Here is a 143,140-nt window from a genome sequence, read left to right as displayed (position 1 = left end):
GGAGGCTGTCAGGGAGGCAGGTTCCCGCGTCCTGCCCCGAGGACACCCTGCCACGTAGAGGATGCAGATGCCTTTTGAAGAACAGATGGCAGATAGGAGAGCAAGAGCGATGTGCCGGCGCATTTTAAAACCGTTTTTGCCATTCAAGAGAGGCGGCGCATTTTAAAACCGTGTTTGCCATTCAAGAGAGGCGCTCGCAGCGTTTGACCCTGTGTGCAGTGGGGACGGCAGGGGAGCGAACCGCCCCTTGTTTTGCTTGTTAAACCCATTAGAGGGTGAAAGGTTTGTGTCTGACCCCGGGCTGCTGCCTGAGCTCTCCCCCACGGTCTGGTCATTTGCGGAGGCTGCCACTCCGGCTAGAACGAACGCCTGCCTTGCTCCGCCTTGCCTGGTTTTTTTTTTTTTTTTTTACTCTCACTGCGGCTTTTGTCCATCCTCCTCCCGATGGGGTGATTTTTTCACATCCTTTACCTGGGTCCGACCAGCATAAATCCTAACTCTGCTTCCCACCAGCTGGGCAAACCTCGGGCACATTTCCGAGGTTGTCTTAGCCCAGGCTTTCTTCTCTGTGACAGGAGTGTTCCCGCCCTTCACAGGCAGGGAGGGGTAAGGATCAAATGAGCCCTTCCCTGACCTTCCCGGCATGCATAGAACAGATTGTTTGAGAAAACAGACCCTCCTTCTGGATGCCCCGCCGCATCTGTGCCGCAGGGCTTCCCATCAGGGGGGTTTTCTGTGCGGACAGGATATTTTCCATCAGGGGGGTTTTCTGTGGGGACAGGAAGGATATCGTAATTATGCTTTGACTCCTTCCCTCAATCACTCACTGGGACAAAGAGCGGCTCAGATGTAAATCAGGTGGGTTCAGGGTGGTTTATGGGGCCTCCTGCCCAGGGAAGAGGGGCCCTGAAACCTATCTGTAAGTTCACCCAGTGACCTTGCCCTGCCTTCCCTTGTGGGCTGGGAACCTGAAAGCCCCAGCTGGCCTCCCTTTCTCCCCTTGTGTCACTAACCTCAGCTGTCAGGCATTTGAAATCAGAACTGCTTCCTGGGGTTCAAAGGCTTGGTTTCCGGCAGCAGCACCTTGCCTTGAACAGCACGCTACAGTTTGCAACCTTCATGCACACCAGAGGCTCCGGGCAGGCAAGTTTCACGGGCCCGGGTTTTCAGACGAGGAGCTGAGGTCGGGGGTTGGCCCCAGCCCTCGGAAGATGCCGGTCTCCCATTTGTTGTTGTCGTTCGTTGCACTTTTCAGAACCAAGAGCCGCTGAGAGAGGAAGACTCCGACTTCATCCTGACCGAGGGCGACCTCACCTTGACCTACGGGGACAGCACAGTGACTGCAAACGGCTCCTCAGGCTCCCACACGGCCTCCACGAGCCTCGAGGGCAGTCGGAGAACCAAGAGCAGCTCCGAGGAGGTGCTGGACCGAGCCCTGGGGATGGGAGACCAGCCGGTTTCGAGCCGGGGCACGCGCCTAGTGTTCCCCCTGGAGGACAATGCGTGACTCCCCCCTCCCCCCACCCCAGAGCCTGCAGCGATGAGGGGCGGCCCACCGGCAGGGTGAGGACGGCTGCAAGCCCCAGGGTTGTTTGAGGCGGGGCACTGACTGAGTGGAACTAACGCTTCTGTTTTATTGGGGTCTGAAGCTATCTTAATAACCTTTACAATTTAACCCAAGATGGTGGGGCTAAAGTGTCTCTAAATCAAGACAGATGCAGACCTATTCCCACTTTTTCATATAGTAGTGTGCTGTTCAGAGTTAAACAAACAAACAAACAAATAGCATGCTTTAATGGTCTAACTCATTCACCTGCAGTATCTGAACAAGGTGTGGGGCGGGTGGGGGGGGGGGTTGGAGTCCCCCCAGGAGAGGCTTCAGATCCGTACACAGCAGTGCAAGCCTGGCTGGCTGCAGGAATAGCAAGGTGGAGGAGAGCAGGCTAGAAGAACGATCGAGAAGGAAGGCAGCTGAGACCGGACCTCCAAGGATGACAGGAAGCGGGTGGTAAATGGGGCGGAACTCACGAAGAAGCAATTGCCGCAGGCGCTTCTGGCACCGAGGGCTGCGGGACTGCGACCTCACGTCAGGCTTCTGGACTCTTTTTGCAACCCGGGTTTCCTCTAGACTGAAGAATGGAAATCTATCCGTGAACATTTCGACATGGGGAAAGAATGAGAATTCCTTCTCTGGAAGCCTCCATCCAGAAGAAGCTACCAAAAGCAAAACCAAAGGGAAAAATCGTGTTACACTGGTGGGTTTTTCACATTAATCTGGGAACAGCAGAAACTGGTTAGAAACTGATGACGAAAAATCAGTCAATTCTTCAGGGCCACCGTACAAGCTGACTGCCTGGCAAATGATTCCGAGGGCCGAGATACCTACTGTGGGTTTAGGAACAACACCGAAATTGGTTGGGATGCTTTTATCTGGGGACGAGAAAGCAAAAAGAAGCCTAGGAGGCAGTAGGCTAGTATTGGGGGGGCGGGGGTGGGAATCACACTGCGAACAAAATTAACTGCAAAAACGAAATACAGGATACTGTTCTAAAGACCCGAGTAGAATTCCAAACCTTGAGCCAACAAATGCATGAGATTTCAGCGGCCACGTGAGAAATTAGAGGCAAGTCCCTAGAAAATTAAGCATTATTCAGTCCGGTGGAACGTTCTGTCTACTGTAAGGTTAAGTCTCCGGATGTCTTGACACTTGAGTGCCATGTAAAGAAGGGTCGTCCTCTTGGTATCCGGGGAGGCTTGCACCAGCTGAATGGGTGAGCGTGGTTTGAAATTTAGGTTATTTGAAAACCCGATTTCTTCAAAAAAAAAAATGCTTTCATAAAATGTGGGCATTTTTCTTATTGTGGCAGACAGCATAGTTTGTGATAGTTTGTGTAAACCAGGCAAAAACTATTACTAGGTTGAGCCATATGAAATTGCTGATATTGAACCATTAAAAAGAAAAAAACAAATGGCAGTTTCATATGGTTCGATATAATATAATTAGATGCTTTTTATTCCCCCCCCCTTTCCTTTCTGTCTACCCTAAAGTCCATTTTGACTTTATCAGGGGCACCCGTGGGATTTGTAAGCTTGAAAAACAAGCTAAACCACATATCTAACCCCATGAGGCTCAGAATTACCTAGGCTAGTGAAGGACTTAAGAAGACCTACGAGCCACAGCCAGAGAAACCGCTTTTTTAGAGAGCCCCTGGATGGGAGGTCATTGTGTCGTGGGTGTTGTGTCAGAGTGCAGAGAGCAGCTTGCCAGGCTGGAGATGTGCATATGTGCCCGTGCCCAGAACCAGCACAAGTTTTATTCGGTGGAGTTCTCTCAGTAATGGCCAGTCAAGCCTATAAAGGTGAGGCTTGTGTGTATGTTGGGTATTTGCAGAGATGGATGGGCTGGCCGGCTCTTTGGTTGGGTCTTTATAAAGCCTTGTTTATCTCTTATGTCGCTTACTTGTTTAATTTTGGAGGAAAGAAACTACCGGAAAAACCCTGATATGGTTCATGAAAATAGCCACCCTGGCTGTTTAGGGACCCCCCCCCCCCGTCTTAATTAACGTCAAGGCTATGTTGTCATTAATGGTTTTCCAGGAAGCTTTCAGCAACTTAATAAGAAATCAAGGAGGAAAAATAACCAGAGTTCTCCATCCGAGGCCTACGTCGATCCACAGATTGTTGTGTTTTCCCCAAAAGGGTCTTGTAGTCTTGACTGCAAACCTTTTATTTGGACCTACTTAAATATAAGCAAGTGGAGATTTGCCAAGACCAAAATTTTGCTAGGGTTGTAGTTACTTGGTTGGATTTTTTTATTCAGTGGATAGGAGTAAGTCACTGACCTATGGTTCTAATTTTTGTTTGCAAGATGTGGGGAATAATCCTGACCTTACTAGAGGTCCTGGGAAATGAGTCCATTCATTGAAACGCTTCCGTGTTTCTAGAAGTACTATGGCTATGATGAGTGGGGGAAAGTGCGTGCCACTAAGCCCAGAAACCATCTAACGCGAGGCCAACTATCTGCAGCCAGCCTGGCCTAAATCAGGTTGAAACGGCTGAGTGCATCCAATTTCACATCTTTTTAACACGTTTAACATCTTATAAACATATTTGTTCCAGGTTGGGGGGGGGGGGGGGGGGGTGACAGTTCAGCAGAGCTGGATAATTCTAGCACACAAGTTCTCAACCATGGCTGCCCATTAGGATTACCTGGCTAGTTTTTTTTTTTTTTTTTTTTTTTTTTTTTAAATATCAGTGCAAGGGCCCTATCCTCAGAGATTCATATTCGGGAGGCTTGGAGTGGGGCCTGGCTTCCGTGCTTTGTTTTGGATCTTCAGGGATTCTAATGCACAACCAGAGTTGCGAGCCTTGTAGCCTAGACCTTGCAGTGGACCCTATTTGGAACCTTAAAGGATGGCCTAGCAAATTAAGTTTCCTTTAGTTGCAAGTCACGTGGACCACCCTGAGGGTTGACCAGTAACCCAGCCTTGACGGCCGTCAAAGAGTTTCGTGTAGACACTCTTGGCAGAACTCCAGAACTTTCTCCCTAAAGTACAACTGACGGCGTCACATTTGAAAACCTTAGTGCGTGAAAGGGAGAGAAGGGTGATGTGAGGGGATGTATTCGGGTGGGGGGGGGATGCAACACCTGTCCTCTTTGCCCCCACTTGTGGAAAGAAAAGGGGTTCGGTCTTAACCGAGCAGCCAATGTCAAGTGGAAGGTTTTGGAGAAGCTGGCTGTTCCACTCAACGTGCGACTAAACGGGGTCCCCTTTGCGGCCAAGTCAGCTTTCTTTCTGGCCACACTCAGCTTGCCCCCCCCCCCCCCCCCACTTGCCTGCATCCACCCTGGAGACCTCAGAGTAGAGGTTGGGCCTGCGGTTAGTGCAAGCTTGTGACCCCTTCACGCTCACGCTCACGAGGCACCGGCGTTGCCAGAGGGGAGGCACGAAGCCCGGCTGTCCCTTTTAATACTCTTTTCAAGCACTACAAGGCGACCCGAACTTTGTCTCCTCCGGAGGGCAATCTGGACTTTAAACGAGGCTGCGTTTCCTCCTAGGAAGCCAATCTAGGAAGAGCGCGTACCACGGTCTCTGCCCATCCAGGGTACTCCCTGGGGCGGCCAAACAGCACTGACGCCTTGCAGCCGAAAACCACACTGCGACATCAAATGTCTCATCAAGCAGACAGCAAGGAGCTTTCAGGCTGTGTTCTGCGGCCCCGAAAATGCCCTCTGTGGTTTGGTTGACAAATGAAGTCTCTCTGGAAAACGTGAAAAGCGTTAGCTGAGCTGTCCATGCACATTTCAGTCTAGGGCGATCTGCTTCCAAAGTAGAGGGCTGTTTCATGACATCCTCCTACCCCAGTCATCTCTCCCTCCCCCTTTCTTTGTCCACTGGGGCAGTTAATGTCACCATGTCAGATATTCAATACGAACAGGATGATTTCTAAAGGTAGAAACACCGCCGATGCCCTTAGGGGAGACTGGTGGCGGGGCCAATGTGGGGGGGGGGAATCATCCTCTCAGACACCTAGCTTGGTCCCCACTGTGAGTCCTAAGAGGCACATCACAAAGCCGACCGTGCCATCTGTTGTAAGATGGAATCTGGAACCAGGGCTTCTGGAAGGTCAGCTTGCTGATCCAATAAGCATGTGACTTCCCGTTCCACTTTGGAAAAATAGGGAACTTGACACGTTTCACGTTTCACGCCTGCCTCTTGATGTTGATTCTGAAGATGAGTTCGTGTAGGAGCGAGTCTGTCACATGCTATGAAAGTGGTATCGCTGACTTCTGATCTCTTACATTGGTTTTTAAGTGAAACTCTGGCCCCGCCCATGTCCGGTGCTGTGCGCTCCGACAGTCAGTCGAAGGAACCTAGTGGCCAAGAGTTAGAAACAAGCTTTCTAATCTGAATGTGCTTTCATAGTAGCTGAAGAGACCTTCCCCTTTCTAAAACCCAATAAGGACAATACGCAGAGACATACTCTAGAAAGCTCTGCTAGTCTCTCACTAGGAAAAGCAAGTAGGGCTCTTCTCTTTGACAATCTTTTTCAAAACCACACCTAGAAATCAACGCCTTTTCCCTCTTTCGATTTTCATAAGGAGAGCTTTTTTTTTATATATATATATATACTAACACGTCTCGTCACCCAGTGCTAGCAGCAATCGTGAAAAGCAAAACCAAAGCTTTTGATGTTAGTTTTATTTTTGTAAGCAGGGTTATAACCATGGCCCACATGGAGCACACAGGCGGCCACTTTTCTGCCGCATTTTGAAAAGCCCCGAAATGCACATCAGAGCACCCGGCAGGGGCCGTCTTCTCTTTCGGATGGCCGCCTTTTAAAACAGGTTACACGGAATTGCCAGTTGCCAGGGTCAGTGGAAAACGACTGGGCGTGTACATACGTTGGAGGAACTCCGCATCTGCTGTCTAAAGCACTGAAAATTTGAGACCCCCGTGCTACTGGGTGACCGTCCGACGGCTTGGACATTTGGGGGTGGACTTCTGTTGCGATGGTTCCAGCTGTGGGCTTCGGGGAAGCAGAGGAATGATTTCCAGTCGTATGGGTGAGAAGTCTATGGATTCGGAATTCAGCACTGAAATCACTGCTTCAAAGCCTGTCACTTCAGGATCACTTCCTCCTAGGTTGTCTTTTTATTTTTTTACTTAGGAAGTTTCACTGTGTCCAATAAAATGATCGAATGGGAAGGCCACCAAGATTCATTTAATAGCTGCAAAGCAATTTTTAAAAATAGAATAGGATGGATTTACCATGGGACGACAGGACTGTCCGGGGGTGGGGGTGGGGGCACTTTTTATAAAGCACTTCCATAATGTAACTGGGGAGAATGTTATCTTCTGTTTCCATTCATCAGTAGCAAACCGGTGGTTTTATAAAATTAACAGTATAGTATGTTATATAAATAAACATGTTCCATGAAATAAAAGTATGTTTAACTGTGAAAAGGTGAGGACTTGGAGTTGTCAGCAACCTTTATGTGCAATAAGGAAAACCGAGGTTAGGCCCCCAAAGTGCTAACTTTCCCTAGCATTTTACTTAACGTTTGCCTTTGTGTATATGTTTAGATTGGTATTGTAAATCTAGCCACACGTCTTCTGGCCTTTGACCGGTAGTTAACACGTTTTTCTCAAAGCTTTTTTTTTTTTTTTTTTTTTTTTACAAAACTCAAAATAAAAAGATTCACTGGCTGAGCTCATCTTGTGTTTGCATTTTATAAGTATCGTCAGTTAGTAGAAGAATGCTGCGTGATCCTTTCCTCAGTGTGTTTCTAAGACAAAGTAAGGCTAGCCAGCCCCTCTGGACCCAATCCGGCCCACCACCTATTTTTGTAAATAAAGTTTTATTGGAATGCCCTAGGCGCCTTCATTTGCACAATGTCTGTGAGTGCTTTCATGCAGAGCTGGGTAGCTGTGACAGAAGTGAGCAGGTATTTGTGCATAAAGCTCAGACCATTTACTATCTGACTTTCTACGGAAAAGGATTTTTGCCAGCCCCCGATTCAGGTGCTTTAAACCTTAAGTTTTAAAACAGGGTCTAAAAAATCACAGCAACTGGGGCACCTGGGTGGCTCAGTCGGTTGAGCCTTCTGACTTTGGCTCAGGTCATGGTCTCATGGTTCGTGGGCTCAAGCCCCACGTCGGGTTCTGTGCTGACAGCTCGGGGCCCGGAGCCTGCTTGGGATTGTGTGTCTCCCTCTTCCTCTGCCCCTCCCCCACTCAAGCTCTGTCTCTTTCTCGCTCAAAAATAAACACTAAAAAAAAATTTTTTTTTTTAATCACAGCAACAGATTTCGGAGATTTTTTTGAAATGTGCCTTAGGATTAAGAGAAACACTTTAAATCTGGTCTGTGTTGTAACTTCTGGCCTACAACAGTTGTTAACAGGCTTTGAGTGTTGGATAACTGCTAAGGCTCTTGAACTCAATATAGTTTCCTTCATATTCCTTTGTATGTAGACTAGCTTCTCCCTCCCACCCTACCCCCCCCAACCACGCAACTGAACTTCATCATGAAATCTGCATCCTAGCAAAACAAAACAAAACAAATCTTGTTGTTAACAACGACCCCGGGGTCATTTAATAGCACAAAAACAAAAACACCAGACAGAAAAACTTGAAAGCAAAATCTTGTTTCGGGTCCGTAGGGTTCTCCCACCCCAGGGAGAGAAATTACTTTTCAAAAATTGGTTTGGGGGCAGGTATAAGGGGGGGGGCTATTTGAAGAAAAGCCGAATGAGTCCACTTTAAACCAAATCGCGTCTCTTCTTTGTCCCGACAACGCGCTGTTGCAACGGCTCCAGGAGAGGCAGGTTCGGGCTGGGAACTCAAGCTCTTCCTATTTTATGGGCATAATTATCCACATTGTGCGGTCACTTCCTTACTGAAAACTGCGTTGCAACCAACGCATCGGTCATTATCTAAGAGCTCACGATATCCCCGCGCTGCAGAATTGCACAGCTGTGGGTACCAAGCCAAGTCGCAGCCTGTGACAGCGTGAGACACCGCCTCCACAGTGTGGCTTCTCCGGTGCTGGGGCAACATGCTGAGCGCCCCGGTTCATGGTGACTGACCTGGAAGGGAAGGAACAAAGGACGTTTGAACTTCAGGACACAGAAATCCACAGACAGAAAAGCCTGTTGAACCCTGACGTCGTAAAGGCCTCTTAAACATGAAGCCTGTGACCTTCCGTATGGAAGCTGCATCATCCAGTGCTGGGAATCCACACCGAGGCAGTAACTGTCATTTCTGCTTTGTGAGGACAGGCCAGGAGAAAATGTGGCCCAAGAGGTGTTTGGTGAGGATTAAGATAGGAGAACGATGGGCACCCCCGTCCGCATGACTGCGCTTTCTGCAACTGCTGCTGGAGGGGGCACCTGTTGGGAAGAGAACGTTCTTTTTTTTTTTTCTTTAATGTTTATTTTTGAGACAGAGAGAGCACAAGCGGGGTAGGGGCAGAGAGAAAGGGAGACAGGGAATCTGAAGCAGGCTCCAGGCTCCGAGCTGTCAGCACAGAGCCCGATGCGGTGAGATCGTGACCTGAGCCGAAGTCGGACCTTCAACCGACTGAGCCACCCAGGCGCCCCGAGAAGAGAACTTTCTGAGACCAGCTGCGTAGAGCGGGGGAAGGCCTGGGATCAGAGCAGTACCTTCAGGCACTGACCACGGCACCCTCCATCCTTCACACATGCATGATAAATCATGCCAACAAGAGTCGGCTGTTCCCTGAAACGGGGGCTGTCTGTAGGCAACAAGTCCAGCTTCCTACTTTGCGGCATCTGAACTTTACTCTTTGTCTCCTTACAATACCCTGCGCTAGTCCTGCCACCAGTTTCTTGCTCCCTTGTGATCCTACCCCTTGCCCTGGCCATGTGCCAGATTTGACATTATGTTTTAACGTGCTGAAACTGGCCATCGGCTCAAGAGGATTAGTGACGCCGAGCTTGGGGAAAGAAGCGTCTTCAAGATGATGAAACGTGTGTCGTAAAGATTCATACGGACAAGGTAATTTCGGGGCGCCTGGTTGGCTCAGTCGGTTCAGCGTCTGACTCTTTGGTTTTCGCTCAGGTCATGATCTCACGGATTTGTGAGTTCAAGCCCCGAGTCAGGCTGTGCGCGGACCGCTCACAGCCTGCTGGGGATTCTCTCTCTCAAAAAATCAATAAATATATATAAAAAAAAAAATTTCCAGAAGGGTTAGCGCTAGTTCCAGATAAGCCAGAGTAAATGCCCTTCTCCTTATTCCTTGTACAAAGTTTAACTATAATCCCCGCACATGATATGTAAGACAGAGATAAAACTCTAAACGGTGGGGGAAAGAAGGTGGAGCGACCACAGACAATAAGGGACGATGGAGCCATGAGTTCCCTGGGTTGCCTTTCTGTTTCCCCTGTGTCCCGGAATAGACACTGAAGATGCCAGCAGGCCGGAAACGTAAATGGTCACACACACACACACACACACACACACAATCCCCCCTCCTGTCAGCAGAGGCCCAGGGGAAGCTAGGACTTCTAGATTACCGCCCCCACCTGCCAGGAACCAGGTGGTGCACCCCTTCCTCCCCCAGCAGTGTCCGCGGAGACCTGCTAAAATAGATGTAAATAAAATTCAGAGATTCAAATGTATCCCAAATAGGATACAATTTAAAAACCACTTGGGGCGCCTGGGTGGCGCAGTCGGTTAAGCGTCCGACTTCAGCCAGGTCACGATCTCGCGGTCCGTGAGTTCGAGCCCTGTGTCGGGCTCTGGGCTGATGGCTCGGAGCCTGGAGCCTGCTTCCGATTCTGTGTCTCCCTCTCTCTCTGCCCCTCCCCCGTTCATGCTCTGTCTCTCTCTGTCCCAAAAATAAATAAAAAACGTTGAAAAAAAAAATTAAAAACAAAACAAACAAAAAAAAAAAAACAAAAAACCACTTGTCCGGGCGCCTGGGGCGCCTGGGTGGCTGAGTTAAGCGTCCACCTTCGGCTCAAGTCATGATCTCGTGGCTCATGGGTTTTCAGCCCCCACTTAGGCTCTGTGCTGACAACTTGGAGCCTGCTTGGGATTCTCTCTCCCTCTCTCTCTGCCTCCCCCCTGCTCACACTTGCTCGCTTGCTCTCTCAAAATAAATAAACATGAGGGAAAAAAATACACTGCAGGGGTGCCTGGGTGGCTCAGTCACTTAAGTGTCCAACTTCGGCTCAGGTCATGATCTCATGGTTTGTGGGTTCGAACCCCATGTCAGAGCCCACTTGGGATCCTCTGTTCCCCCCTCTCTGTATGCCCCTCCCCCACTCATGCTCTTTCTCTCTCTCTCTCTCCTCCCCCTCTCTCTCAAAAACAAGTAAACATTAAAAAAATCACTTATCGAGCCAAGAACCAGGGAAATTTCAACTTGAATGAGAAAAGGTGAGTGACAGGTGCCAACACTGAACCAACACAGACTCTGGAATTATCTGCAAATGATGTTAAGCCACTCTCATAACTATGCTTCAGTTAGCCATCAGGAACACGCTTGATACAAATTTAAAAATAGAAATTCTTGGCAGGAAAATATTTTTAAAAAAAGAACCAAATGGAAAGTTTAGAGCTGTCAAGTACAATAACCAAAATTGTAAAAGCCTACTAGATGGGGGGCACCTGGGTGGCTCAGTCGGTTAAATGTCTGACTCTCGATTTTGGCTCAGGTCACGATCTCACAGTTTGTGACCAAGTTGGACTCTGTGCTGACAGCTCAGAGCCTGCTTAGGATTCTCTCCCTCTCTCTCTGCCCCTCCCCGACTCGTGCTTGCTCACACACGCACTCTGTCTCTCAACATAGACATTAAAAAAAAAACACTGCAGGGGCACCTGGGTGGCTCATTCGGTTGAGCGTCTGACTTCGGCTCAGGTCATGATCTCACAGCTCGTGGGTTCGAGCCCCCTGTCGGGCTCTGTGGCGACAGCCCGGAGCCCGGAGCCTGGAGCCTGCTTCAGATTCTGTGTCTCCCCCTCTGTCTGCCCCTCCCCGGCTTGTACTCTTTCTCTCTCAAAAATAAATAAACTTAAAAAAAAACCCCTGCAAATAAGATGAATTTTTTAAAAAATTTTTTTAACGTTTATTTATTTTTGAGACAGAGAGAGACAGAGCATGAACAGGGGAGGGTCAGAGAGAGGGGGAGACACAGAATCCGAAGCAGGCTCCAGGCCCCGAGCTGTCAGCGCAGAGCCCGACGCGGGGCTCAAAATCATGAACCGTGAGTTCATGACCTGAGCTGAAGTCAAACGCTCAACTGACTGAGCCACCCAGGCGCCCCGAAGATGAATTTTTTTTTAAATATTCAAGTAACTAACAGGAAGGCACAAAAAGGGAAATGGGAACAAAAAACAGGGAACAAACACTAATCAAGTTTTATAAATGGCAAATTGAAGCCCTATAATATCAATAATAACATTAAGTATCAGTGGTCTAAGTTCACAGATACACAAAAAGAGATGAGCTGCGGCGCCTGGGTGGCTCTGTCGGTTAAGTATCCAACTCTTGATTTTGGCTCGGGTCGTGATCTCACGGTTGTGAGATCGAGCCCTGAGTCAGGCTCCAAGCTGGGTGTGGAGCCTAAGACTCTCTCTGTCCCTCTCCCTCTGCCCCTCCCCAATTCTCCAGTGTGTGTGCTCTTGCTCTCTCTCTCTCTCAAAAAGAACAAAAACAAAACCAAAAAGAGACCAGTAGAATGGTTTTAAAAACATGACCCAACTATATGCTGTCTACAAGAAATTCACTTCAAATACCTTATAGGTAGGTCGAAAAGTCAAAGAATGAAAAGCATTAAGCCATACAAACATTAATTGAAAGGGGAATCGGTGGTGCGAGACCCAGACACTTGCCACAGAGGGGTCTAGTGAGCTGCTGCCATAGCCAAGTCCAAGGTCACCAAGCAGCTTACAGGTTTTCAGGTTGCAGCGGTGCTAAAAGTGGGGGATCGTTCAGGTCAAGTAAAGAACAAGTGCTTTGAAACAACAATGCCATCATTTCGGAATTTCTACAGGTGGTTCGAGGAAATTGCTACAGTTATTGAAATTGTGTGAAAACTGATGACTTGGTTGATAAATTGCTACTTTTAAAATAAATTTTGTTTGAAGTTTATTTGAGAGAGAGAGAGAGACACACACAGCGCAGGCGGGGGAGGGGCAGAGCGAGAGGGAGACTGAGAATCCCAAGCGGGCTCTGCTTGGAGCCCGATGTGGGGCTCGAACTCACGAAACCGTGAGATCCTGACCTGAGCTGAAACCAAGAGTCGGACGCTCAACTGACTGAGCCACCCAGGTGCCCCAATAAATTGCTACTTTTAAATAATAATCAGACAAACAGGAATTCGATAGTGGTGATCAATGTACAGCCTTCCGAATGTGCTGAAAGCCATTGAATCGAACACTTTCAAGGGTGAACTCTGTGGTATGTGAATTCCATCTCAATTTTTAAAAATCAGAAAAAAGGAAGAATGGTTATATTAATATCTGGTAAAATAAACCTTGGAGCAAAGAAAATTACCAGGGACAGCAAAGGACAGTATGTAATGGTAAAAGGTTGAACCCACCAACAAGATAGCAATCCTAAATGTGTATATATGCAGCAAACAACAGAACTTCAATTTTTTAAAAGCAAAACCTGAAAGAACAGAAAGGAGAAATTGACATGCTCACATCTATAGTGGGACACGTCAGTACCTCTCTCTCTAACAAGTGATACAATTCACTAGACAGAAAATCAACAATGATATAGAGGAACGAAATAATACCATCAACCAAGCAAGACTGAATTGACATTTATGCAACATTCCACCTAATAACAATAGAAACACATTCTTTTTGAGCACGCAGGGAACATTCACCACCTAGACCATATCCTGGTTCATAAGACAAACCTGAACAAATTTCACAGAATTGAAATGATAATACAGAGTGTGTTCTCTAATGATGAATCAAACTAAGAATCTATAGTAGAAAAAGAGCAAGAAATTTTCTAGACCCTTGGAAATTAAAGAACACACTTGTAAATAATCTGTGGAATATTAAACAACACCAATATATTGAATTAAAATGAATACACAACATATCAAAATGTGTGAGACACAGACAATGTAGTGCTGAGAAGGAAATTTATAGTATTAGATGCTTACTAGAAATGATGTAAGGTCTCAGATGGATGATCAACACCCACCTCAAAAAACAAGATGAGGGGCGCCTGGGTGGCGCAGTCGGTTAAGCGTCCGACTTCAGCCAGGTCACGATCTCGCGGTCCGTGAGTTCGAGCCCCACGTCAGGCTCTGGGCCGATGGCTCGGAGCCTGGAGCCTGTTTCCGATTCTGTGTCTCCCTCTCTCTCTGCCCCTCCCCCGTTCATGCTCTGTCTCTCTCTGTCCCAAAAATAAATTAAAAACGTTGAAAAAAAAAATTAAAAAAAAAAAAAAACAAGATGAAAATAAATACAAGAAATCAGTAAAACTGAAAACAGAAAAACATTAGAGAAAATCCATGAAACAAAGCTGGTTCTATGAAAAGATTAAAAATTAGATAAATCTTGGGGTTCCTGGGTGGCTCAGTCGGTTAAATGTCTGACTTCGGCTCAGGTCACGATCTCAAGGTTTGTGAGTTTGAGCCCTGCATCGGGCTCTCTGTTGTAGCGTGGGATCCTGTCTCCCTCTCTGTGCCCTTCCATCCCCTTTCTCTCAAAAATAAATAAACATTAAAAATTTTTTTTAACTTTTTAAAAATATTTATTTATTTTTGAGACAGAGACAGAGCATGAACAGGGGAGGGGCAGAGAGAGAGGGAGACACGGAATCCGAAGCAGGCTCCAGGCTCTGAGCTGTCAGCACAGAGCCCAACGCGGGGCTTGAACTCACGAACGATGAGATCACGACCTGAGCCGAAGTCGGACGCTCAACCGACTGAGCCACCCAGGCGCCCCTAGATTAAAAAAAAATTTTTTTTTAAGATATGTTGTGTATGTGTGTGTGTGTGTGTGTATTTTTTTTGTGCGTGTATGTGTGTATATATAGATACACACACAAACATACACACACAATGGAATATTAACCAGAAGAAATGAGATCTTGCCATACGTGACAACATGGATGGACCTAAAGGGTATTATTGCTAAGTGAGATAAGTCAGAGAAAGACAAATACTGTGTAATCTAAAAAAGTAAAGGTACAAACAAAACACATTCATATTGAGACCAAACAGGTGGTTACCAGAGGAAAGGGGGTGGGGTGGGGGAATCGGTGACATAGGTGAAGGGGACTAAGGACACTGAATTTCCAGTGATAAAATAACTAAGTCACAGGCATGCAAAGGACAGCATAGGGAACGTAGTCAATAATATTTTGTAATAACGCTGCATGGTGACAGATGGTGACTATACTTATCATGGAGATCACTTTGTAATGTATATACATGTCGACTCTTAATACTGGAACCTAAGACTTCAATTTAAAAAAAGACCTACTCTGTATGATAACAGGAAGGAGATGATTTTATTTATTTATTTATTTAATTTCAGAGAGACAGCACATGTGGGAGAGGGGCAGAGAGAGGGGGAGAGAATCGAAGCAGGCTCCGCACTTAACAGTGCAGAGCCGGATGTGGGACTCGAACCGGCAAAACCATGAGATCATGACCTGAGCTGAAACCAAGAGTTGGACGCTTAACTGACTGAGCCACCAAGGGGCCCTGAAAAGAGATAATTTGAAAAAGTTAGTGCAACTAATTTCCAGAATTATAGAGATTTCAGTACATTACTGTTTTGTGAAGCATGTGGAAAAGGGTTGTTTTAAGAAAATGTGGCCTTGAAGTGTGAAGTCTTTCCTTCATGCTCAATTCACAAATTTGCTTGCACTTTTACTTCTTTAAAAATGTTTTAAACATTTTTGAGAGACAGACTGCGAGTGGGGGAGGGGCAGAGAGAGAAGGAGACACCGAATTCGAAGCAGGATCCAGGCTGAGTTCTCAGGACAGAGCCCTACCTGGGGCTCAAACCCACAAACTGAGAGATCATGACCTGAACCGAAGTCAGGCTTGACTGAGCCACTCAGGCGCCCCCACCTTGCGCTTTTAGGAAAAGGATTGTTGGGGCGCCTGGGTGGCTCAGTTGGTTTAAGCATCCGACTTCAGCTCAGGTCGTGGGGGTTGATGCGTTTGAGTCCCCCCATGGGACTCTGCGGTCAGCACTTCAGATCCTCTGTCCCCTCTCTCTGGCCCTCCCCCGCTTGTGCGCACTCTCCCTCTCCGTGTCTTAAAAGAAATAAATAAACTTAAAAATGTATTTAAAGAAACGATTGTTTACTTACAGATTCAAAGTCATACTCCCAAGAGTTGCGTGTATTTTCCCTCAGGTGCGGCAGTTTCCCTGATTATTTAAATGAGCAGCCGGGCCCTAAACGCAGCTGGTTGGCTAGCCTCAGTGCCATCAAAGGGAACGGAGCCTCACTGCGATTGCGATTGCGTGCAGTTGGCTTGGCCCAGGCTCCCTGCCCTCCGGTAGAATAACTCAGGGAGGCACGCGCTTAGCATTTTAATCACACATCGGCCAACCTTCGAAGCTGGCATGGGGGAGGGGGGAAAATCAACTTCCTGCTGGCTTTCAAGTTTGACGACAGAACGGCCACACCAAATGAACTTGCAGCCCTGCCGCTCTCGGTGGCCTTCCTGGCCCGGCTGGAGTCAGGTACGGCCCCCCCTACCCCCCCCCCCCCCCCCCCCCGCCCCCCCCCCGGCCCTTTTCCAAGTTTTTCTTCGTTTCGCCTCCGGAGGTACGCACGTGTCCCGGCCCACACAGTTGTGCCAGGTGAGGCACCCCGGTTTGATCACCCCGAAAGCTGCTTCCCAGATGCTATGAGTCGGTGCGACGACGTGGTGCTTGGGCTGGGGGGGGGGGGGCTGAGATTTCCGGGTATTCAGCAGGGCCCCGCTATCACGGGTGAATTACTTTCCAGCCCATTGTAACAGCCTTCCTCCTGGATCCCCTCCAGGGCAGATGGGCTGAGGACGGGCGTTAGGCTCCTTTTCAGTGGCCACGAGTGCTCGTGGGGTCTTCTCCCAACACCCCAGCCCGGCCTCACCCTCTGTGGACGGCGTTCCTGACATTATCTGTCAACCCGTTTTTAAGTTTTCTTAACCCTCCTGTTTTAACCCCCAATGGGTGAAATGCGGCGCTAAGGAAAACGGAAATGACTGACAGTGTTTACGACAATAGGGCCATTAAGATTTTTTTTTTTTTTTTAAGGAAGATGCTTGGGGATGATGTTAAAATAATACTTGAAACCCCAGAAATGTCAAAGGGCAAGCACTCCCTCACTGTGACTCTAAAGAGAAATGTAATAGGAAACATTTAGTTTGCTAATACAACCGCACCCCCCAAATAGCTAGAAATGTACTTAAATAGCATAAACGTTATAAATTATTTCCAGACTTTCCGTCTGACAAATCAAGTGGCAGGGCGGAGGGGGGAGGAGTGTTGCCACTATATTTGCACTAGTGGGATTTAATCCTTGAAGCAACTCTCACTTAAATTGAAAACAGGGACTGAATTAAAAAAAAAAAACCCACAGGGGTGCCTGGGTGGGGCAGTGGGTTAAGCATTGGACTTGGGCTCAGGTCATGATCTCACCCTTCGTGAGTTCAAGTCCGGCACTGGGCTCTGTGCTGACAGCTCGGAGCCTGGAGCCTGCTTCCGATTCTGTGTCTCCCTCTCTCTCTGCCCCTCCCCCGCTCGTGCTCTGTCTCTCAAAAATAAACAAATGTTAAAAATTTTTATTTTCTATTTTTATTTATTTTTAATTTTTTTAATGTTTATTTTTGAGACAGACAGAGCACAAGCGGGGAAGGGGCAGAGAGCGGGAGACACAGAATCTGAAACAGGCTCCAAGGCTCTGAGCTGTCAGCACAGAGCCCGACGCGGGGCTCGAACTCACAGCCCATGAGATCATGACCTGAGCCGAAATCAGACACTTAACTGACTGAGCCACCCAGGCGCCCCCCCAAAAATTTTTGTAAATAAAAAATAAATTAATAAATTAAAAAAAAAACACACACACAAACAAAAACGGGTGCCTAGGGAGTAGGGGGAGAAACTAGGGGAGGAGCCACTTGCTGGCAGCTGTCCAGGAGCTGAACTGCCCCCCCCCCGCCCCCCTCCCTGCTCACCGTGCGAGAAAAGGACTCACCTCTCCACTCCAGAATTCCAAGGAAAACCTCAACCCATGCGAGTCATTTGGTCAAGCTCCAGAGTCAGCCGGAGCCCAAATTAAATGGCCATTATACTTCCCCAATAGAACGGGATCAAATAATGGCATGTTTCTAGTTTTATTATGCCCACCCCCAGCGAAAAATGTCCCAAGTTTCTGAGCTCGCTTGAGAACAAAATGAATAAAATGTGCTCCAAACCAGTATTTATAAAACTTGGAAACCACTAAGTCTGCCTAAGTTGGCTTTTGTTTTTTCCTTTCATTGAGCTGCTCCGAGGTCTAGTTTTAATTGGCATACATAATTGCTTTTGTGAGTAAAGTTGTTCCCGACTCAAGTAAAGGAACTGAGTCAGGATCTTAGAACATAGATTTGATCGCCCACCTGCACATGTTTGTCATCTACCAAGTGGGGGGCGGCTCGGGTTAGTGTGGCTAGGAAGTGAGGGAGCTTGGATCTGTCATTCAGGCAGCCCTTTGGCTCCCACAGGGGCTACTGGTCCGTGGAGTTAGCTGCAGGTGGGGGAGGCGGTCCCTGGGGTGCCCCCCCCCCGATCAACTTTAGGGTTCACAGGTTAGGATGTCTAGCCAGTATACGGCGTCCGTGCCCATCTCTTCCTGTAGAGTGAGGCACCGTGTCAGCTCTACCCGGATCCAGCCCTGTCCAGAGTTCAGTGGGGGATAAAATGGCCCCATGGCCAAGAGCAGGTTCACGTTGGCACAGGGTGTTGGCGTGGGGAAACCACTCTTCCCCTGGGCCCGTAGGACTGCCGGAAATTGCCATATTTAGGAGCAGGATGTGAATTTTTCCTGAGTTCAAAACTATTTCTCTTTCCCTTTGTTGGGAAATAAAAAGAAAAGAAATGTAAAAGGAATTCAGTAGTGCTGGGAATGCTGTTATCTTTGGGAGAGTGTGCTTGTGTGGGGTTTTTTTCAGCCAACCACCTCCTTTTTTGCGAGATAGTCCCCTTTGCCATCCCTAGCTGGGGGTGGGGTGGGTGAGTGGGGGGGACAGGGCACAGAAAGACAACAAAGGGTAACCTTTTTTATTGTTTGCAGAACCTGAAAAAATGTATTATTTTCCTTTATTACATCCATGTTGGTGATATCCTTCATTAGAGCAAGAAAGGGCCATCTACTTTCATCATGCTTCTAAAATCCGTACATTTAACATATGCCAGCTCTAGGCTGTCTGAAAGGAAGTCCTATTTTTAAAACACTCTTGATTTTAGTAGTTTTGGCTTACTGTTCCCATGATCTCTCTGAAACGGTGACGAGTCCTTTCTCGTAAAGTCTGGTCTCAGCCATGGGGAGAGTGACCTCAAAAGCTCTGGGGTCTTTCTCCCTGCAGCTCACCTGATCTGTCTGGTATGTAAAAACTGCTTCAGTTGGCCTCCTCCCAAGTTCACGCTGGCACCTGCTCCCGACTTCCTTCAGTTTACCACCTTTACAAAAGAACTCACGGTCCTGAGCCCCTACCTGCTCCCTACACCTTAACAAACGTTTCTGTCATGTTCCGTTTCTGACTTTTCAGGTAGGCTGGTTCCTCTGCTTCTGGCCTGCTGGTTGCCACGACCAAATGACATTAATCACACCATGTGAATCTCTCCAAGCTGGCCTTCTAGACAATCTCATTTCCGGCCGGATTTGAGGCATCTGGCCAGCAGGGCCCAGGGACTGCCCTGCGTCCTCATGGCTCGCCCGGTGCCTTCTGGGGCTCCTTTTAGCACTGCTGTCCGAAAGAAAGGCTTAATAGAAAGGGCTTCCATTGCACGCACAAACACACGTCTGCCTCAGTGGCTGTTTCCAGAATGTCGCCCTACAGCAAAGCTCCTTGCTACTCATGTTGATTTCAGGGGAGGGCAGTCTGTTCACTCTGAACGCGGTCATCCTTGAAGTCAGACGTGGTGGTCGCCCTTCACAGCCCCTTAACCCCCTCACTGAGAAATATCCACTATCAGCATCCAGCACGACAGTCTTTAATGTGAACGAGGGCAGCTGCAGAAGCTGTCACACCCGGATGCTGGCGTGGTGCCTGCGGGGCCGGGGGCGGAGCGGGGGGGGTAGGCAGGGAGCAAAGCTGAAGGGTTCCAATTCTCATGAAGACATCCCTGAGCTCTGCAACTTTTCTCCAATTGAAACTGCTTCCTGTTCGGCTCCCAAAGGGTTCTCCACTTCCCCATGTTCTTGAACTTGGGCCAGGGCTATTTCTTAGTCCTTACTGTTCTTACTCTATACCGCACCTAGGCAGAAATGTTTCTCTCAATAGAGCCAATTCCTTCAGTTCCACTACAAAGCAAGAGAATGACGAGCCAGGAGACCTCTGAGAGAGAGAGAGGGAGGGAGAGAGAGAGAGAGAGAGAGAAAGAAAAAGAGAGAAGTTCATTTCTTTTCTCTTTACTTTAAAAAAATGTTTATTTAGGGGCGCCTGGGTGGCTCAGTCGGTTGGGCATCCGACTTCGGCTCAGGTCACGATCTCACGGTTTGTGAGTTCGAGCCCCGCGTCAGGTTCTGTGTGGACAGCTTGGAGCCTGGAGCCTGCTTCGGATTCTGTGTCTCCCTCTCTCTCTCTGCCCCTCCCCCACTCATGCTCTGTCTCTATCTCAGAAATAAATAAAACATTAAAAAAAAATTTTTTTTAAGTTTATTTAGAGAGAGTGGGGAAGGGGCAGGGAGAGAGGGAGAGAGAATCCTAAGCACGCTCCACGCAGGGCTCGAACTCACAAACCACAAGACAATGGCCTGAGCCAAAATTGAAAGCCAGATACTTAACCGACTGAGCCACCCAGGTGCCTGGAGAGAGGTTCATTTCTAAGTCACTTTGTTCAGCTGGAACTCAGACCCATAAAAGACGAGTTGTGCGTTTTTCAGTTTCTGGTCTTCTCCGGGCTGTTCATGCTGCCAGCAGCCTGAGAAAAGGCATACTGAGGAATTTTAAGCCAGCTGCTTATAAATGTTTTTTAAAAGCATCGCTCGGACTATTTATATGACATTTGTATTCATGGGAAGAAAATCTCTGCCCAGACTGAAAAAAACCTCTTTGAAAACCCTCTGAATCCTTCCTCAACAACTGCAAAGGGGCATTTGTGCCCTCCCGCTGCCCCAGACAACAAAGAGCGCTCTCAGGAGCACCGAGACCGTGCACAACGGGTTAAACCTTATTTAAAATCAGCCAAATCCCCCCAGTGATAGCATCCCGAAATAGTGGAAGTTCAAAGTCAATAGGTAGAACCCACTGCAACACCACCACAAGGCCAGTCCTAAGCCGGCGGTCACGTGTCTGCCTGGTTTTATATAAAGATGATCATTTTGATTTCACAGTGTACCCAGTCCTTCAGAAGGGATCACGGGAACGACACCTGTCAAATACATGTGGAGTCCAGGAGGCTAAGAAGGTGATTTCGTCGGGGCATCCTGGTCACCACAACCGGACATGTAGGCAATTATTTACGGTCTGAGAGGCGCTGTGGGATCAGAGAGAGCCCGGGCTCTGGGGGGAAGCGTTTTTCCACCCATCACACTAGCCAAGATGAAAAAATTAGGGAAAATCCACGTTGTTGAAAGTCTGGGAAACAGACACTCCCAGAAATGCTGGGAGTGAACACTAGAGCAACTTCAAAGAACTTTACCTCTCAAAATGTAAAAAGTGTGCACCCTTTGCTATGCAAGGTCACCTGTAAAGCCATCCTACTGTAGCATTTTTCTTAGACACATACTTAACACGCACGATTACAAATGTAGCAATGAGGGGCGCCTGGGTGGCTGAGTCAGTTAAGCGTCCCAACTCTTGATTTCAGCTCAGGTCACGATCTCACAGTTCACGAGATCGAGCCCCGCGTCAGGTTCTGCGCTGACAGCACAGAGCCTGCTTGGGATTCTCTCTCTCTCTCTTTCTCTGCCTCTCTCTGTCTCCCCAAATCAATAAACATGAAAAAACGTAGCAATGTCACGTTGGGACTGGGAACTAATGAAATATGTTAAAGTACACTCCTATAACGTTTTACCAAGTTTCATTATTTTAGTTCTGTAACCTTTATTAGTTTTTAATTTATTTTTGAGAGAGAGAGCGTGCACGCAGGGGACGGGCAGAGAGAGAGGTGGGGACAGCGCATCCAAAGTGGGCTCCACGCTGACAGCACGAGCCCAGTGACGGGCTGGATCTCGTGAACCAAACCGTGAGATCATGACCTGAGCCATCCAGGTGCCCCGATTCCTGTACCCTTTGTATCCTACCTCACACATTAGATTTTGTCACTGGATTAGTGGAAGCAGAGGAATCCAGTTCACGATTTTCTGAAACACTGGCACAAAAAAGGTAAGAGAACAGTGCCTTAGAAAAGATTCTTCGTAAAAGATCATCAGAAAAACCCCTAAACAAAAGCTAAAGAATCATGACGTTTAATCTGAATAGGTAAAAACTTATTACAGCGAGCTGGTACTAAGTTTCTTGCTTAAGCCCATAAATCTTTCCCTAAACGTTACTGATCCTCTAAAGGATAAGTGCATGAACTCAGCAGTACGTTATGACACTGCTAGCTGCTGGAACATTCCACAGAAAAACAGAAAATAATTTTGTAAGAACATAATGGCAACCATCAGCAGCCGGTATTCTCAGACTTTCAAATTCCTGAAAGCATATACAATTTTAGTCTCGAAACAGTCAACATTTTTTAAAAATCCAGCTTTCAGAATGAAAAGCAACCTCCCCTCCCGTCTTTTCACCAGCACAGAGATACTGAAAGAGTTCCTAAAAATGTCCCTAAATAGCTTATGGAAAGAAAAATATGGCTTTGTATTTATTTTTGAAAACTTTTTAAATGTTTATTTTTTGAGAGAGAGTGAGCGAGTGTGCATGTGAGTGTGGGAGGGGCAGAGAGAGAGGGAGACACAGAATCCGAAGCAGGCTCCAGGCTCCGAGCTGTCCGCACAGAGCCGGACGTGGAGCTCGAACCCACGAACCACAGGATCAAGACTTAAGCCGAAGTCAGACACTTAACTGACTGAGCCACCCAGGGGCCCCGCCCTCATATTTATTAAATGCAGTCACTACTGAGACTCTCCAAAACACAGGTGACATCCGTGCCCTCGGCTGGTGGCCACGGGCTGGCGGAGAGAGAATGTACAGCAGCCGACGAATTCCCCGGGGGTGTTCTGTCCAGCGCCGGACTTCGAGGACTTGCCCAAAATAGCGATTTAGAATCTGGAACTTGTGACTTCTCTCCACCCTCTTCTTCAGAGTCACGTTCTTGATTACTCTCATCAGAGCCGTCATGTTTCTGGACTTAAGCAGATGGAAGCAAAAATGCACGATAGCATGGAAATTGGTGCAGCCACTACGGAAACCAGTATGGCAGTTCCTTGAAAAAGGTAAACCCACAACCGCCACATGATCGGGGAAGTCTACTTCTGGGTATTTCTCCAGAGGAAACAAAAACACTGACTCAAAAAGATACCTGCACCTCCGTGTTCACTGTGGCATTATTTACAATAGAGGAATGCATAAAGAAACTACAGCTTAGATGTACACGATGCAGGATTATTCAGCCACAAACCACAAGGGAATCTCGTCATTTGCGAGAATATGGATGGCTCTTGAGAACATCATGCTTATGAAATAAGTCAGATGGAAAAAAGACAAATACTGTATGATCTTACTTATGTGGGGAATCCAAAAACAAACACACTCAGAGAGAGAGCAGGTTGGTACTTTCCAGAGCCAGGCGGGCGAAATGGGCGAAAGGGGTCAAAACGCACAAACTTCCAGGTATAAAATAAATAAGTCGTGGACATGCAGTATGGTACACTTGAAAGTTGGTAAGAGAGTAGATCTTAAAAGTTCTCATCAGAAGAAAACAAATTAACTACAAGCGGAGGCAGACGTTAACTAGACTGTGATCGCTTCACGATGTACGCAAATATTGAATCAGTAGTCGTTCACCTGAAACTAACACGGTGTCCTATGTCAATTATCTCTCAATTAGAAATGTTTTTTTTTAATTATTTTTTTAAAATTTTTTTTAACGTTTATTTATTTTTGAGACAGAAAGAGACAGAGCATGAACGGGGGAGGGTCAGAGAGAGACGGAGACACAGAATCCGAAGCAGGCTCCAGGCTCTGAGCTGTCAGCACAGAGCCCGACGCGGGGCTCGAACTCACGGACCGCGAGATCGTGACCTGAGCCGAAATCGGCCGCTCAACCGACTGAGCCACCCAGGCGCCCCACTCAATTAGAAATGTCTTAAGGAAATAAAAATAAGAAGACTGAACTAGACCGCAAAGGCTAACTATGTTTGATTTCACATAAAACGTTTCTAGACAGATACCCCAAGACATGTCTGTCTTCTAGGAAACACATGTGGTTGCTTCTGGGAAGTAAGACTGGCAGGTTATTTTAAGTTTTAAGCTCTTTCTCCACCGTGTGCTTATGTTATTTGTAAAATAATTTTAGATGCTAGTTTCAAGATAGAGAGCACCTGATTGCAATCCGCCGGCTGTGTTATCCTTGACAATTACCCAACCTCTCGGAGCTGGTTTCACCATCCAAAAATGGGGATACTGTGTACTTCATAAGGCTGAGGTGAAGACACACTCAGACAACACGCATTAAGCATGTAACAGTGCACAAACTAGGCACGCAATAAATGTCGCCTCCTCTCAGCTCCAAGAAGCCCTGAAAATCCTCTTGACCTCCTCTTCTTACTGGTAAGAACACTAAAGCCAAAAAAGGTTTAGGGACTTGCCCAAGGTCAGTCAAGAAGTAACCACAGAGCTCCTGGGTGGCTCAGTAGATTAATCGTCCGACTTTGGCTCAGGTCATGATCTCACGGTTTGTGAGTTTGAACCCCGTGTCAGGTTCTGTGCTGACAGCTCAGAGCCTGGAGCCTGCTTCAGATTCTGTCTCCCTCCCTCTCTGCCTCTCTCTCTCTCTCTCTCTCTGTCTCAAAAATAAACATTAAATTTTTTTTTTTTAAAAAAGAAGTAACCACGAGAGGGGTGCCTGGGTGGCTCAATCGGTTAAGCATCTGATTCTCGGTTTTGGCTGAGGTCATGATCTCATGGTTTGTGAGTTGAAGCCCCGCATCAGCTCTCTGCCCACTTTGGATCCTCTGCCACCCCCTCCCCCCACCGACTCTCACAAAAATAAATAAACATTTAAAAAAAAGAGGTAACCAGAATGGCCAGGTTCAAAATCCTGGGTTCCTGCACCTTAACACAAAAACGGATTTTCATATGTGCCAAGAAATGACTTGGTTACTACCTTATGGCCACACCTCACTTCGCAGGAGCAGCCTCCTCCCCTGCCTCACCTGCCACACTTGACTGAGTCTGGATTTTTCCTAAACACCAAATCCACCATCAACTGAGGGGGTCCTGCTTGGGAAGGCAGCCCCACCCACAGGGGAGCTCGGAGAATGTCTTGATCAGAGGCAGCACTAACCTCACAAGGGGACATTAAGGATTTGGATGTGGACGGGTTTTAAAAACCTGTTTCACCTTTCAGTGCCTGGGTGGCTCAGTTGGTTACGCATCCAACGTGGGCCGGGGTCATGATCTCATCGTTCTTGAGTTGGAGCCCCACACTGGGCTCTCTGCTACCGGTGCAGGAGCCTGCTTTGGATGCTCTGACTTCCTGTCTTCCCCTCCCTAGCGTGTGCTCTCTCTCTCCATCTCCCTCTCTCTCAAAAAAAAAAAAAAATTTAAAAAAATGCTTTGTTGGGGATTTGGTGGTGGCTGGTCATTTCTTTTTCTGTCTGGATAGTGTCCTTAGAAAGCTTTCTGATCGTTGGGTTATTAGTTTACAGCGCGCTTACCTCCTTTTCTAAATTCATTCAAAGGGCCCATCTATATCTTGTCAAGAACAAAGACCAGGGTGTCTTTTTTTTAATTTATTTTGAGAGAGAGAGAGAGTGTGTGTGCATGGGAAGGGGTAGAGAGAGAGGAAGAGAGAGAATCCCAAGCAGGCTCCACACTGGCAGCCCAATGAGGACTCGAACTCGGAACGGTGAGATCATGACCCCAGCCAAAACCAAGAGTTGGACGCTTAACTGACTGAGCCACCCAGGCACCCTAAGACCAAGGCCGCTTAAATGCCTACAGGAATGACATCTTGGGGCTTCCCAAGGGCAGAAATCAAAGGGAGACACGCTGAAAAGGACAGGACAGCACATGGGTCTGTTTAGAATAGCACCGGATCGCGGGCACAATGATGGATTATTAAGAAGCTAGAGACAACAAAGCATTCGAAGGAATGGGAGAGAGTGATAAATGGGGCCATGAATAATTGAAGATGTTTTTCCCTTTCCATATTAACACCCTCCAGCTTCTTGGAACCTCAGAGCTCCAAGTGCCTTTACTTAAATTGCTGTGGCCCACAGTTCTCTGCTCATCAACAGCCCTTCAGTCCCTATCTGGATCTTGTTCCAGGGGCAAGAGCACCGCCTGGGCGATGACCCATGACCAGTCCAGGTCCCACCGTGGTTCTCAACTTTGGCCGCACAGTACAATCCCCTGGGGAGCTTTTAAAACACCCCAGTGCCTCGGGGCCCCTGGGTGGCTCAGTCGGTTGGGCATCTGACTTTGCCTCAAGTTGCGATCTCATGGTTTGTGAGTTTGAACCCCTCATTGGGCTCCGTGCTGCGGGCTCGGAGCCTGGAGCCTGCTTCAGATTCTGTGTCTCCCCCTCTCTCTGCCCCTCCCCAACTCGCGATCTGTGTCTTTCTGTCTCAACTATAAATAAATATTAAAAAAATAAGTAAAACATTCCAGTGCCTGGACCCCACCCCACACCCGTAAAATCAGAATATCTAGGAGTGGAGTTCAGGTACTAGCATTTGAAAATCAACCAATCAATCAAGCTCCTCAGGTGAATGTACTGTTCGGGGGGGGGGGGGCCTGAGAATCTCGGGTCTAAGCCGATCACAAGGAGCCCCCTCCTTTTCCCCAATTAATGGGCTAGTGCCGGTCACGTGACCAAGTGTTAGCCAGTGAGAGGTCAAAGGAAGTCGGCTGGGGGTGGGGGTTCTGGGAAGGTTTTATAACCAGATTGAAGGAGAGACAGGCGAGGGAAAACTCCTCCACCCCTTCCTTACCCGCTAACCAGCTTCCTTCCTGCATTTTAACAACGCTGCAGCGTCCTTGTGTGAGGAAGTGATGCTCGTTGCCGAGGCTATGATCTTGTAGCCTTATCCTTGGAAGGATAAGCTGGTAAGTGAAAGCCGAGAAGGTGGAAAAGATGGAATAGTACTTGGGGACTCGGGTTGATGGCGCTCTGGTCCCCACCCAGCCTGGAAAAAAAGTGCACTCCCTCCCTCCCTGCCAGATCCTGGCTGTACGGAATGGACCATCCAGAAGGTACTCGGGTGAACTGACGCGGAGCACCCTTCCCCCTTCACTGCTGAGCTTAGGGGTGTCACCAGCTAGACCCCAATGCCTGACTTTTACTGCCACCTGCATGTACTCACTGACCTTTGTTCCACATTTTCCCTTAAACTCTTCTTTCCAGCTTCTCTCTTAGGCAAATGGGAACCAAAACCACCCTGACCAGTTTGAGCCTAACCCCTCCCCACTCGCACCTGTGGACCCCGGAGCGACCTCTAAAATGACCTACAACTATCAGTACCTCGTTGTAATATAAAGTCTCCGCCCAAGGAGGAGCATAAGCCTCATTGACATAACATACAGGGCGTGGATACGCATGTTTCCTTAAGGCGCATGCGAAGCCGCAGCACGGCGACACCCCCCCCCCCCCAACCAGGCTCCCCCATCTAAATATTCGTCCTGACCCTTGGGGAGTCATGGCTTTGGAAGTTATTCCCGTGCTCTCCTTACTTGATGCAAATAAAGTTTCCCTTGTGCAACAACTCCACCCGGTGTGTTTGCGACTCAGCAAGGAGCAAACCCCCCCTGGTTCTTGGGTCACAGGGCACGCGATGATGTCCCATGTGAAGGACAGCCAGGGGGAAGGTGAATAGGTGCCGTGGGCAGCCCGGGGATGTTTTATGGATTTGTCCAGTGGCTGGAACTCACTAACAATAAAGCTAATTGTGTCTCCCACTCCAGCCTGGCCGGGGTGCCAAAGGTACCGCCAGGGGAAGCCAAGGGGCCCAGAGAAGGAGAGATTCTGAGCTCTGGGGTCTAACACCAAGGCTACCCCACCCTCCCCAGCCCTGGTGTGACTTTGGGCAGGTCACCTGGCTTCTGTGAGTCCTGGATTCGTCATCTGTAAAACTGATGATAGGCCAAAGTAATGGCACGTGTACAGTGCTTAGCTTGATGCATGGCATGTGAGGATCCATTCCCTTCCCTAGAGCAGGGCGTGACAGGTTTTTGGAAAGTCCTGGCCAGCGACGTTACCTTTCTAGGAACCAGGAATACATGCATTTTAACAAATCCACTGTTTCGCTGGGGGTGACATGGTAGCGGCCGAAAATTTCAGCAGAAGTGTGGGAAGGAGGGCTCAGTCACTAACGTGCGGAAGAGCCTAAAGCTTGCTCCCAAATGTCCCTGCAAAGGGAGCCTCGCTGGCCTTCCAAACAGCAGCACCAGCGTCTGCTCCCATAATCACTGTTACCCACACGGATTCTAACTTCCTAGAGGATGAAGATTATACACTCTGTCCTCCTCTCTGTTCTCTTTCTTACCTTGCCCCAGCCAGAGCTGAATAACTGATAGTAAAAATGAAAACCATAAAGGTTTCTGGGAGATAGTTCTTTTTTAAAGTTTATTTATTTTGAGAGAGAGAGAGAAAGAGAGCATGCGAGCCAGGAAGGGACAGGGAGAGAAAGCAAGAGAGAGAAAGAGAATCCCAAGCAGGCCCTGAGCTGTCAGCACAGAGCCCAATGTGGGGCTCGAACCCACAAACTGTGCGATCATAACCTGAGCCATCACTTAAAAGACTGAGCCACCCAGGCACCCCCCCCCCCCTTTCTTAAAGTCATAAAATGCTGCAGAATTCGTCCTGGAGAGGCTTTCTTCCCTCAGGCCTGAGAGAGAGGGTGAGGGGCTGGTTCATTACTTACATCTGCAAAAACAGGATTAGCAGATGAAAGGATGTTTTTGTTAAGACGTGACAAGTCACACTGTGCCTTACCTTCCTCTGCTCTGGAAATCAGGAAAGAACACAGACTTCCTAGCAATTACAGAAACTGACCCAGAAAACCACTTGATTGCTGGGAGCAAACTCGCTCTGCAACCCTGGTCTATTAAAGAACAACAAAATCCATCTTTATTAACATCTTCCACTTTGTCCTCAGAGCTTCATCCCAGGGGAATACTGAATTACACCATAAAATAATGAATGGAAACTTAAGTCACTTCCGCCCTCGAGGCTTGGCTTTTCCTCCTCCTCCTCCGGACTGCACAGCGCAGAAGGCTGCACCCTCCCAAGGCACAGAGTTGCACTCAGTTTGGGGAAACACGTTCCCATGCCACTAACTAGACCCCTAAGGTCAGCATCATGCAGAACAAACTCTTCCCTCAGCCCAACCATGTACGGACACTGAACACATTTTGAGGTCATTTATGGCCTATCTTAGCGTCTTACGACACATGCTTTATAGAGAAAGAACAAAAAATCGAGGGTGGGGGCTGTCTTTTCACAGCCAAAGGTGCTACTGTCCCTCTAAAGGTTCCATCTCTCAAAGGGATGCGGCAGAATGCGGGAAGCCCGGCGCTAAGGTCTTGTGGGCACTAGAGGAAGCTGACCAGGCAGCTTTTGTGACCTGATGTGAATGGGATGTGGTCAAATATCCTGCAAACGCCAGCCTTTGGGGGGCGGGGGGAAGGAAAATGCTACAGGAGCCAGAAGAAAGCAGAGTCCATTCTCTGCGACCATATCAGACCCTGAGGCACACACACGTGCAAAAACCGTTTCAAGAGAGGCCTTTGTGCACCTGTATGCTTGGTAACTTAGAAGGAAAGCCCTGGAGCTGAGCATGAGAGAGAGACAGAGAATAAGTATGAAACAGATTAGGGGTAGGGAGGAGAGGAGCCCATTAACTGTGCACCAAACCCCGCTTTGGGCTTTCTCCGTGTTGCCAAGTTTCCCCACAGGACAGAGCGGTGTCAAGGTTAAAAAAAACAACAACAACAACAAAACAGCTTCAAATAGTCCCCGAAATCCGATACTTTTCATGTCAATTTCCAGTCTCAAGTTCCATTATGACTGTTTCAAATCTTTGCTCTCTTCAGACCTCTTCCCTCCTCTCCCTCTCTTCCCCCTCCCTCTCCTCGCCCCATGCTCAACAGGTGACCGACCTTACCTCCTACTTCATAGAGGGGACCTATGTTCCACCTCAGCCAAACTTAACCCCCTCCCTCTCGTCGCAGGGCCCTCCTCGGAGGGGGCAAGTGGCTAAGCTGGAGATCCCGAGACTCTTCCAAATTCTACCAGCAGCGCTTTCCCACCCGCTCGAATCTATTCAGACACGGTGAGATCTGGGATGGCACCCACCCCCACTTCCCCCCCACACCCCCCGCAGGCTGGTCTGAGCTCCCCAGAGGCCCTTCCCTAGCCCGAACCTTACCCGGATCCGTCCCGGGGGCGCACGACGGGGGGCTACGTGGCGCCGTCGGCCTCGGTCTCCAGCGGCTTCTCCTCATCCACAGGCGGCTCCAGGTCGTCGTCCTCTCCGCTGCGAGGATAGGCCAGCAGACGCATGGCTGGAGCGCAGGCCGCCTCCACCTGGCGCACCTGCTCTCGGCTCAGGCGCTCCCTCCAGGCGTGCACGGCCTCGCGGGCATCGCGCGCCGACAGGTGGAAGGGTCTGTCTGCGCCGTAGGCCGCGCCCCGCGTCATGTTGAGCGCGAAGGCTTCGAGGGCGGCGAGCGCGCGCAGCCCGGAGAAGCGCAGCAGGCGGCGCAGCTGGGTGCGCGGCTGCCGCACCAGGTCCTCGTAGCGCAGCCTCAGGTAGCGGCGCCGCAGCCAGGCGGGCGCTCCGCGCGCGAACAAGAGATCGCGCAGCCAGGCTTCGCAGATGACCTCGAGCGCGCCGGTCAGGAAGAAGTCGGCGCGCGGTGCGGCGGGCAGGGCGCGGGACTGGCCCCCGGGCCGAGCGCCCACGCCGTGCGCCAGCAGCACGCGGTGGAAGCGGTCGCCCCGCTGGCGGGTGCGCAGCACCTGGATGCTCTCGCGCAGCAGCCCCTGCCTGGACTTGAGGCGCGAGTTGTGCACGGCCCGTGGATCACGGAAAAGCTGCACCACCTTCAGGTTGAGGCCGGGGTCACGCAACAGAGGCACCAGCACACCCAGGTCGAGGAGGCGCACGTCCTTGATGACCACCACCGGATACTTGCGGCACTCGGCCTCCAGGGCGCGTAGAGCCACGGGCGGGCAGCTGCGCTCGCAGGCGGCATCTTCGACGAGGCCGACCTCGGCGCGGGCACGGGGCGCGCCGGGGCAAAGCGGCGGCGAGCAGATGACCTTGTTGGTCCGCCAGCGGAAGAGGGCGGCCGTGGTGAGATTGGCCGCGCCCGGGGCGCGCGCGGCGGGGTCCCCGGGCGGCGAATACAGCCGCAGCACCGAGAAGTCGCAGCGGAAGAGGGAGCGCAGCATGTCGCGCAGCGCGCCCTGCAGGCTCTCGGCGTCGCCCGGATACAGCGCCTGCCATAGATGCCACATGGGCTCGTACAAGTAGAAAACGTCCGGGTGCTGGTTAAAGAGCTCGCCCAAGAACGACGAGCCGGTGCGCCAGGTGGCATGCACGTAGATGTGCTGCTTCTCGCGAGACACCGCCTCCGCGACATCGCCGCTGAGGTTGCCCGGGGACGGGGGGGACGGGCCCGCGCCCCCCGAGGCAGCCGGCCGCCCCTCGGCGCCCTGCTCGCGCTCGTCCGCCGCCGCCGCCTCCAAGCTCCACACTCCCAGGCTGTGCTGCAGGCCCGGGCAGTGCCCCGCGCCCTTGTCGCCGTCGCGGCCGCCGTCCAGTACGGAGGGGACGAGCAGCAGCACCAGCGTGTAGAGCACCAACAGCAGCGCAAACTTGCAGTACTCCCGGCGCCGCCGCCGCCGGCCCTTCATCGTTCACCGAGCCCCCCACCCTGCGAGCGGGTGGGGCGCCCGTCCTCTCCCCTTCCTCACAAATCCCGTCCCGAGCCCGCTCCTCCGGCCTCTTCGGGGCCCTCTGCGCCGGGAGGAGCGGAGCCACCCGCGCCCTGCATCCACAAGGGGAAACTTGGGAGGCGATGGTGCTGGTGTCGGCGCCCCTGCCCTCTCTCGGCTCAGCCGCTGGAGAGCCGCCTATTGGCTGGTTTGGCAGCCGCCCGCCCCGCCTTCGACCTCGCAGCTTCTCCCCGCCTCCTCACCCGCCCGGGATCGCCCAGGGCTCTGCTAGATCTGGGCGGGGTTGCTGCGGGGTGGGGACGGTGGTTGGGGCGCACCGAGCCAGACCCCACCTTTCCCCAACTCCTCCGTAGTGAAGTCAAGTCTTCAGGAATCGACTTCAGGCAAGGGAGGGGCTCGTGTGTACAGAATGTACCCAGTGACGGGACGTGGACCCCACCCGGAGAACTCCACCGACTCTTCTGTTTTATGTCCCCCGCCTGGTCGTCTCTGTCGTCGGCAGACTCGCCCCACACTATTTAGAGCGGGGCTCCTGGTCACTATCCACATCCAGCGTCCCCGTCGGCCCCCGGGGTGGGTGTTCCTGAGTTCTGGATGGGAACACTTCTCCGCTAAGATAAAGATACGCAATTGCACGCTGCATGGTGGACCGGAGGAATCGGAGGCTGCGTATTCACCTAGCGCAATTAATTGGTCAGGAGGAGCCTTTGTGAAGTGTTGTGTTCCTTAGGGTTTTGCCCGCTGAGGGCTATGCACCTTTTCTGACACCAAAGATCAGTTTTTCTCATTTGTAAAATGCAGATGATTTTTAGCACCCCCGTACGTCCTCATCTTGTGAGATTGGGGGGGTGGGCACCTGTTACCGCTGCATAACCTAGCCCGTTCTGACACGTGAGCGAAAGACATTTACAGAACTAGAGTGGTAGGATGGTGGACTGTCTCGGGAGATCAGTGTTTAAAAGGACCCATAAGCAGGGATATGTACTCAAGGATGGATGAAAACGTGACAGGAAGTCCGAGAAGCAGATTGAAGTTCCTGAAATCTAAAAGAGAACTAAAAAGGATAATTTTGCTCTGTTTCAGCAGGATAGTGAACACCCCTTGGAGGAAGCTGTTCTAAGGTTAATGGAAGATAGAAAGCAAATCTGCTCACCTCCACCTGGGGAAGGTGTTCCAATTGGAAAAGTAAGAACATCGCCAGAGATCTCTGGTCTTTTTCATCACAGAAACTATTCCACCTCTGAAATCGTTAGCTGAAGCATCCTGCTGTCTGCCCACACTTTGCCTCTCCCTAGCCATTCGTTCAAATCCTCTCTGTTCCCCAGCCTCATTGACCACTGCGTCCACTTTGGTCTCAGTTTTTCGTATTCGGCAAAGAGACCCCAGACCATTGTTTTAATAACGCTTCTGCCAATAACCTAAACTCCCTGACCTTCTGGCTTTTCATTACTCATTTGGCAACAGCTCCCCACCCCCACCCCGCCCCGTTTAAACCCTGCCTTGGGCTTTCTCTGTGCCTGCAAACACTGTTGCAAGAAGTTTCCCCACAGGGCAGATAAGTCATAATAGTCAACCTGAAGTGGTCCCTGAAATCCTACACTTTCCACCTCAATTCCCAGTCTTGGGTTCCATTATGACTATTCAAACCTGGTCTGCTCACCTCAGACCTCTGATATCCCTCTTTGCACCCTCTCCCCTGTTGTCAACAAATGAACTTCCCTCCTACTACATAGAGAAAATGAAACTATTAGACAGTCTCTCACTTTCCACTATAGAGCCATATATCCACTTACCTCTGTCCCCATCTTCTCTTTGGTGGCAGGGATATTATTTTCCAATATTAAAGTATAACTTTTTCCTTCCCTATATTTTTACTTTTCCCTCCTCTCCTCTTTAAGCAACTGGATGGCTCCCTGCTCACCTGAAGGGTGGGATGTGGCTGGGCAAAATGCAAAAAGTCTCTGGTATTTTTTTCCAAAAGCCTAAACTCCAGGCGCGGAGGGTGTGGTCGGTTTTTAAAATAGCCACAAATTTTTCCCCTCCTCTCACTGCGCCCTTTGGCAGTGTCTGTCTACACTGACTCCGGGGAAAGAGCAGAACTCTACTGGCTCTTCCCCTGGGTTGGGGGTGGGTGAAGGGAGAGAGAAGTCTCTGGACCCCACGGCAAAAAGCACGTGAGCTCTTCTTCCTGACAGTGAGTCAGGGAAGAGCAGAACTCATGGAGTAGCTGTATGGTTCATCTCGACAGATGATCGGAGGCACTATCCCAAACGTTCCCGGGCCCCAGATGCAACTTGGAGGCAGCAGAAGGGTCGCAGAGACACTGTAGGTGACATTTCAGAGGCACCTATGTGGACCAAGACCCAATGATCCTAAGACCCCAGGTCTATGGCACAACCCTAGGAGTAGGGAAACCCTAGGAATTATCAAGGCAAATTGCCCGGCAGAAAGCTCAATCAGAAATGAAGTTGTTTTCTGGGGTACTTGGGTAGCTCAGTTGATTGGATGTCTGACTTCAGCTCAGGTCACGATCTTGTGGTTGGTGGGTTCGAGCCCCACACTGGGCTTGCTGGCTGTCAGCACAGAGCCTGCTTCGGATCCTCTGTCCTCCTCTCTCTGCCCCTTCCCCACTTGTGCTATCTCAAAAATAAACATTTAAAAGATTTTTTTTTTAAGAAATAAAGTTGTTTTCTGGGAGGTACCGGCTTCCAGTTATGGAATGAATAAGTCACGGGAATGAAAGGCACAGCGTGGGGAATATAGTCAATGGAATCATAATGGCATTGTATGGTGACAGCTGGTAGTTACCCTTGTGGTGAGCACAGCATAATGGATAGCACTGTCAGTCACTACGCCATACACCTGAAACTAATGTAACATTGTGTGTCACCTATAGTTCAATTGAAGAAAAGGAAAGAAAAAGTGGTTTTCTGTAAAGTGACTTCTAGCACACCTAATTTAGTAGACCCCCCCCTTTTTTTTTCCTTTCTGGGACAATCGCATATGCCCAGTCCCTGCTCTCAATCACCACCTCTCTTTTCTGTTCCTTCAACCACACGCTCTCAACCAGAGTGTTCTCACCAACGTGAGAATTAAACATAGTCAAATGTCTCTCTCTTTGGAAAAAAAGAAATCCCATTGATTCACACCCTCCCCTAGCACAACTGCCGCAGAGACTTATGGGAATCAGAAGGTGCCCTCACCAGGCAGATGAATTGCAAAAATGGGACCCAGCACCTTGAAAAGGGTACCCCTTCCTTTGGCCCCAAGCCAAAGCTCAAATTCAGAGCTCGGCGGGCTTCCAGCCTGGATCTGCGTCCTTCAGCCACGCCCTTAGCCACGCCCTTAGCCACGCCCCTGCCCTGCCTGCCGCGGGTTCCTCCACCCGAGCCTCACAGCCCAGCTTCTCGCTGGAGTTGTTTTGTACTTGTTCTCTCCTACTCATTTCTCAGTACACTCCAATCTGGATTCCGGCCCCGTATTGCTGCATAAACAGCTCATTCTAAGCTTCTCCGTGGCTTCCGCGTTATTGAATCCAGAGGACGATTTCATGTCCCATCTTGGTTGACCTTTCAATAAGTAGCATTTAACCCTTGACAGCTCCCGCCTCCAAACTGTCTTCTTTCCGTTTCTAGGACATCACGCTTGCCCAGTTCTCCTGTTGTTTCATAGCTGCACCTTCAGAGCAAAGCGTTTGGGAGACCAGGCTCTGTAAAACAGGGATGCTACTGCTAGTAGGGTTATTGCAGGGTTATTGGAAGAATTAAAATTTCCAAGACAGATAGATAGAAAGATACAACAGTGCATGAGATGGAATAAATCGTCAAGTATGAGTTCCAGTCTTTGTTGTCGCTGTTTGGGAAGCTCATCCTCTTCCACCTGGCCATTCGATGTTAGGATATTTGAATTCTTTCAGCTTCAGGGGCGCCTGGGTGGCTCAGTCCGTTAAGCGTCTGACTCTTGGTTTCCGTTCAGGTCATGGTCTCACGGTTGGTGGGTTCGATCCCCACGTTGGGCTCTGTGCTGACAGCCTGGAGTCTGCTTGGGATTCTCTTTCTCCCCTTATCTGTGCCCCTCTCCTGCTCTCTCTCTAGCTCTCTTTTTCTCTTTCTCTCAAAACAAATAAAATTAAAAAAATTCAGCTTCAGCCCTAGGCCCTATCCCTTCTCACTCTATGGTGTCTTCGATAAGCCCAGATTGACATTTCCTGCCCAGACTTCTCCCTGGAGCTCCGAACCTAGAAATCCAGCTGCCTCCTTGACACTCCTTCTTGGTCGCCTCAAGGGCATTTCGAGGTTAATGTGTGAATGCGGGAATCATCTCTTCTATTATGCAATCGGAAATGTAGGAAGAAGTTGGTTTATAGCACCTGCCTCTTCGTCAGCCCCCTTCCCTCAAGGCAACCCATCACCAAGTCAGGTTGGTTTTACCTTCAATCCATTCATGTGTCTCCATTGCCAGTACTAACACCCTAGCCCAGGTGAGTCTCTACCAACTGCTTAGCCTGTCTCTGTGTCCACTCTGCCTTCCTCTGATTTGGGGTCTTAAAGATAATCAATTGGTGATTGATTATCAATCAATTGGTGATTGACCTTGGGGCGCCTGGGTGGCTCTGCCGGTCAAGTGTCTGACTCTTGATTTCGGCTCAGGTCATCATCTCACAGTTCGTGGAGCCCGCCTGGGATTCTGTCTCCCTCTCTCTCTGCTCCTCCCCTGCTCGGGCTCTTCCTCTCAAAATAAGTAAATAAACATTTAAAAAAAGATAATCATTAAGACTTGCAAAGTGAGTCATGAGGGGTCTTGAGTGCAAGAGCTTACGAGGGTGTCCAGTATATAGCAGATGTTCAATAGGTTCCTTTTGTCTGCTTGACAGCTGAGAGGAAGCACTTTTTTTTTTTTTTTTACCTTTGGTCTTTGAAAGCAAACCACTGACTATTTTTAAAAATTTTTTTAATGTTTATTTATTTTTGAGAGAGACAGACGCAGAGCATGAACAGGGGAGGGGCAGAGAGAGAGAGGGAGACACAGAATCTGAAGCAGGCTCCAGGTTCTGAGCACAGAGCCCTACGAAGGGCTCGAACTCATGAACCGCGAGATCATGACCTGAGCCGAGTGGGACGCCTGACCAACTGAGCCCCCCGGGCGTCCCAACCACTATTTTTATGGAGGAGGGGGGGAACTCATATTAACAGCAGTGACTTTCCCAAAACCATCTTCTTTAAAGCTTTAAAAACCCTGAGCCTGGAGACCAAACTTCATCAAAAATGGCTGCAGCTTCCGTTCATGGTTTTTTTCATATCTTGATATTTATTCAAAAGTATGCATGGGGCACCTGGGTGGCTCAGTCGGGGAAGCGTCCCACTCTTGATTTCAGCTCAGGTCACGATCTCACGGTTGGTGGGTTCGAGCCCCACATCAGGATTCACACTGACAGGAGCCTGCTTGGGATTCTCTCTCTCTCCCTCTCTCTCTGCCCCTTCCACTTCTTGTGGGCTGTCTTTCTCAAAAATAAATAAATAAACATTAAAAAAATAACTGAGGTGAGAATGGAACAAAAGAAGAGAACATAGCCAGTTCAAGAAACTTGGGCCATTTAGCTATTCTTGCAAATTAATGTTTCCATGTAAAATTTAGTATCAACTTGTCGAGGTCCCAAATAGAAGCTTAGAGGTATTTTTACCGAGAGCGTGGTAAATTTTTAAAATAACTTAGGAAAGAAAATTATCTTTAAGATATTGGCTTGTCCTATCCAAGATGAAGGCATGTCTTTCCATTTGTTTAAGACTATTTTTGTGCCTTTCAGGAGCGCTTTAAAATTTTCATGGTGTAGATGAGCATATTTCTTGTTCAATTTTTTCTAAAGTATTCTATCTTCTTGGTTGCTATTGCAAATGGATTTTTCTCTAAGATTATGTCTGCTACTTGGTTATTGTGTACAGAAAGCACTTGATTCCTATATGTTAATTTTATTTTAATTTTAAAAATGTTTATTTATTTTGGGGAGGGGCAGAGAGAGAGGGAGACAGAGAATCTCTGCACCGGCAGCACAGAGCCCAACATGGGGCTCGAACCCACGAACCGTGAAAAAGTGACCTGAGCTGAAATCAAGAGACGGAGGCTTAATCGACTGAGCCACCAAGGTACCTCCCTATATGTTAATTTCATATCCCGCTAACTTCCCGAATTCTTTCATTGTCTGAGTTAGTTCTTATTACTGATTCGGGAAGGGTCTCCACGTGTATTCTGTCATCTGCAAATAGAAATGGTTTTACTTGTTTTTCAAATTCTTATGTCACTAATTAATTTCTTTTGTCTACTTCTATTGCCTATTACTTTCAGTTTAATGCTAAATACTCATGGAGGTAATGAGTATCCTTACCTTGTTCCTGATCTTAGCAAAAATTCCTCTAGTGATTCTCATTATGCAAGATGCTGGATTTAGGATTAAGGTGTGTACACTCACGCATGCATGCATGTGACATCATGTGAAAGAAGTATCCATCAATTTCTATTTTCTTGAGTGTTTTTAAAATCAGGAAAGAAAGTTAAATTTTGTCAAAGGCTTTTTTAGCATCAAAAGAAGTAACCAGGAGTGGCTGGGTGGCTCAGTTGGTTAAGTGTCTATTTTTTTTTTAATGTTTATTTATTTTTGACAGAGAGAGAGAGATAGCAAGCACAAGCAGGGGAGGGGCAGAGAGAGAGGGAGACACAGAATCAGAAGCAGCCTCCAGGCTCTGAGCTGTCTGCACAGAGCGGGAGGCGGTGTTCAAACTCTTAAGCCATGAGGTCCTGACCTGCCGCTTAACCGACTGAGCCACCCAGGAGCCTCTGTGTCTGACTCTTGATCTCAGCTCAGATCTTGATCTCAGGGTTGTGAGTTCGGGTCCTGCGTTGGGTTCTTCGCTGGGCATGAAGCCTAATTATGAAGATATTTTTTTAAAAAAGAGATAATCATGGGGCATTGGGTGGCTCAGTTGGTTGAGCGTCTGACTTCAGCTCAGGTCATGATCCCACACCTCGTGAGTTTGAACCCCACATCGGGCTCTGTGCTGACAGCCCAGAGCCTGGAGCCTGCTTCGGATTCTGTGTCTCCCTCTCTCTCTTCCCCTCCCTTGCTCACTCTGTTTCTCTTTCTCTTAAAAATAAATAAAAACATTAACAAAATTTCAAAGAAGAGATAATCATATGAATTTTCTCCTTAGATGTATTAATATAGGATATTATGTTAATGGATTTCATAATATTGAATGCAAATTCCAATTAGACATGGAGTATTATTTACTTAATGTCATGTTGGATTCTGTCTGCTTACTTTTCATTTACTATTTTTGCACCAATATTCAGAAGTGATTTAGTTTGTAATTTTCTTTGTTGTGCTGTCTTTATAAGGTTTAGGTATCAAGATTATACTTGTTTCCTAAAAAAGGAAATAAAGATTTTCCTTAATTTTCCATCTTATCTTTAAATGTTTGGCAAATTTCTCCTGTAAAACCATATGGGCCAACTGCTGTTTTGTGAAGTAGTTCTCCTATAACTTTAAAGAAATGGATTTGTTTAGTCTTTGTTTCTCTAATGGTGTCAATTTTAGCACGTGTTTTCCTAGGGAATTATCCGTTTTATCTATGTTTTTCAAATTTATTTGCAGAGAAGTCTACAGAAGGTCTCATGACTTAAAATTTTTCTTTTGTGTCAATGATTATTTCCCCCATGTAATTTCTAATCTTGTATGTATGTCTGCTACCCTTTTTATTCTTTTTTTTTTTTTTAATTTTTTTTTTCCAACGTTTTTTATTTATTTTTGGGACAGAGAGAGACAGAGCATGAACGGGGGAGGGGCAGAGAGAGAGGGAGACACAGAATCGGAAACAGGCTCCAGGCTCCGAGCCATCAGCCCAGAGCCTGACGCGGGGCTCGAACTCACGGACCGCGAGATCGTGACCTGGCTGAGGTCGGACGCTTAACCGACTGCGCCACCCAGGCGCCCCTACCCTTTTTATTCTTGAAACACTAGACAAATTTCTGCTAAGATCAAGAACAAGGTAAAGAAATCCATTATCTCCACAATTGTTTAACATTAAACTGGAGGTAGGGGCACCTGGGTGGATCATTCAGTTAAGCATCTGACTTTGGCCCAGGTCATGATCTCACAGTTCATGGGTTCGAGCCCCGCGTCGGGCTCTGTGCTGACAGCTGGGACCCTGGAGCCCTCTTCAGATTCTGTGTCTCCCTCTCTCTGCTCCCCACCGCCCGCCCCGCTAGCGCTCTGTCTCTGTCTCTCAAAAATGAATAAACATTAAAAAAAAATTTTTTTTAAAGAGCCCAAAGGGCTAATAAGTAATGCATAGAATTATCACAGCCCTGGCCCCTCATCACTACCTTTAGAAATTAAATGCTGAAGGGGCACCTGGGTGGCTCAGACAGTTAAGAGTCCGACTCTTGATTTCCGCTCAGGTCACGATCTCACGGTTTGTGAGTTCGAGCCCCACATCAGGATTCACACTGACAGGAGCCTGCTTGGGATTCTCTCTCTCTCCCTCTCTCTCTGCCCCTTCCCTGCTCGTGCGTGCACGCTCTCTCTCAAAATAAAATGAACACTTAAAAAAAATTAAAAACAAATTAAATGTTCAAGCCAATGCTCAACCCTTAGAGCAGTTGTCCCAGGCAAACTATATTACCATTGCCAAAGACCAGAGCAGAGAGTGGCTGTTTGCGCTGTGTCTTGCTTAGGTCTAGGGACGATTTTTTTCCCCACACGTATCGCAAAGTCCGGTGCGTCTGTTGGCTGAAGAGACGCTGAGGGAATGCCCCTTTTTTCTTCTGCTAGAGACTGACTTCTCTGTTGAAGCAGCCTCTGAGAGGGAGATTAGCCCCCAGGAGATGTAGTCGAGAGAGCTCTTGAGAGAGAGAGCAGAGATCGACACCTGTTGAAGGGAAGGGTGCAGGGCTGGACAGAGGGTAAGGCTGGGTTGCCGGAGGACCCCAGCAACACCTGTGGTTTTACCGCATGGGGACCTTTGCAGCTGTAATGGCTATTCAGTGTTGTCCCAAGTTGAGGGAACAGGCCCCATGACATTCGGTTATTAGATGCAGGCTGGCCCATCGAAGGATGCAGCTTAATCCCTGAGGAGGCTGGCAGCTGAGGGCTTTCTGCGGGCACCACTCCCAGCAGCTGGGGAACATTTCCTTTATTCCCGAAGAAGCTGGACGGTATCCACCACACTCCGACATTTTCTAAGATTTTTTTTTTTCTCAAGGAGGGCCCTCCACATTTTATTAGGGATACGGCAGAAGAAGAGGCTAGAACAGAACAGCCTCGTTTTTAATGACAGATAAATTAACCCCCACAACAGCCTCGTTTTTAATGACAGATAAATTAACCCCAGTGTGGGGACGGAGGGTGGGCCCTGGGCAAGGTACTTTACTATATATATATAAAAAAAAAACCACAATGAAAAGACAGACAAACGGACCCCAAAGACATGGGGCAGGGGAGGGCAACAGCATCCAGGCAGCAGGAATGGCGATTCCCTGTCGAAATCCAATTATGACTCAGTTACCAGACCCCTTGGTATTTTCTAATAGAAACACAAATCTGCAAACATTTTCTGGGCAAAGAGTGTCTTTTCACAGGAATTCTTCCGATTTTGCACATTTTCCTTCCTTATATTGTTATGTGTATATTTGGGGGGGGGGGGAAGAAGGCATACGTTTTAGCGGAACAGATTTAGCTAAGTTTGTTAGTTTCAACTTTTTTTCTCATCACAGAGGAAACATTCATTACATGCTGTAGGTCAGGACATCTTTCATAATACCCTGACTTCTCCACATCCTGAGGGTGTTGACGGTCTGGCATGGTGAGGCCTGGACAGGCTTCCCATGGCCAAAATGAGGCAGGGAGTATTCCAGAAAGATCGGGAGGATATCTTTGTGCTTCAAACGTGACTCCATTCCCCATGGTTCCCTTGCTACCTCCCAAGCTGCTCCTTCTTAATCTCCTTATGTCTTCCACCTAACCTAAAATACTGGAAAATCCCCAAAACCCAATCCCTGGGCTTCTCATTGTGCTCAACCCCTTGAGGCTCGTTCACGATGGTCTCTTCCAATGAGTTCACATTGTTCGCTCAAGTATCACTCTCAGATTTCTTTCTTGAACTCCAGTTAGGCTCGTATTTCCACTTCGGTCTCAGCACCTTCACCTGGACGCCTGCCAGGCACCTCAGATTCATTTCACCCCTCCCCCCCACCAAATTCTCTACAACCCTCCACAAATCTACTGTTCCTGGTGGATTTCCTGTTTTGAACAATCCAATCTTTATACACCAAGATGCCAGAATGAGACACCTCCTAGTCTCAGGCGCCACATCCAGCCATTCACCTTGACCCATAAAGTCTACCATGTGAATTTCTCTTAAATAGGCCTCTCCTTAGCCTTCCCCCCTCTGACCCTGCATTCGTCAATCCACACTGTGTTTTTCCTCTCTAGCTTTGTGTGATCCATCATCTCTTATCATTAGTGACTCCGTACCTTTATAAGACAGCTCTCTGAGGCCCACAAGATCGATTCCAGACTCAGCACACCTCATAAAGGGTTTCATAGTGCTGTCCTTGCTCCTTAGCATGCTTTCTAAGGGGTTGGCACTCTGGCCCCAACCAACCTCTATGTTCTCACTTCCCACCACTTCCTTATTCTTTCTCTTTCATCCTCCGTTCTAGTTGTGTTGACACGCTGTGTGATTTGTGCTGTAGGTTCTATCCAAGCTATTCTCAGTTCAGCAAAAATGCCTGCTTCTCGGTCTGAGCTCACGTTGTTCTTCCTACCTGACATGGCTTGTGTGCACAGCTCGGTCTGTGATCTCCCACTCAGAGTTGGAGTTCACCTGTGGAGTCCCTTCAACAGAATTGATAATTCATTTCCTGGGTTCTCACGGAATCTTGCGCAAACCTGACCTGGAAAGCGGCTTACTGTGTGACTTTGTTTCCTTTACTGGGTAGATGCTGAACTCTGCAACTAAACTCAAAAACATAATAGATGTTCAACTGATGTTTGGTTCCAACTTGTGAATTGCCTATCCCTAATGTATAGTTAGCACATTAAATTGAGACTACTAATTACATACACCAAAGAATGAATTTAAATTAGGTGCTGTAGGCTAAGTTAGAAACTAGGGAAGACATCAATGTGTTGAGCTTCAAGGAAGGGAGAAATAATTCTGAAGAACTAATTTGGGAAAGAGAGGAAGGAGGGGCTTGCATAGAAGAAAGAAATGAAGAGAAATCAAAAGTGGACATTTTTAAAGACAGAGTACCCCCTGTTAGCATTCTGTTCTTGCTGTTCTATTTTTTTTATACATGTTGATTCATTTTTGAAAGAGAGAGTGAGTGGGGAAGGGGCATAGAGAGAGGGAGACAGAGGATCCAAAGCAGGCTCTGCGCTGACAGCAGTGAGCCTGGCACGGGGCTTGAACTCACAAACCATGAGATCATGACCTGAGCTGAAGTCAGATGCCCAACCGACTGAGCCACCCAGGCACCCCACTGTTTTTTTTTTTTATTAAAACTTTTTTTTAACGTTTGTTTATTTTTGAGAGACAGAGAGAGACAGAGAATGTGCAGGAGAGGGGCAGAGAGGGAGAGAGACACAGGATCCGAATCAGGCTCCAGGCTCTGAGAGTCAGCATAGAGCCCGACGCGGGGCTCGAACCCACGAACCGTGAGATCATGACCTGAGCTGAAGTCAGATGCCCAACTGACTGAGCCACCCAGGCGCCCCTATTTTTGTGACCTAATGCCAAATGAGAAAATATCAGATAAAAACACTATGCAGCTAGGCATTGAAGAAGTTGAAGATTTTTACCGTCTGTATTAATCATAATTTTTTATTGTTCTTAGTTTCCTTTTACAGATGTAACTTCTTGATGAATGCTCCTTTTTGTAAAGGGGTTCAAGAAATCGACAAAGGAAAAATGAAATAGAGACAATTTTATTTTAGTCACTCATCTTGCTGGCTCCTCTGGACCATTTATCCATAGTCTATAAAATATCACCATCTGCTGGAGGAAGAAAATATGTACAATTCAACTTTGTTGTGTGGATACTGTTTCTAGTCAACATGATTACCTACTTCGAACTATATAACTTTTAGCAAGATGATGACATTAGCTCAGCCAGTGAAGGATTACCGGATCACGTAGGCAAATATTACCACTTTATTTGAAGAGACACTTTTTTCAATGGGCAATTCAGACCAAGTGTCCTTTAAAATGTTTTAACAAGCAGCAGTTTCTAAGGACCACTGGCCTTCTATTTTCTGCGGTTGGTGGTTAGCATTTAACATGGAAGTATTAGGTATTAAAATCAGCTACTTTAGAGGTGGGACTTCCAACATGGCTTAGTGAGAAACTCAACAGAGTCCTTCCTCAAAAGGCAATGATAAAATTAACAAAGTTGCAAAAACAACCATTTGGGGACTATGGAAACTGACTAGAAGGAGAGGAAAGAGAAAGAGGGGCAGAAAGAAAGCATTTCAGGGGCACTTGGGTGGCTCAGTCAGTTGAGGGTCGAACTCTTGATTTCACCTCAAATCAAAACCAATTTCTCATCAAAAACTCTGGAGGCCAGAATGCAGTGGGACGACATATATGAAGTACTCAACACCTGTCAACCAAGAATTCTAAATCTGGCAAAAGTATCCTTCAAAAATGAAAGAGAAAGTACGTTAAACAAAAGCTGAGGAAGTTTGCCACTAGTGGATCTGCCCTGTGAGAAATGTTAAAGGGAGTCCTTTGGGATGAAATGAAAGAACACTAGACAGTAACTTGAAGCCATATAAAGAAATAAAGAACACCAGGGACGGTAACTGCAACTACATATATAATTATAAAAACCAGTATGATTGTATCTTTGGTTTGGAACTTTTCTTATTTTTCCCAAAGTGATTGAAAAGACAAATGCATAAGGGGCACCTGGGTGGCTCAGTCGGTTAAGCGACCGACTTCTGCTCAGGTCATGATCTCGCGGTCCGTGGGTTCAAGCCCCGCGTCGGGCTCTGTGCTGATGGCTCGGAGCCTGGAGCCTCCTTCGGATTCTGTGTCTCCCTCTCTCTCTGCCCCCCTCTTGCTTGACTCTCTCTCTCTCTCTCTCTCAAAAATAAATAAACATTTAAATTTTTTAAAATTGTTTTTACATTTTTATTTTTGAGAGAGAGACAGAGCACAAGTGGGGGAGGGGCAGAGAGAGAGAGGGAGACACAGAATCTGAAGCAGGCTCCAACCTCCGAGCTGTCAGCACAGAGCCTGACATGGGGTTCGAACTCACAGACCGTGAGATCATGACCTGAGCTGAAGTCAGACGCTTAATTGACTGAGCCATCCAGGCGCCCCCTTTTCTTTTCTTTTTTTTTTTTAAAAATTTTTTTTTTCAACGTTTATTTATTTTTGGGACAGAGAGAGACAGAGCATGAACGGGGGAGGGACAGAGAGAGAGGGAGACACAGAATCGGAAACAGGCTCCAGGCTCTGAGCCATCAGCCCAGAGCCTGACGCGGGGCTCGAACTCACGGACCGGGAGATCGTGACCTGGCTGAAGTCGGACGCTTAACCGACTGCGCCACCCAGGCGCCCCTCCCCTTTTCTTTTTTAATTTTTTTTACATTTTTATTTATTTTTGAGAGAGAGGAGAGAGAGACAGAACACAAGTGGGGGAAACATTAAATTTTTAAAAAATATACAGAAAGGGGAGTGAATAAGTAATTGAAACAGTACACTAGGAGAAAAAACATCAATGAAATATGAAAGAAGGCAGTAGTGAAGGAACTGACGAATGAAAATGACATATAGAAGACAAATGGTAAAGTGACAGAAGGAAGTTTTTCCTCAGGAGTAATCATTTCAGATATAAATGGATTGAACTATCCAATTAAAAGGTAAACATTGGCAGAATGTATTTTTAAAAAAACCCAACATGACCCAACAATATGTGTCTACAAGAGAATCCGTTTAGATTAAAAAAAAAAAACAAAAAAAAAACCCTACATGTGGGGGGAAGTGAAAGGATAGGAAATGATATCCTGTGCAAAAGTAACCAAAAGATACGAGATGACTATATTAATCTCACACAGCATACACTTTACGTAAAAAACTGTTGCAAAGGGGGTGCCTGGATGATTCGGTTGGTTGAGCATCCGACTCTTGATCTTGGCTGAGGTCATCTCACGGTTCATGAGTTCGAGCCCTGCATCAGGCTTTGTGCTGACAGTGCAGAGCCTGCTTCAGATTCTCTGCCCATGCCCTCCCTCTGTCCCTCCCCTGCTCTCTCTCTCTCAAAGACAAATAAACATTTAAAAAAATTGTTACAAAAAAATAAATAAACATTAAAAAAATAATAATAAAAAAAGGGGCGCCTGGGTGGTTCAGTCGGTTGAGCGTCCGACTTCGGCTCAGGTCGTGATCTCCGGTTCGTGAGTTCGAGCCCCGCGTTGAGCTCTGTGCTGATGTCTGGGAGCCTGGAACTTGCTTTGGATTCTGTGTCTCCCTCTCTCTCTGCCCCTCCCCTCCTCACACTCTGTCTCTGTCTCTCAAATATAAATAAATGTTAAAAAAAAAACTTTTAAAAATGATAGACCTCAAATCAACAACCAAACTTCACACTTTAACAAACCAGAAGAAGAAAAACAATCGATCAAGTCTCAATAGTTAATTTTTGCTTTTGTTTTCCTTGCCTCAGGAGACCTATCTAGTGAGAAGTTGCTGCGGCCAGTGTCAAAGAAGTTACTGCCTGTGTTCTCCTCTAGCATTTTCATGGTTTCAGGTCTCACATTTAGGCCTTTAATCCTTTTCCAATTTATTTTTTGTGTATGATGTAAGAAAGTGGTCCAGTTTCATTCTTTTGCAGGTAGCTGTCCAGTTTTCCCAACACCATCTGTTGAAGAGACTTTTTCCCATTGGATGGTCTTTCCTGCTTTGTGGAAGATTAATTGACCATATAGCTGTGCGTTCATTTCCAGGTTTTCTAGTCTGTTCTGTTGATCTATGTGTCTATTTTTGTGCCAGTACAACACTGCTTTGCTCACTACAGCTCTGTACTATAACTTGAAGTCTGGAATTGTGATGCCTCCAGCTCTGCTTTTCTTTGTCAAGGTTGCTTTGGCTATTCAGGGTCTTTTGGGGTTCCACACAAATTTTAGGGTTGTTTCTTCTAGCTCCGTGAAGAATGCTGTTGGTATTTTGATAGGGGTTGCGTTAACTGTGTAGATTGCTTTGGGTAATATAAACATTTTAAGACTATCTTTTCTTCTTTTGTGTCAAGTTTTTATTCAAATTGTAGTTCGTTAACATATAGTGTTATATTAGATATTAGTTTCAGGAGTAGAATTTAGTGATTCGTCACTTACATATAACCCCCAGTGCTCATCACAACAAGTGCCCTCCTTAATACCCATCACCCATCTAACCCATCCCTCCAACCCAACAATATTCGTTCTTCTTTTTAAAAATTCTTTTAAACATTTATTCATTTTTGAGAGACAGAGGGAGACAGAGTGTGAGCGGGAGAGGGGCAAAGAGGGGGAGACACAGAATCGGAAGCAGGCTCCAGGCTCTGAGCTTTCAGCACAGAGCCTGACACGGGGCTTGAAATCACAACCCGCGAGATCATGACCTGAGCCGAAGTCGGACACTTAACCGACTGAGCCACCCAGGCACTCCGATATTTGTTCTTCTGATCCACGAGCATGGAATGTCTTTCCAATTCTTTATGTCCTCTTCTTAAGGTACAGATCTTTCACCTCTTTAGTTAGGTTTATTCCTAGGTATCTTATGGTTTTTGGTGCAGTTGTCCATGGGAGTAATTCCCTAATTTCTCTGCTGATTCATTATTGGTGTATAGAAATGCGACAGATTTCTGTACATTGATTTTGTTTCCTGTGACTTTACTGGATTAGTGTATCAGTTGTAGCAATTTTTTGGTGGAGTCTTTTGTGTTTTATATATAGACTACATGTTGCAAATAGTGAAAGTTTTACTTCTTCCTTGCCTATTTGCAAGCTTCTGCACAGCAAAGGAAACAATCAACAAAACTAAGAGGCAGCCTGTGGAATGGGAGAAGATATTTGCAAATGACACATCTGATAAAGAGTTAGTACCCAAAATATGTAAAGAACTTATAAACTAAACACCCAAAAAACAAACAATCCAATTAAAAATGGACATAAAAAGGGTGCCTGGGTGGCTCAGTTGGTTAGGTGTCCAACTTCGGCTCGGGTCGTGATCTCACGGCTCATGAGTTCCAGCCCTGCTGTGCTGACAGCTGAGAGCCTGGAACCTGCTTCAGATTCTGTGTCTCCCCCCCTCTCTGTCTCTCCCCCGCTTGCACTCTGTCTCTGTCTCAAAAATAAAGATTAAAAAAATTAAAAGCAATTTTTTTAACAAAAATAAAAATGGACAGAATACATGAATAGACATTTTCCCAAGAAGACATCCAGATGGTCGATAGACACATGAAAAGATGCTCAACATCACTGATCATCAGGGAAATACAAATCAAAACTACGATGAAATACCACCGCACATGTGTCAGAATGGCTAACATCAACAGCACAAGAAACAACAGGTGTTGGTGAGAATGTAGGGAAAGGGGAGCCCTCCTACACTGTTGGTGGGAATGCAAACTGGTATAGCCACTCTGGAAAACAGTATGGAGTTCCCTCGAAAAGTTCAAAATAGAACTACCCCACGACCCTGCAATTGCACTACTAGGTATTTACCCAAAGAATACAAAAATACTAATGGAAAATGATATATGCAGCCCAATGTTTATAGCAGCATTATCAACGATAGCCAAACTATGGAAACAGTTCAAGTGCCCATTGACTAATGAATGGATAAGGAAGGTGTGGTATATATATATATATATATATAGGAATATTACTGAGCCATAACAAATGAAATCTTAACCATTCACAATGACAAAAATGGAGCTAGAGAGTTCATTATGCTAAATGAAGTAAGTCAGTCAGAGAAAGACAAATAGCATGTGATTGCACTCATATGTGGAATTTAAGAAACAAAACAAATGAGCGTATGGGAAAGAGAGAGAGGCAAACCAAGAAACAGACTCTTAACTATAGAGAACAAACACGTGGTTACCAGAGGGGACTTGGGTCAGTGGATTGGGTGAAACAGGTGATGGGGATTAAGGAGTGCACTTGTGATGAGCACTGGGTGATGTATGGAAGTGTTGAAACACTAAATTGTACGCCTGAAACGAATATCACACTGTATGTTAGCTACCTGGAATGTAAGTAAAAACTTAAAAAAAAAAAGTGAGATCCAAAACTAGCAGAAGAAAGTAAAGAATAAAAATCAGAGCAGAGATAAATAAAATAAAGAATAGAAAACAATAAGGAAAATCAACTAAACTAAAAATTGATTCATTGAGAATAACAAGATTAACGAACCTTTAACTAGACTTTAAGAAAAAAAGGGAAAAGATGAAAATAACTGCAGTGACAAATGACAATGAGGACATTACTACTGACCATACAGAAATAAAAAGTTTTATAAAATGATACTATAAACAGTGGTACCAAAAAATTAGACAAATTAGATGAAATGCACAAATCCCTAGGGTCACACAAATTAACAAAACTGTTTCAAGAAGAAATGAAAAAAAATCTAAACAGATGTATAACAAGTAAGGTGATTGAATCAGTAATCAAAAAACTTCCATCAAAGAAAATTTGAAGACAAGATGGCATCATTGATGAGGCTACCAAACATTTAAAGAATTAATACTAATCCTTCTCCAACTATTCCAAAGACAAAAGAGGAAGTAACACTCTGATACCCAACCCAGGCAAAGAAACTCTAAGAAAAAAAAAATTACAACCCATTACCCTTTAGGGATATAGATTTAAAATTCTCAACAAAATCAGGGTGCCTGGGTAGCTAAATTGGTGACGCATCTGACTCTCAATTTGGGCTCAGGTCATGATTTCACGGATCGTGAGTTCAAGCCCCACATCAGGCTCCATGCTGACAGTGCAGAGCTTGCTTGGGGCCCTCTCTCACTCTCCCTCTCTTTCTTTCTCTCTCTTTCTCTCTCTCAAAATAAATAAATAAAATTTTAAAATCTTAAAAAAGTTCTCAACAAAATACTTGCAAACCAAATCCAGCAACATATTAAAAGGGTTGCACACCATAACTAAATGGGATTTATCTCGGGGATGTAAGGATGATTCAAGATACGAAAATCAATCCATGTAATATAACACCTTAATAGAATGAAGGAAAAACCACACAATAATCTCAACGGATTCAGAAAAGTGAAAAGCATTTGACATTACCTAACACCCTTTTATGATAAAAAAAAAAAAATCAGTAAACCACGAATAGAAAAAAATTTCCTTAACATAATAAAAAACATCAAACTAAATGGTGAAACTCTCCATATAAGATCAGGAACCAGACAAGGATGTCTGTTTTTGTCACTGAAATTCAACATTGTCCTGGCAATTCTAGCCCAAGCAATTAGGTAAGAAAAAGAAATAAAGGCATCTAAATTGGAAAGGAAAGAGTATAGTTATCTCTAATCACAGATGACATCTTCCTATAATAGAGAAAATCCTAAAGAATCCCCATGCAAAAGAAGCTATTAGAGCTAATACACAAAATCAGCAAAGTTGCAGAACACATTATCAACATGCAAAAATCAGTTGTAGTTTTTATACTAGCAATGAAAAATCCAAAAAGGAAGTTAAAGGATTCCATTTACAGTAGCATCAAAAGAATAAAATACTTAGGAATCAATTTAATCAAAAAGGTGAAATCTTATACATTGAAAACAACAAAACATTGAAAGAAATCAAAGACCTAAAAGGAAAACTATCTCATGTCCATGGCTTGAAAGACTTAATATTGTTAAGAGCCAGTAGTCAAATTTATAGATATAATACAATCCCTATCAAAATCCCAATGGCCTTTCTAATTTTGCAGAAATAAGAAAGCTGATCCTAAAATTCTTATGGAATTCTTACAGAATTCAAGGGACCATGAGTAGCCAAGTCTTAAAAAAGAGGAACAAAATAGGAGGATTAACATTTCCTGATAACAAAACCTGCCATAGTAATAAAAACAATGTGGATAGGGGAACCTGGGTGGCTCAGTCAGTTAAGCATCCGACTTCGGCTCAGGTCATGGTCTCACGGTTCGTGAGTTCGAGCCCCGCATTGGGCTCTGTGCTGACAGCTCAGAGCCTGGAGCCTGCTTCCGATCCTGTGTCTCCCTCTCTCTCTGCCCCTCTCCCAGTCATGCTATCTTTCTCTCTCATAAATAAATAAACTTAAAAAAAAATTAAGAAAACAATGTGGCTAAGGATAGACATACAGATCAACTGAATAAAATTGAGACTCCAATATATGGACATCAATGGCCAATTGATTTTTGACAAGTGCGTCAAGACCATTCAATGGGGGAAAGAATAGGCTTTTCAACAATAGTGCTCGGACAACTGGATATTCACGTGCAAAAGAATGAAACTGTATGTCTACCTCACACAATATACAAAACTAACTCAAAATGGATAACAACCCTAAATATTAGAGCTAAAATCATAAAACTCTTAGAAGTAAACATAGGGGTAAATCCTCACGACAATTTGGCAATGGCTTCTTAGGTATGACACCAAAGCACAGCAACAAAATAAAAAAAATAAATTGGACTTCACCAAAATTTAAAACTTTCATGCATCAAAAGGCACAATTAAGAAAGTGAAAAGACAACTCACAGAATGGGAGAAAATATTTCAAATCATATGCCTAATAAAGTTCTCCTATCCATAATATATATAAATATGTATATATTTATATGTTTTATTATTAAACAATAAATTCTTAGTATAATAAATTATTGTAATAAATAATAAACTATCATTATAAATTATTAAATATATATTTATTCTTTTATTATCAATATATAATAATAAATATATAAAAAACTCTTACAAAAAAACTTTACAAAAAAAGAAAAGTCAATTAAAAATGGGCAAAGGACTTGAACAGGTATATCTCAAAGAAGATATATGAATTGCCAATAAGCAATTGAATAGATGTCAACATGATTAGCCATTAGGGACGTGCAAATAAATATCACCGTGAGATACCACTTAGCACCCACTAGGACGGCTAATAGTTTTTTTAAACATAAAATATAAAGTGTTGGTGAGGATGTGGAGAAACTCAGACTCCTATGTTGTTGGTGAAATGTAAAATATTATAGCTGTGGTGAAAAATAGTCTGGTGGTTCCTCAATAGGTTAAACATAAAATTACCATACGACCCAGCAATTCTACTCTTGAGTATTTTTATGAACTGAATGTTTGTGTCCCACCTCCCCCCATCAATGAATATGTTGAAGTCCTCCCTCACCACCATGTCACTGTATTTGGAGATGAGACCTCTAAGAAAGTAATTAACATCAATGAGGTCACAAGGGTGGGTCTGACAGAATTAGTGTCCTTATAGGAAGAGATACCCAGAGAGCTCACCCTCTCTCTCTTTCCATATGCATGCACTGAGGAAAGGCCATGTGATGATATAGCAAGAAGGTGGCCATCGACAAGCCAGGAAGAAAGCTCTCACCAGAAACTGACTATGCTGGCACCTTGACCTCCGACTCCCAGCCTTCAGGACTGCCGGAAAGTTCATTTCTCTTGTTTAAGCCATCTCACCTGTGGTATTTTGTTATGGCAGTTTGAGCAGGCTAAGACAATTATATACACCCCAAAGAATTGAAAACAGGTGTCCAAAAAAAAAAAAAAACCCTTCTATGTGAATGTTTGTAGCACTATTCACAACATTCTAAAGGAAGAAACAACCCAAATGCCCATTATCTATGTCCATCATCTAATGAATGAAAAAACAAAATGTGGTCTATCCCTACAGTGGTATATTACTCAACTGTAGAAAGGAATGGAGTACTGATCAATTATATTACTTAGATGAACCTTGAAAACATCACACTAGGTGAAAAGAGCTAGGAAAAAAATGCCACATGTTATACGATCCCATTTACATGAAATATTCAGAATAGGGAAATCCATAGAGAGAGAAAGCAGATTAGTGGTTGCTAGGAACTGGGGGAGAGGTGGAACGGAGTGTGACTGATTAGTGTGTATAGTTTCCTTCTGGAGTGATGAAATAGTTCTCGAAGTAGATAGTGATATTTGCACATTGTGAACATACTAAAGGTTACTTACTTGTATTTTTTTTTAACGTTTATTTATTTTTGAGACAGAGAGAGACAGAGCATGAACAGGGGAGGGGCAGAGAGAGAGGGAGATGCAGAATCCGAAACAGGCTCCGGGCTCTGAGCTGTCAGCACAGAGCCCGACGCGGGGCTCGAACTCACGGACCGCGAGATCATGACCTGAGCCAAAGTCGGACGCTCAACCGACTGAGCCACCCAGCGCCCCACTTGTACTTTTTTTAAATTTTTATTTTAGAGAGAGAGAATATGAGTGGGAGAAAGGGGCAGAGGGAGCGGGAGAGAGAAGCCCAAGCAGGCTCTATGCTCAGCGTACAGCCTGACCCGGGGCTCGAACTCAGTGAACCGTGAGATCCTGACCTGAGCCAAAATCAAGAGTCGGACGCTCAACCAACTGAGCCACCCAGGGGCCTCCTTGTACACTTTTTTAAATGGTTAAAATGTCACATGTCATGTGTATTTTGCCACAAGAAAAATATTTCTAAAAAATAAAGGAATGAATAAATATATCCCATGCTAACAGTAATTTAAAGAAAGCTGGGGTAGCTATGTAAATTTCATACACAGTGGACTTCAGAACAAGGAGAGGAAATAAGAATCTTTAATGTGTGTGCACCAAACAACATAGCATCAAAACACCTGAGGCAAAGAGTGAGAGAACGGTGAGGAGTAGAGAAATACACTATTATAGTTGAAGACCGTAACACTCCTCTATGGATACTTGACGAGTCTGGTCATCATAAAATCAGTAAGGATATGGTAGAAATGAATGGTGTCATCAATCAACTGACTCTAACTGACATTTATCCAACAACAGCAGGATGCACATTCTTCTCAAGTTCACATGGAGCATTCACTGAGATAGGCTACATATGGGGCTACTGACCCGCTTTAACATATTTATATTTGAAAGGATAGGAATCATGCAAAGTACGTTCTTTGATTATAGTGGAATTAAACTAGAAACCAATAACAGAGAAGGCTGGAAAATCCAAAAACATTTGAATATTAAACTACACATTTCTAAATAACACATGAGCCAGAGAAGAAATCTCCAGAGAAATGTCACTTTAAGAAACTAAAAAAAAAGAGGGGCGCCCAGGTGGCTCAGTCGGTTAAGCATCTGACTTCGGCTCAGGTCATGATCTCACGGTCTGTGAGTTCGAGCCCCGCGTCGGGCTCTGCGCTGACAACTCAGAGCCTGGGGCCTGCTTCGGATTCTGTGTCTCCCTCTCTCTGCCCCTCCCCGACCCGTGCTCTATCTCTTCTCAAAAATAAATAAATGTTTAACAAAAAAGAAAAAAGAAAAAAAAAGAAACTAGAAAAAAGGGGCTTCTGGGTGGCTCAGAAGCGTTCGACTCTTGATTTTGGCTCATGTCAGGATCCGACGGTTTGTGAGATCGAGCCCCGTGTCAGACTCCGCACTGATGGCACGGAGCCCGCTTGGGATTCTCTGTCTCCCTCTCTCTCTCTGTCCTTCCTCCGCTTGCTCTCTCTCTCTCTCTCTTAAAAATAAATAAATAAACATTTAAAAAAAAGAAACTAGAAAAAAAGGAGCACATGAAACCCAAAGCAAGCGGAAGGAAATAATAAACATTAATAGAGGAATAAATAAAATAGAGATCAGAAAAACATCATTGAAAATCAACAAAACCAAGAGTCACCTTATTGAAATGATCAATAAATTGGCAAAACTTTAGATAGAAAAGAAGAAAGAAAACTCAAATTGGGGTGCCTGACTGGCTCAGTTGGGAAGGCATGCGACTCTTGATCTCGGGGTCCTGAGTTTGAGCCCTATGTGGGGTGTAGCAATCACTTAAATCAGTTAAAAAAGCAAAAAAAAATTTAAAAACAACTCAAATTATTAAATCAGGAATGAAAGAGAGAACTTTACTACTGATCTTACAGAAAGAGATATTTTTAAAGGAATACTATGAACAATTATATGCCAACAACTTACTGAACAGCTATGAAATGGATAAATTCTTAGACACAAACTTCTGAAACTTTCTTGAGAAGAAATAGAAAATGTAAATGGAGCTATAAAGAGCCAGGAGGTTGAATTAGTAACAGGAATATAAAAACCTTCTTATGGGGCAACTGGGTGGCTCAGTCGTTTAAGCGTCCGTCTTCGGTTCAGGTCATGATCTCACCATTCGTGGGTTCGAGCCCCGTGTCAGGCTCTGTGCTGACAGCTCAGAGCCTGGAGTCTGCTTCCGATTCCGTGTCTCCCTCTCTCTCTGCCACTATCCTGTTCGTGCTCTGTCTCTCTCAAAAATAAATAAACATTAAAAAAAAAACCCAAAAAAACAAACAAACAAAACTTCTCACAAGGAAAAACTCAGGACCAAATGACTTCTCTGGCGAATTCTACCACTTACACAATGAACAGCTCACAAACTCTTCCAAAAAAAAATGGAAAAGTAGGGTGTACTTCCCAGCTTATTTTATGGGGTTCGTATTATGCCCTGATACCAAAAGCAAAGGCATCATAACAAAACTAAAAACCAATATCCTTTTTTTTTATTTTTTATTTTTTAATTTTTTTTTCAACGTTTTTTATTTATTTTTGGGACAGAGAGAGACAGAGCATGAACGGGGGAGGGGCAGAGAGAGAGGGAGACACAGAATCGGAAGCAGGCTCCAGGCTCCGAGCCATCGGCCCAGAGCCTGACGCGGGGCTCGAACTCACGGACCGCGAGATCGTGACCTGGCTGAAGTCGGAGGCTTAACCGACTGCGCCACCCAGGCGCCCCTCAATATCCTTTATAAACACAGACACACACGAAAACATGGAACAGAATACTAGCAAACAAAACCAAGCAATATGTAAAGAGGATTACATGTCATGACCAAGTGGAATTTAGCCCAGAAATGTAAGGTTGTGATTTGACATCCAATAATCAACCAATGGAATACACCGTATTAACAGAATAAAGGCCAACAACCACCTGATCATCTCCATTGAAATAGATAAAAATTGACAACAGCTAACACCCTTTCATGATAAAACCACTCGACACACTAGGAACGGAAGGCATCTTCCTCAACCTGATCAAAGGTATCTATGAAAAAACCCATAACTAACATCAGATCGATGGTGAAAGACTGAACGTTTTCTCCCTAAATGGGAACAAGACAAGGATGTTCACTCTTGCCACTTCCATGTCACATTGTATTGGATGTCGTAGCCAGGGCAATTAGGCAAGAAAAAGAAATAAATGGCAAACTGGGAAGGAGGAAGTACACTTAACACAGGTGCATTTTATAGCATGTATATTACACCTCAAGGACACTGTTTAACAAGTTGCTGCTACTGCAGTGATAACACTTGGAGCTTTGAGTCAAGGTTGTTGAAGTCAGGGATGCCTGGGTGGCTCAGTCGGTCGGGCGTCCGACTTTGGCTCAGGTCATGATCTTGCGGTCTGTGAGTTCGAGCCCCGCGTCGGGCTCTGTGCTGACAGCTCGGAGCCCGGAGCCTGCTTCGGATTCTGTGTCTCCCTCTCTCTCTCTCTCTGCCCCTCCTCAGCTCAGTCTCTCTCTCAAAAATAAATAAACATTAAAATAAATTTAAAAAAAAAGTAGATACAGTCCAGGAAGCACAAGTAATTGTGTGGGTTGACTTCAGACTATTTCTTCACCAGACAGCAGTGAACGAATATTACCTCCAAACGTCAGCCTCCAAAAGTTTTCACATTGGGAAAGGGAGTGAAAAATCTGTCAACATAGAACTTCTGAGCCTGAATCCATCAGGCCCAGAGGGCTCCTGTCTGCATTCAGATGGTTGCGGTCCAGACTGCATTGTGTCAAATCGGGAACGTGGCCACTTCCTTCCGGCAGAACCACTTGTCTCAGGTTCCTCTCCTCACCCGCACTATTGCCGGCTTCACTTTTTAAAAAAAAATGGTGTTCAAATACACATAACATAAAATTTACCATTTTAACCATTTTTAAGTATGCTGTTCAGTGGCATTCACGTTGTTAGGCAGCCATCACCACCGTCCATTTCCAGAAATTTTCATCTTCCTAAACTGAAACTCTGTACCTGTTTTTTGGTAAAAATTTTAAGTTTATTTATTGAGAGAGAGAGAGAGAGAGCGCAGGGGAGGGGCCAGAGAGCACAGAGCTGTCAGCACAGAGCCCGATGCCGGGCTCGAACCCACGTGTGTTTGAGGTCATTGAGCTGCCAGAGTTTTTATACATTCTAGATATTATTTTGTATCACGTATATGATCCGCAAAGGTTTCCTTCCATTCTGTGGGTTGCCCTTTTACTCTGTTAATAGTGTCCCTTGGTGCACAAAAACCTTTTAAAAATTTGATGTAGTCTAATTAATTTTTCTTTTGTTGCCTATGCTTTTTATGTCGTATCCCCAAATCAATGTCATGAAGCTTTCCTCCTATGTTTTCTTCATCCTTTTGCATATGGATATCCAATTTTCCCAGCACCATTTGCTGGGAATACCTTCTTTTCCCCTTGGCTTGTCTTGGCACCCTTGTCGATAATCAACTGACCATAAATGTGAAAGTTTATTTCTGGATTCGTTATTATATTCCATTGGTCTGCATGTCAGCTGGTTAACTATGTTTCGGCTCAACCTCCTAATATAAAAAATTCACCAACGTACAAAAATGTGGAAGTGTGACAATGGCAACATATGAAATCCCGTGATCGAGAGTCCCCTCGAGTGCCCACCATGCCGCCCATGCACCCACCCACCCACACCCTGGTGTGGAAACAGAAACTAATGCAAACCATTGCTAGCAAGAAGTGCCAACCTGTGTATTCGCCACTCCACCAATCAGAGGCCAATACCCTACTCCAAACATTCAGTAATGAAAAGTACCGCACCTTCCAGGAACAGCAAGGCAGACTTCTTACTCACGATGGACCAGCACAGACAAACCCAGCAAAAAGAGTACTGCATACTTAAACTGAGGCTAGTTACTCACGAGGATCGTTACAATCCCAATACAAGGGACAAATCCCCTTGCTCCCCCGACGACATCTCTTTTCTCCAGCCAGTGTTGTCCATGTTAAATAGAGGCCTCGGTCACTGACCGCATTATCATCTCCTTTGGTCAAAAACTTGACGGGTCTATTTTGCTTTTCATGAATCTTCAAGACTTGGTGAACTATACGAATCTCTCTTCCTTCTATCCTTGAAAACGATAATTTCTCCCTCTCGGGTGGGATCTTCAACTCGATTGGTTAAAAAGAGAGTATCTCCTCTGTGAAATGCAGGTTCCACGCTGTTAACCCCTTCCAGATGACCGTCAACCCCTTCCAGGTCATTAGCGCCGAGGAGACGATCATTCCAAAATTTAGGACTTGATAATATAGCAGGTGCTTACGCACTTACCGCACACGGTCCACAAAATCTAGAGACGGCATGGTGGGGCCGGCGAGGGCGACACGGGCAGCGGAGAGGGCCTCAGCTAGTTAACTTTTTAAAGTGCATCGCTCAGCCTGACCTGCCCTCTCTCTTAATCCTTCAGTTGTGGCCAATGTCTGAAGACCAAAATCCAAGTTAGGCCATCTTTCCACCCTGTCTCCCCCCCCATTTCCCTGGATACCAATTCCGTGTTTCCTACCCTGCCCTTCATTCCTTTTCCATCTCTGGACTTTTATTTCCTTTGCCTACAGCGTCCTTCCCTCCTCTTACCCTCATTTCCGTCTCTGCCTGCTCAAAACTGCCACTTCCTCTGTGAAGCCTTCTCCAATTTCAGTTGGAAATTCTCTCTTGTTCCTCTCAAGTCCCTGAAGTGCGTTTACTACCCTCCCGCTCATGTTGCATTGTTAAGCTTAGACAGGGTCCGGCCCCTCTGCGATACTGGTAACCTCTCTCTATGCCAAGAGCATTGTCTTCTGCCCAGTAGCCCATTGTCTGTTTTATACTTGTCACGGTACCCGGCACAGTAGTGTAGGATAGATGTATGCTCACTCCATAAGTCTTAATTCATCACCCCTGAGTGACCCACCAAGAAAATATAACAAAATCCCCCTTCTCCCACTGCAGTTGTGAGTGTCAGTCCCACAATGACTCTGGCTGGACTCAAGGTAGCAGCCAGGAAACTCTCAACAACTCTCCAGAAAATCCTCATCGCCAAAGGTGCGTGAATCTTTGCTTGTGCTGTGAGTTAACATTTATTCAGGCCCCGAGACATGCATTCCTATCCTTGCTTTTTTTTTTTTTTTTTTTTTTTTTTTTTGGTGTTCTCACGCCAGAGAGAAACCTCAAGGAGAGTCGGTGACCCGGTCGGGGTGACTTAGCTTCTGTTGGGCTGGAACTAAAGCCAGGAGTTCGTGACGCCAGCGCCTCCCAGGTCTACCTGTCATTCTTGCAAATGAACTTCCTGAGTGGGATTTTTTGGCTTTGTTTTGCTTTGCTTTTGCGGAGGAGAACCCCGTGCACCAGTTGCCAGTCCCAGGGGAGGATTCCAAACACTTCTGCCCACTGCATCTTGGGATTGGAGTCGCCAAGGGAAATACAATTTAGTCGAACACTGGATGGAACAGCGTGTAACTTACATAGATAAAAGACAGCAGAATTAGCTTCACTCGTGGGCGTTGGTCCCCCACGGCCGGCGGGTCTCTCCCCAGAACTGACACGGGGCAATTTGCCTGTGAATGATGGGGTACCTGGGTGGCTTAGTTGCTTAAGTGTCTGTCTCTTGATTTCCGCTCAGGTCACGATCTCACAGTTTGTGAGATTGAGCCCCACGTCGGGCTCTGTGCTGGCAGTATGGAGTCTGCTTGGAATTCTCTCTCTCCCTCTCTCTCTGCCCCTCCCCCCACTACGTGCACGTGCATACTCTCCGTCTCTCAAAATAAACACGTAAACAAATGAAAACCAAAAAAAAAAAAAAAAACCCAAAAGACTGAATGATGATACTGCCTGTCCCAACAGTTTTGTTTTTGGCAGGGGACTGGGAAGGCAGAAGAGAGGTTGACTCTGGAGAGAAACCAAGACTGGAGAATGTCAGTGAGCATCATAGACAAATGGGGAAGCTGGCAAAGGCCATCGACACCGCATTCAAGAGGATCTCAGTCACTTTGAAATAATGACAATAATAGCTAACACTTACATGATGCTTACTCTGTATCTATATACAAATAGGCACTGATTTATTTAGATAAATACATAAATACTGATAGGGCGCCTGGGTGGCTCAGTCAGTTGAGCGTCCGACTTCGGCTCAAGTCATGAGCTCATGGCTGGTGAGTTCGAGCCCCACGTGGGCTCTGTGCTGACAGCTCAGAGCCTGGAGCCTGCCTCAGATTCTGTGTCTTTCTCTTTTCCTCCCTCTCCCCCACTCATGCTCTGTCTCTGTCTCTGTTTCTCTCTCTCAACAATAAATAAACATTAAAAAAAATGAGAAGAAAAAGAAGCAGGTATACTTCTTATTCTTCTACATGGCAACTCCATAAGATGGGAAAGCTGAGGCACAGACACTTTCATTAAGTTGCCTAAGACCACACAGCTTGGAAGTGGCAGAGCCAGGCTTCAGACTCAGGCACTTGGGCTCCAGAGCACGTGCTTTTAAGCACCGGGCCACGGTGTCTTTCAGGAAGACAAGGAAACTCACTGTAGTCTGACCAAGACAGGACCAGGTCACCAAGATGGTCTGAGAAATACAGAGACTGACGCCAAGGAGAAGAAAAGGAATGAAATCGTTGCCTGTGTAGCACTGAGGTTGATAGTTGGACCAGACGTTGTCAGGGTCATGAGTAAGCATTGTTTGTATGTTCCTTATAAATGCTTCATTTACTGATTATACACATACGTTAGGGAGAGAAGAGAGTGTACGTCAGATAGATTTTTTTTGTTTTATTTTTTTTTGATGTTTATTTTTATTTTGAGAGAGAGAGAGACAGACAGAGAGTGAGCAGGGGAGGGGCAGAGAGAGAGGGAGACACAGAATCCGAAGCAGGCTCCAGGTTTTGAGCTGTCGGCACAGAGCCCAGTGCGGGACTCGAACTCACGAACTGTGAGATCGCGACCCGAGCTGAAGCCGGACGCTCAATCGACTGAGCCACCCAGGCGCCCCCATGGTTTCTACTTTTTATGTATTGGTTCTGAGAAAATTCATTTTGAGTGAAGCACTAAATTAGCCTTCCCTTATCAAGAGGCTAATTGTCATGTAAATCTAGAGATAGGTACGTTGTGTTGGTCTAACAGTTTTGGAACTGGGCAAGGGACATGTAGGATGTCGGGACCTCCCAGAAAGAAATGTAAGATGTGAGCACTGTAACCCAGGCAACTGAATTGGTTATAAATAAAGAAAAGTATAAGGGTGTCTGGCTGGCCCAGTCAGTAGAGCGTGAGACTTTTGATCTCAGGGTTGTTAAGTTCAAGCCCCACATGGGGTGTGGAGATGACTTAAAAATAACATCTTTTTTTTAAAATTTTTTTTTAATGTTTATTTATTTTTGAGACAGAGAGAGACAGAGCATGAATAGGGGAGGGGCAGAGAGAGAGGGAGACATAGAATCCGAAACAGGCTCCAGGCTCTGAGCTGTCAGCACAGAGCCCGACGTGGGGCTCGAACTCACGGACCGCGAGATCATGACCTGAGCCGAAGTCAGACGCTTAACCGACTGAGCCACCCAGGCTCCCCAAAAATAACATCTTTTAAAAAAAGAAAGAAAGAAAGAATGAAAAGTACAGACCAGTATCCCTCATGAACAAGGGATGCAGAAATCCACAACAATATATTAACAAACCAAATCCGGTAATATAGAAAAAATATATTTTATTCCAGGAATGCAAGGAAGGTTTGACATATGAAAAAAAAAACCTATCGATGTAACGGACCATATTAACGTTCTAGTAAAAGTCTTGATAAGATCAACTGATGCAAAATAAATCTGAAAAAACTCAATATCCACGTGTGATAAAAATCCTTAGCCAACTAGGAATTCATCCTTTTGACCGGGCTTGACTGGTGTCAGATGAAGAAGACATTTGACCATGATATGATAGGAAGTGATGAGAGCAAAACACAGCAAAACAAAACAAAACAAAACTTGCCTTAGAAGAACTTTTCTCCTGGGGTGCCTGATGGCTCAGTTGGTTGGGCGTCCGACTCTTAATTTCAGTTCAGGTCATGATCTCACAGTTCATGGGATCATGCCATGTTGGGTTCTGTGCTGACATCGTGGCGCCCACTTGGGATTCTCTGTCTTCCTCTCTTTCTGCCCCTTCCTTGCTCGTGCATGCTCTCTCTCTCTCTCTCTCCCTCTATTAATAATAATAATAATAAATAAACTTAAAAGAAGAATAAGAGGGGCTCCTGGGTGGTTCAATTGGTTAATCGTCCGACTTCGGCTCAGGTCATGGCCTCACGGTTCGTGGGATCCAGCCCCGCGTCAGGCTCGCTGCTGTCAGTGTGGATCCCACTTCAGATCCTCTGTCTTCCTCTCTCTGCCCCTCCCCCACGTTCTCTCTCTCTCTTTCTCAACAATAATAAAATATAAAAATATTTTAAAAATTAAAAATAAAAGTGTTAAAAAAGAAGACATTTTCTCCTCCAGGGTCTTCTCCCAGGCTTTTCTTCTTTGTGAGGCTTTTGTCTGTCTGTCCGGACTCATGACAGAGACCCTGTACTCCAGGGGAGGATATGAAGGCACACCATTTTCACTCATAGGCAGTTACTGTAAGGGAAAGTTCTCATCGATCACTGAAAATCTAAAGAACCCATCACTAGTTCTTTAGTCTTTAATTCTTCTTGCCTTCCTTTTCCATCATTCCCTTGGCCCTCACTCCAGCTCCTGCAGTGGTGTGCCTCTCAGACGTCTCCCCCTTTAGAACTAAGGTCCTCATTCTTTCAGCTGCTTAGAGATTTGGTAGCCAGTAACTCTCATCTGAGTCTCCGTCCAGGCATTGTCCTTGGATGAAAAAAGTTACTTAACCAAAGTTATGCGCCATCTCCAAGGGCAATCCCCATCCAACAACTGGTAGACATGGGATTCAAGGCCCAAAGGTGACCTTTGCCTCCATTAGGGATAACAATTCAGCAATGAACATAGGGTTCCACCTCTTGACAACTCTACTCGGAAAATTTGATCTCCTTGTATCTGAGCTGGATATCTCTGCGTGCTTCTACAGACCCACTCATCACCCTTCTCTACCTTGCCTGTGTGTCTTAGGAGGCTGGCTTCCACATCGACCAGGCTCCCTTGCCTTCTGGTTTCTGGTTGGATTCAGCCAAAGGGGGAACCATTCAGAGAGGTTACATGAAAGGGAGGAGAGCCGTTGGGAAAATGGGAACCCAAAAGCAAGTACTGACAGAGTAGGAACGTGGGCGGATGGTCAGAAAGTCCATCTGAGAGAAATATTTTAGGGATGATGAGTTCTGCTACTTTCCTCTTATATTTCATTAAAAAGCTCTGTGTACAGTTCTGAGCCTGAATTAGACCTTGTCATCCCTCTCTACTAAGGTCATGAGAGGATTTCTGCAGTGGGAAGACAAAACACTGGTTTGACTGTATTTAAAAGCAGATTAGGGGGACCTGGGTGGCTCAGTCAGTTAAGCATTTGACTTCAGCTCAGGTCATGATCTCACGGATCGTGGGTTCGAGCCCCACGTCGGGCTCCGTGCGGACAGCTCGGAGCCTGGAGCCTGCCTCGGATTCTGGGTCTCCCTCTCTCTCTGCCCCTCCCCTAGCCACACTCTGTCTCTCTCTCTCAAAAATAAATAAACATTAAAAAATAAATAAATAAAAGCAGATTCGTTTTAAGGGTTACATATTTTTAAGATACTTCTGAAATGCACAAATTTAAGACAAGGTATGAAACCTCCCATTTATCTATTCATTCAACAAATGTTTATGGAGCATCTATTATGTTCCCAACAGTATTCTAGGCAGTGAGGTACAATCTATACAAAAATCCCTGTCCTATTGGGAACTCATAAAGAAGTGGTGGGGAATAACAACATACCCATGCTTGAAAAAGACAACCTTACCAGAAGATTTAAGGTGTTTTTGTCATTGTTAAATTAAATTTTACTCACGTAACATAAACTTCGCTATTGCAAAGTGTTCAGTTCTGGGGCGCCTGGGTGGCTCAGTCACTTAAGCGACCAACTCTTGGTTTTGGCTCAGGTCACGATCTCGCGGTTTTCATGACTTCGGGCCCCGCCTCGGGCCCTGTGCTGACAGCGCAGAGTCTGCTTGGAGTTCTCTCTCTCCCTCTCTCTCTGCCCCTCCCTGTCTCGTGTTCACTCTCGCCCCTAAAACAAACACTTAAAAAAAAACCCCGAAAGTGTTCAGCTCAGTGGCATTTAGTATATTCACGATATCATGCCAAACACACACACACACACACACACACACACACACACATAGAACACTCGTGAAGATTCGTTTAGATTCATGCTGCCACAAGCCAAAGAACTATCATAAGCTAGGAGAGAAGTCTGGAGCAAATCCTTCCCTAGGACCTTTAGAGGGAGCATGGGCCCTGACGATGGCTTGATCTCAGATTTTTGGTCTCCAGAATTGTGAGACAATAAATTTCCAGTTGTGGTACTTTGTTGTGGTGTTATGCTCTGTTTATTTTTATTTTTGAGAGACAGAGAGAGATCACAAGTGGGGGAGAGACAGAGAGGGAGGGGGACAGACGATTCCAAGCATGCTTTGCGCTGACAGCAGTAGGCCCAATGTGGGGCTTGAACTCATGAGACCATGACATAAGCCGAAGTGGGGCAGTCAACCGACTGAGCCACCCAGATGCCCCTCTGCTGGCTATTTCTTATAAATGGAATAATATACTATGTGGGTTTTTTGTGTGTGGCTTTTTCCACTTACAATGTTTTCAAGGTTCATCCACACTGGATATCATATCAGTGTCATTCCTTTTCATGGCTAAGTGATATTTTATTGCATGGATATACCACCATTTGTTTATCTATTCGTCGCTTCATTGACATTTGTTGTGTTTCCACTTTTGGTTTCTAGGAATAACACAGCTATGGACATTTGTGTACAAGTGTGTGTGTGCGCGTGCGTGTGCGTGTGTGTGTGTGAACACGTTTTCAATTCTCTTGGGTGTACACCTAGGAGTGAAATTGCTGGGTCATATGGTAACTCTACGTTTAACTTTTTGAGGAACTGCTAAATTGTGTGCCAAAGTGGCTGTCCCTTTTTACATTCCTGCCAGCAAAGTAGAAGATTCCAGTTTCTTCTCAGTAATTAAAAAAAATTTTTTTTAATGCTTATTCATTTTTTGAGACACAGGGAGACTGAGTGTTGAGTGGGGGAGGGGCAGAGAGAGAGGGAGACACAGAATCTGAAGCAGGATCCAGGCTCCGAGCTGTCAGCACAGAGCCTGACGCGGGGCTCGAACTCACAAACCGCGAGATCGTGACCTGAGCCGAAGTTGGACACTTAATCCACTGAGCCACCCAGGTGCCCCTCTTCTCAGTAATTTTAATGCAATGATCATATGTTACTGTGTGATTAAAAATATGATGAGTTTGTCTGGGTCTTCATAGATTTGTGAATTCGATTTCCATGCATTAAGTGCATCAGGCAAGGGGAAATGTAGAATTAGAGCTTAGAAAAAAGTCAGAGTCAGATGTGGACATGAGATTCATCATGCTTCCTCCTCAAATATGAACTTCCTTTCTTCCACCTTGGAAACTATAACCACATGGTTTATCGTTCAAAATAAAAACAAAACTAATGTCAAAATAATGACTTTTTTTTCATGTTCTGTGACCTACCTCTTCATATTCGTCACCATTTGCATATTCTCTTTTATATAACAGTTTGTGGGGACATTGTTTATTGGGGATATGAACTCTTCACCATAAATGTTGCAAATATCTTCCCCAAGGTACAGTTGGTCTTTTGATTTTTTTTTTTGTGGCACGCGTTCGCTTTTGGATTTGATAATGTTTATTCTAATTCTATTTGGCTATCAGAAATATCCATGTCTTAAAAAGTGTTTTTTAAGTAATCTCTACACCCAATGTGGGGCTTGAACTTACAACCCCGAGATCAACAATCAGATAGCTGCTCTACTGACTGAGTCAGCCAGGTGCCCCTTCTTTTGGATTTTAAAGATATTTTAATGAAGTCTAGGATTTACTTTATGGCTTCAGGTTGTTTTTGTTTACCCAACATTTTTATCACATATAATTTCCCATATATGCATGAAATACACTGGACCTCTTTTATGGACTTGTCAACCATTACAACTTAGCATTAAGTAAATTTATAAAACTTTATATAAAGTCAAATTCCCTTCTCAGTTCATTTTTTCATACTGTTGTTAGCTGAGCTTTATACATTTAGTGTTTCATACACTTGATTCTGATTTTTTGTTTCAGTGATTTAAAAAAAATTTTTTTAATGTTTATTTTTGTAACATTTATTTATTTTTGAGACAGAGAGAGGCAGAGCATGAATGGGGGAGGAGCAGAGAGAGAGGGAGACACAGAATCCGAAGCAGGTCCAGGCCCTGAGCTGTCAGCACAGAGCCCGATGCGGGGCTCGAACTCACGGACTGTGAGATCATGACCTGAGCTGAAGTCGGATGCTTAACCGACTGAGCCACCCAGGCGCCCCAATGTTTATTTATTTTTGAGAGAGAGAGAGAGAGATAATCCGAAGCAAGCTCCAGGCTCCGAGCTGTCAGCACAGAGCCCGACTTGGGGCTCGAACTCATGGACCGTGAGATCATGACCCGAGCTGAAGTCAGATGCTTAACTAAGCCACCCAGGCGCCCCTCAGTGATCTCTTTAATTCCATCCTATGTCACATAGTTTACTTATTGTAGCTCATAATGGGGTATAATATCTTGTAAGCCTTTATTACAACTAACCTCAGAATATTCTTAGTGGTTTTCATATCTTATTTCCTGCCAATTAAAATAAAGAATTGTATCAGCGCCTGGGTGGCTCAGTTGGCTAAGGGCCCAACTCTTGGTTTCGGCTCAGGTCATGACCACATGATCATGATCTCGCGGTCATTGAGATGGAACCCCACATTGGGCTGTGTGCTGGATGCGGAGCCTGAGATTCTCTCTCTCTCCCTTTCCTTCTGCCCCTCTCCCCGCTCCTCTAAAACTAAAGCTAAACTAAAAGAGAAAAGGATTGTACTATAGGCCCTCGATCCTATTTACGATACTGATTCAAATTGCCTGAAATTCATGGCCTAGGTTTATGGACAATGGGTCTTTTACAGTATTGAGTTTACATTCAGGAACACAGTTTATTTTCTTTTATATAGATGATGTGCCATCTTTTTAGGTGTATTTACAGTTGTATTCTTGCTTTAAACATTTTTTAATGTTTTATTTTTGAGAGAGAGAGAGAGCGAGAGCATGAGCAGGGGAGGGGCAGAGAGAGAGGGAGACACAGAATGGGAAGCAGGCTCTGGGTTCTGAGCTGTCAGCACAGAGCCTGATGTGGGGCTTGAACTCATGAACTGCTAGATCATGACCCAAGCGTAAGTCGGGTGCTTAACTGACTGAGCCACCCAGGTGCGCCCCTCTTTAAAAAAATTTTTTTTAATGTTTGTATTCTTGCTTTTTGATGGGCAACATTCTTCCTAGCATATGTAGTTTACTATCATTGACGGGCACATGACAGCTAGTCTAGATTCTACCAAGTCCCTAGTTGCTATCTACCCAGGATGTCCATGCATATGGACAATGATACAATTTTCACTGCAGAAAAAAAACAACTGAGAATGCAAAGGTTGATTTGAGATGCAGAGGGGAAAAGGGAAGCATTTCAGGTAAAAGAGAGTTATCCATACTAAAGAAAAACACTGAAAAAAGAACAGGCAAATGTAACAAACCTGGGGAAGGTTTCCATTTGCAGTCAGTGGTTGTTAAACAAGAACATTTTCACAAAAGGAATTAGAGAGCCACAATATTATACGTAGGATCAAAAATTCCCAAATACATTTAGTCACAATAAAGCAAGTTGCTTATGCAGAAGAAAAACCCCTGAAATAAAACGGACATGGAAAGAATTGTCTGCTCAAGGACAGAGATTGTCTTTTGAAGAAAATCCTCCTGGGGCACCTGGGTGGCTTGGTCAGTTAAGCATCCACCTCTTGGTTCCAGCTCAGGTAATGATCTCGCAGTTTGTGAGTTCAAGCCCCACATTGGGCTCTGTGCTGACAGCACGGAGTTTGCTGGGGATCCTCTCCCTCCTTCTCTCTCTCTGCCCCTCCCCCCGCTCGTTCTCTCTCTCAAAATGAATAAACTTAAAAAATTAGAAAAAAATGAAAACGCTCCTAACTCAAGACATGGCAAAGACTTGCATATAATGCTTAGACTTCACTCAACATCAGGGAACACACGATACAGAGAAAACCTAGGGTGTAAATCAATTTGCAAATGCATTGAGTTCTGGATTACAATTTATTCAGCACTAGAAAATTCCTATTGGATAGAAACCTTGTTAAAGTAAGGCACATACGGGGTGCCTGGGTGGCTCAGGCAGTTAAGCATCCGACTTCAGCTCAGGTCATGATCTCCAGGTTCTAGAGTTCGAGCCCTGCGTTGGGCTCTGTGCTGACAGCTCGGAGCCTGGAGCCTGCTTCGGATCCTGTGTCTCCCTCTCTCTCTCTGTCCCTCCCCTACTCGTGCTCTCTTTCAAAAATAAACAATAAAAATGTTAAAAAAAAAATAAAGTAAGGAACATGGGAAGCTTTTTGCCAATACTCACACCTTACTTAATGTTAGAGAATTCACATTGGAGGGAAATCCTGCAAATGTGTTAAGTTATCCAATCCTCACATCTCAGAAACTATACATGAGGTGAATGAGAAAAGACCTTTAGACATGACTTCACCCATGCCAATAGGAGACCATTCTTGCTGGGGAGAATCCTACAAATGTGCCAAATTTGGGAAATCCCAAATATAAACGTGGCCGAACAGTTGCCAACCATGAGAGAATTCACGTTGGAGAAACCCCTATGAATGTAATGAATGTAGATTGGGAGGAATGTGTTCCTCTCCTACTCGAGCATCAGATAATTCATATAAAACAGAGAGGGTATGAATCTAGGGTATGTTATTTCACCCACAGCTCATACTTTGTTCATCATAATTACAGACAACAAAATGAAATTTCAATCATTGTCACCCATGGGTCATCTCTGGCTTAGCATGTGAAATTCACACTGCAGATAGACATGAATAATTTTGTTTTGGGGGCAGCTGGGTGGCTCAGTAGATTGAGTGTCCCACTCTTGGTTTTGGTTCCGGTCACCATCTCATGGTTGGTGGGTTCAAGCCCCGCATCAGGCTCTGTGCTAGCAGCACAGAGCCCGCTTGGGGTTCTTTCTCTCCCTCTCTCTCTCTGCCCCTCCCTTGCTCGCCCTCTCTAAATAAGTAAAATTTTTTAAAAAAGAATTTGGTTTTGTGCTTCAACATTATTAACCAGTAGGAAATTCAGACAGAGAGAGCTGACGGAAGTGTAAAAATATATTTGATTGTAGGCAGTAATTTTACTACACGAACCAGTGTTACAGCAAAAGTTACCTATTGAAAAGATATTTGGCAAAAACATCTGTTACGTTCAGAGGAGATGGTGACTTCACCATAGAAAGGGACTTTAAAGCGCAAATGACTGCAGGAACTGCCACAAGAGAAAAGACCTTCATTTCTGACTATAGCAGCCACTCACTCTTGGTGCCCTCCTGCCTGCGGAAATCTGCAGGGCCAGCTGCAGAAAGGGCCATGCAGTCAAGCCCCGAGACCAACGTCTGCAACTGGCCTTCCATTCTTTAGGGCAACTCATGCAGTTCAAAGAGCAGAATCCCATCAAGGCATTGTGCCATGGGCCTGTCACCTTGGCCATTGCGGGGAAGTACTCCAGGAAGGTGTTCTGGCAGGTGCCAGGGACCCTCAGCAGAACGTGGCAAGAAAGCAAGCCCACTCAGCTCCTGCCCCGGGGCACGCGCTCGCTCCTCCGAGTGCCCTCAGGATGTTCCGGATCAGGTCTGCAACCTGGGGATTGCCAAGGGCACAGTCCAACTGGGTTCAGTAGGTCCACCTACTGGGATGCTTGAATCACACGGTAGAGCGTGTACCGATCTGAGCACCTGTAGCAACAGCGTGAGGCGGGTCTCTGAGACCCTCGTCAGGCTCGAAGATTCCCTGGGACTCAGGAAAGCTGTTCTACTTTTCAGAGTCCTGCGAGTCCTTCTGAGCTGCTTTATACGCGGTGATGACCTATTACAGTGACAGCGCGCACAGGACAACCAGCAAGGGGAAAAAGGCACACGGGGGACGTCCAGTAGAAACCCGTCGTGACAGATCAGTTGTTTTCTCCCAAAGGAGTCACGCGGGTCAATGCTTAATTCTCCCAGGAATGGTGCGTCACAAAACCTGCTAAGTGCTGCCGGCCAGGGGAGCTCAGCCAAGCCTTGGGGTGCAGGGACTCTACTGGAGGTCATGCAGGCATGACCACGTGACTGACTTCAGCTACTCAGTCGACAGCCCCCAGACGTCAAACGAACACAGCGTGGCCCAGGGCCTCACACATACAAACACAGATGTTCACCGCAAGTCACAATCTTTGTATAAACGATCTGGCCCAACTAGGACGGCGATGCCTGGAATCCAAAAACACTCTGATCGGGCAGAATATGACAGGGGCTTAGCGGCGGCCTCCCAGGAGCTAGAAAAGGGCCAATCCTCCGGAGACAGGCTTTTCTTTCAAAAGCTTGAGTAACCAAGCTCCACTGAGTTACCCCTTCACAATGAATCCGAACTTAATTAACAGCCATTAAAAAAAATGTTTTCAGTTGGAGATGAGTGGTGATTCTAGGCAGGGTGGGAAGATGGTTCCTTACCAAGAGGCCCAGTTGTGGAAAAGGTACCAAAACGGGAGCCCACGGTGCAGGAAAGTGCAGCAAGGGCAACAGCATGTTCTCCAGTCTGTGGGAGAGAACCAAAAAACCCACCATTTGCCAGGTGGCTGACATGGGTCAAGTCCCGGGCTCTAAGAGATACAATCAACTGATTTGATTGATTGAACCATCAATCGCTGTTTGCCCAGGTAATCCTCAGGAAGAACCTGAAAGCCTGAGCTGAGTATGGGGCATAGTATGGGCTGGAGGGGCACCTTGGCGTTTCTTTCTTTTTTAAATTTAATTTTATTGAATGTTTACTTCTTTTTGAGAGAGAGAAAGAGACAGAGCGTGAGCAGGGGAGGGGCAGAGAGAGAGGGAGACACAGAATCTGAAGCAGGCTCCAGGCTCTGAGCTGCCAGCATGGAGCCCTATGCCGGGCTGGAACTCACCAACCCTGAGATCACGACCTGAGACGAAGTCAGACACGAAACCGACTGAGCCACCCAGCCGCCCCAGCTTGGCGTGTTTCTTACTTGCTAGTCGCCTGACTCACTGCTAGGAAAAACTGGCACTGCGTGAGCAATAACCAACCACATGCCCATCAACTTGCTCCTGTGTTATGAGGGTATGGGGACAGTCTGACTAAGGCCAAAGACGAGGTCCTTCTGCAGTTGGGGGTTTCTCTACTGTCCTTGGGACACTATCATATTAATTTTCTGGTCTCCTGATACCGATGTCTGAAAAGGTTAGCAGGTCGCCTCTCCTCTAGAAACAAATACGATGGTCTCTCGAGGACTGGCATCACTTACAAATGCGCAAAGAACTGACACTGGTGGCAATGCCCACTCCCCTGAGGGCAAACAGGCTTCTCTCCTGGGACTCCTACACAAGGCTTGGGACACTCACTTCCCAGAACTCTGCGGTGGAAGTTTGGGCTCTGATGCATCCAAACCACCCGGGAATGTCAGTTACCTCGGAGGGGAAAGGGAAAGACAGGGACAGAGCAGTATGCTCCAATGGAGATCCCATACGCCTATGACGGCTCCACGACGGTTTTGTCACGTGCTTCTCGCAACAGTGCCTGGCACCCGCTGGCTCGGGCACAGAAGCAATCGGGTGGATCTGAGCTGGGACCTTGCGGTGCCCGGACCAAAGAGTTCTGCTTCGTGGCAGGCAGCTCCAGGGGCAGCACACGCTTGGGCCTCTTTCCCCAGACCCTGGCGGGAACCAGAAAACTTTCCTCAAGACACTTACAGGCCTTTTCAGCAGGCCATGCTGCCACCGGCTGGCACACCGGCCGGCACAGAGAACAACACGCTCGGCTACTTTACCCGGTGTTATCAAAAAGCAAACACCAGACTCTCCCTGGACGCCCCGGGTCGCACCCTGGGAGTAACACGATTTATTTCAGGAGACTCGGGCATCGGGGTTTCTCCCACTGCACGCATCGCCCGCCCTCCCCGCCCGCTCCCAAGCGCTCTTCCGGGCCACTCCCCCGACGGAGCCCGCCCTCTGCTCTCTGACCCCTGGGGCAGGCCCGGTTCCCAGGGACAGGCCCCGCCCCCAAGATGGCGGCGCCCATGTGCCGCTGAGAACGGCAGCAGGCCCCACTACCCTTTCTCATTCCGAGAAGCTGAAGGCAGCGGAGAGCGCGGCTCCCGGGGATGGAGGGTGCGCGGCAGACGGCGCGGGAGACGGCGCCTCGGCCTCGGAGGCGGCGGGACCGGGGCCTCTGCGACCGTCCGCCGGCCCCTCGCCGCCCCCCGGCCTCTCGTGCGAGTCGTCCGGAAAACGGTCGCCCGCTCCGGTCCCTACATCGTGCCCCAGGCGAACCCCGTCGGAATCACTGGCCGCGACTCGCGCCATCTTGGCCATTGGCCGTGGAGGCCCCCGAAGCAGCTCGTGCGCGTGCGCCGCGCTCCGACCTCGGGCTGCGGGGCGCCGGGAGCGGAAGTGCTCCGCTGACCCGAGGGCGGCGCGAGGTCGCGCCGCTTGTTGTCATCCGACCTGGCTGTCGGGTTCTGGTAGCCAAGTACCGGGAGGCGGAGCAGGCACGGGCCGGAGGGCAGGTGGGGGTGATAGGTTCGCGCCCCTGCGACCTCGGGGCCCTGGGCTGAGTGTGGGCGACGGGCCGGGGGCGACAGCCAGTGATACTGTCATTGAGTCGGTGGGTCAGGTTCAGCGGCCGCTTGCTGAGTGTCTAGTACGTGCGAGGCGCCCTTGGGGTGCATGGTCATTCTCCCGAGGGCTGTGAGTAGGTACTACGATTGTCTTCATTATATCGCGAGAAAGCAACAACAGAAAGGCTCGTAGCCTGTCCAGAGTCACACGGCTAGAAAACCCCGGGAGATCCTTCTAGCACCTATGCGTTTCTAACGAACGTTCCCGAAATGTATCAACTTTGTGCTTGCTGTGTGCCTGCCCTGCTAGAACACAGCTCCGCCGGGTCGGGGAACTCTGATTACTTTGTTCACTGATGTACCTGCAACACGTTGGACAGGCCCACAGTAGGCACTCAACTTTTTCACTGAATGAATCAAAGCGACAGAGCGGGCAATCAGTTCGAGTCCACAGCTAGGACCCTTATGGGATGACGCAGTGCTTAGCTCCTTGTCTGGCGACAGTTAGGCTGCTACTAAGCGTTTACTCTTAACACTGAACCGAGGCCTTGCGGCTGCTTCCATAAAGTATTCCATCTGGGTTTTCCTCACTTTCACTGCCTCAGAGAGGTTGCTCACTGCATCTCCTGTGCGGTCATTGTTTCCAGGGTCAGGGCGCATCAGTGAGACCACTGCTCACCTCCTGCGGGCTCCGGCTCGGCCGCCCCTGGGCTTCCTAGTCTACAGAAGAGCCAGTGGAGGCCTCAGAAGGTGAGTTCCCTGGCTCAGGGACAGATGCGGTGCTGTGGCCATGGTCCCAACGGAGATGCGTTTGTCTCTGGATCCTTTGGTCCTGCGTCGTTAGGAACAAGAGAGCTCTTATCAGAGTCCTAGGAGGAGGAGCCTCAGCCCAGAGCCTAGGACAGAGGGAGGAGGTTCACAGGACAGACCCAGAGCCCAGGGCCGAGGGAGGAGGCTCTCAGGACAGACTGACCCCAGCGCTGAGGGTGGAGGCTTAGAGGACAGCAGGTCGAAGAAGAGCTGGACTTGGAGTGGCCTTTGTCCCTCCAGCTGAGAGAGACCATGCCCACTGTGTGACTGTGGGAAGTTGGATCCCATTGGGGGAGAGAGACGAAATGCACAGACAGGTGGAGTAATGCTGCCGTGAGGAGGGCGGCCTGCTGTGGTGCCTGTGAGGGTCGGATCAGGCTGACAGGGATCACTGCCAGCTGCACAGGACTCTCTCCTGACACTTCTGTGCACACAGCTTTTGCCATTGGATGTTTCTGGATTTGAGTGAGCCCCAGAGTGAGAACCTCCCACCTGCCGCTAGCAGAAATGTGGACTCTCCCTCCAGTCTGACTCAAGTACAGAAAGCTCTCGTATGGTTTTGTTTTTCACTTGGGAACATTTGCAAGCGGTCCAGAGGTATGTTGTCAGCTGTTTCTGCTGCCTCATTTTGGTGCCACTGTCCCTGGGCCTGAGAGCCCGAGTTGTTCACCTGCACGGGGCCGAGCTCTCTTGTCCCGAGGCCGCCGCAGGGGTTGCTGCAGTGACAGCAGCTACTCTGTGCAAAAGCTCCTTGCTGACACTTTCTTTAGAAAACCACCAAGGCGGGAAGAGCAGGCAGTTGAATGGGCATCATGGGAAAGGAGAAAGTGACAGGCAGAACTGGGTGGGGGCGGCCAGTGGAGGGCAGGGTGCACAGGGCGGCAGGGGCAGTGGTTTCCAGCTCCTTGTGGAACGATCGGTGCTGGGCTCCTCACCTGCCTCCCTGCCCCCGGCTGCCCCTCTGCCCCTTCTTCAGCCCTAGTTTGTCTCCTTCCTGCAAACCGCAGCCAGGTATCCCTGTCCTCCAGACTCTGCTAAGGGTCTGTCACTTTCGGGGCTCAGCGTAATCACTGTTCATTTCCATTTTATTAGTAATAATATTCACAGTCAAAAATGCAAGTTAACAAGGGATGTGAGGGTGGCTCAGTTGGTTAAGCGTCCGGCTTTGGCTCAGGTCATGATCTCACGGTGTGTAGGTTCGAGCCCCGTGTCGGGCTCCCTGCTGACAGCTCGGATTCTGTGTCTCCCTCTCTCTCTACTCCTCCCCTGCTCGTGCTCTGTCTCTCACTCCAAAAAAGAAATACTAAAAAAAATTTTTTTTAAATACAAGTAAACAAAACAAGAGGACTGCAATCATCAGCGAAAACCAGTATCAACATTTTAATCACCGCTGTTCCTCAGGACGTACTTATTGCCGAAGGAGTGAGATTGCGTTGCACTTCCTTTTTTGTAAACTGCTCTTAAATAGGTTAAGAAATGAAATAATATTCCAATGTATTTTGGAGGCCCACAAACACAGGTCACCTGCAAAGCCCACACGAGCTTATCCAAAGCCCAAGGGAACGGCCTGGGGCTCCTGGGCATGGTTGCACACCATCCTCCCCAGGGTGCAAGGGTGATTATTATCAGGCTGGTGGGGATGCTCTCCTGGCTGAATGCACTGATCTGGATGCCCCAATTCTGTCTTCCTAGATCTCTGCCCTTTGTCTCGAGCAGAACAGGATGGCCATGTTCCAGGTGAGTTCCTAATTTCCCCCTACTTTGTGTCCAGTGACCTTGAGGCAGCTTTGGGGCACCCGTATTGTACCCTTGACAATTGCGTTACTCCCCTCCGCCTCGGCTTTTTTCTGTCCATGCTGTCATCCACCTTGGGGTTCTCCGATCCTTCCCCTCACCACAACAAAAAAAATTAAAAAACGAGAGAGCAAGAAAGGAGTGCTCTCATCTCCTTCTTTCTCTGGGGCATGCACCGCCCCCCCTGCTTTTTTCTTTTCCTTCTCAGAGATAATTGTTGAAGCACAGAGTCTCCTTTTCCCCCGGTTCCATGGCCACTTCACTGTTGGCTTTTTTGTTATGTTCAAAACGTCGAAAGGAAATCCATGCTTGGCGTTTTACCGTGCATTAGAGGGTAGCTGAAACATCCCTATTTCTCCCCCTGGTGTCCCGTTTCTCCTCAGAGATGCCCGCTGGTAACAGTTGGGTGATGGCGAGGGGTAGACGCGTCTACGTGCGTTTCGTCCACTGAAAGCAGGAACACGTGCGGTGTTGGGCGTGAGGTTGCACGAACACCACCCTGCCCCACTCCCGTCTTGCTCTCCCCACCTGCTTGTATCCCAGGTGGTGGTCCTCATCCACTCGTACAGATGATTTCACCTCCTGGGCAGGGGGACGGATGCATCGTTTGAACTGTTTCTCTGTGGATATTCGGGTTTTTACCCCTCTTTTCCTGCTCTATACCGTGCCTCTCGGCTGACTCTGTATGTGTGTGCTCATTAGCGCAGGCGTTGATGGGGAATTCACCCGGAAGTTGGGTTTGTGGGTCAAAGGTACTCACACGTTAAACTGGCAGTCCCAGATCCTGGACTAGTTACTACTTTCACGAAATGTTAAAGACCACATCATTTCTGTGTTCAGCTTTTCCAGGCTGTTGCAAGAAGAAAAGGGATCCAATTCATGTTTTGAAGCCACTTAACCTTTTTTTTTTCCCTTGCCCCTAACAGTGATGGCATTTATTTAGTTTAGATAAAGACTTCCAATGCAGAACACTGTTAAGAATTAATCCTTAGGAACTATGTAAAAGAGATATGATGTAAGGCAAGTATTATATATAAAGTATATATGTGTATTAAGTACATATATATATATATATATATATACATAAAGATGAAATAGATCAACAGTTTTTATTTTCCTACAGAATTTACTGCAAGTTACCATGCTATGGAAACAAAAGCCGCCCACTCTTAATATGTCAAATTTGTTTAGTCATTTAAAGAAAAATATATGACTCCCATCAGACAGATAATTCTAAATCTACTTTGAAAATCAAATCATCAAGAAATATCTATCTGGAGAGACTACGGACCTACTGTCACACTAACAAAGATAAGGCTGCTATCTTCACAGAATATATGGATAATTAGTAATCAACCATTAACATAGTGAATGTTCTAATATTTGGGGAAATACTGGGAAACTATTTTTTATTTTATTTATTTTATTTTATTTTATTTTTTTTAATTTTTTTTAACGTTTATTTATTTTTGATACAGAGAGAGACAGAGCATGAACGGGGGAGGGGCAGAGAGAGAGGGAGACACAGAATCAGAAGCAGGCTCCAGGCTCTGAGCCATCAGCCCAGAGCCTGACGTGGGGCTCGAACTCACGGACTGCGAGATCGTGACCTGAGCTGAAGTCGGACGCCCAACCGACTGAGCCACCCAGGCGCCCGGGAAACTATTTTTTAAAAAACAAAGTTCTGTGGACATTGTTTACCTTGCCGATGAGATTAGTTTGGAAAAGGGGTCTTGTTTAGTCTAGAAAATCTTCAGAGTCCAATATAGTTCTGGGCTAAACAGATAACTGAAGATCCTTTACAAGGACAGGTAGGCTCGGAAATCACGCAGTCTTATTTTGAATTAGCTTGCTTTAGTCCAAGGTAGGGAATTAATGATCAAGTACCAGGAATTTCTGTAATGTACCCAATGCCAAATGGCTACTAACATTCTGTTTCCTACTATGATGACTCCTTGATTAGAGGTCGGCGGGAGGCATGAAACATATTGTGAACTATAAAGTAAATTGTACTCCAATGCCCCGATCTCTAAAGATAAATCTTGTTTTTCAATATAAGAAACTCACTAAATCAAATGAATGCTACTTGGAGCAAAAGTAGTATAAGTAAAACTGGGGCAGGAAACTTCTAATCGCACAGGAAATACATGAAAGACTGAATCATTCTAAGAGAAGAATCATCTTCCCAGTAGCCCCACTGCCGTGGATGATATTTTCATGAGCCTGGGCCACCTTCTCCAATGAATACTGAGAACCTATTACAGGTTTCAGCCGGCTGTGCCCAGAACCTTTAAACCAGAAGCTCTGGCAGTCTGGCATACGGCCAATCCAACTCCTCCACTAGCCCCATGAACCCGAAGACTTCCTCCAGCTTTCACACGGGCGCTGTGGAGCAGAGCTCGATAAGCAGTAAAATATGGGATACCGATGGCAGCTCCTTGTTTAAAGTCCAGTTTTTCTGGCAGTGGGTACACAGTGTGGTCTGCTGCAAGAGCATACTCAGCATAGCCCCCAGAGATGGTGCTGGGAGTGAAAACTCCGTCACCTTTCTTGAAAGTAGATACGTTACGTCCAACAGCTTCTGTTACCCCAGCCACGTCTGAACCAGGAGTATAGGGTAAGAGTGGTTTTATCCTGTGAGTAGCAGAACGAATCTATGTTTCCACTGGGTTTACACCACATGCATGGACCTTGATTACAACCTGATGGTCTTTTGGAGTTGGTACTGCCACATCCCGACTGGAGTTTCAGCACTTCCGGTCCACCAAATTCAACAACTCCAATTGCTCTCATCAATTTCAGTCCAGTTGCCATGGTGATCCGGTTCTAGAGAGGGGAAGCGAATTCTGCCAGGGCTCACTCAGATTCCACAAAAAAGGGGACCGAAGCCACTTAACCTTAAATGTGATAACGATACTGGGGCGCCTGGGTGGCTCAGTCGGTTGAGTGTCCGACTTCCACTCAGGTCATGATCTCACAGTTCATGGGTTCGAGCCCCGCATCGGGCTCTGTGCGCACAGCTCAGAGCCTGGGGCCTGCTTCGGATTTGGTGTCTCCTCCCTGTCTGCCCTTCCCCGCTTGTGCTCTGTCTCTGTCTCTGTCTCTGTCTCTCTCTCTCTCTCCAAAATAAACATTAAAAAAAAACATTTAAAAATTTAAAAAAATGTGATAACGATACTACAGAAGATAAATGAGGCTCGCGAGTCACCGAATATGGATCTGTGGATCTGGCAAGCATCGTTCTTCTGGAATGTGGATGTTCACCCACCAGGAAGCTCCCAACCCCCGTGCTGCTGGGATTTTCTCAACGTATAATTGGCATAAAACAAAACTCATCAATTAAAAAAAAACAGGAACGAGAGATGCTCCCTCTGTTCTTCTCACTTGCGGATTTACAAGGGTTTTAGGAACTCCACACTGGGCACCTAGAGGAGAGACCAGAATATGTTTCCTGTTGCTTCATAGTCCTGAGTAGCTGTGTTTGGAACTGTTCTAGCTCAGCGTCCCCTGCGAAGCCTTCTCCGCCAGCCCCACGCAGACCTGACTAATTTCTGTTCTCTGTTCCCTCTGCTCCCCCCACCGTTGCCCTCAGAGGACAGGAGCCCACCCTGCTGCCCGCCCTCCCCTTCATACATGAGTGTGTAAGTGTCGTTCTCCCTCTGGCAGGCTCAGCTCCTTCTGTTCAGAAAGTGTGTTTTTGTCTTTATTAATCTTTACATCCTTGGGACTTACCTGCTCGTCCCTATTTGGTAAACAAGTTGGAATATTGCATTTCCAGGGTAAGATGTTTTAATGGCTCATCTGTTTCTTTATAAAGGTTAAAGTAACTTTAGTTACATAAACACTGTATACTGGACTGTCTCAAATAGCGTAGGGAGCAGCAAAGAACATTTGTGTAGACGAGCAATGCAGTGTCATGTTGAAAAATGTGGATGTCGGGGAAAAAAAAAAAAAGAAAAATGTGGATGTCGGGGCACGTGGGTGGCTCAGTCCGTTAAGCATCTGACTTTGGCTCAGGTCGTGCCCTCACGGCTCATGAGTTCGAGCCCCGTGTCGGGCTCTGTGCTGACAGCTCAGAGCCTGGAACCTGCTTCAGATTCTGTGTCTCCCTCCCTCTCTGCCCCTCCACCACTCGTGCTCTCTGTTTTCAAAACTAAATAAAAATGTTAAAAAAAGAATAAGATAAAAACATGGATGTGGCTGGGGTGCTGGGGTGGCTCAGTTGGTTGAGTGTCGCTCTCTAGGTTTCAGCTGTGGTCACGATCTCAGGGTCATGAGATCGAGCCGAGTGTCGGCGCCACACTGGGCGTAGAGTCCGCTTGGGATTCTCTTTCTCTCTCCCCCCTGCTCCTGACCCGCTTGCTTCCATGTACACTTTCTCTCTCTTTCTAATTACAAAAACCCCTAACACGTCGGTTTGGAAAGCAGAAGGCATGTCTTTTCATCCCCGTGTCCTAGCTGTGTGACCCTGCACAAGTGACTTTACACTCTGTGTGCATTACTGTCCTCATCGGTCAGGGCTGTCCCGGGATGGTGGCGATACTGAACCTCTACCACGAGAGAAAGACCTAAGATGGGACACACTGTCCCGTCTGTCCCCCAGCTGAGCCCTCTGGGCTAATGAGGAATGTGCCATTGCAGGAGTCCTTGACCTTCCGGGACGTGTTTGTGGACTTCACCCTGGAGGAGTGGCGATGTCTGGACTCGGCTCAGAAGAACCTGTACAGGGACGTCATGCTGGAGAACTACAGCCACCTGGTCTCCGTGGGTGAGGGACCGTGCCACAGTGTGACCGGAACACACACATACACGTGTCACCTAGCTGGTACCTGCTCAGGGGCGTCTGGAGCCCCGGACGAGTTCGGGCCTAAGGCTCACTGTTGGGAAGTCGTAACCCTGTTTGCACCCCACACGGGACACTGTGCCGTCGCCTGCTCTGTGGTGTGGTGCACTGAGGGGCATAGCTGTCCTCCTGGGCGGGCACCCAGGCCGGACCACCTTTGGTCGGCAGGGTTTGGTGTCGGTTCTGGAACCCATGTGGCGTTAATAACAAAGTCTGTGTCATTTCCCCTCCTCAGGACAGCTAGTTCCCAAACCCGATGTGGTCATCAGATTGGGACAAGGAGGAGAGGCCAGGACAGCAGAGGGAGAGACCCCGACGCGGAACCCTCTGGGTGAGCAGGTGCCGGGCCAGTCAGGCCAGGGGACCTGGTAGGTCAGTGAGAGCCTGGCGTGGGGGGCCCGCCTGGGAGCTCTTCTCCACGCCCCTAGACTCGGGGACACAACTTGGGTTCAATGAAGCGAGCTGCTGTCACATCCACGCGGTGCCCCCACCGACCGCCCTCCCGCAGCCTCCTTGTTCTTGCTGGGGTTCAGGCAGTGCACCCCATTTGTTCAGGTCCCCTCTCTAGCTCCCAGTATCCTCGGTGGCGGGGGAAGTACCGAGCCTTCCCCCTGTGTGCTCCCCCTGCTTTCTGGAAGCTCACAGGGCATTTCCTCTCTCTTGGGCGTTTGCATTTTCCTCAAGACGTGGGTGCAGGCGTGAGGGTTCCTCTTTATTTACACCCTGCGGGCCCTTCCATTGACACCTGTAGTCTTCTTCAGCCCCAGGAAAACAATCCGCCTGGTTCCTTGCAGCTGGTGTGGACCAAAAGCTTTGCTAGTGACCTTCAGCTAGGCCAGGCCGGGCAGCCACCATGGTCTTGTCTGTGCTCAGGTTGTGCAGATGGTGTCAACCTTCCCACGACCGTGTCCTCTCGTCTCAGCTCCTCAGTCCCTTCCAGACCTGACTCGACCCTGCCTGTTGTCAGGATCCTGCTCGCATCAATGCTTCCCTCCCACTCCCCTGTCTTCTGTGTCATCTCTGTATTCACTGAAAACAGGTCAACCTGAGAGGACATTTCCCCAGGCGGCTCGCTCCAGTGAGCGCCGCCTCAGGTCTGGGCACAGCTGCCCTTGCCCTTGTCCGGTGGGGGGCTGGTTTGGTTGGTTTTGCTCTGGGCCCCTTGTGGGACCCCCACACTCTTCAGATGCAGATCTTCCTCCGTTTGTTGCCCACGCACGGCGGCCGGTCCGTGGGCCCATCTTCAGGGCGTGCGTGTGGATTCCGGGACTGCCCCGCGTGCTCCGTGGACCAGCAGCCGGGGCCCTAAGCAGAAGGTCACGCGCTGGGTTCCACCTCAGGGTCACAGATGTGAATCCGCTCTGCAGCGGCTGTTCAGACACTGGTGGCAGAGCCCCGGCTGCGCCGGCCGCGGGCCTGGCCGCGCCCTTGTTTCCCCTGAAGCCTTCCCCGCGCCTCGCGCCGGCTGGGCTGTGCGCCGTCTCTCTCGGGGCCTGCACCCCCTCCCTCCTCCCACGGCCGTTTGGGGGTGCGCCTTCCGCTTTCTCGCTCAGTCTACCCTACGTCCGCGGCCTTGCGGAGATCTGTGAGGATTTCTGCTATGTTGGCGGCGTGCTTTTTCCCACCTGCCACGTTTCCGGGAATCAAAATGTCTAGTTGTCCGCGCAGCGGTGCCCTGGAAGGAGGAGGCCCACACTCAGAGGCGCGGCCCCCTCTTGGGGTCCCCGCTCCCTCGGGTTCGGAACTGTATTATGTTAGGGTAACCGTCTGCTCGTGCACTGTAGGTGCGGCGCAGTGCGGGACACGGGGTCCTCCGGCGCGTTCCCCCTCTCACCACCAAGGGCTGCCTCTTCTCAGGTTCGTGTCTGTAATTCTGCTGGTGGCACCTCCTGGGCCCGGGCATACCTCCCCACCTGCATTTCTGGCGGTTTCTATTTTGCCCCCCCCCACCCCCACCCCTCTGAACACTCAGGATGGAGCTCGGTTACACCTCGGCCTGCGGGTCCCAGCTCTGTACGAAGCTGGGTGCTGTTGGTAGTTGCTGTGCGGGTTCCCTGCGGAAGGGGAGGTGGTAGTCTCAGCTGCTGTGTTTGCACTCCAGCAGGTAACTTCTTCAAACCTCGCTCTGTGGGGGTGGCTTATCCTCTGCCGAGAGCACAGACCCCTGGGAGAGCGCCTACATCTTATCTGTCCAGCTGTGAGGCTGGGGGCACGTTCGTCAGATACGTTTGTTTGGGACGAGGGCAGAGGAAGGGGGTTCGGGGCTCATCCACAGCCCAGTAGTCAAGAACCTAGGCTTTGGAGCTCACAGGCGGGGTTCAGATTCTGGCTTCTTTGCTCACTGGCCGTCCCTCCCTCCACACACTGGCCCCAGAGTCTCATTGCCTGTTTGTGGAGGCGGCTGATGCTAGAACTTCCGGGACGGTCCGAATTGAAGGAGTGGGTGAACGTAAGCCTGGCCCCGTGGAAGCTCTCAGTAAATGTCATCACTGTTGTCACTGTTGTGCATGGAAAATAGTTTTTATTACAGTCATGGTTAACCAGACGTGTGTCACCTAGTGGCCTGTGGACCCCTCAGGGTACCCCACGAGGTGGTCCCTCCCGGTGGAAATGTTTTCAGAAAGCCTGGGGTGGGCCCGGTTCTGTGCGTTTTGAGCGACACTCCAGGTAGATCTGACTCCGTGTCTAGTTAAGATCCGCAGTTTAACCATCCCCGGAGAGGGGTCTAGGGGCACGGGGACACATGGCCAGGCCTCCCCCAGAAGCCTGGGATCCGTTGGGACGGAAGGCGGGGCGTGTGGACTCACTGCTGGGCATTTTGCCCCTCTTCCCTCATTCCCCCAGACCTCAGGCCGCTCTGGGACTGCACATTCCCTGGGCCTTGGAGGAAATTTCTGGCAGGTCCCATAACTTCTCTGCTTGTGCTGAGATATAGCAATCTTCTAGGAACCGTTAGTCTGCAGAGTGGCCTCACGGTGGTCATCAGGGTTGTCCAGTCCCAGGTAGTGGCGTGAAGTCTGAACTTCATTGATGGTGGTTGAGCTTTTCCCAGAAAAGTCTTTGCCTTGCTTCGTTTTCCCTGTCTTTTGTTTTCTTTTTCCTTCTCCTTCTACCTTTATTTACTTTGGGTTTATTTTGCTGTTCTTTTCTAGCTTTCTTCCTGACATCTTATCCTGAAAATGCACACACTGAACAAGTGAAAGAATCATAGTTTGAATACCCATAGAGGGGCGCCTGGGTGGCGCAGTCGGTTGAGCGTCCGACTTCGGCCAGGTCACGATCTCGCGGTCTGTGAGTTCGAGCCCCGCGTCAGGCTCTGGGCTGATGGCTCGGAGCCTGGAGCCTGTTTCCGATTCTGTGTCTCCCTCTCTCTCTGCCCCTCCCCCGTTCATGCTCTGTCTCTCTCTGTCCCAAAAATAAATAAAAAACGTTGAAAAAAAAATTAAAAAAAAAAAAAAAATGAATACCCATAGAATTCCACCTAGGTTCTACAGCGAACATTTTGCTCTGTTTGCTTTTTCTCATATCTCTATGTGTCCTAATTCCTCTGTCCTCCCATCAGCCCCCTTTCTTTCTTTTTAATGTTTTTATTTATTGTTGAGACAGAGAGAGACAGAGCGTGAGCAGGGGAGGGGCAGAGAGAGAGGGAGACGCAGAATCCGAAGCAGGCTCCAGGCTGTGAGCTGTCAGCACAGAGCCTGACACGGGGCTCCAACTCACGGACTGTGAGATCATGACCTGAGCTGAAGTGGGTCGCTTAACTGACTGAGCCACCGAGGTGCCCCTATCAGCCCCCTTTCTTTTTGTGATGTGTTTCCTGGTAACTTTCAGAGACCAGTACATTTCACCCCTGAATACTTTCCCAGGCATGTCATTAACTATGTTTGTGTTGAATGCTTTTTGTGATGTGTTTCCTGCTGAGTTTCTGAGATCTGGACACTTCACCCCTGAATACTTCTGCAGGCATATCATTAACTAGAATTCATGATTTTTTAGTAGTGTTTGTCCATAATGCTTAGTAGGTATTTTAATAAAAAAATTCATAAGTAGCACCGTATGGTATTTGATTGTATATGATGACATTTATCATAATCCCCATGTATATGTTTCATGTATTTTCATTATATATTTATGCTGAGATGACTGTTCTTAAGTGATATTTATGGAGGTATAATTTATATGCCGTAAGCTACCTTTCTTACGCGTACAGTCCTGTAGATTTGACAGAGATTTAGTCATGGAACCAAAATACTGGACCTTTTCATTCCCCTAAAGCATATCCTTGTGCCTCTATATAATTAAAGGTCTTCCTCACTCCCAAATCTGGGATTTGGAAATGGATTCTTCTCATTTCTTTCTAGTCTGCTAGTTTTATTCTTTCTAGAATGTCCTATAAATGCATCTTATAGTGGCCTGCCTTACGGGTCTTGCTTCTTTCACTTAATGCTTCTTAGCTTCATCCGTGTTTGACATGTATCAGCATCTTGTTCCTTTTTGAAGGTGAATGATGTTGTATTTGCTTATTCATTAAGCAGTTTATGCACATTGGATTCTTCTGGAATTTTTGGTCATTATGAAAGAAGTTGGTATGAGCATACACATCCAGGTGTTTGCATGGGCACGTTTTCATATTCTTGGATAAATACCTGGAGTGGTATTGCTTGGTCATGTGGTAAATGTATATTTAACTTCACGAGATATTACCCCGCTGCTTCTCAGCATGGCCGTACCATTTTCGTTGACCACCCCCAACATAAGAATTCTGGGTGTTTTGTATCCTCGTCATTACTTGGTATTCTGAGTGTTGTTAGTTTTTCTTTTTAGTAGATGTGTAGGGAGCACCTTACTGTGATTTGAATCTGCATTTCTCCAATAACTAGTGGTTAGTGTCTTTTCATGTGTTTACTTGCCATCCGGACATCTTGGGCGAACTGTCTGTGGTAATGTTTTGCCATTTTTGTTGCTATTAAATGGTAAGAGCTCTTTACGTTTTCTAGATGCAAGTCCTTTATCAGCTATGTGTTCTCTGTGTATTTACTCCCAGGCTGTGGCTTGTTTTTATCTTACTAGTGTCTTTCAAAAGAAGACATTCTTAATTTTGATAAAGTCCAGTTTATATGGTTCTTTTATGGTTCATGCCCTTTGTGCCCCATTACACAATTCTCTGTCTAACCCACGGTAGCACAGATTTTTCTCATATGATTTCCTTTGGACGATTTATAATTTTAGCTCTTACATTTAGGTTCTTTTATGGTTCATGCCCTTTGTGCCCCATTACACAATTCTCTGTCTAACCCATGGTAGCACAGATTTTTCTCATATGATTCCTCCTTTGGAAGATTTATAATTTTAGCTCTTACATTTAGGCCAATGGGCATAATGAGATACGCATTCTTTTTATCTGGTGTGAGGTAAGGATCAATGTTCTTTTCTTTGCATATGCATATTCAGTTCCAGCAGCATTTTTGAAAAGACTATATTTTCTCCATCGATTTACTTTGTCCCTCTTATTGAGAACAGGTGAACACATATGCGTTGGCCTATATGCCTATACTACATTGTCTTAATTCCTGTAGCCTGATATTAAGTGTTCACATCAGGTAGTATGAATCTTCCAACTTTGTTCTTCCTTTTCATAATGTTTTGGCTATTCTGGGTCCTTGATATTTTCATATACATTTTAGAATCAACTTACCAGTTTCCACATAATAGCCTGCGGGGATTTTGTCTGGGACTGCCTTGAGTCTGTGGATCATTGAAATACTTAACAACATTGACTCTTACGATTCATGAACATGATGTATCTCTCAATTTATTTGGGTCTTTTAACATCCATCTCAGCAATATCGTAGTTTTGAATGCACAGGTCTTGCATAGGAAGTGCAATTGCAATTTAAACATTCTATTTTAAACATTTAGTCTTTGTCACTATCTTTTATTTTTTTATTTAAAAATTCTTTTTTAATGTTTCTTTATTTTTGAGAGAGAAAGAGAGGCAGACTGCAAGCGGGGGAGGGGCATAGAGAGGGAGACACAGAATGTGAAGCAGGCTCCAGGCTCTGAGCTGTCAGCACAGAGCCCGACGTGGGGCTTGAACCCATGAACCGTGGGATCATGACCTGAGCTGAAGTCAGACACTCAACCGACTGAGCCACCCAGGCGCCCCTATAATTTTCAAATGTATTATATCTACATACGTTTTAACTCCCCCCCAGACAGTGTTATAATTTTTGCTGTCAACTACCATTCATATCTTAAAGAATTCAAAAGGATAAAAATAACCTGTTATATTTACCCAGATATTTTACCATTTCTGCTGCTCTTTATTCCTGAAGTTCTGTGCTTCCCTCTGATACTATTTCCTTTCACTCTGAAGATTCTGTATCATTTCTCTTACAACAAGTCTACTGGTGACAATATCTCTTAGTTTTCCTTCTGTGAGTTTTTAAATTTCATCTTCGTTCTTTTTTTAAGTTTATTTATTTATTTTGAGAGAGAGCGTGCGCGCACAAGCAGGGGAGAGGCAGCGAGAGAGGGAGGGGGTGAATTCCAAGCAGGCTCCGTGCTGTCAGCACACAGCCTGACGTGGGTCTCGATCCCACAAACCATGAGATCATGACCTCAGGTGAAACCAAGAGTCAGAAGCTTCACTGACTGGACCACCCATGCACCCCTCATTTTCATTCCTAAAAGAAATTTTTGCTGTATTTAAAATTCTGGGTTGACAGTTCTTCATCTTTGGTATTTTTAAGATGTTCCATTATCTTCTGGCCTCCATTGTTTCTGATGACAACTTTACAGTCATTTGAATCACTGTTTCCTTATACACAGTGTGCTTGTTATTCAAGATTTTTTTTTAATTTTTAAAAACATTTATTTATTTTTGAGAGAGAGACAGAGTGTAAGCAGGGGAGGAGCAGAGAGAGAGGGAGACACAGAATCCAAAGCAGGCTCCAGGCCCTGAGCTGTCAGCACAGAGCCCGACACGGGGCTCAAACCCATGAACCGTGAGATCATGACCTGAGCTGAAGTCGGACACTCAACCGACTGAGCCCCAGGTGCCCCAAAGCTTTTTTTTTTTTTTTTTAACTTTGCTTACCAGCCATTTGATTGTAATGTTTCTGGGTGTTTCTTTGAGTTCATCTTGTTTCTGGTGTGCTAAGCTTCTTGAATCTGTTATGTCTTTCTCCAAATTTGGAAAATTTTTTGACCTTTATTCAGATCTTTTTTTTTGCACGAATTTCTCTTCCTTTGAGGACTCTAATGACATGAATGTTGGGCCTTGGGATATTGTCTGTTCTGCAGGTTGGCAGGTTGGATCATCTCTGTCAGTTTAACACCCAAGTTCATTGACTCTTGCCTCTGTCGTTGCCATTCTTCTAAGTCCATCCTGTGAGTTGGTGTTCTAATTTCAAATAATTGTGTTTTTTAGTTCTAAATTTCAGTTTCTTTTTTACGGTTTCTGTATCTCTTGAGTACTTCTATTTATCCATTTTTTAAATTTAGCCATTTATTTCAGGTGTGTTTGCCTTTATCATAGAGCTTAGTTACAATAGTTACTTAAATGTCTTTGATAATTCCAGTATCTGAGTGATCTCAGGATTGGCATCGGTTGAATATCTCTTCCCTTAGGAAGAATTGGTCACATTTTGCTGGTTGTTTGTTATATTGAATAATTTTGGATTCTTAGATAATGGCGATGGTTTTGTTGTTTTTAATCTTTGTTTATCATGTAATAAACCCTGTTAGATTCGGATCACCAGTTTTGTCTCATCTTCTATGGATGTTAATTCATCAGTTAGGTTTTCACTGCCTTTCCTGTGCTTCTTTGGATCTTCCCTATGTATGCACCATTCAAGTCTTGGTCTGAGACTTGAGTGGTGATGTAAGTCTTTGTGCAGTTATCAGAGACCTTGCCGTCCTGCTTCAGGTCTGTCTCATGCGTTTGTCACTCAGGTGTTAGACTTGCTTGAGCTGTGGTTTAAATCTTAGTTTAGTTCAGTTCTTAAAGCCTTGGCGTGAGGCTTTTCTTGCCCTTGCACACAAGCCACAGGACTGGGGAAGTTCATATGCCATGGGGACAGAATCTTGCAAAAAATGAGGGAGGGACAAAAAGGAAATTCACTAGAAAAAATAAAAGGAAACTCACTATATGAGCTGCTTCTCTACCTTTTGACTCTCCCCTCAGAGTCTGCCTGCTTTTGTTTATTTTTCAGAGTCCTCAAGTAGTCGGATTTACATAATTTTGTCCAGAGTAAATTTTAGTTGCAAGAATCAGCAGGAGAGAGAGGCTATAGTAGACATCTTCCACGGTGGCCAGTAATGGAAACCTTGATTTTATTCATTCTTGCTTTTATCTCTATTATTTCCGTGCCCCTGCTCATTTCAACTGAATTTCTTTCCTTTTCTAGTTTCATAAGGTAGAAGCTTAGGTCGTTGCTTTGATAGTTTCCTTTTCTAATGTAAGCATTGGGAAAGTTACCACAGTCTCTGAGTACGGATTTCTCTGTTTTCACCCCTTTATTGTGGTGTAATTGACACAGAAGAAATTGCATGTCTTTGTACTGCACAATCTGCTAAATGTTGACATGCACACCCATGAATCCATCACCACAACTAAGATAATGAAGTCATAGAGTGAGTTGGGAAGTATTTCCTCCCTCTTCAGCTCTTCCGAAGAATTTGTGTAGAAGCCGGTATTATTTCTTAAACGTCTGGTAGAATTCTCCAGTGAAGTCAGCTGCACCCGGAGTTTTCTTTGTGGAAAGGTTTTAAGCTACCATTTCAATTCCTTTAAATACTTACTGGTTTATTCATATTATTTCTTCTTTTTTTGATGTTTGTTTTTGAGAGAGAGAGAGAGAGAGAGAGACAGAGCACGAGCAGGGGAGGGGCAGAGAGAGAGAGAGAGGGAGACACAGATTCTGAAGCAGGCTTCATCCAGGCTCTGAGCTGTCAGCACAGAGCCTGGTGTGGGGCTGGAACCCACGAACCGCAAGATCATGACCTGAGCCGAAGTTGCGCGTTCAATAGACTGAGCCACTCAGGTCCCCCTCATGTTATTTGTTCTTGAATGAGCTTTGGTAACTTGTGTCTTTCAAGGAGTTTGTCTGTTTCACTTAAGTTGTCAAATTTATTGGGATAAAGTTGTTAAGGTCAGGCGTAGGTCAGGGTAAAGATAAGAGTCAGAAGCTAAAAAATTTTAGCAGTCAAAAGTCTTTATTGGGAATTAAGATCTCGGGCGAGGTTCCGTGGCTTGGGGACAGAGAGAGAGAGGAGTCAGGGAAGTCGCGCCTGGGTGTGGTGGGGTAGGGTTTTTAAGCTGCAGTGGTTCCAGGTTTAGGTCCGGGTGGGCCTTTTTTGCGCCAGGTCGTGCTGTCGCTCGGTGATTGGTTGACCTTCAGTTCGTTCTGGCAGGCTGCTCGGGGCTTTCCATTAGGTTGCGCTGGCGAGATGGCCGTCCCCTCCACTGTGGTTCCAGGGACATCCTAACATTCCAACCTCTTATTGGTGATAATGGGCGATGGATCTGATCTGGCTGCTTCCTGTGGGTGTAAGGGCGACGTCATGGTATGTGGGGTCTGAGGTTGGAATGCGGGATAATGGCCGGACCACCATCTGGTGAAATGCAACCTGGGAAACTTCATGAATTCGTTTCCATACGAAACGGGGAAAACAAGGTAAGAGCATAAGTATTATACAGATAGCAACTAGTGGGGTGACTATGGTGTGGAGCCAAGTTAGGAGGGGTGATTGCCACCAGGAGGTTAGGGGGTCTGAGGATCCTGGGTGGGCGGATAGAGTTTTTTGGATTTCCTTTAGGTGTTCTATATTGGTTTCAACTAAGCCTGATTCATTGAGGTAGTAGAAACATTCTTCCCTCAGGAACAGGCATGTTCCCCCTTTTTCTGCTGTCAGGAGATCTAGGGCTCGTCGGTTTTGTAGAGTGACCTGTGCTAGGGAGTTGATCTGCCTTTGTAAGGCGGTTAGGGAGGTTCCTGAGGCTTCTATTGCGATTTGGAGCCTGTCTGACAGATCCCCGGAGGAGCTAATGGAGTGTATTAGGGAGCTGGTCCCAACACCGTCGGCCAGTAGGGAGGTGGCCAGGGATAGTCTGACCATTTAGTGGGAGGAAAACGGCTCGTTTTTGGAGATGGAATTCGAGGAGTTGATGGAGTTCTTCCTGTCCGTATAGGGTGAGTTGGGGGATGATGGTGACTGGGAGACAGATAGAAGTGTTTTTGGGTATTTGTTTATAAGCCGTGCCATTGCACCAATAGAATCCCCCTGGGGGGGATTGTGGCTAGGCATAGGCAAGGGGGAGGGGCAAGTTGGGGAGGCATAAGAAGAGTAGCATGTTGGGTGAGATGTGTTGTATTGAGGGGTCTCAGTGAGGATGGGAACCTGTAGGGAGATTTGACTTCTGGGGTGGTTGGTGGAGTTAGTGGCGTTGAGAAAGGGGGTGGGTAATGGGACGGCTATTACTGGATCCCGCTGGAGGGATGCGCAAAGAAAGCAGTGTGACAGGTTAGTTAAGCCTGAGTGGTTAAGCAGGACTGTTCCTTGTCTGATTAGTGTAAGCCATGAGAAGGGATGTTGTGTGGGGGGTGTCTGCAGTTGGGTTTTGAGCTGGTTTTCTTGGTCCGTGATCGTTTGGGTAAGATCTTTAAGGTTGGAGAGGGAAGGAGCCATTGAGGGTTCGTAGGTTCGATAGATGGTTAAAGAGGAGACGGGGTTAGAGTGATGGCCGTTCTGATACAGTTTGCCCCTTGTCCCGGTTTGCCAGTGGATATCCCATGGATCAGGGATAGTAAGGGTAAAGTTGCTACCTTGTAAGCAGAAGCGGCCGGTCTTTTTCCCTGTGAAACAGTTTCAGTTGAGCCAGTGCATGTTACAATAGCTATAGGGGCATTCTCTATATTGGGTGGGGGAGGTTTGGGAGCATATACTGTTGGTTTGGCCATATAAAAAGCAAATAGCAGGCTGTATGTGTGCAGCAGCTTGGAGGGTGTTGATTTGTGGAAGTAGGGTGGCAGGATTGAGTCTGGGGGAGAATTGGAGAGATATTTCAGGATTTTTAACAAAGAGCAGATGGAACAATTGTATGTGTGATGGGGAGAGGTGTGCCAGGGCCTTATGTGTAAGGAGATCAGATAGACGGTGCGATGGGAGTACCGTTAGGGGGCAGTGTAGGGTGAGTTTGAGTGCCTCTTTGGTTAGGGTGGCTGCTGCTGCAAGTGCTGTAAGGCAGGGTTGCCACCCCCTGATGGTAGGGTCCAGTCGTTTAGAGAGGTAGGCGACAGCTTGTAACTTGGGGCCACATGGTTGGGCTAGGAGCCCTGTTGCAATTCCAGCCCTTTCATCTGTGTATAAGAGGAAAGGCTTTGAAACACTGGGGAGGGAAAGGACCGGTTGAGTGACTAGAGATGTGACCAGCCGTTGGAAGGCCCTTGCTACCGATCCCGGGCTGGAGAGTGGGCCTTGGGGGGTTTCCTTGGCTGCTTTGTATAGGGGAGCTGCGTGTACAGCAAAGTTAGGGATCCAGTGTCGGAAGAAACCCACTAAGCCCAGGAAGGAGAGGATTTCGTCTGCATCGGTAGGTGGGGACAGGGTTTGGAGGGCTTGGAGACGGTCTTGGGTTAGGGCCTTGGTGGTAGGTGTGAGTGAGAATCCCAGGAACGTGACTGTATTAGTACAGATTTGGGCTTTGTGTGGGGAGACTCAATACCCCAGGTTAGCCAGGAAGTTTAGGATATGGATTGTATCTTATTTGGTGTGGTCGAAAGAGGTTCCACATAGTAGGAGGTCATCTATGTATTGTAGTAGAGTACAGTGACTAGAGAGTGGGGATTTGAGGAGATCCCTGGCCAAGGCTTGCCCAAAGAGATGGGGACTATCACGGGACCCCTGGGGAAGTACCGTCCATGTGAGTTGGCAGGCCAGAGAGGTGACTGGATCTTGCCATGTGAAGGCAAAGAGGAATTGGGATTCGGGATGTAGGGGAATGATGAAAAAGGCATCTTTGAGATCAAGCACTGTAAAATGGGTTGTGGATGGGGGAATTTGGGAGAGGAGGGTGTATGGGTTGGGCACTACTGGGTGGCTGGGGATTACAGCTTCATTGATTATTCGGAGGTCTTGTGCTAGTCTATATGAGCCATTAGGCTTTTTTACAGGCAAGATCGGGGTGTTGCAGGGGGAGTGACATGGGATTAGGAGGCCTTCCTTGAGTAGGCGATCGATGATGGGCTTCAGGCCTAGTCGGTGGGTGTGGGAGATTGGGTATTGGGGTCTAGAGGGGAATTGTGATGGATTTTTGAGTTTAATGAGGACAGGTTGGTGGTGGGTGGCAATTGTTGGGGTGGATGTATCCCATACGATTGGGTCTACTGGGAGGTCTGGGTGTGGGTTGAGGCTGTGGTCTGTGTGGTCTGTGATAACAGCCAGTAGGAGATGAGTGGGGGAAGGAGAGGGGCAGATAGCTGGTAGGTGTATAGAGGTTCCTAATTTATTGAGGATGTCTCGGCCCAACAGGGGGACGGGGCAGGAGGGGATGACTAGGAAGGAGTGGGAGAAGTGGAAGCCATCCAGGCAGCAGGTGAGTACCGGTGTGCATGGGGGATTGGAGGGGGTGCCACTTATGCCCATGACCGAAACGGAGGATGGCGTGGTGGGGCCAGAATAGCTCGGCAGGACGGAATAGGTAGCACCTGTGTCCAACAGAAAGGAGATGGACTTACCCGCCACCTGGAGTTTTACCCTGGGCTCAGCGTGGGTCACCGGGGTTACTGAGTCTGGGCCTCGTCAGTCGTCATCCTCCGTCTCCAGGAGTTGGAAGGCAGAGTCCAATCCGGGTGAAGCCTCGCCACGTGGAGGCGTTGCGAGTCTGTCGTCCCTTGGGTTAGGACAATCGGATTTCCAATGGCCCATTTGCTAGCACAGTGGGCATGTACTGGTAGGCTTTTTGGGATGGGGACACTGATGAGACCAATGGCCTTCTTGGCCACATTTAAAGCAAGGCCCCGGAGGAGGCTGTGGTCCAGAGGGCTTTATTGTGGCTGGCCTTAGGGCAGCTACCAAGACTTGGGTCTGTAATTGTACCTTTTGTTGGAGACCGGCCTGTCGCCGTTGTTCTTGAGCTTCCTCTCGGCCATTAAAAACTTTAAAGGCCATCTTTACCAGGTCGGCCATGGGGGTCTGAGGACCATCTTCAGCCTTTTTTAGTTTTTTTGGTTATCAGGGGCTAATTGTGAAATAAAATAGGTAGACAATACGGTGGCCCTGGCGGGGGTGGTAGGGTCCAGTCTGGTATACTGGGTAAGTGTCTCTGTGAGCCGGCTAAGGAAGGCTGCGGGGTTTTCATTGGGGTCCTATATTACTTCTTGAAGTTTGTTAAAATTTACTGATTTGTTTGAGGTTGCCCTCATTTCTGCTAGTAGGCACTGGATCATTTGGTCCTGGCGCCGGTGACCATTGCCCGCATGTTGGTAGTTCCAATTGGGGTTGGCCGCCAGGACAGCATCGGCCCCTAAGTGGGGTCGGTCATGTGGGTTTGGTCTGCATGTTCTCTGGCTGTGGCCTGGATGCGCTCCCTCTCCTTAGGGGTGAGGGTAGGGTGAGGATTACATGGATGTCATGCCATGTGAGACTGCAGGCTTGAGCAAGGTATTGGAATTCCTTAATGTATTGGGTGGGGTCAGCCGAGAATGACCCTAGCTGCTTTTCAATGGCAGATAAGTCTTGGAGGGAGAAGGGGACGTGAACGGGAACCAGGCCTTCAGGTTCTGCCACCTCTCGGAGAGGCAAGATGGCCGCTGGGGCCTGTTCGATGGGAGGGGCCTGAGCACAAGTTCAGATGATATGGGAGGTGAAGGCGGGACGGCTGGAGGTAGGGAGTATGGAGGGGGGCGAGGGCCAGTGGGCGAGGGCTGGTGGGTGGCGTGGCTAGATTCTCTAACGGGTCGGAGATAGGGAAGTTGGTGAGGTGGGGTCATCGGGGGTTGTGGGCGGGCAAGGAGCATGCGTGCAGAGGGGCAGGAGGAACATAGGTAGGGGCGAGACCTGAGGTTCCAAAAGGCCATGACGTAGGGTATTTCTCCCCATTTTCCCAGCCAATGGCAGAAATTGTCCAGATCGGTTAAGATTTGGTATTGTAAAGACCCCTCGGGTGGCCATTGAGGATCATTATCTAATTTGTACTGAGGCCAGACTACAGTGCAAAGGCGGATGAGTCGGTTACGACGAAGTTCGCCTTGTAAGCCCAGGAGCCGGAAGTTTTTTAACAGACATTGGGGGGGGGGGTAAGAGATCGAGGCGGTTTAGACTCGTTACTCCCCATTGGCGTGGCAGGGCGAGGCGTCCCTCGCGCTGCAATAAGGGGTCTGTTGGCGTGCGGGCCTTACGGCGTGTGGAGGAAAGGAGACTGATTTGCGAGACATCTCTCCTGGGTGTCAGCCGTAGTTGGAGGAGGGAAGGAGGGGTCTGTCCTACTTACCGGCTCCTGTAGGCGCTTGTGAGTAGGGTGGTTGGTGTCTGGCTTGGCGAGGAGGGAGTTCGGCCAAGGGAGGCGAGCTACTACCTCCCCCCGGGTTTCGGCACCAAATGTTAAGGTCAGGCGTAGGGCAGGGTAAAGATAAAGTCAGAAGCTAAAAAATTTTAGCAGTCAAAGGCTTTATTGGGAATTAAGGTCTCGGGCGAGGTTCCGTGACTCAGGGAGAGAGAGAGAGGAGTCAGGGAAGTTGGCGCCCGGGTGTGGTGGGGTAGGGTTTTTTAAGCTGCAGCGGTTCTGGGTTTAGGTCCGGGTGGGCCTTTTTCGCGCCAGGTCCTGCTGTCGCTCGGTGATTGGTTGACCTTCAATTCGTTCTGGGGCTTTCCGTTGGGTTGCGCTGGCAAGATGGCCGTCCCCTCCACTGTGGTTCCAGGGACATCCTAACAAAAGTTGTTGATAATACTCCTGTATTATCTTTTTAATTTCTGAGAGCCCCTGGTAGACTTGTTCTAGTTTTAAAAGTGTAATCAGAGGCGCCTGGGTGGCTCAGTCGGTTAAGCGTCTGACTCTTGATTTTGGCTGGGACATAATCTCACAGCTTGTGGGATCGAGCCCTGCATCGGGCTCTGTGCTGACCGTGCAGAGCCTGCTTGAGATTTCTCCGTCTCCCTCTCTCTCTGCCCCTCCTCTGCTCTCACGCACTCTCTCTCTCCCTCAAAATAAATAAACTTAAAAAAAAAAGTTTAATCACAGATAACAGTGAAAACTGTGAACCTCATTTAAAGGGAAACCTCTCCGCCAACTAACGCCGGCTTCGGTGCTGCAGGCTGGAAGTTTTTGGGGGCAAAAGAAGCATGCCCAGTCTCTCTTTGCTGCTGTCACCTCGATGCTAGCAGGAAGCCTTCTTCCCAAAGTAACCCCGTCCTGTTCACACCCAGAGGGGCCACATCTGGCTTGTGGACCGTGTGCGTGTGTGTACCCGTGCCTGGCACCTTGATGTCTTCACACCCCTATGTGGCCTCTTTGGCACCCGTAGTTTTTCTGGGTGCAGATGGGGTGCCACGCCCTGTGTGTCCCCCAAACTCTAGCAGGCATACATCAAGCAAGTTGTCTCCTGGAGTCCTTACTAGACGAGGGGTCAGGTGAATACGCTCCTCCCTCCCGTGTTGTTGGGGAGACAAAATGCCACAGTTTTCCCACAGCTCTCCTGGAAGAGGTCTCCTTCCCCTGCTCCTTCCACCTTAACCTGTCAGACTTTTAAGACCTGTGTTACTACTGAGGGACGTTAAGTGGTTCTGACCTGCTCCTTTTAAGTCCTGCTAAGATCGCTGGACTAGAGAAGCACTTAGTAGTATCGTATTAGCAGCCTTTGAAAGAGAAAGAGTGAGCTTTTTTTTCCCCCTCCTGATGAGAACTTTTAAGGTTTACTGTCTTAGTGGGGGCACCTGGGTGGCTCAGTGGGTTAAGCGTCCGACTTCGGCTCAGGTCATGATCTTGTGGTCCACGGGTTCGAGCCCCATATTGGGTTCTGTGCTGACAGCCCGGAGCCTGCTTCGGATTCTGTGTCTCCCCCTCTCTCTGCTCTTCCCCCAGCTCATGATCTGTCTCTCTCTCTCTCTTTCTCTCAAAAATAAATACACGTTAAAAACAAATTTAGGGGCACCTGGGTGGCTCAGTCGGTTAAGCGTCTGACTTCGGCTCAGGTCATGATCTCACGGTCTGTGGGTTCGAGCCCCGCGTCGGGCTCTGTGCTGACAGCTCAGAGCCTGGAGCCTGTTTCGGATTCTGTGTCTCCCCCTCTCTCTCTGCCGCTTCCCTGCTCATACTCTGTCTTTCTCCCTCTCTCTCCCTCTCAAAAAAAAAAAAAAAAAGTAAAGCCCTTAAAACAGTGCCGGACACATAAATGTCCCCTGCTATGCCATTCTTATCATCCTTATTGATGTTGTTCATAGCTAGCCACGTGGACCCCCCCCCTTATCTTCTTTGACTGTTTGGTCATCCATATAGGAATCATAGGGTTAGTTTCTTGACGTCTGTGGAAAACCCTGTTGAGGCTTCCTGAATACAATTGCACTGCATTTATTTTTTTATTTAAAAAAATTTTTTTAACGTTTATTTATTTTTGAGACAGACAGAGAGCATGAACGGGGGAGGGTCAGAGAGAGAGGGAGACACAGACTCGGAAACAGGCTCCAGGCTCCGAGCTGTCAGCGCAGAGCCCGACGCGGGGCTCGAACACACGGACCGTGAGATCATGACCTGAGCCGAAGTCGGCCGCTTAACCGACTGAGCCACCCGGCCGCCCCTGCACCGCGTTTAAAGACAAGCTGGGCACAGGCTCAGGATTGGCATCTTTACACTGTTGAATTTTCTCATCGGCGAACCCTTAGCTTCTCTTTTCTGTTGTTTGTCTTCAGAAAGTGCTCGCACATCTCTTGTTACATTTATTCACAGATACTTCTTAGTTATTGCGGCAGTTGTGAATGGGATCTTTTTTTCCCGTAATGTTTTCTTTTTTTTTTTTTAAGGTTTTATTTATTTATTTTGAGAGAGAGTGAGCAAGCATGCACAAGCCGGGGAGGGGCAGAGAGAGAGGGAGAGAGAGAATCCCAGGCAGGCTCCGTGCTCAGTGCAGAGCCCGACACAGGGCTTGATCCCATGACTGTGTCATGACCTGAGCCAAATCAAGAGTCACACACTTGGGGCTCCTGGATGGCTCAGTCAGTTAAGTGTCTGACTCTTGGTTTCGACTCAGGTCATGATCTCACGGTTTGTGCATTCGAGCCCCGGGTCAGGCTCTGTGCTAACAGCACGGAGCCCGCTTGGGATTCTCTGTCTTCCTCTCTCTGCCCCTCCTCTTTTCACCCTCTATATCGCTCTCTCTCAAAATAAATAAATAAACATTAAAAAAAAAAGAGAGAGAGAGAGAGAGAGACACTTAACCGACTGAGCCACCCAGGCGCCCCTCCTATAACATTTTCTAACTGGCTAATATCAGTGCATGAGAATGCTAATGATGTTGATATAATCAACCTGTGAACAGAAACCATTCTAGATGGCTTTTATTAATACTAATAGTTCTTAGGGGCGCCTGGGTGGCTCAGTTGGGTAAGCACTGACTTCGGCTCAGGTCATGATCTCACGGTTCGTGAGTTCGAGCCCCACGTTGGGGTCTGTGTTGACAGCTCAGAGCCTCAAGTCTGCTTCCGATCCTGTGTCTCCCTATCTCTCCGGCCCTCCCGATCATGCTGTCTCTCAACAAAAAAATACTAATAGTTCTTAGATTCTCTTGAGTCTTCTATGTAAAGAGTTCTCTTCATAAAAACAATCTTGTCTTTTCCTTCCCAATCGTACATTTTCTTTCTTTTTCTTCTCTCCTATCAGGGCATGTAGTACAGTGTTTAATAGATGCAGTGATAGTGAATTCTTTGTTTGTTTCTGATTTTAATGAAAATAATGAGGACAGTGATAGGAAAATAATGATAGGAAGTATGTGAGTGCTTGCTATGTTCTGGATGCTTTTCACACACTTAATCCTTGGACAACCCTGTCAAGTCGGTTGGCTGTTAGCTTCATTTTATCGATGAGAAAACTGAGGCCCAGAGAGGTGACAGAACTCATAAAACCCACCATTACGTGTATTTGCTGTGCTATCTTGAAAGATCCCTTCCATCCGAAGCTGCTTCTGTATTCCTCATTTGCTAATGAGACTTTCTTAAACATCATGAATGAGTGTTACTATTTTCTCGAATGCTTATTTTCTGCCTCTGTTGACAAGGTAATTTTTCTCCTTTGATCTATTCATGGGGTGGATTATGTTAATAGGTTTTCTCATATTGAACTGTTCCTCCACTCGTCTGCTCAATTCTACTTGGTTGTGACGCATTTCTTTTAATAAATTGAAGTCTGCTCACGTTTAAGAGTCTTGCATTAATGTTCAGAAGTGAGAAAGAGCTTCGATTTTCTTTTCTTGTGCTGTCCTCTTATTCTGGTATACGAGGTGATACTGGCTGCATAAAACAGACTGGGCACTTTTCCTTCTTTTTCTAGTTTCTGAAACTAATTGACTGCAGTATATCTGTTCGTGTGAGTTGATGGCAATCATCTATGAAAACTTCCAGGGGCGCCTGGGTGTCTCAGTCGGTTAAGCGTCCGACTTCGGCTCAGGTCATGATCTCGCGGTCCGTGGGTTCGAGCCCCGCATCGGGCTCTGTGCTGACAGCTCAGAGCCTGGAGCCTGTTTCGGATTCTGTGTCTCCCTCTTTCTCTGACCCTCCCCTGTTCATGCTCTCTCTCTCTCTGTCTCAAAAATAAACAAATGTTAAAAAAACTTCTGGGTAGGATGCCCTTTTTTAGGGCAAGACTTTTGATTACAGGGTGAATTTTATGATTTTCAAAATAATTACTGATTTATTCCTGTCTCCTGTATCCTCTGTCAATTCTGGTCATTTTTCTAGACAGTTGTGTTTCATCTGAGATTTCAGATTTACTGACCTAAGGCAGTATTCTTTTTCGATTAAAAGAAAAATAGGTTTCATTTTTACCAAAGTAGATCATGGCTGAGGTTTAAAGAATGAGAGAAGTGTGGTAAAGCTATAAAGAAAGTCAAAGTCATTATAAACATAAAATGCAGGATAGTGATTATCTGAGAAGAAAGAAAATGAAATGGGCACATGAACTTCAAAGGTAATGATAATTTGTTTTTTGGGTGTTTTTTTTTTCAGAGAGTGCGTGTACGTGCACTCAAGTGGGAGAGGGGCAGAGGGAGAGAAAGACTCTTAAGTAGGCTCCGGGCCCAGCTTGGAGCTCTATGTGAGGCTCAGTCCCACGACCATGAGATCATGACCTGAGCCAAAATCAAGAATCAGATACCTAAGTGACTGAACTACCTGGGTGCCCCTGTTTTTCTTTTTCTTTTCTTTTTTTTTTTTTTAAGTAGGCTCCACACCCAACGTGGGGCTTGAACTCATGACCCTGAGATCAAGAGTCACATGCTCCTTTCATTGAGCCAGCCAGGCACCCCACGATAATTTGTTTTTTAGTGAGTGGTGGATAGCAGGTGTCTTTTGTATCACTATTCCTTATAATTTATATGTATCTCACGATAATTATGTAGAATTTTCAGCTACGGAAGATTGAGATTTAGCTCACTTCATTTCTCCTGCCTCTCACACACATCCTCACACCAAGACGTTTTGTTCCCCGGTGTTCCCAGTATGATTCTACCAGAGATGTGGTTCCCGACAGTACTTCTGTCTACAACGTTATGGCTGTGTAAACATCGTACGCAGCTGAGCCGTGCGGTAACCTGTGATTAGTTTAGTTCTCCCGCGTAACTCTTTGCTTCCTTTGGTTAATATTTGCTTTATTTCTTTGCTTTGCTTCTTTCTGTACGTACTTCCTGCCAGCTCAACTTGAACACTCCATAACCAGCCATCTAGAGTGGCTCCGGATGCTTTCCAGAGCTAGCAGGTGTTCCAATCAATGTCATAACCCCTGAGCTTGTCTGGAGCCATCTGACCCTCTCCCTCCTGGGTGGATTATCCTCATCGCTGCTCGCGTGGCTGCCCTCACATCCTTCACCATCATTCTGGGGGCTCCCTCCACTTTCTGCTTTGTTGGAGTCCCCATTTGCTTTATGCCACGCCCTCTTCCATGGTTCATTGGAGCACCGTCTTCCAGGACTCGACTCAGAAAGAACGTAGGTCCATGGGAGGTACATTTGTTGAGGTTGTTGAATATCTGGAAGTGTTGGTTATCCTCGTCCTAGGTGGAGAGTTGAGCTTGGGGTAGAGTTCTAGGATGGACGTTTCTTTCCCTTAGACTTCTGAAGGCATTGCACCATTGTCTTCTGATTTTCAATGTTCCTTTTGAGAACTCTGAATCTATTCTGATTATTATTATTATTGTTTTTTAACATTTACTTATTTGAGAGAGACAGAGCGTGAGCGGAGGAGGGGCAGAGAGAGAGGGAGACACAGAATCCGAAGCAGGTTCCAGGCTCCGAGCTGTCAGCACAGAGCCCGACGCGGGGCTGGAACTCACAGACCCTGAGATCGTGACCTGAGCTGAGGTCAGATGCTTAACTGACTGAGCCACCCAGGTGCCCCTATTATTGATACCTGGTATCAATTTTTTTTTCTGTCTGTAAGCTTATAAGATCCACCCCCGCCCGTTTATCTCATGTTCGGTGACGTTTCTCCATGTGCCTTGATACGGGATCATTTTCACCAGTATTCCTGGGCACTTGGGTAGGAGATCAATCCCCACAGGGATAGTTGCTCCTTTCTCGTACAGAGCCAAGATGCTGCAGAGACTGACAGCCACATTTCAAGTCCAAGTGGCAAGCAAGTTTTTCGTTTTTTTGTTTTTTTTTTAAAAAGCCCTTTTCACTTTGTCGAAGATTCCAAGTTGACCCTATAACAATAGGCACCTCAGGCCACAAAATCATCAGCCCCTAATGGCCGGACATCTGGACTCCCAGAAGAACAACAGGTGTTCAGTGCCCCAAGCAGGCAAGATAGTCTTCTCAGTGTAGGGAACATTCTAGAAACTGACTTTCCAGACTTCAGCCAGGAGCCAGGCTTGCTGTGTTAGCATTTCCCTGCATGCTCTCTTTACTGATGCTCTTTATTTCTTCACGTGGATTTGAGTTACCATATTGTAAACTTTCTTTCTTAGAGCTGAGCTCCAAGTTAGGTCACACAGTGACAGCAGATGGAGCTTTCGGTGGAGATCCAAAACAGGTCAGCCCCCCAGGCTGCTGTGAGGCTGCCAGTTTTCACTGCTTACGGGGCAGAGTTGGGGAGCCAGCAGTTTGGGGTACAGGGAGAAGAGGTGAGTGGCACCAACTGAAACACCACAGATTGGGCTGTTCTCACTGAGGTTCACTGGTTCTTCTTGAATAAATGCTTCTTTTTAAATTTTTAAAAAATGTTTATTTAAGAGAGAGAGAGAAAACCCCAAGCAGGCTCCACACTGTCGGCATGGAGCCCGACGCGGGCCCCGAACTCACCAACTGTGAGATCGTGATCTGAGCGAAATCAAGAGTCAGACGCTCACCTGACTGAGCCACCCAGTGGCCCTGAATAAATGCTTCTTAATTTGTTGTATGCCTTTGGTTAATTTCCTAACTCCTCAAAGGATAGATTTTGATAATTTTGCCAGTATTTTCGTTGCTTTCATGGGGGGGAAAGATTTACTGAGATCCTCACTCCCCCTTTCCAGAAGTCTTGCCTTAGTGCATTTCTCTTAAAACTGAAGAGAAGTACAGAAAATCATCATTGTAACATACCTTTGTGCTTACCTCCCAGAATTAGCAAATGTCAGTATTTTGATACTTGGTGGTGGTGGGTTTTTTTTTTTTTAATAAAAGAAATAGAGCTTTACAAATAAAGGTGTCCTTTTCCTGTCCCGAGTCCCGCTTCTCTCGTTCACTCCCCGGGCAAACAGTACCATGAATTTGGTGAGTACCCTTCTCATCCATGTTTTTATACTTGGACTACATCTATTTGCATCTGTAATCTGTATGGTGTTCCTTTTGGAAATCTACCAGCTTAGTGCACTTGAACTTTAGGGTTCTTTCCAAAACTTTCTTTCTGTATTCAGCGTTGCCCTTTGAGCTGGTGTATTACATTTAGTTCATTCATTTTCAATGCTGGTATAGCATTCCAGCGTTGGAGTATTGCAGTCCATCAACCCATACCTCTGTTACTGGGAATTTATTTCCTGTATTTGTTGCCATTCTTGTACATGTATCCTGGCTCACACTTGTAGGATTTTCTCTGTGTTATAGCCACAAATGGAATACACAGTAGGGTACGTACATTGTCAACATTATTGGATATTATTTACCTTTTTTCTCCCATAAATAGAATCAGTTTCCTTTGTATATTTAAGAGTTTTGCACGTAGGGGCGCCTGGGTGGCTCAGTGGGTTAAGTGTCTCACTTTGGCTCAGGTCATGATCTCACAGTTCATGAGGTCCAGCCCCACATCGGGCTCTGTGCTGACGGCACAGAGCCTGCTTGGGATTCTCTCTCTCTCTCTCTCTCTCTCTCTCTCTCTCTCTCCCTCCCTCCCTCCCTCCCTTGCTTGCTGTAGTGTGCTCTCGCTCTTTCTCTCTCTCAGAATAAATAAACTTGAAAAAAAGAGTTTTTCGTCTATTTGGAGCACCCGTCTGGCCCAGTTGGTGGAGCATTTGACCTTTAATCTCAGGGTTGTAGATTTGAGCCCCATGTTGGGTTTAGAGATTACTTACAAATAAAATCTTTCTAAAAAAAAAAAAGTCTTGCATCTATTGTTTTTTAATTTTAAAAAAATTTAATGTTTTTTTTTTAAATTTATTTTTGAGAGTGAGAAGGGGGAGCAGGGCAGAAAGAGAGGGAGACACAGAATCATAAAGCATGCTCCATCCAGGCTCTGAGCTGTCAGCACAGAGCCCGACGCAGGGCTCGATCTCACGAACCACAAGATCATGACCCGAGCCGAAGTCCGATGCTTAACTGACTGAGTCACCCAGGCGCCCCGAGTCTTGAATCTATTTAAATGAAAGTGCTTTAGAATATTCTCATATTCTGTCCTTATTTTCTTTTGGCATCAAGGTCATTTTATGTTTTATAGGACATAAGCATTGTTTTACCAGCTATTTTTTTGGTTATTCAGGACCAGGTACATGTCTTTCCATAATTTTATTTTCAGAGTTCCTCTCTCATTTTGCTCTAATTGTCTTTTGAAAATATAAAGGTGATTTTCATTTTTATTTTGAGAGAGAGTTGAGTGGGGGAGGGGCAGAGAGAGAGGGCAAGAGGGAGAATCCCCAGCAGGCTTTGCACTGTCAGCTCCCAGCCCGACTCAGGGCTCAAACTCATGAACCACGGGATCGTGACCTGAGTGGAAATCTGGAGTCAGATGCTTAACTGAGCCACCCAGGCGCCCCCATAAAGCTGATTTTTAAAAATAAAATTTAATATGGTTGACCTTTAACAAATGGGGTTAATATAAATTTATTGTGCTATTACTATGATAGTATTTCTGCTTTTATTGTACTTTCTATATATCCTGCTTTTTCTTTACCTCTTTTTTCCTGCCTTTACTACATTTTTTTTTTTTTTACCTCCACCCCCTTTGGTATTTTCCTCCTGAAAAATTCAAGCACCAAGCATTATTCTCAGCCAGGCTTTGTGTGTGGCAAATTCCATGCCTTTTCTTGTCTAAAAACATCTTCATTTTGTCATTTTTCTTTGTGATAATTTATCTGGGGATAGAGTTCTAAGATGACGTCAGGCTTCTCTCAGGACTTTGAGTATATTCTTTAATCTTTTGGCTTCTTTTATTGCTGATCAAGTCTGGGTTTGCTCTAATTGTTTCTTTTTTCTTCTTAAAGTTTATTTGCTTATTTTGAGACACAGCAGGGAAGGGGCAGAGAGAGGGAGACACAGAATCCCGAGCAGGCTCCAGGCGCTGAGCTGTCAGCATAGAGCCCGATGCGAGGCCCGAACCCACAAGCCGTGAGATCACGACCTAAGCTGAAGTCGGACATTTAACCGACTGAGCCCCCCAGGAGCCCCTCTAATTGTTTCTTTATAGGTGATTTTAAAAATTTCTCCATGGTAGCTTTCACTACTTACTTTCTGACTCTCAAGTCTTGTGGTGGCACTAAACTGTGTCCAGGTACCGATCTGCTTTTATTTACCACACTCAGGACTCTGGACATTCAGTGGTAGGATGCATGCCTTTCTTCCCTTCTAGAAAACTACCAGTCATTGTCTCTTCAGATATTGCCTAGATCAGGGGTCCCCAACACCAGTACCATATTTAGTGATTTTCGAGAAGGATCCATGGGACTCAGCATATAGTTGTATCTACAGCTCCGATCTATTACAGCGATGTAGTAAACATATACCACTAGGTCATAAGGGGGGGAAGACACTAGCAGAGTCTGGATGAATCCATGTACAGGATGCCTTATGCTCTCTCCCTCCCATCTAGGGTCACCCGGGGCACACTTGTCCCAGCGGAAAAAAATGCAGCAATGTGTGCCCGGGGAGGCCCAGTAGAAACTCAGCACCCTCAGTTGCCCTGCCTTGCACATACCAGAATTTCAGGCACACAGAAGGAAGGGAAATGTTCAGCATAAATCACATTGTTTGTACAAGCAGCCTTATCAGTTAGGGGATGGTGGAGACATTGCTGAACTCCCAGTTTCCCAAACTGCAGGGCCGAACCTTGCAAGCCAGCCTTTCTAAGCCTAGCAGCCTCAGGGCTGCTCTGTTTTCCCTTTTCCTGGCATATTGCCCCTGTCCCTGTCTTAAAAAAAATTTTTTTTTAATGTATATTCATTTTTGAGAGAGCGCATGTGGGGGTGGGGCAAAGAAAGAGGGAGACACAGGATCCGAAGCAGGCTCCAGGCTCCGAGCCGTCAGCACAGAGCCTGATGCGGGGCTCCAACTCATGAAACATGAGATCATGACCTGAGCCAAAGTCGGACGCTTAACCGACTGAGCCACCCGGGTGCCCTGCTCCTGTCCCTTTCTACCGTTTCCATTTGGATTTTCTATTAAATCTGTGTTGGAACTCACCATTTTTCTATTTGTCTTACCATATTTCCATTTTGTTAGCTCTTCATGCTGCAATCAGGGTGATTTCCCAAGATGTCATCTGATTCATTAAGTTGGTTTTTATCTGTGACTAGTCTGTTCAACTTCTCTATTTAGAGCTTTAATAATGCCTATATATTCTTTTATATTTATATTTGTTCCTTTTCTCAAATGTTCCTTTCCCCTTCCGATAGTATAGCTCTTACCTTATTTCTTTGAATATTTGAAATATATTTATTTTAAAGTCTAGAGTGTTCTGTTAGCTACAGTTCTAGGAAATGGGATTATCTGCTGACACCGGGAGTATCAAGATGGTTCATTTCCTTGGGAGGTTTAAATTATTTTACTGTGAATTCTTCAGTGAGAATTGGCTTTCCACAGAAGTTGTGTGAGTCCTAAGCTATAAAATCCTAAGATATATCTTTTGGGGTTTGCCATATCTAGGAACCTAGTAATAGCAGGACCAGTTTTTCATGTTAATTTGTCAGCTTGTGGACTCTGTACTCATCGTTTTGGATTGAGTCGCACAACTAGGCTTTTGCTTTATAACATCTTTCTTTCCAATTTCCTCGTCCAGTGGGGAGTTTTCCTGGCTTCTCTTTGACAAACATGGAAGGCCCTTGCGATTCTAGCTGTAAGCGGGAATTACCTATACCAGTTTCCTGAAGATTTTTGCCCTTTGGTCTGGATTACCACTGCAAATCCCGAAGCTTCCGTTTCTGGTCACCCCGTCACTTTAAATTTCCACTTCACTTTTGACACCCAGTTTCTTGGTTTTGAGCCTGACTGTGGATTCAATTATTTTTGTTCAACACGGGCCAGCATAGTTCTTCATGTTCACAGTGAGAGGGGAGGCGGTGCTCGTGGGGCATGGACACAGCCCATCCACCTCAGCTCCAGATTTACCCCATTACAAGTCCAATGAGTTCCTTGCCTTTTTTTCCCAGAATCCTGGCAAGTGCATGACCAGATGGACAACCACAAGGAAAGCCAAGACCAATGTCTGTGGCCGACTGCATTCGTAGACCAGGAAACACAGAAGGACCAAAGTGGCCAGGAATTGACAACATTCAGGACAATCATTTATCCGGGCACAGACTTTGTTTCTATAAGACAAAGACTCCCTAGATATTATTCATCGGGAAGATGTTCAAAACATAATTTAAACTTTCTCTGTCAAAGCAGAAGTTCTGTAAGAAAGAAAGGTGATGAGCGTAAGGCACATTGGAAGTCGTGCTTCCACCCTAATCTTTATCCAGCGCAGCCTGGAGAGAAATTCTTTGAGCCTCATCAACGTGGAAAAACCCTCCACCATAAGGAAGCCCTCGATAAACCTCCAAGAAGTCAAACCAGGGAGAAACTCTTTGAGTGTTCTGAATGCGGGAAAGTGTTTATCCAGAAAGCCAACCTTGTCGTGCACCAGAGAATTCACACGGGAGAGAAGCCCTATGAGTGCAGCGAATGTACAAGAGCCTTCAGCCAGAAGTCAACCCTCATTGCACACCAGAGAACTCACACAGGGGAGAAGCCCTATGAGTGCAGCGAATGTGGGAAAACCTTTATCCAGAAGTCAACGCTGATGAAACATACGCGAACTCATACAGCAGAGAAACCATTTGTATGTGGTGAATGTGCAAAAGCCTTTAAGAGTTCCTATCACCTTACTAGACATGAAAAAACACACATTAGACAAGCATTTTATGAAGGAGTCCACTGTGGTAAATCCGGCCTTATGTACCCGAGGACTCACACGGGTGAGAAACCTAACTGTAATAAACATGGGAAACCCTCTGATGAGAAACCCAACCCCATTAAACACCAGAGATCTCCTATAAAAGAGAAAGCTTACGAGTGCGGTAGATGTGGAAAAAGCTTCAGGGGGAAGTCCCACCTCTCTGTCCATCAGAGAACTCACACCGGAGAGAAGCCTTACGAATGCGGCATATGTGGGAAGACTTTCAGTGGAAAATCACACCTCTCTGTCCATCAAAGAACTCATACAGGAGAGAAGCCTTATGAGTGCAGAAGATGCGGGAAAGCCTTTGGCGAAAAGTCAACCCTTGTTGTACATCACAGAACTCATACAGGAGAGAAACCCTACAAATGCGGCGAATGTGGGAAAGCCTTCAGCGAAAAGTCACCACTGATAAAACATGAGAGAATTCATACGGGAGAGAGACCCTACGAATGCAGCAACTGTGGGAAAGCATTCAGTAGGAAGTCAACTCTCATTAAACATCAGAGAATTCACACAGGAGAAAAACCCTACGAATGTAGTGAATGTGGGAAAGCTTTCAGTGTGAAATCAACTCTCATTGTACATCACAGAACTCACACGGGAGAAAAACCCTATGAATGCAGAGACTGTGGAAAAGCCTTCAGTGGGAAGTCAACTCTGATTAAACATCAGAGAAGTCATACAGGAGATAAAACCTATTAATATACTTGAACGTGGGAGAATTTCCCTATTATACCTCATTATAGATCAGTTCATCCTGGGGAGTAATCTTAGCAATGTCAAGAATGTCAGAAACTCTTCAGATATTAATGTTCCTTTAATGTAATAGAAGGTTCAAAAATATAATTCCAGAAGCACGTAATAAATGCGACCAGTTTTTCACCCAGAAGGTCTTACGAGTGAATTGTATATCAGGGAATTCAACAGTGGCAGAATTATGAGTGTATTGATGTGAGACAACCTTGAGAAAGAATGTAAATGTTATCGCCTAACAGAGTCTTTATGCTGAGGAAAAACTAAGAGTCGAATGAGTTTAGAAAACTATGTCAGCAATTAGGAGAGAAATGTGTTCCATATTCTGTAACATTCTGTGGGAAAGGTGCAGAGGCTGCTAACAAGGAGTCAAATAGAAGAAAGTGAGGTTCGCCCTGGAATAGAACACACTTTTGAAAGAACAGTATAGAGCATAAACTGTTAATCCCAGCTGGGGCAGACTCCCCGTTATTATTATTATTTTTTTATTTTTAATGTTGATTTTTTGAGAGACAGCACGAGTGAGTGGGGGAGGGGTAGAGGGAAGGAGACACAGAATCGGAAGCCGGCTCCAGGCTCCGAGCTGTCAGCACAGAGCCCGCTGCGGGGCTCGAACCCACGAACCGCGAGATCGTGACCTGGGCCGAAGTCGGACGCTTAACTGACTGAGCCACCCAGGCGCCCCAGCCCTGTTATTATTTTTAATGTTTATTTATTTTTGAGAGAGAGGGCACATGCATACGGGCACGTGGGGGAGGGACAGAGGGGGAAACAGAATCCCAAGCAGGCTCCACACTGTCAGCGCAGAGCCCAACACGGGGCTCGGTCTCAGGGGTGAGATCATGACCTGAGCTGAAATCAAGAGTTGGACGCTTAACTGACTGAGCCACCCAGGCACCCCACCCCCTATTATTTCTTAAACAACTAGAAAAATTGCTCCCTTAAGTAGAATGGGAGATGAGTCATCAGGGTCCCTGTGACAAAGGGGCTCAAAGAGATCTCACACATGTTACCCATCATCTTCAGTGCAAAAATGCAAATCCCTTACAGAAAAGGCACACCTTGCTTGGAAACAGTGCTTACAACTTAACATTCTTTGCCTTGTAAGAAAGAGTAGTCACTTTATGGTGAGGCAATAAAAGATTTTTAATTGTCAGAGCATCTCCTGTGACAGCAATATTATTTAAATTGTGAAACAAATCAGAAATTGAATATCCCATAATAGGTAAGTGATTAAAATTCGATATATCGTTAAGGTGGGATAATGTGGACAATTAAGAATTATCTTTGCTTGGGGCTCCTGGCTGGCTCAGTCGGTTAAACATCCGACTTCCGCTGAGGTCGTGATCTCTCGGTTCGTGGGTCCCAGCCCCGCGTCGGGCTCTGGGCTGACAGCTCGGAGCCTGGAGCCTGCTTCGGATTCTGTGTCCCCCTCTCTCTCTGCCCCTCCCCCACTCTTCTCTTCTCTTTCTCTCTCTCTCAAATGAACATTAAAAAAAAATTTTTTTTAAGTGATCTTATGTTTGAGGATTTGGGGAAATGTTCATGGTAATCTATTGTGAAAAAAACAGATTATAAAACTATACCATATGATTTACATTGCAAACAAATACATATTGTACAAATACTATTGTATCAGTGACTCTGGGTGGTAGAACTATAGCAATTTTATGCTAAGTAAAATTATATGCACATATGTACATATATATTTGTATTATATTTATTGCTATTTAGTTGTAAGTAGGTAGACATGTAGAACAAAAATCTAGGAACGAAATATACCAAATTATTAAGCAAATTGTCATTTGGGTGTTGAGATCATAGATTTTTAAATGTTTTGAATATAGTTTCCAGAAACCACCAATAAAATAAGTTGATTAAAATAATTCTGTGCATACTTGCTTCTGTCTTCACATCCGTTTTCCCATTCAGCTTTGTCTTTGGTTTTGAGAATATGTTTTGTGTGTCGAGAATGGGTATCCCTTGTTTTTAATATCTGTGTGTGATTTTTTATTTTCCATTTTTTTAATGTATATTTATTTTTGAGAGAGAGCACTAGTGGGTGAGGGGCAGAGAGAGAGGGAGCCCTAGAATCCGAAGCAGGCTCCAGGCTCTGAGCTATCAGCACAGAGCCCGATGCAGGGCTCGAACTCAAAAACCGTGAGATCATGACCTGAGCTGAAGTCGGATGCTTAACCGACTGAGCCACCCAGGTGCCCTTGTATGTAATTTTTTTAAAATAAAAATAAAAGTACCATCATAGTTCACCAAATCCTGTGACGTAAGTTACCAGCTAACAGATTTGCAGATGTGAAGAGATGTCGCGAATGGTCAAAAGTACCACAAGTAAGGAGACGAAACTGACTTCCGACACCAAATATAAAGCTCTTTTCACTGTGCTATCCGTGAATGCTGCTCGAATGCTCGTCTTCCCTCAACTGGTCCTTTTATCAGCAGTTGTATCAGGCACGTGCCAGGTGACCCCAGTGAATTGTGCCCTATGTAACCTTCCCCCCTCGAGTGTGGGCAGAACTGAGACTTGCTTCTAAACACTAGATTATGGCAAAAGTGATGTGATGTCGCTCCTGTGAGTATGCCCTATAAGACTGCCATCTTCGTAGATTGGACAGAGCCTTTCCTTGCTGGTCTGATGAAGTAAGCAGCCATGTTGAAAACGCTCATGTGCCAAAAAACTGCAGCTGGCTTCTAGGACCTGAGGGCACCCTGAGCTAAGACAGTAGGACTTGAGTGGCAAAATCTTGGAGGCAAGTGACGAGAGATAAACTGAGCTTTTCCCCACAAGGGGGGTCACTGGTAAATGGCATGAGACAAATTCAGAGATGGGGAACAGCCAAGTGCCTGAGGTACCAAGGAGAGCTTTCAGGAGAATTTTGTGCCAAGGTGACCACACTTGGAGTTCGGATCCCAGCAGTGATGAAGGGCCCTGGAAAATACCACAAGACTCTCAGCTGGAATCTCTGAAGGACTTTAGGAATTAGGAGGAAGTGGCTATAGACCGGATCTTTAAAAGATTGATGCCCCAACTTGAGTTAGCTCACCACCTAACTGAATTAAGGTCATTTATATAATTAGCCTGTCAGGAACTAAAGCTCATCTAGAGTTTCTACAATTTCTCACGCATTGTGGTATTCAGTCAGAAATTGCTGGGGCGCCTGGGTGGCTCAGTCGGTTAAGTTTCCAACCCTGGGTTTCGGCTCACGTCATGATCTCCCGTTCGTGGGTTCGAGTCCCGTGTTGGGCTCCGCACAGAGCCTGCTTGGGATTCTCTCTCTCCCTCTCTCTCTGCCCCTCCCCCGCTCACTCTGTCTCTCAAAATAAATACATGATCTTAAAAATTGCCGGGCGCACCCTGAGTCAAGTTAAGAAAAAAAGTGAACAGTAGAAGCAGACCCACAGGCAATTCAGACATAGGAGATACAAGTCATGGTCTTTAAGTGCATAATATGAACAAGAAAACATAAAATGAGGAAATTCGTCAGAAAATGCAAATTGTTTCCAACAGTCATTTGCTTTTTTGCCTGGTACTTTATTTTCCTGGAGTTTCCAATTGCCTTCTGTTTTTCCAGAGTCACAAACCTACCATTTAATGTATGGATTTTTTTCCCCCTCTGGTATTAGAATTCATCTTAAAAGCACCTTAGGTGCCTTGGAAGTACTTTGAGGGGGGTGGCTCACAGCAGAGGGAGGAGTGCCAGTAGCAGGCTAGAAACTTCTCCAAAGAATAGTTATCTGCAGAAGGTGGTATTGCTATGCTCCCAAATGCTCACGGACGGTACTGTGACTCGTATGCAGGGCCCTTCCAGACGCTCCATCCATCATTTCTTATCTGCCACAGCCATTTCTTACCTTGTCGAGCTCAGTAGGACAAGCTAGGTCATCTAGCCCAAGGGACCGTGCCCATGGTAGACCAGACCCATTTCCAAGTATACCCTTGCTCCACACTAGCACTCGGCAGTTTTGTGTCATTCAGTAAATGGTCTGGAGCAGTGTGATGAAATGGCGTTTCTGGTCCCTACCAGGGCCCAGCAGTGGTTTCTCCAAAGTGGTATTCTCAACTGCAGATCCCATGGCCTCGCACCAGACTCACAGGGACCTGATTCTCCCGGGGCAGCCTTTCCCACCACTGACGCTCATGACAACCATAGGGTCAGCCACCTCATATGGTCCAAGCGACAAGGCTGCTTGCGCTACAGCCTGCGCTTTCCTGCCCTGGGCCCCGCTCAAGGCTGGCAGCCTTCTGTCACCTGGTGCACGGGCCGGGGAAGCATCTCTAGGTGTGGACTACGTGACCTCCTTTTGTGAAGTGGAATTTTGTGTGGTTGAGCTTGCGGCAGTTTAACCTCATCATCCCCCTGTTCCAGCTGGTTTCTGCAAGGGCCAGGATGACGGGTTAAACAGAACTATGATGAGGACCAATAGGAGTGCAGGATCTTACCGCACAGGCCAGGGACCCAACAGGGACATTCATCCAATGACCAAGGTGCAGTGGGCCGCTGTGAGTCAGACTTAGCCGGGACTCAGCCCCCGCACCCCCTCTAATCGGAGGGCCATGATGATGCTTGGAGTGTCCGGGTATTAAAGTGAACCCAAAAAGCCATGTCTAATAGTCCTAAAAACATCTGGTCAGTGCGCGGTCGCCCCAATAAATGGCCATAGGTTCAGGAATGGGGGCGGGGGGCTAGGATAAGCATTATAATCTACCCCTGCTACAATGCTGTAGGATCCTTCCTTTGAGGGTCATGGGCTCCTCTCCAGACCATTGGTTCCAGATCTAAAATTTGGCTCAGATCTGGGAACTGAGCAAGGGACCCTTACTTTTGTTTTTAATTTTTTTTGTTAATGTTTATTTATTTTTGAGAGAGAGAGAGAGAGCAGGGGAAGGGCCAAGAGAGAGAGAAGGAGACACAGAATCGGAAGCAGGCTCCAGGCTCTGAGCTGTCAGCGCAGAGCCCGACACGGGGCCCGAACTCATAAACCGTGAGATCATGACCTGAGCAGAAGTCAGACGCTCAACCGACTGAGCCACCCAGGCACCCTGGGACCCTTACTGTTTGATGAAGCAATTGCCCCCAGACTCCTGCTCTTTGAATGTTGCCCTTTTCTGATCATCCTGTTGAACAGCTGCCCTACTGACTGCCCATCAGTTTTATTCCTGGAGATGCCAGGCTTATCAGCAGAGTCTGTATAGACAAGGAAAACTTAATGAGCTCGAGGGTGTGTTTAGGCTTTTGCCATTTAGTGTGATGTTGGCTGTGGGTTTTTGTAGGTGTCTTTTTATTTTTTGGAAAATTTTTAAATAATCTGTACACCAGGCTTGGGGCTTGAACCCATAACCCCGAAATCAAGAGTGACCTATTCCACCAACTGAGCCACCCAGGCGCCCCAAACACGAGGCCCTTCTATGGAAACCAAAGAACCACCCATGGCCGATGATTAGATCGTAATATAAATCAGTCTCTGAGTCCTGAGGATGGCCAGTAGAGAAGATTTCGAGATGTCGGGCTCGAAGCTCCTTCAGATACAGCAGGGGCAGTGGTGGCAGTCCGACGGGCCCTCCTGGTTTGCAGTTCAAATATCTCGACATCTTTGAATGGCTCACACAGCAACGGGCATGAACACTGCCTCCACGTGAGCTGTGGTGGTGATTTCTTGGAAGTTTACATCATGTCGTTCGTACTTAGTTTGCAGGGCTTCAGGAAAAAGGGGCAGCTTTAGTCTTCAAGTGAATCCAAATTAAAGAAATGTGCGTTTGGAGAGTTGTAGTCAGGCACCAGAAGAAATCAGGCTCTAGTCCAGTTTATAATAAACAGTATTAGACCCTAACAGTTACTCAGGTAGGTCATTGAAACATGTTTTTCTTCTATAAGCGCCCTAATTTTTGCCAAAGATAGGCAAGTTACCATTTGTTTGTAAAATAAGTCTGGGGGCGCCTGGGTGGCTCAGTCGGTTAAGCGGCCAACTTCGGCTCAGGTCACAATCTCACAGTCCGTGAGTTTGAGCCCCGCGTCGGGCTCTGTGCTGACCACTCAGAGCCTGGAGCCTGTTTCAGATTCTGTGTCTCCCTCTCTCTGACCCTCCCCCGTTCATGCTCTGTCTCTGTCTCAAAAATAAATAAACGTTAAAAAAATTTTTTTTAAATAAGTCTAGTTTTATTTTTGTTTATTTATTTTATGAGAGAGAATGAGGGAGACAGAGAATCTCAAGCAGGCTCCACACGGTCAGCACAGAGCCCGACGCAGGGCTCTAACTCCCCAACCATGAGATTGTGACCTGAGCCGAAATCAAGAGTCGGGACACTCAAATGACTGAGCCACCCAGGTGCCCCAAACTAAGTCCAGTTTTAACAACTTGGCCTAATTATTTACATAAGCTCAGCAAGAACAGTGACTGGCCATATAGGTTCTTTTAAATCTGCTTTGTTGGTGGGCACCTGGGTGGCTCAGTCGGTTGAGAGTCCGACTCTTGGTTTCGTCTCAGCTCATGGTCCCAGGGTCGCGGGGTTGAGCCCTGGGTCAGGCTCCAGGTTGGTCTCTGCGCTGAGAGTGGAACCTGCTTAAGATGCTCTCTGTCCCTCCGCTGCTCACGCTCTAGAAAAAAAAAAGAAATAAAAGAAAAAAATAAATCTGCTTTGTTGGAACTTTTCATAAGGATTTCCTAGACTGAACTTTTAATAGCCTCTTGAGGCCAGAAGCCAAGCCAAAACACGCACCAAATCCTTGCCAGGCTTTTTCTGCAACCCCTGCAGATTTGGGTGAATTCTTCTCGGGGAGGGGGGCCTCCCCGTTTCTGTCGCTCTGTCTTGTCGAGAACGCCTTCCTTTGTAGTACTGTGCCCTGACATTTCTAGTAGCCTCGGCTGTCCTGAGCACTGATCTCTTTCTCCACCCCATGAACCGCTGAACTCTTCTTGGGATCCCCCCCTCCCTACATCACATCTTGCTAAGTGCCTCCCAGCAGAGAGCCAGAGTGAGGGGCCCACCTCATTTACCTTTGCACTCTCAGCTTCACAATCCCGCATGGCCTCTGTCCACTGTATGAACACTGCTAACCTCATGGACCGTATCGGTGCCATCTAGTTGTTTACTGTGGGGGGGGGGAGAAGTTTAGTCCTGGCTCCTCCATCACGGCTGGAAATGGAATGGTAGGAGTTTATCACTCCTGCTTGGGATTCGCAGAGCTTCTTGGCTCCCTGGCTTAGATCTCTTTCAACATACGTGCTTTATTTACCTTTTGGCTGTTTCCCAAATGCCTCTCGAAGTTTGCTTCTGGTGTTCTGCATTTCGCCCCCTCGCTTTGGGACAAGCTTGTTGTCCTCAAAGTCACGAATCCCGTCTTCTGCTATGTCTAATCCACTGTTAAAACCCATACACAAGGAGTTCTTGGTTACTGTATTTGTTTTCAGTTATAGCATACATATTTTACCCATTTTTAGAGATTCCAGCAACTTTCACCCCGTTTGTCTTTTCCTTTATTTCTGTTATATTAATGGATACTGAAAAGTGCCTTTTGTGGATTCCAGCATCAAACTCGTGTGGGTTTTTTTGTGTTAGTTCTCTACTGCAGCTGAAACAAATTCCCACAAACAGTGGCTTAGAACACCACCCGTTTACATAGTTCTGTAGGTCAGAAATCCTGGCGGGCTTGGCTACTCTCTGTCTCACAAAGTGGGAATCAAGGTATAGTCTGGGCTGGGTCTTAGCTGGAGGCTGTGGGGAAGCATCTACTTCTAAGTTCATTCAGGTCATTGGCCGAATTCAGTTCCTGTGGCCGAAGGACTGAGGTCCTCATTTTCTGGCTGGCTGCCGCTCTCAGATCCTGGATGAGGCTCACGGATCCTTCCCCACATCAGCAACAGAGAATCCCTCTCGTGTTGGATCCCTTCCACACCTTCGAATCTCTGACTTCCTCTTTTGCCACCCAGCTGGACAAAACGGCCTTTAAAAAGCTCCTATGAAAAGATGAGGCAGGGCACCTGGGTGGCTCGGTCGGTTAAGTCCTGGCTCTCGGTTTCGGCTCAAGTCACGATCTCACGGTTCGTGAGTTTGAGCCCCGTGTCGGTCTCTGCACGGACAGTACACAGCCTGCTTGGTATCCTCTCTGTCCCTCTCTGCTCCTCCCCTGCTCGCTCGCTTTCTCTCTCAAAAGTAAATAAACTTTAAAAAAAATACAAAAAAAAAAGCTGAGGGCTACCCAGATAATCCCCCTTTGGGCATAGAATATAGCGTAACCACAGCTATCATTATATTCACACGTTTCACCCAGTCAAAGGGCTGGGGGGGGGGGGGCACGGATTATAAAAGGAAGAGAGTCCGTGGGCGTCATCCTTAGAAGCATGCCTACCACAATTGTTCATTTTGTCCCAACAACCGCATCTCTCTGCCTTTTCTCATGTCTAGTAAGCTTCTGTATCAGACGGCGTATGTTAAAAAACCGTGGAGGTTACAGGTGCCTGGGTTTGCCTTTTCCTCATTCAGCAGACGAGGCCTGGGACCGATCACCTCCGATAGAGCAGGGTCAGACTGCTGGGTGAAGATAACCTAGCTCTCCCCAGCACCGTTCCTCAGGCTGTCCCTGCTGCGCTTCTGCCCAAGAGAGCCTGTTGGCTCTCTGTCTCCTCAGACGTGAGACTTCTGGAGATTTAGTTCCCCCTTCATAGGTACTGAGCTGAGCTCTTCAGCCTCCTCCTCCACGATCGTGCGGACCTCGTGCTCTGTCCAGACTGTTTGCAAAGCACGCGACACAAGAGGGCTCACGTTGTGTTTCTGGCCTGGGCCCGCTAACCTCCTGCACCATCACAAACTCGGCAAGCACCCCCTGGACAAAGGCAGTCATGCTCCTGGAGCTCTTTTCGTTTCCCAGTTGGCCCTATATAACCTCTACAAGCTCTTCTGGATCTCTACCCGCCCCTCCTGAAAGTCCTTAACCCCGGGCCGAGCCCCATCCTCCGCTTGCCCCCAGATTCAGCAGATGCCTCCAGATAACGGACAGCGATCATCCGCTCACCTGGAAAAGGCACTTCACTCTCTAGAATTTTCATTCCTCGAGTCCTCGTTGTTACCACGGCTCTGCGATTGCCCAAAGGCATTTTTCTTTGCAGTTTCCCCTCCCTCCCCCCTAGCCGTTCCAGCAAGACTGCTGGCCTGGCAAGACCAACTGTAGTATACGTGGGAATGCGAGTCTGCTTTTTGCTTTCTCCTAAACGTTTCAACCCAGCACAAAACGGAGATAGTAAATAACCACGCAGGATGTCCTCACCTTGCTTCCACTGGGTGAGGTCTGGAGGGATGAAGGGCACTGAATGTCAGTTAGAGGAGATGGCTAATGCTCGCTATGTCACTTACTATCTCTGAGTCCTAAACACAGTCCTGGGGCACCTGGACGGCTCAGTCGTTGAGCGTCTGACTCTTGGTTTCAGCTCAAGTCACGATCTTGCAGTTCGTAGGTTCGAGATCCGCATCAGGCTCTGCACTGACAGCACAGAGCCTACTTGGGATTCTCTCTCTCTCTCAAAATGAATAAATCAAAACTTTAAGAAAATAAACACACTCCTTATGATGGTTTCTTCAGCTATAAAACATCAGGATAGCTGTTTAGTTGGGGGATGTGGGACTGTCATTATCCTCCTTAAAATTGTTGCCAAAAAGCAGAAAAATCCATTAATGTAATATTTTTATAAAACTAAAGAGCCTTGGGGCGCCTGGGTGGCTCAGTTGCTTAAGTGTCTGACTTCGGCTCAGGTCATGATCTCGCGGTTTGTGGGTTTGAGCCCCACATCAGGCTCTGTGTTGACAGCTCAGAGCCTGGAGCCTGTTTCAGATTCTGTGTCTCCCTCTCTCTCTGCCCCTCCCCCACTTGCACTCTGTCTGTCTCAAAAATAAACATTAAAAAAAAAAACTAAAGAGTCTTTACTTACATAGAGAAGTTTAAATTACACTTTGAACACCTTCCCCACGAGTAATATTTAGAGACTCTTTGTCTTATAGAAACAAAGTCTGTGCTTGGATAAATGATTTTTCTGAATGTTGTGAATTCTTGGCCGCTTGGATCTTTCTGTGCTTCCCTGTCTGCGGATGCAGTCTGCCACACAGGTTGGTCTTGGCTTTCCCTGGGGTGGTCTAGCTGGTCTTCAACTTGCCTGAGTTCTAGGGGGAAAAATGCAATAAATCATCATTTCTACTCTATATAATGTTATGGGATAAAATTAAGTCATAAATGTCCTGCTGCGCACTCCTATCAACGGGACTTGGGCTGACGTAAATGGGCTCTCCCTGCGCCCCCTGCCACCTCCTCTGACTGGAAATACGATGAGATGCTGGCCAGTATTTAAAAGACTTAATACACAGACAGGCTGAAGATCAATGAAGAATATTATTATGTGATTTAAAGTGAGGGGTGAACAGAAACGGATGACGTATGGCTTTGCAGTTGGGGGATTAAGGCTCTAATTCGCGAGTGGAGTGGATTCCAGGCCACAGGCGGGCAAAGAACTAGAACCGAGATACTGCCTTAAAGCCGGAAGTCATAAAGGACATTGCAGCTTTTAAAACAGGAACTAGAAAGCTGTCACCCCCTGGCTGATGAAAACAGTAAGAATCAGGAGTCACTTACAGGAAATGAGAACCCAAGTCCTGTGCCACAGGCAGGCATGCACTCCACACGGACATCTGAAGCAGAGTACAAAACCCAGAGGTTGAAAAATTCCTGACAGCTGGTCCTGCCTTAGGGAAACCACTGGGCCCCAGCAGTGGCACGGGCCCAACAGTTCGGCAGGGATGCCATCATAACGAGCACACAGAATTTCCATGGAAAAGAACTCTCACTGAAAATGAGTTCACAGTAAAAAAATTAAAAACCTCAAAAGGAGGGGCACCCACGTAGCTCAGTCGGTTAAGTATCAGACTCTTGGTTTTGTCTCAGGTCACGATCTCATGGTTCGTGAGTTTGAGCCCCGCACTGGGCTCTGCACTGGCAGCACGGAGCCTGCTTGGGATTCTCTCTCCCTCTCCCTGTGCCCCTTCCTCATGTGTGTACTCTCTCTCTCTAAATGTAACAAAACAAAAACCTCAAAAGGAAAGGAACCATGAGTTGAAACTTCTGTCCACAGAAAAACCTACATGTGTAAATGACAGCTTTATAGCAGCTTTATTCACAGTGGTCCAAAACTGGAAGCAGCCTGGATGCCCTTCAATAGCGGCCGACTTCGGCTCAGGTCATGATCTCACAGTTCGTGAGTTCGGGCCCCGCGTCGGGCTCTGTGCGGACGGCTCGGACCCTGGAGGCTGCTTCAGATTCTGTGTCTCCCTCTCTGCCCCTCCCCTACTCGTGCTCTGTCTCTCAAAAAATGAATAAACGTTAAAAAAAAAAGATATGGAGGAACCTGCAATGCATATTGCTAATGGAAAGAACAGTTACACAGTTAGATAAACTGATCCATTTAGTGGAATACAACTCAGTGACAAAAAGGAAGAAACTACTAATACAAAACCCAGATAAATCTCCAGAGAATTATACTGAGTGAAAAGAATTGATCCTGTAAGATTACATACTGTATGAGTCCATTTGTTAATGTTCTTGAAATGAAAAAAATTACAAAAATGGGGAACAAATTAGTACTTGCCAGGGCTTAAGGAGGGGGTAAGGGTAGGGGTGGGAGGAAGGGATATGGCTATAAAATTCCTTATGGTGACAGAAATGTTGTGTATCTTGCCTGCATTAATGTCAATATCCTGGTTGTATTTTGTACTATAGTTTTGCAAGATGGCACCAGTGGGGGATACTGCCTGAGGGTACAGGAATCTTCCTGTATTATTTCCTATAAGTGCATGGGAATCTACAGTTATCTCAAAATAGAAGTTTAACTTTATTGTTTTTATTAAAAAAATTTTTTTTTAATGTTTATTTATTTTTGACAGAGAGAGACAGAGTACGAGCTGGGGAGGGGCAGAGAGAGGGAGACACAGAATCTGAAGCAGGCTCCAGGCTCTGAGCTGTCTGCACACAGCCCGACACGGGGCTCGAACTCACAGACCGCGAGATCATGACCTGAGCCGAAGTCAGACGCTCAACTGACTGAGCCACCTAGGCACCCCTAGAAGTTTAACTTTAAAAAAAAAACCACACAAATATTCCAGAGAGGAATGGGGAAGCAAGACAACAAGAACCAAAAAAGAGAGGACAAAAAGAAAAGAAATAATGAAATGACAGGCCTAAACCTGACAAGATACATAATTACATAAAATGTAAGACTAAGAAAAAAGAGTGATATTAGTTAATCCCTAAAAGCATTTGCGACATTTAGTACCCAGTCATGATAAAAACTCTCACAAAACCAGTATTAGAAGATGTCCTCAACTGCTACCTGGCATCTGTGAAAACCCCTACAAGCTGAATTATACCCAGCGGTGAAAGAATGAATGATTTTGGCCCAAGGTCAGGAGCAAGGCAAGGATGTCACTCTCCCTATACATAGGCAACATTGTACCAAAGATCTTAGCCAGTACAATAAGGCAAGAAAAAGGAATAAAGGCATCCAGATTAGAAAGGAAGAAATAAAATAGTCTTTATTCACAACTATAGGATTGTTTATGTAGAAAATGCCAAACTTTCAACAAAAAAGCTACTAGCCCCTAATATGTATGCTTAGGAAGGTCCTAGGCTACAAAGTCAATATAGAAAACTGAAATGCAAAAAAATGAATACATACAACACACTCCCACCATTAATGCTGTAGGAATATACAACAGGAATAACAAAATATGTGCAAAGGCCTGTCCATTCAAAACTGTAAAACCTTACTGAGATAATTCAAGAACACCTGTAAATGGAGAGTTTTACCATGTTAATAAATCAGAAGAGTCAATACAGCTGGCAGAACTATAATCCACAGACTCAATGCAATCTCCAAATCTGCAGGCTTTTCCTCACAGAGATTGACAACCAAATTCTAAAATTTATATGATGGAAAGAGCCTAAATGTCCATCAACTGATGAATGGATAAAGAAATTGTGGTTTATATACACAATAGAGTACTACGTGGCAATGAGAAAGAATGAAATATGGCCCTTTGTAGCAACGTGGATGGAACTGGAGAGTGTTACGCTAAGTGAAAGAAAAGCCATACCGAGAAAGACAGATACCATATGGTTTCACTCTTATGTGGATCCTGAGAAACTTAACAGAAACCCATGGGGGAGGGGAAGGAAAAAAACCAAAAAAGAGGTTAGAGTGGGAGAGAGCCAAAGCATAAGAGACTCTTAAAAACTGAGAACAAACTAAGGGTTGATGGGGGGTGGGAGGGAGGGGAGGGTGGGTGATGGGTATTGAGGAGGGCACCTTTTGGGATGAGCACTGGGTGTTGTATGGAAACCTATTTGACGATAAATTTCATATACTGAAAAAAATAAAAATAAATAAATAAATAAACATTAAAAAAAATAAAATTTATATGAAAAGAGCAAGGACCTAGAGTTGCCAAAACAACTGTGAAAACAAACAACAAATCTGGAGGACTCACACTACCTGATTTGAGCACTTAATATAAGGCTGCAGTAATTAGCACAATGTGGAATATGCAGATAGACTGATACATACGTATTCAACTCATTTTTAGGAAGGGTGCTAGGGAAACTGGGAAAGAAGTCTTTTCAGAAATGTTACTGAATCGAATGGAAAGGAGTATGCAAAAAATAAGAATATAAAAGAATGTTGACCCTTACCTCACACCGGATATAAAAGTTAACTCATACTGTTAAAAACTGAGAACAAATTGAGGGTTGATGGGGGGTGGGAGGGAGGGCAGGGTGGGTGATGGGTATTGAGGAGGGCACCTTTTGGGATGAGCACTGGGTGTTGTATGGAAACCAATTTGACAGTAAATTTCATATATTAAAAAATAAAAAATAAAAAAAAAAATTAAAAAAAAAAAAAAGTTAACTCATTATCCACCACAGGCTTAATTACAAGTACCAAACTGTCATCTTCTGTTAGAAAAATTATGAGAAAAATCTTTTTTACCCTGGGGTAGAAAGAAATTTGACAAATAGAACACAAAAGCATCAACCACAAGAGAAAAACTTGCTAAGTTGCACTTTATCAAAAATAAAGATGTCTCCTTCAGAAGACACTGTTAAGAACAAAACATGCCCCAACTTGGGAGGAAACACTGGGAAAACACATAGAAGATAAAGAGCTTGCAACTACAATATATAAAGATAACAGATACTGTATGTGTGTGCATGTATATAAAGATATAGGTGTATATAAAAGGTTGTAAAAATAGCAACTTAATAACAAACAAAAAAGGCAAAAGATTACAACAGATACCTCGCCAAAGATGAACAGATGGCGGAGACAAGCACGTGGCAAGATGTTCAACATCGAGAGTCGTTACAAAAATGCAAATTCAAGTCACGGTGAGATACCTTTACACACCTACACAAAAGGTGTGTTGTTGGTGGGAAAACCAAATGGTAGAGCTAGTTGGCAGAACCCTCTGGAAATGTCTTCTAAGTGAAACATATGCTTACCATATGACCAGGCAACCCCACTCCAGATATTTATCCAAGAAACAGAAAAACATATGTCCACATAAATATCTGTACAAGATGTTCACTAGTTTCCTTAAGAATAACGCGAAACCTTAAACAATTGCAGTGGGCATTAGGTGGTCCACAGATAAACAAACCGGAACATTACTTGGCTATGAAAGCGACAAAATAACACAATGTGCCACAACATGGATGAAATTAAAAAGCATTAAGCGAAAGAAGGGAGCTGCATTCGGCCATATACTAAAAGATTCATTTCTAGGACTTTCTAGAAAGAATTAAAGTACAATAAAAAAAAAAAAAAAGATCAAGTCTGGGAGTGGAAAGAGTAGTTTAAGAATAAAGGGAACAATGGTTTTGAGGGGGGAGTGATGAAAAAGTCTAATATCGTGGTGATGGTGGTGGTTCCATGACTCAATCTCCGTCAAATCCATGGGACCGTACAGTGAAGAAAGGTGAACTTTTTCTTTTTTTAAAAAATTTTTTTAACAGTTCATTTATTCTTGAGATAGAGCATGAACGGGGGAGGGTCAGAGAGAGAGGGAGACACAGAATCCGAAACAGGCTCCAGGCTCCGAGCTGTCAGCACAGAGTCTGACGCGGGGCTCGAACTCACAGACCGCGAGATCACGACCTAAGCCGAAATCAGACGCTCAACCGACTGAGCCACCCAGGTGCCCCTAGAAAGGTGAACTTTTGATATATAAATTATATCCCAATAAATATCACTTAAAAAAGTGTCATATCAGCATAAATATATAATGAAAATGCATGAAAAATATATATAGGGATTATATTAAACATGATGACATACAATCAAATACCAGATGGTGCTATGTATGAATTTATTTTTTATTAAAATACCTATTAAGCATTAAACACAAACATAGTTAAATGATATGCCTGTGAAAGTATTCAGGGGTGAAATGTACTGGTCTCTGAAACTTACCAGGAAACACATCACAAAAAGAAAGGGGGCTGATAGGGGCACCTGGGTGGCTCAGTCCGTTAAGGGACCCACTTCGGCTCAGGTCATGATCTCACAGTCCATGAGTTCGAGCCCCGTGTCAGGCTCTGTGCATTGCTACTGTCTACACAAATGTTCTTTGCTGCTCCCTACACTATTTGAGACAGTCCAGTATACGGTGTTTATGTAACTAAAATTATTTTAACCTTTTTAAAGAAACAGATGAGCTATTAGAACACCTTACCCTGGAAGTGCAATATTCCCACTTGTCCTGTGAGCCTCCCCTCTCGGCCCTGGGCTCTGAGTCTGTCCTGTGAGCCTCTTCCCTCTGCCGTAGGGTCTGGGTCTGTCCTGTGAACCTCCTCCCTCAGCTTTGGGCTCTGGGTCTGTCCTGTGAGCCTCCTCCCTGGGCCCTGGGCTCTGGGCTGAGGCTCCTCCTCCTAGGACTCTGATAAGAGCTCTCTTGTTCCTAACGACGCAGGACCAAAGGATCCAGAGACAAACGCATCTCCGTTGGGACCATGGCCACAGCACCGCATCTGTCCCTGAGCCAGGGAACTCACCTTCTGAGGCCTCGACTGGCTCTTCTGTAGACTAGGAAGCCCAGGGGCGGCCGAGCCGGAGCCCGCAGGAGGTGAGCAGTGGTCTCACTGATGCGCCCTGACCCTGGAAACAATGACCGCACAGGAGATGCAGTGAGCAACCTCTCTGAGGCAGTGAAAGTGAGGAAAACCCAGATGGAATACTTTATGGAAGCAGCCGCAAGGCCTCGGTTCAGTGTTAAGAGTAAACGCTTAGTAGCAGCCTAACTGTCGCCAGACAAGGAGCTAAGCACTGCGTCATCCCATAAGGGTCCTAGCTGTGGACTCGAACTGATTGCCCGCTCTGTCGCTTTGATTCATTCAGTGAAAAAGTTGAGTGCCTACTGTGGGCCTGTCCAACGTGTTGCAGGTACATCAGTGAACAAAGTAATCAGAGTTCCCCGACCCGGCGGAGCTGTGTTCTAGCAGGGCAGGCACACAGCAAGCACAAAGTTGATACATTTCGGGAACGTTCGTTAGAAACGCATAGGTGCTAGAAGGATCTCCCGGGGTTTTCTAGCCGTGTGACTCTGGACAGGCTACGAGCCTTTCTGTTGTTGCTTTCTCGCGATATAATGAAGACAATCGTAGTACCTACTCACAGCCCTCGGGAGAATGACCATGCACCCCAAGGGCGCCTCGCACGTACTAGACACTCAGCAAGCGGCCGCTGAACCTGACCCACCGACTCAATGACAGTATCACTGGCTGTCGCCCCCGGCCCGTCGCCCACACTCAGCCCAGGGCCCCGAGGTCGCAGGGGCGCGAACCTATCACCCCCACCTGCCCTCCGGCCCGTGCCTGCTCCGCCTCCCGGTACTTGGCTACCAGAACCCGACAGCCAGGTCGGATGACAACAAGCGGCGCGACCTCGCGCCGCCCTCGGGTCAGCGGAGCACTTCCGCTCCCGGCGCCCCGCAGCCCGAGGTCGGAGCGCGGCGCACGCGCACGAGCTGCTTCGGGGGCCTCCACGGCCAATGGCCAAGATGGCGCGAGTCGCGGCCAGTGATTCCGACGGGGTTCGCCTGGGGCACGATGTAGGGACCGGAGCGGGCGACCGTTTTCCGGACGACTCGCACGAGAGGCCGGGGGGCGGCGAGGGGCCGGCGGACGGTCGCAGAGGCCCCGGTCCCGCCGCCTCCGAGGCCGAGGCGCCGTCTCCCGCGCCGTCTGCCGCGCACCCTCCATCCCCGGGAGCCGCGCTCTCCGCTGCCTTCAGCTTCTCGGAATGAGAAAGGGTAGTGGGGCCTGCTGCCGTTCTCAGCGGCACATGGGCGCCGCCATCTTGGGGGCGGGGCCTGTCCCTGGGAACCGGGCCTGCCCCAGGGGTCAGAGAGCAGAGGGCGGGCTCCGTCGGGGGAGTGGCCCGGAAGAGCGCTTGGGAGCGGGCGGGGAGGGCGGGCGATGCGCGCAGTGGGAGAAACCCCGATGCCCGAGTCTCCTGAAATAAATCGTGTTACTCCCAGGGTGCGACCCGGGGCGTCCAGGGAGAGTCTGGTGTTTGCTTTTTGATAACACCGGGTAAAGTAGCCGAGCGTGTTGTTCTCTGTGCCGGCCGGTGTGCCAGCCGGTGGCAGCATGGCCTGCTGAAAAGGCCTGTAAGTGTCTTGAGGAAAGTTTTCTGGTTCCCGCCAGGGTCTGGGGAAAGAGGCCCAAGCGTGTGCTGCCCCTGGAGCTGCCTGCCACGAAGCAGAACTCTTTGGTCCGGGCACCGCAAGGTCCCAGCTCAGATCCACCCGATTGCTTCTGTGCCCGAGCCAGCGGGTGCCAGGCACTGTTGCGAGAAGCACGTGACAAAACCGTCGTGGAGCCGTCATAGGCGTATGGGATCTCCATTGGAGCATACTGCTCTGTCCCTGTCTTTCCCTTTCCCCTCCGAGGTAACTGACATTCCCGGGTGGTTTGGATGCATCAGAGCCCAAACTTCCACCGCAGAGTTCTGGGAAGTGAGTGTCCCAAGCCTTGTGTAGGAGTCCCAGGAGAGAAGCCTGTTTGCCCTCAGGGGAGTGGGCATTGCCACCAGTGTCAGTTCTTTGCGCATTTGTAAGTGATGCCAGTCCTCGAGAGACCATCGTATTTGTTTCTAGAGGAGAGGCGACCTGCTAACCTTTTCAGACATCGGTATCAGGAGACCAGAAAATTAATATGATAGTGTCCCAAGGACAGTAGAGAAACCCCCAACTGCAGAAGGACCTCGTCTTTGGCCTTAGTCAGACTGTCCCCATACCCTCATAACACAGGAGCAAGTTGATGGGCATGTGGTTGGTTATTGCTCACGCAGTGCCAGTTTTTCCTAGCAGTGAGTCAGGCGACTAGCAAGTAAGAAACACGCCAAGCTGGGGCGGCTGGGTGGCTCAGTCGGTTTCGTGTCTGACTTCGTCTCAGGTCGTGATCTCAGGGTTGGTGAGTTCCAGCCCGGCATAGGGCTCCATGCTGGCAGCTCAGAGCCTGGAGCCTGCTTCAGATTCTGTGTCTCCCTCTCTCTCTGCCCCTCCCCTGCTCACGCTCTGTCTCTTTCTCTCTCTCAAAAAGAAGTAAACATTCAATAAAATTAAATTTAAAAAAGAAAGAAACGCCAAGGTGCCCCTCCAGCCCATACTATGCCCCATACTCAGCTCAGGCTTTCAGGTTCTTCCTGAGGATTACCTGGGCAAACAGCGATTGATGGTTCAATCAATCAAATCAGTTGATTGTATCTCTTAGAGCCCGGGACTTGACCCATGTCAGCCACCTGGCAAATGGTGGGTTTTTTGGTTCTCTCCCACAGACTGGAGAACATGCTGTTGCCCTTGCTGCACTTTCCTGCACCGTGGGCTCCCGTTTTGGTACCTTTTCCACAACTGGGCCTCTTGGTAAGGAACCATCTTCCCACCCTGCCTAGAATCACCACTCATCTCCAACTGAAAACATTTTTTTTAATGGCTGTTAATTAAGTTCGGATTCATTGTGAAGGGGTAACTCAGTGGAGCTTGGTTACTCAAGCTTTTGAAAGAAAAGCCTGTCTCCGGAGGATTGGCCCTTTTCTAGCTCCTGGGAGGCCGCCGCTAAGCCCCTGTCATATTCTGCCCGATCAGAGTGTTTTTGGATTCCAGGCATCGCCGTCCTAGTTGGGCCAGATCGTTTATACAAAGATTGTGACTTGCGGTGAACATCTGTGTTTGTATGTGTGAGGCCCTGGGCCACGCTGTGTTCGTTTGACGTCTGGGGGCTGTCCACTGAGTAGCTGAAGTCAGTCACGTGGTCATGCCTGCATGACCTCCAGTAGAGTCCCTGCACCCCAAGGCTTGGCTGAGCTCCCCTGGCCGGCAGCACTTAGCAGGTTTTGTGACGCACCATTCCTGGGAGAATTAAGCATTGACCCGCGTGACTCCTTTGGGAGAAAACAACTGATCTGTCACGACGGGTTTCTACTGGACGTCCCCCGTGTGCCTTTTTCCCCTTGCTGGTTGTCCTGTGCGCGCTGTCACTGTAATAGGTCATCACCGCGTATAAAGCAGCTCAGAAGGACTCGCAGGACTCTGAAAAGTAGAACAGCTTTCCTGAGTCCCAGGGAATCTTCGAGCCTGACGAGGGTCTCAGAGACCCGCCTCACGCTGTTGCTACAGGTGCTCAGATCGGTACACGCTCTACCGTGTGATTCAAGCATCCCAGTAGGTGGACCTACTGAACCCAGTTGGACTGTGCCCTTGGCAATCCCCAGGTTGCAGACCTGATCCGGAACATCCTGAAGAGTGAGGGCTGGCTGGAGGGTGTGCCCTGGGCAGGAGCTGAGCGGGCTTGCTTTCTTGAAGTTTCTAATTATACTTTTGTGGTTATCCTAGAGATGATGACATCTACTCCTGATTTATTAGTCTCTTGTAGATTAATCCTTTTGCTGCTTCCTCCAGAATTGAATAATGTAAAATATTTGCTCTGGCCCATCTCCCCTTTTGTCCTGTTGTTGACCTGCATTTTAGGTCCACATCTATTTTAATGCCTCTCAAAGCGATGTAATCGTTTAAGACGGTGTTCCTATAAATTTACCCACATACTTTGTCTTTCTAGTACTCTCCACTCCTTTTTGCACTTCTATTTTTTAAGGATCCAGATTTTCTAACTTTCACAAATACCTTCAGGGGGCGCCTGGGTGGTTCAGTCAGTTAAGCATCTGACTCTTGATGTCAGCTCAGGTCAGGATCTCGAGGTTCGTGAGTTCGAGCCCCATGTTGAGCTCTGTGCTGACCGCAGGGAGCCTGCTTGGGATTCTTTCTCTCTCTGTGTACCTCCCTCTCTCTCTCTCTCTCAAAATAAATAAACTTTAAAAAAAAATCTGGAGGATTTGTTTTAGTGTAGGAATGCTGGCAATTGATTTTATCATTTTTGGTTTTTCTGGAACCAAATTTATTTCATCGTCATTCAAAAAGGATGTTTTCTCTGGCAGTAAAATTCCAGGTAAAGAGTGATTTTATTTGGTCACTTTAAAAACACCACTTCTTGGGGCGCCTGGGTGGCTCCGTCGGTTGAGCATCTGACTTCGGCTCAGGTCATGATCTCATGGTTGTGAGTTTGAACCCTGTGTCAGGCTCTGGGCTGACGGCTCAGAGCCTGGAGCCTGCTTCCGATTCTGTGTCTCATTCTCTCTCTGCCCCTCCCCCACTTGTGCTCTGTCTCTCAAAAATAAATAAATGTAAAAAAAAAATTTAAAACACCACTTTGTGTTTGGTTTTCACTGTATTTGTCGAAAAGTCAGCTGCCAGTTTTATTGTTTCTCCTTTGAAGGTGATGTGCCTTTTCTTTCTGTGGCTGCAATTAGATTTTCCTTTTTTCTCTTTTATTTTTCAGCTGTTTGATTATGATTTGCCTAGTTATGATTTCCTTTGTATCCATTCTGCTTTACATTAGGAGAGTTTTTTGTAATGTTCATTCATTTTTGAGAGAGACAGAGCACCAGCAGTGGAGGGGCAGAGAGAGAGAGGGAGACACAGAATCGGAAGCAGGCTCCAGGCTCCGAGCTGTCAGCACAGAGCCCGATGTGGGGCTTGAACCCACGAACTGTGAGATCGTGACCCGAGCCGAAGTCAAGCTCTCAACCAACTGAGCCACCCAGGTGCCCCAGGAGAGCTCTTTGAATCAACCGTGTGATATCTTCTGTGAATTTGGACATGTCTTCCAATTTGTATCCTTTCCAATTAAACATGTATCAGATCTTTCCACCATGCCCCATGTCTCTTGCATTCTTTCCATTCTTTTTCATTTTTTTTTTCAGTGCTTTAGCCTGGATATTCTTTACTAACTCTCTTCCCATTCACTAAGCTTCTATTATGCTGCATCTAATGTCTATTAGTGCTTACGTTAAGCTCTGTTTTCAGTTCTAAAATTTCCATTTGATTCCTTGTAATCGATATAATTTTGTCACCTGATTTCTTTTAAGTTTGTGTCTCATAACTCACATATTTGATTTGCCTATGGGTTTATTTATATAGTCTGTTACATCTTAGTTTCCTTCATCTGACTCATGGCAGCCTGTGATTTTTTTTTTGAACACCAGAAATTGTATATGAAAAGTTTTCAAAGATTTCTCTGAAAAATGTAATCCTCCAGATATAATTTACTTTTTTTTTCTGGCATCCCTGTATAATAGAAGCAGATAACCCCCATCCCATCAAGGAATCAGATGATTTGAGGCTCTGTTTTATCTCCATATCTGGTTTGCCCTTCCTGGGACAAAGCCATTTGGGATTTTTACCTGAAACCCTGAGGGACCTTGATCTCTAACTTTTGTCTCTCTATCACTATGAGGTTTCTAAAAGCTCTGCTTAACTTTTTAGCCTCTTACTTGCTGCTTTCTACTTGACTTCATAGCATCTTGTCTCGCGTGGTTTAGAAACTGAACCACGCCCACGGTTTGGAGCTCTATTTTCTGCGGTTCCTTTTCTCATTGGATCTTGACATTCGAGTTCCTGGCTACCTTAGTAGCTAGCAGTAAATCCATTTTCCTGCCCTACTTCATGAGACTTCTCAAAGCTCTGAATTACCATTTTCTGCTCTTCAGCTTGGCTCCATATAGGTTAAGAATTGACAGACGTCTGGGGCGCATGGGTGGCTCAGTCGGTTAAGCGTCTGACTTCGGCTCAGGTCACGATCTCACGGTCCATGAGTTCGAGCCCCGAGTCCGGCTCTGTGCTGACGGCTCGGAGCCTGGAGCCTCCTTCGGATTCTGTGTCTCCTTCTCTCTCTGACCCTCCCCCATTCATGCTCTGTCTCTCTCTGTCTCAAAAATAAATAAACATTAAAAAAAATTTTTTTTAAAAAGAATTGACACACGTCTGTTTCAGACTGCATCTCCCTCGCTCTGCCCCTCCCCCGCTAACACTGTGTTTTCCTCAAAAATAAACATTGAAAAGAAAAAAAAGGGGGCGCCTGGGCGGCTCAGTTGGTTAAGTGTCCGGCTTTGGCTCAGGTCATGATCTCGCTATTCCTGAGTTTGAGCCCTGCGTCGGGCTCTGTGCTGACAGCTCGGAGCCTGGAGCCTGCTTCCGATTCTCTCTCCCTCTCTCTGTGCCCCTGCCCTCCTCATGCTCTGTCTCTGTCTCTCTCTCCTTCTGAAGAATAAATTTTAAAAAACATTAAAAAATGCCTTTACCTAGTGAGATGTGATTTTTCTTTTATTCTATCAGCGTAACATATTGTATTCATTGATTTACAAATACTGCATTTCCAGAATAAACCCAGGTTAGTAATAACCTATTATCTTTTAATATATTTATGGATTTAATTTACTAGCATTTCATTTAGAATATATTGAAAAACACTGAATTTCATTTTCCTTTCTTGTCAGCTCTTGGATCAAAGTAATGCTGATCTCCTAGAAGAAGATGGAAAGGGTTCCCTCCCTCTTTTCTCCGCAAGACTTCCTTTTCTTTGGAAGAGTTTGTGTAATGTTAGTGTTAGTTCTCCCTTAGCTCCCTGATGAAATCCATCAAGCAAGCCATATGAACCTTGAGTTTTCCTTATGGAAGAGTTTTTTTTTAATGTGTGTTGATTTTTGAGAGAGAGAGATGGGGGAGGGGCAGAGGGAGAGGGAGACACAGAATCCGCAGCAGGCTCCAGGCTCCGAGCTGTCCGCACAGAGCCCGACGTGGGGCTCGAACCCACAAGCCTCGAGATCATGACCTAAGCTGAAGTCCGATGCTTAACTGACTGAGCCACCCAGGCGCCTTGAGACACACATTATTTTGGAGGACAGAGGTTAAAAATACAAGGATGAGAAAAGATACACCATACTAACAGCAACTATAAAGTGCCAGAGTAGCCATACTAATACATGATGAAATAGACTTTAGGACAAAAAATATCAGGGTCAGAGGGGGTATTTCATAATGCTAAAAGTGTAAATGTAGCAGGAACATATAACAATTTTGAACCTATGTGCATGTAACAATAGAGCCCCAGGATACATGAGGCAAGAGCTGACAGAATCGAAAGGGGAAACGGACAATTTAACGATAATAGTTGGGGATGTCAACACCCCATCTCTGAATAACAAATAGAGCGAGTAGAATATCGGGAAGCATAAAGAAGACTCGAATGCTATCAACACACTTGAACCAACTGTCATCTATAAAACAGTCCATCCCACAAGAGCAGAACACACATCCTTTTCACACGCAAATGAATCATTCTCTGGGACAGACCATATGCTAGGCCATAAAAAGCCTCAGAAAATTTAAAAGATTTGAAAGCAGGCAAAGTATATTCTCTGAACACAGCAGACCTGAATTAGAAACCACGAAGATCAAAATATGGAAAATTTCCAAGTATTTGGAAACTAACACTTCTTTTTGTAAAAAAAAAAAAAAAAAAAAAAAATTTAATGTGTATTTATTTTTGAGAGGCAGAGAGACAGAGTGCAAGTGGGGGAGGGTCAGAGAGAGGGAGACACAGAACCCGAAGCAGGCTCCAGGCTCCGAGCTGTCAGCACAGAGTCTGACGCGGGGCTCGAACTCAAGAACCATGAGAGCATGACCCGAGCTGAAGTTGGATACTTAACCAACTGAGCCACCCAGATGCCCCAGCACTTTTTTTTTTTTTTTTTTTTTTTTTTAAGTCAGCTCCACGCCCAGTGTTAGGCCTGAACTCACTACCACGAGATCGAGTGTCACACGCTATTCCAACCGAGCCAGCCAGGCGCCCCTAAAGAACACACTTCTCAATAACTCATGAGTGAAAGGAAAAAATTACCAAAGGAATTTAATAATATGTTGAAGCGAAAGAAAATGAAAACACAACATATCAAAATTTATGGGATGCAGCTAAGGCAGTGCTTAGGGGAATGTTTTATAGCTTATATGCTTATATGAGAAAAAAAGAACCCCAAATCAATAACCTAAGCTTCTACTTTAAGAAATTAGAAAAAGGAGATCAAACTAATTCCAAAGCAAACAGAAGGAGGAAGGTAACAGAGATTCGAGCACAAGTAAGTGAAACGGAAAAATTACGACTACAAAACTATAAAGAAAATCAGTGAATCCAAAAGTTGATTCTTGGAAAAGGTCCATGCATTTTAACAACCTTTAGTTACACCAAGAAAAAGAGAGGAGGCACAAATTCTCAAAATCTGAAATGAAAAAGGAATCATCATTATTGATCTAACAGAAATTAAAAGAACTGTTAGGGAACACTACAAATTAGAAAATGTACATGAAATAGACAAATTGCTAGAAATACACAAATCACCAAAGTGGACTCAAGTAGAAATAGAGAATCTGAATAGACTTACAGTAATTAAGGGCCCTGAATTACTGATGAAAATTCTGCCCCTGAAGAAAAGTCCAGGCTTCGATGGCTTCACTGTTGAATTCTCTGTAATATATAAAGAAGAATTAACATTGACTCTCACAAATTTTTCCAGAAAACAGAGGAGAAGGGAACACTTCCCAAAGTATTTTTTAATGCTTTTTTATTATTGAGAGAAAGACAGAGTGAAAGTGGGGGAGGGGCAGAGAGAGACGGGGAGACACAGAATCTGAAGCAGACTCCAGGCACTGAGCTGTCAACACAGAGCCTGACACAGGGCTCGAACTCACGAACTGCGAGATCATGACCTGAGCCAAAGTCTGACGTTCAGCTAACTGAGCCACCCAGGCCCCCCAACCTCATGATGATGATGATGTCCTTCATGAACATGAACATAATAATCTTCAACAATATATTAGCAAAGCAAATCTGGCAACATATAAAAAACTGTGACAGGTGGAATTCATTTCAAAGATGCAAGATTGATTTATCATCTGAAAATCAACTTCTATAATAAATCATATTAATGAGATAATGGATAAAAAAACACACTTTCATCTCGATAAGTACAGAAAAAACATTTGATAAAATCTAAGACTCAATCATGATTTTAAAAACCAAAACACAAAACCTCTCAGCAAACTAGTATAATAGGCAGGAACTTCCTCAATTAGGTAAATGGCATCTATGAAAAACCCACAACTAAAATCATACTTAGTGATGACAAGTAAATGCTTTTCCTGAATTGGGAACAAAGCAAGAATGTTTACTCTTGCCACACCACTTTTATTCAGTATTGAACTGGATGTTCTAGCCCATGCGACAAAGAAAAAAATTAAAGACATCCAGATTGGAAAGGAGGAAGTAAAAGTATCTTAATTTGTAGATGATATGATCCCGTATTTTAAAATTCCTAGCGTATCCCCAAAAAATTACTACAACTAATAAACAAGTTGAACAAGGTTACAGGATATAAGATCAATAGGCTAGTAATGAGCAATCTGCAAATGAAATTTAAGAAAAGTATTCTATACACAATAGCATCAAAGATATAAAATATTTAGGAGTCAATGTAACAAAAGAAATGTAAGACTTCTACACGGAAAATACAAAATTGTTGGGAAATTAAAGATCAAAGTAAATGGAGAGACATTCCACATTGATGGATTAGAAAACCAAATACTGTTAGATAGATCTATATAGATCGGTTTAGGTGGCGAATAGATCTATAGGTTCAACTCAATCCTTATAAAAATCCCAACTGGGTTTTTTTTTTCTCCCAGAACTGTACAAGCTGATTCTAAAAGGACCCAGAATAGCAAAAACATTTTTGAAAAAGAAGAACAGAGTTGAAGGACTTTCACTTCCTGATTAAAAAAAAAAAACAACTATAATGTTACAGTAATCAAGAGAGTGTGGCCTTGTCACGAGGACGGACAATGGTACGGAATTGAAAGTCCAGAAATAAACCCTTACATTTATGGTCATATGATTTTTGGCAAAGGTGCCGAAAAAAACTCAATGGAGAAAGGAAAGTCTTTTCAACAGATGGCACTAAGACAATTGGATATCCTCATGCAATAGATTTGTACCCTTACCTTGCAACATACACAAAAATTCACTCACAATGGGTCACAGATCTAAATGTAAGTGCCAAAGCTATAAAACTTAAAAAAAAAATGGAAGAAAATTATGGCTTATGTTGGATTAGGCAAAAATGTCGTAGGTGTAACACCAGACACAATACATGAAAGAACAAACTGATAAACTGAACGTCATCACAGTTATAAAACTTTTGTGTTTCAAAATACACTGTTAAAGGGGCACCTGCGTGGCTCAGTCGGTTAAACGTCGGACTTCAGCTCAGGTCATGATCTCCTAGTCTGGGAGTTTGAGCCCCGGGTCAGGCTCTGTGCTGACAGCTGGGAGACTGGAGCCTGCCTCAGATTCTGTGTGTTTCTCTCTCTCTGCCCCTCCCCCACTCACACTCTGTCTGTCTGTCTCTCTCTCTCAAAATAAATAAACTTAAAAAAAATACACTGTTAAGGAAATAGACAATCCACAGTTCAGAAAACATATTTGTAAATCATATTTCTTGGCAAAAGATTTATTATCTTGACAAAAGAATGTACAAAGAACTCTATCAACTCATTAATAAGACAAAAAAAAAAAAACCCTTAATTTAAAAACGGGCAAAAGTTTAGAATACACATTTCACCAAGGAGAATACCCAAATGACCAATAAGTTCAGGAAAAATCCCTATATCATTAATCTTCAGGAAAATGGAAATAAAAACCACAACGAGACACCCCTTCATACCCAAAAGAATGTTGGTGAAGCTTTGAGAAGCCAGAACCTTCATGTATTGCTGGTGGGAATGTTAAAACAGGACAACCGCTTTGGGAAAACCATTTGGCGATTTCTTAAATAAACAAAGTTACCATAAAATCCAGCGATTCTTAAGGCATCAACTCAAGAGAAATGAAAACATAACACACAAAGGCTTGTACGCCCAATGCTCATAGCAGCATTATTCGTAATAGCCAAAAAGCGAAAAGAATTCAAATGTCCATCAATTGAGAGACGGAGAAACAAAATGTGTTCTATCCACTCTGTGGACAAGAAAAAGAAACGAACTAGTGATACCTGTTATAACATGGATGCGTCTCAAAAACGTTATGTTAAGAGAAAGAAGCCAGAGGCAAAAGGTCATATAAATGTGATTCCGTTTGTATGAGATGTCCAGAAGGGCAAATCTACAGGGATAGAAAGCGGTTGAATAGTTGTCTGGGGCTGGGTGGTGGGAGTGGGGATGGCCAACATCATGTAGCCTACTTTGGGATGGATGGAAATGTTCTTAAACTGGATTGTGTTGGGTGCCTGGGTGGCTCAATAGCTAAGCATCTAACTTCAGCTCAGGTCGTGGTCTCACAGGTCATGAGTTCGAGTCCCACATTGAGTGAGCTCTAGCCCTGCTTTGTTGAGCATGAGCTCTGCTTCAGGTGAGCTCGAGCCCCACTTTGGGTGAGCTGGAGCCCTGCTTTGGGTGAACTCGAGCCCCGCTTTGGGAGAGCCCCACTTTGGGTGAGCTTGAGCCCCACTTTGGGTGAAGTCGAGCTCCACTTTGGGTGAACCTCACTTTGGGTGAGCTTGAGCCCGCTTTGGGTGAACTCGAGCCCTGCTTCGGGTGAGCCCTGCTTCTCTCTCTCTCTTTCTTCCTCCACTCCTCCTGGGAGTCTCTCTTTCTCTCTCTGCTCCTCACTCACTTGTGCCCTCTCTCTCTCAAAAAACTGGATTGTGTTGATGGTTTCTGCACTCTATAAGTTAAAAAAAAATCATCGAATCGTGCATTCAAAATGGGTGAATTTTGTGGCATAAAATTATTCATTGATAGAGCTGTTTTTTTTTTTTTTAAAGTCAAAGCAGACACGGTTCTTCTTACCCACAAGCTACAGGGCGCCTGACATTTAACAGAAGAGACACACACATCTGCAAATGTAATATTTTGAGCTAATTTCATTTATAGAAGCATATTCAGTGTGCAATGGTTTTCTTTCCAATTATGTTTCACACCTGATCTCAAAATACAAAATTCTCCTTGCAAAAGGTGGATTTAAATAATAGTATCCTGAAATCTCTCATTATTTAAGCCCTCTTGCCATCTCTCTCTCTCTCTCCCCCCATCATCTATCTGTCAATCTATTCATTATCTATCTACCATTGAAATAGTGTAGGAGTAGACAAAATTGAAAGACTAGAGGTGGTCCCGGCTTTTGAGTAGTTTATATGTAAGTATGCAAATAGCAAAGGTTTCCCCGTCATTCTTTCTGTCTCTTTTTATCTCTGTCTTTGTTTTTTTTCACTCCAGGTGCTGAAATTATTGGTTTGACCAAGTTTTGTGAGTGGAGTCTGGGAACATTTTGAGGAAGAGTAATTCATGGGTAGACATTTTCTGTAGTGAGAGGAATTGGTGTGGTGAAAAGCGTAAAGCAAATGTTCCAGAAAAGGGAAATTATGGGGGAATAATTTAATCCAGTTGTTGACGGATGTATGAAGAAGAACAAATACATTTGCTTGACTTAAACCTTACTCTAGAACATATTTTTTTAAGTTTATTTATTTTGAGAGAGAGAGAGAGAAAGAGAGCATGAGCAGGGAAGGGGTGGAGAGAGAGGGAGAGAGAGGAAGAGAGAGAGAATCCCAAGCAACGAATCTCTGCACTGATGTGGAGGTTGACTCGGGGCTTAAACTCATGAACCACAAGATCATGACCTGAGCAGAAACCAAGAGTTGATGCTTAACTGATTGAGCCACCCAGGCACCAAGGATAAACCAGAATTTACTACTGGGATCTCTTGAGCTATCCTGGAGAGATTCAGTTGTGGTTTTTTTGCTTTTGTTCTTTTTCAGTTTTCACCATAGGACTTTCCTAGGGCCATGGTAAAAGAGAACCTCTTTACCCCCCCCCACCCCCTGCTTACCCAATATTGTAGCCTTATTCTCCAAAATTCTTAATTTCACAGGTCCAGTGTTGATGTGGGAAATGTACATTCATGTGGTTGCTGAAAGCAAAGGGTGCAGTGTGGCCACACTGGGGCAGCAGACGCTCGGCTTTTCTAGCTTTTTCTCCCGGAACTGTGATAAATGGAGTGTTCTACGTACACATTACTCTCTTTAATTTAGATGTCTTTTCCAGACTGCCGAACTGAGAGAAAGGACTATCCTTAAAATACTAACAACGGAGACCTCACGTTTTAATTAGAGGTTGGGTAAGAGCTTGCTTTTTTTTTTTTTTCCTAATGGCTAGTTTTTCAGAGGTCACTGAGGGCAAGGGACTGTTTCTTAGTCATTGGATAGCCTCGGGGCAATCATAGTGCCCGCCATCTCATGAGAGCTCAGTAAGTTTTGGTTGTCATTAGTTTTTAGAAGGCAACTGCTCCAGCTCGCCAAAAGCACAATCTCTAAGATTTCAGACCACCGCATCCAAAGGGACCTGCATCACCTCAGCTAAAGGTATGCACACGGTCGAGCAGATCTGCACATTTTCTATAGTTCGGCAGTCACGAATCAGATGCGATTCAGGTCGCCGCTTCTCAAGGAACCTTAAAAAAAAAAATCAGTGATTCTGAGAAAGCATCTCTGACATGGTTACTTCTTATTTACTGTGTGAAAATTAATACAAGGAAACCTCATTAACGTGGACTCCGGAGGCTGGAAGCGGGGAGTGGTAGAAGGCCCCTACCAGAAATGTCAATTACAGGAACAAATCATCAATTACAGACCCCTAACAGAAGACTCTTCAAGAGGAAAGAATGATCAGTTACAGGCCCCCCAAGAGGAAATTGACCCCCCACCCCCCACCCAGGGGCGCCTGGGTGGCTCAGTCCGTTAATCGTCCGACTTTGGCTCTGGTCATGATCTCGCGGTTCTCGGGTTCGGGCCTCAAAGTCTGGCTGTCTGTTGTCTGCATGGAACCCGCTTCGGATCCTCTGTCCCTCTCTTTATGCCCTTCCCCCATTCGTTCTCTGTCTCTGTGTCTCTCTCTCTCTTTCACTCGCTCACTCTCAAAAATAAATAAACATTAAAAAAAAAAAAAAGAAATGGACTACCCCTGCAACTCAACCAAGGAGAAACCATCATCACGCTGAACCCCTGCTTTTCTCAAACAGGCTTGCATTCAAAACCACCTCTCCCAACTTCCTCCTTCTCCATAAAATAGGGCTCCTCTTCTCCATTTGTTGGACTCACCTGTGGTTTTCCCATAGCTTGCATATCCCATATTGTAATTCTCTGCTCTTCTGGAATAATCCCAGTTTTTTTTTTTTTTTCTGTTAAAATAACTGGCTATTTTCTTTTTAAGGTTAACACTTTTGAGCTTTCACGGGCTGTACCCCATTTGCCTTTTTTTTTTTAATTTTTAAAAATTTTTGTTTATTTACATAATCTCTGCACCCAACGTGGGGCTCGAACCCACGACCCTGAGGTCAAGAGTCACATGCTCTTCTGACTGAGCCAGCCAGGCGCCCCTCCACCCCGTTTGTTTAAATCCATTCGTTGGATGCCTACGTTTTCTTAGGTGCTCCTTACACACATAGCCCATTTCATATTTCTCTACGTTGTAGGAAAGCTGGTTCACCCCTGTTTTTGTGGGTGCCGCTTTTTCAGCCTGGGATGCCCTTTTCTTCTTCTCAATCTAATTCTTCTGCGTCTTTCCAGGCTAGCTCAAGGCACGCCCTACCAATGCGGCCACAAGGGACTCTTTTGTCGCTCAGTCTTACCCTCAGCACAGTGCTGTGCTAGATCACAGGCCCATTCATTTCCCTCCGTTCTGAAGACCATCAGCTCCCTGAGGCCAGAGCTCTGCCTTATTTGGCGTTGCCTTCGCAGGGTCCAGCGGAATTTCTGGCACGTTGGAGTGGCTCCATACATGTTTGTGGAATGAGTAAGTGAATCAATCCACTCACCGCTGAATGAGATGTTTCATTTCCTTCCTTTCTCCTCCCCAGTTAAAATGCCTTGATATTAAAAAAAAGGTCCCGCTTAGGAAATTATTTTAGAAAGAGGCAGTCAGCTCCTACCTCCCACACAAGGAACATCAGAGAATACAAATGACTCGTCATTTACATGCAGGACTTCCTGAAGGAGGAAATTTGAACGTTTCAACGTCCCAGCCACTGTGGAGTCAGTGGTGATAGGGGCCAAGCTCCTGGCACGCAGCTCTGGGAGATGCCCCGCGTCGGGCTTCCAGAAGCTCCTCCGTGTCCCAAGGATGCTCTCCGTTGATTTTCACAGCATCTCTGAGTGATAAGCATGAGCAATGGAGAATTTCTTTCCTTCCCGCCCTCCTCTCTCTCTCTCTCTCTCTCTCTCTCTCTCTCTCTCTCCTCTCTCTCCTTTAACCTTCTTAACAGAGAGCTAGAAAACAGAAAAAGACCTAAATCAGCCAGGACACATTCTGGTGCTCATTCCACCAATCTGTGCTTCCTGTAGCTTAAACAGGTCTGGGTTTTAATGAATCCGTGGCATATGGGCCATAATATTCCAAGTGCCTGGCATTTCCTGCAATTTATGATCAGGCGGGGAATAGGTTGTTTTCTCCTTTTGAATGAATTCTCACAGGCCGAGCTTTGGAGTTCGTAAACTTGACACGTATTGTTCTCAAGGTCTGCGTCATGGGCGAGGAGAGATTGTTTTGTGTGCTGTCTCCTCCGTGAACAGAGAAGTTCACAGTCCCTCTCCAGCGACCGACAGTTGTTGGGCACGTGCCTTGTAGATCAAGGGCTCTCCTTCTGACTTGACTTCTGGTTTGTTTGTTTGTTTTTTAATTTTCTCTGGTTTCCAAAAAGCCTTGTTGACCCTCGTGGCAGTGAAAGTCTGCGAATTCAGAAACGACCTGACCTGCGTGCGCTCTTTGTTTTGGCTGGGTCTTTCGGAGTCGTCTTGAGCGTGAGGACGGTAGCTACGTCTCTTTGTTCCAGCTTGCTGAGAAAGCTGCCGTTGCATATCTCTTGTGGGCATTTAATGCCCCGTGCAGGTTGACACCAACGGATGGCAGTGAGCTTAACCAAATACCTGTGCGACTAATATTGATGTTCGTGTTATGTTCTTGAAGTGAATCGAAGTTCCCCGCAAGCCTGACCTTCTCCTCTCCACCAAATCTCTGGCTGGTGATGGTAGCAGTGGATTTTTTTTTTTAAGAACCTCAAATTGCATTTCTCAGGAGTGCCTTCTACGGGAAATTTTCCCATGCTTTGTTTTCTAATATTTTATGTGCACAGGTCTTCCGAGCTTGCAAGAACTCTTTTAAGACGGGATCCCTGGATATGTCTGTGAAAGGCATTCTTTTCTGAGCCAGACTGTCAGGGGAGCTATTTAGAGCCTCCATCGCTCCGTTTGAGGGCTGAATGCTGCATTTTTCTGAGCATATTCTTAACGCCAACACCGAAAGGCTGCAAGCGTGCTGAGTATTTCCAGACCCAGGCAATTTGTCAGTGAACTGTAGATTTTCTCTTGCACTGAGGAGCCCTCCAGAAGCACCATTGGAATTTCCAAAATGAGCCCTCAGTATGTTGAAGCCACTGGCATGAGCCTGGGTTCACTGGCATCCAGGAGAGTCCTTTTCTCGACGTTGAAGGTACCCTTGCAGTACACCTTGGGTAAAATATTTGGAATCCCTGAGCTACTAGAAAAATGAGGAAAACTGTAGGTTCCAAAGATCCCAGTTCCAACTATGGGGGCGCCTGGGTGGCTCAGTCGGTTGAAGCTCCCACTCCGGCTCAGGTCGTGATCTCACGGTTCGTGAGTTCCAGCCCCGCGTTGGGCTCTGGGCTGTCAGCCCAGAGCGCACTTTGGATCCTCTGTCTCTCCGTCTCTCTCTCTCTCTCTCTCTCTCTCTCTGCCCCTCCCCCACGTGTGCACAAGGACTCTCTCTCTCTGTCAAAAAGAAATATTTTTTTTTTATTAAAAAGCGCAGCATCCTTATTTTAAAAAGATCCCAGTTCAAAGATAAACATCAGGAAAGCTAGGATGCAAGAGTCCTGGGTTTGCAATTTGTCACAGATGTAACAATTCTTGGGGCCTATGGGGGCACACAACGTCCTTCTCTCACTGTGGGGAGACAGAGGCTGGAGGAGAACAGAAAAGGACTTCCCGGGGAACTCAATTCAGCCGGGGACACCGTACCTACATCGGATCTTGTTAGCGCTTGATGGGGCACGAGGGTTCCCGTGGTAATTCCCTGAGGTTAACCAGCTATGACAGGGGAAAGTGATAGCCATATGATTCATGAATGTGTATAACCAAACTGTCCCAGGCAAGGTTCACAGGGTCACGTAGAGACCAGCATCTGAGGTCAGGTTTCAGGGTACCTGCATGTGCTGTCCTGTAAGCAGACGGAAAAAGCAGCCGTCAGTGTCGACTTGAGTAACACCCCAATCCACGATTCAACACCACTTAGTAAGGAATTTGTAGGGGCGTAAGATGGAGAAGTGTGTTTTTTTCCCCTTTCCTTTCCTGCCACGAGAATGGACTAGAAGAAAAATAGAACGCCCATAATTTTACTGGGGTTTCACCGAGTGTAGGTAGGTACCATTTCATGTATGTGGATCGTATGGGGCTTCTCAGATGCACAACCGACGTCCCCGGTTTGTGAACTGGTGAGTTTAAAACTTGAATGATGGATGGTAACATTCCGTGGTTCATGGCGGGACGAATTTAGAAGGGGAAACAATGACCCACGGTGTAAGCCACAGGCACTTCAAAATGAGAAGCTGTACTAATTGAAAGAACTTCCTCTTGAAGCTCAGATTACCTTGGGAAAGTGTACGATGTTCTGTACCAGCATTTCAAAACATTTAAGCTTCTGTGATGCCTGCTTGACTTGATTCCAAATGTATTACCTCCTGCAGATAAAACATGGGAGCAGGAGTTGACTTTGGAAATAGTATAGATCAAATGAAGCCCAGTGGCTTATTTCCCCGGGCTTAGTGAGTGGTAAAACCAAGATCAGAACATCAGAAAGGAGAGCTTTGTCTTCAGAGCAAGTTTCCTTGGTTTTTACTTCCTTTGGCCACCCAAACACTGTTAACTTTGGAGGTGATACATCAATCAAATGGATTCTACTTTGGAGTCATTCGGTCTTTTTTTTTTTTTTTTTTTTTTTTATTTTTTTTTGGGACAGAGAGAGACAGAGCATGAACGGGGGAGGGGCAGAGAGAGAGGGAGACACAGAATCGGAAACAGGCTCCAGGCTCCGAGCCGTCAGCCCAGAGCCTGACTCGGGGCTCGAACTCACAGACCGCGAGATCGTGACCTGGCTGAAGTCGGACGCTTAACCGACTGTGCCACCCAGGCGCCCCCGGTCTTCTATCTTACGACAGTTAAGTTGGTGAACTCTTTGCTCTTAAGTAGATTTTATTAAAAATTATGTATTACTCGAGGGGCGCCTGGGTGGCTCAGTCGCTCAAGCATTCGACTTCGGCTCGGGTCACGATCTCGCCATTCCCTAGTTCGAGCCCCGTGTCGTGCTCTGTGCTGACAGCTCGGAGCCTGGAGCCTGCTTCGGATTCTGTGTCTCCCTCTCTCTCTGCCCCTTCCCTGCTCGTACTCTCTGTCTCTCTTTCTCAAAAATAAACACACATTAAAAAAAAAAAAGAAAGAAACCGGGGGGCTCCTGGGTGGCTCTGTCGGTTAAGTGTCTGACTTTGGCTCAGGTCATGATCTCACAGTTTTTGGGTTCGAGCC

General features: G+C 46.4%; 3 protein-coding genes, 1 long non-coding RNA gene and 2 pseudogenes across 7 annotated transcripts in view; 2 read left to right on the top strand and 4 right to left on the bottom strand.

The window, feature by feature from the left end:
• Positions 1 to 4,241, top strand: part of SLC9A7 (solute carrier family 9 member A7) — a 136,752-nt gene extending 132,511 nt beyond the window's left edge. For all 3 annotated transcript variants that reach the window (XM_049644587.1, XM_049644585.1, XM_049644584.1), the window contains one exon: positions 1,256 to 4,241. In XM_049644587.1, the coding sequence (XP_049500544.1) occupies positions 1,256 to 1,507 (252 nt within the window). In that variant the 3' untranslated portion in view covers positions 1,508 to 4,241. The remainder of the gene's footprint in view (positions 1 to 1,255) is intronic.
• A 2,903-nt stretch (positions 4,242 to 7,144) lies between these two features.
• On the bottom strand, positions 7,145 to 31,928 carry CHST7 (carbohydrate sulfotransferase 7). Its single transcript, XM_049644592.1, has 2 exons — positions 30,245 to 31,928; positions 7,145 to 8,591 (listed from the first exon to the last, which is right to left on the bottom strand). Exon 1 carries the CDS (start codon positions 31,735 to 31,737, stop codon positions 30,277 to 30,279), a length of 1,461 nt encoding a protein of 486 aa, XP_049500549.1. The 5' UTR covers positions 31,738 to 31,928; the 3' UTR covers positions 7,145 to 8,591; positions 30,245 to 30,276.
• A 25,931-nt stretch (positions 31,929 to 57,859) lies between these two features.
• On the bottom strand, positions 57,860 to 58,430 carry LOC125932147 (signal peptidase complex catalytic subunit SEC11A-like; annotated as a pseudogene).
• A 14,409-nt stretch (positions 58,431 to 72,839) lies between these two features.
• On the top strand, positions 72,840 to 109,968 carry ZNF674 (zinc finger protein 674). Of its 2 annotated transcripts, none has more exons than XM_049644589.1 (5): positions 72,840 to 73,734; positions 75,487 to 75,531; positions 80,230 to 80,356; positions 80,667 to 80,762; positions 106,464 to 109,968. In XM_049644589.1, exons 2-5 carry the CDS (start codon positions 75,517 to 75,519, stop codon positions 107,954 to 107,956), a joined length of 1,731 nt encoding a protein of 576 aa, XP_049500546.1. In that variant the 5' UTR covers positions 72,840 to 73,734; positions 75,487 to 75,516; the 3' UTR covers positions 107,957 to 109,968. The 2 variants fall into 2 exon arrangements, with proteins under 2 accessions (XP_049500546.1, XP_049500547.1); XM_049644590.1 differs by lacking the exon at positions 72,840 to 73,734 and adding an exon at positions 73,741 to 74,391.
• On the bottom strand, positions 77,856 to 78,465 carry LOC125932146 (quinone oxidoreductase-like; annotated as a pseudogene).
• Positions 109,969 to 111,985: 2,017 nt separating the features above from the next.
• Positions 111,986 to 124,899, bottom strand: LOC125932151 (uncharacterized). Its single transcript, XR_007460543.1, has 3 exons — positions 124,105 to 124,899; positions 118,636 to 118,691; positions 111,986 to 118,169 (listed from the first exon to the last, which is right to left on the bottom strand). It is a non-coding gene; the product is annotated as an uncharacterized LOC125932151 (long non-coding RNA).
• Between the last annotated feature and the right edge of the window lie 18,241 nt (positions 124,900 to 143,140).

Source organism: Panthera uncia, chromosome X (assembly GCF_023721935.1).
Source record: "Panthera uncia isolate 11264 chromosome X, Puncia_PCG_1.0, whole genome shotgun sequence".
Lineage (NCBI taxonomy): Eukaryota > Metazoa > Chordata > Mammalia > Carnivora > Felidae > Panthera > Panthera uncia.
This window is presented reverse-complemented; position numbering and strand designations above follow the sequence as displayed.

Coding starts and splice junctions, on each gene's coding strand:
- ZNF674 (XM_049644589.1), top strand. Junction 80,357..80,666: donor CAGCCACCTGGTCTCCGTGG/GTGAGGGACCGT, acceptor TCCCCTCCTCAG/GACAGCTAGTTCCCAAACCC. Junction 80,763..106,463: donor CCCGACGCGGAACCCTCTGG/GTGAGCAGGTGC, acceptor TTTTTTTCCCAG/AATCCTGGCAAGTGCATGAC.
- CHST7 (XM_049644592.1), bottom strand. CDS start 31,737: ATGAAGGGCCGGCGGCGGCGGCGCCGGGAGTACTGCAAGTTTGCGCTG.